This window comes from Palaemon carinicauda, chromosome 30, assembly GCF_036898095.1.
Source record: "Palaemon carinicauda isolate YSFRI2023 chromosome 30, ASM3689809v2, whole genome shotgun sequence".
NCBI lineage: Eukaryota > Metazoa > Arthropoda > Malacostraca > Decapoda > Palaemonidae > Palaemon > Palaemon carinicauda.
This window is the reverse complement of record NC_090754.1, coordinates 46470669-46614847: the sequence shown is the minus strand read 5'-3', so window position 1 is coordinate 46614847 and position 144179 is coordinate 46470669. Positions and strand designations below refer to the sequence as shown.

Sequence of the window (144179 nt, the reverse complement as noted above, 5' to 3'; positions counted from 1 at the left end):
CTACGGGGAAGTAAGGTCCGTACCTGAGAGATAGTCAACATCCGGAACTTGTCGCAGAGAATGTAAGAGTTTAGCTTGACAAGTCCAGGTCCACTCTCAATGCCGACAAGCCTTTCTTTGGAATCGTGAACAGGTGGCTTTGGAACTTCAGTGATCGATCCCGTTTGATTGCTTCTTCTTGAGTAACCCTGTGGTGTACTCTTTCAGGATGGGAGTGGATTTCTGGGAGAAGGTCACTGGTGGAGGAGGAGGACCTTGTGGCCATTTTCACCTCAAACCTTTAGAGATTATGCTATGAGGCCACAGACCGAAGGTCCAATGGTCTCGAAAATGGTAAAGTCTACCCCCTACCGGGACCACCGTGTTGTGAGGGGGTGAATCTAGGTACTTTCCTTCTCCGAGCCCCCTTTTTCCTAGGTCCGCCTCGATGGCGAGACTGTCTTCTACTCCTGTAGCTTCCTCTCTGGTGTCCACGAGAGGAGCCTGAGGGTTCGGATCTAGGGCTGTATGCAGGTAAAACATCCCAACGGGGTTGGGCTGTGTACCTGGAGAATCAGTGAGGTAGACCACCTGATGAGGGGGATTTGGATGCATAGACGTCGAATCAGAGGAAGGCTGTGATGACGAGTGGGTAACCGACTATCGATTTCTGTCTGATAGAGGCCTCAGACAGAACGTATTTCCCACAACTAACCCGATCAGACCATCAAACGTGTAGGTCGAATTGGAAGGGCAGATCTTGGAATTATCGTACCCCCCAGACTGACAACATCCTGGTCCAGACAGATCGGGCCTGCCCTTTAGGAAATAATACTGTTACCTCCGGTACCTTGTCTAACCTAACCATGGCAATCTCTTTCAATCGAACGAATCCGTTGAACGGGAATTCTAGTACCTGGGAGTAAAACCTAGGTCCCCCAGAGGGAGGACGTCTATGCCATCCAGATTTATGGTACCATCTATATATGGAACATGTAAGGCAAATCTCTATGCGTTGTTTTTATCGAAGGAGGTTACTGTACTTCGATATGCCTGGGGCTGTAGGGGGAAACTTCCGAGTTCCTGAACGGATCCGACTCACCACCATACTTTTGAGCTCCGTCATAGCCCCTTGGTTTTCCCTAGAATATGTTGCTTTTAGCAGTCACGGTTTATGCAGGGTAACATGAACATCAGGATCCATTAAGGGTCCTAGGTCAGTGACGTAAGTAATTGCAAAGCTGAAGGCTCAAAACTCATCCCCACCTACCTGCCCGTCCATGGGGTCGTCGTCCAACCTTAGAGAGGACACTCTGAGGAGATAGGGACCTCTAGATGGAGCATTTCTTCCCAACCTTGATACCCAAGGGCGGAGAGCCTCTCTTGCAGGCCAGAGAGATTCATCATCATCCTGCCGGGAACCATGTAGGCGAACCTTCTGTAACAGAAAGGGGACATAAGTCTGGATGTTCCTTGAACTTTGGTTAGTGATCCTATTCACAGGCTGGGATCAGCTGTATAACTCATAAAAATAAATTTTAAAGAATAGTCATTTAATGTACTATCTTTTGGGGTATAGTTCGACACTTGTATTCATGAAATGTGACACTGTTGGCGCATCCGCCACAGGTTGGCCACCTCTGACTCAGACGTTCAGAACCGGGTCTAACATTATTTACTGGCTATTAGTATTCTATTGATTCATCTGTTCACTGACCAGAGTTTCAAGGAACAGTAGATAGCCTCTCATGGCATGGTTAGTCTCGACCCGGTCCTTCATTAGAAGGGGCAAACGTTCGGTTCCCAGTACTGAGTGGAAACTTATTTCTATTTGAACCCTATGTTGTATGGATATTTATTCATATTTAGGCATATTTAGAATTGAATATGCATAAATATAGGCATAATCAATTTATTTCTATTTGAACACGATGTTGTATGAATACTTATTCATATTTAGGTATAGTTAGAATTGAATATGCACAAATATAGGTACAATCAATTTATTTCTATTTGAACACTATGTTGTATGGATATTTATTCATATTTAGGCATAGTTAGAATTGAAAATGCATAAATATAGGCATAATCAATTTATTTCTATTTGAACACGATGTTGTATGGATATTTATCCATATTTATACATAGTTAGAATTAAATATATGCATAAATATAGGCATAGTTATGTTCATATATTTTTATTAGGACTTTCAAGAATAGCTAATGAATATTACCAATGCAAATTCAAAGTGTCATTAAAGTAAGTACAGTTTACTTTGTATTCATGTTAAATCCTTTCCTTTACAACAAAACAAGAGATTGGCCACCCGTGGTTTGAGTGATCTCTGTCTGTACCGGATAGTGACAACGTGAACACCAGAGGAAAACTAATATTAACCTCAATGCTGATCGCCTGTACGATATCCGGTTAAGCCGGAGATTCGATGAAAAGGATCGTAATAACGATATTGTGATTATTCATGAAAAAGGGTTCATACCCTGATTCTGATCGTCTGATTGATCTCTGTTTGTAACGGAGAACTAGTGACAAAGGTCCGTCATCGTGAAAACGTGATCCTCAGCGGTACGATAACATTCTCTAATACTGAATGTTTGTGTTATCTCCAGTGAAGCCGGAGATTCGATGAAAAAGGGACCGTAATAATGAAACTGTGAAGTCTTCATCGGTATCACATTGTTAACTCCGGTTCTGGCCGTCTGCTTGATCTCTGTTTGTACCGGAGATCCGGTAGCAAAGGATCGTGACCGTCCCCGGTACGATAACATTAACCTCAATGAATGATTGTGTTATCTCCCGTGAAGCCGGCTGTAACGGTGTAATTATGATCAAACATGACAAAGGTTCGTGTGTAAAAGGCTTCAGCCGGAGTCCGAGTGCCGGATTTCACCGTTGCACTCCAAAAATCTGCTCCTGTACGTTAACTAGTTCTCACCCAATGAGTATCCATTATAGCGGAGCATAACTCAAGGCGGAGCTAAGCATAACTCAAGGCGGAGCTAAGCATAACTCAAGGTGGAGCTAAGGGTGTCGGTATAAAACGACCCCAATTAATGACTCATACACTAACGTACCTATTAATAGTGTTAGCTATATTAACAGTAACCACATCAATAAAAACGTTTATAATATTAAACGTACTATCATCAACTCTGATACTAAGAGGAGGCCTGAATAACTCGTGATCGTATAAAAACGGAGAACGGGAAATTCACCTCTCTTACTCGAGCTAACAAAGAAAACGAGAGAAGGGATAACTCATATCTGTAGAACAGGGAACGAGCAGTCTGTTTTCGCTCTCAAGGTTACATAATAAAAAACTAACATCACACAATAAAACAAGAAAATTAATAAAATTGATTGCTTTTCTTAGTAATTGTAATAACCAAGAACGAAGAATAACGACAACGTAACAAATAAACAAGGATATAGTCTAAATCGAAGCCTCTGAGGCGAGTACAAACTAACAGACTAAATCGCTAAACTTTAATTCGCTATTCTTTAAATCGCTATTCTTCGTAGGTCCAAATTGGACTTGCAAGCAAATAAATACCATAGTATAAACTAATAAAAATTAATGATAATACAAAAAGGCCATAAAACGTAAGTGATATAACCTAGATGACAGAGTACCAGATGGGCAAAAATAACTAGAATATTTACCGAAGCGAACATAACCCAAAATGGCCGCCGATACCTCGGCAGGACAATCGCTTCCAAAACTAAAAACCACCATATTGGAATCAGAACAAATGCCCGGTACTGTCAAAAGCTGCCAAAACAAACTATGGTACTTAACATTGGTAAGGGTGAAGTAGCAACGTCAGTCATGTTGAATTAACGACAATCACTTCGAAAAACACTGGGCAAAACACTTATCAACTTTGCGGGCAAGTCCAAAACAGAAGGATGACCTGGGAGCGCGAGTGGTAGGTGTCGGTAGGGTAACCCAACTGTATTCTCTAGGGCCTGTCACGGCCCTCCCCCTTTGATGAAGGGATTATCTAAATGGAAGACAGCCTGTGAATAGTGTTTTACAAACGCCCTTGTTAGATATACGACACCAACAAGGTGCTCGCGCGAGGGTTGTAACCTCTGCATTCCATGCTTTTAATTTTCTCTGGTATATTTGGAAGATTTATATCAGAAAAAGTACAAAGAAGGACTTTTTCGCCGGCCGTCACAGGTCGACCCAGAAAGACTCATGTCAGCCTGGTCAACATAAAAACATTTGCTCCAAATTTGAACTTTTGAAGTTCTACTGATTCAACTACCCGATTAACAAGTAAAGCTAAGGGTTGAAGGAACACAGCAAACTCCCTCAAGTAATGCATACAGTACATCACAAGTTGCACCGATGACAATACTGTAGCCCCTTACGGGAATATGGTATTTTCCATTCAATATCAATACAGTGAACCCTCGCTACTTCGCGGTTCGACCATCGCGGATTCACCACTTCGCGGATTTTTTTCATAACCCATGTATATACATATATCGCGGATTTTCCGGAAATATCGAAAATACCGCGATGTGACCGATGGTGCGAGATTGGAGAAAGTAAGGAAAATTGAATCATGATCGATTTTCAATATAAATGAAACTTTGAGGAGCAACAAAGATATCATTTGTTAGAGAGATAGAGAGAGGTAAGGAATGGGAGGTAGTGAAAAGTAGCCCACAGAGAGAGAGAGAGGTAGAGAGAGGTAAGGAATGGGAGGTAGTGAAAAGTAGCCCATAGAGAGAGAGAGAGGTAGAGAGAGAGGTAGAGAGAGAGAGGTAGAGAGAGAGAGAGAGAGAGAGAGGTAGAGAGAGAGAGAGGTAGAGAGAGAGAGAGAGGTATAGAGAGAGAGAGAGAGAGAGGTAGAGAGAGAGAGAGGTAGAGAGAGAGAGAGGTAGAGAGAGAGAGAGAGGTATAGAGAGAGAGAGGTATAGAGAGAGAGAGAGAGAGAGAGGTATAGAGAGAGAGGTATAGAGAGAGAGAGAGAGAGAGAGAGAGAGAGAGAGAGAGAGAGAGAGAGAGAGAGAGAGAGAGAGATAGAGGGGGGTTTAAATGTAATAAAAAAAATTTGATAGGTTATAACACATTGGTGCTTATGTAATATCAACTGTATACTGTAGACGGTTTGAATAAGTTAAGAAATGGTATAAACGATACTCTGTTAGTGTATTCGTACACACTCAAGAGCGGCAGCTAGATGACAGCTGATCTAATCACAGCCAAAAGTAAAACAAAAAGAAGTCAACAATACTCGATTTTTAAAACACACCCGAAATTTAAAAACAAAAGTACACGCTTTCTTAATGTGCAATTAACTATTTAAAGAGTGGCAATTTTCTAGAATAAAATGATATTTCCCAAAAAAAAGTGGTTTGCTGATGAAATCGGATGCCGTATTTTTAGCTATGATTGAAATGGATGTAGACTCGGCCTAATTTTTTCGTTTCGTATTTAATTGACACTAAGAAAACTAATTTTAGTTTCTTCATCTAAATGTAAGTATTGTATAACACGAAGAGAGAGAGAGAGAGAGAGAGAGAGAGAGAGAGAGAGAGAGAGAGAGAGAGAGAGAGAGAGAGAGAGAGAGAGAGAGAGATGAATCAGCTGTTGTAATCAAATGGCGTGTTTTTGTTTCGTGAGAATTTCATCGCCACGACTATAACAACAACATACTGTACTGAACTTTACAGTATTATACAGACTACTGTAATATGATAAAGTAAAATATTTGTAATCTATTTTATATGAAATGGGGCTATTTTTTTTTTGTTTAAAATTTACATTTACGTATGTAAAACAACTCTCTCTCTCTCTCTCTCTCTCTCTCTCTCTCTCTCTCTCTCTCTCTCTCTCTCTCTCTCTCTCTCTCTCTCTCTCTCTCGTAGATTGTTTTCCTGCTTTGCTACGTATGTATGATTTTATATAGATACGGTAAATAATATTTGTAATAACATATTTTATAAAAGCTTTTACTGTAATATCATTATTTATCACTTTCATCATGCGCGTTAAATTCCTTAGTTTGTTTACTGAGCGTACTTTATGACGCCGTCGTTTAAGGCGGCATCATAAAGAAAAAAATTTCATTTGGTAGTCCTAAGAAAAATTAAGTAAAACATTAGTAATAACCAAATCAACATACTGTACTGAATAATCAATATAATGAATGCAAAAGCTAACCTATACACAGATGTGTAAATGCGTTTGTTTCTTCATTATGATCAGAGATAAACAAACAAAACATTGGTTGCCATTTTTTATCGTGCTATTTGGCGTATTTAGGAAACGCATGATATAAAATCGCCTTTAATATTTGTGCCTGTTTTAGTTTAGGGTACTGTAGTACATGCATTAAGTGTTCTGTACATTAAAGGGTAGTTTGTTAACAGTACTACGTACAAGGGAAGGTTTTAAAAGTCTGAATATATATGTTATATAAATAGGTAAATATGGTGTCACTACTTCGCGGATTTTCACCTTTCGCGGCCGGGTCTGGAACCTACCTACCGCGATAAACGAGGGTTCACTGTAGTTCAAAAGTGAATCCAATTCAAAAATAATAAAATTTCTTCAACAGCTATAATTTTGTTTTGGATACAGTACAGTAAAGTATTGTAACTAATTTAAAATGCAGTGATGGGTTTGGCCAGTTATTAAAGGGATTTTGACGAAGGAAAAATCTATTTCTGGGGAGATACCTGTGACGCCCGGTGAAAAGGGTCCTTCTTATCTCTTTTCTGATATAAATACTTCCAAATATACCAGAGAAAGTTAAAGCATGGAATGCAGAGGTTACTACCCTCGCACGAGCACCCTAAGGGCGTCGTGTATAAAGATAGGGCGTGTGAAAACCACTATTCACAGGTCGTCTTCCATTTAGATAAATCCTTCATCAAAAGGGGGAGCCGTAACAGCGGCACTAACCAAACTCAGCTGATCTACTCACTGACACCCGCCTCGAGTGCCATCTACACATCCTTCTGTATGAGATGGCTTGGAAAGGAAAGGGACGGGGAAAAAACCAGGGAAGGGTTTCACCGGGCGTCACAGGTATCTCCCCAGAAATAGATTTTTCCTTCGTCAAAATCCCTTTTCTGGGTCGACCTGTGACGCCCGGTGAAAATGTACCAGAGAATGCCTTCCAAGCCCACAAATCAAAAGGTTAAAGTAAAAACGTTATGTAAAATGGAGGTTATATATTAAGGAACGTAATGTGACATACAAAAACAACAAAACTGTATGTATAAAATTAAACAATGCCATGAAGGTACAAGTAAAGCATACTGTACAACACCTCAAAAAACGTATTATTATTATTATTATTACTATCCAAGCTACAACCCTAGTTGGAAAAGCAAGATGCTATAAGCACAGGGGCTCCAACAGGGAAAAATAGCCCAGTGAGGAAAGGAAATAAGGAAATAAATAAATGAAGAGAACAAATTAACAATAAAGCATTCTAAAAACAGTAACAACGTCAAAACAGACATGTCATATATAAACTATTAACAGCATCAAAAACAAATATGTCATAAATAAACTATAAAAAGACTCATGTCCGCCTGGTCAACAAAAAAGCATTTGCTCCAACTTTGAACTTTTGAAGTTCTACTGATTCAACCACCCGATTAGGAAGATCATTCCACAACTTGGTAACAGCTGGAATAAAACTTCTGGAGTACTGCGTAGTATTGAGCCTCGTGATGGAGAAGGCCTGGCTATTAGAATTAACTGCCTGCCTAGTATTACGAACAGGATAGAATTGTCCAGGGAGATCTGAATGTAAAGGATGGTCAGAGTTATGAAAAATCTTATGCAACATGCATAATGAACTAATTAAACGACGGTGCCAGAGATTAATATCTAGATCAGGAATAAGAAATTTAATAGACCGTAAGTTTCTGTCCAACAAATTAAGATGAGAATCAGCAGCTGAAGACCAAACAGGAGAACAATACTCAAAACAAGGTAGAATGAAAGAATTAAAACACTTCTTCAGAATAGATTGATCACCGAAAATCTTCAAAGACTTTCTCAATAAGCCTATTTTTTGTGCAATTGAAGAAGACAGAGACCTTATATGTTTCTCAAAAGTAAATTTACTGTCGAGAATCACACCTAAAATTTTGAAAGAGTCATACATATTTAAAGAAACATTATCAATACTGAGATCCGGATGTTGAGGAGCCACCGTCCTTGATCTACTTACAATCATACTTTGAGTTTTGTTAGGATTCAACTTCATACCCCATAATTTGCACCATGCACTAATTCTAGCTAAATCTCTATTAAGGGATTCACCAACCCCAGATCTACATTCAGGGGATGGAATTGATGCAAAGAGAGTAGCATCATCTGCATATGCAACAAGTTTGTTTTCTAGGCCAAACCACATGTCATGTGTATATAGTATGAAAAGTAATGGGCCAAGAACACTACCCTGTGGAACACCGGATATTACGTTCCTATAATCACTATGGTGCCCATCAACAACAACTCTTTGAGATCTATTACTTAAAAAATTAATAATAATGCTAAGAAACAACCCACCCACTCCCAACTGTTTCAGTTTGAAAACAAGGGCCTCATGATTAACACGGTCAAAGGCAGCACTAAAATCAAGGCCAATCATACGAACTTCCCGACCACAATCAAGGGATTTCTGTACAGCATTGGAGATTGTAAGAAGGGCATCACATGCTCCAAGGCCTTTACGAAAACCAAATTGCAAACTAGGGAGTAGATGATTACCTTCAGCAAACCTATTAAGACGTTTTGCCGGAAGACGTTCAAAAACTTTAGATAATATGGGAGTTATGGAAATTGGGCGGTAATCAGTGGGACTTGAGCTACCACAAACACATTTACATAGAGGAGTAACATTACCAATTCTCCAACTAGTGCTAAAAGCTCCTCTTCTTGCTAACTTGCGCAAAATAACAGATAACTTTGGAGCTAAGAAATCTGCTGTCTTTATAAAAAACAAAGGAAAAATACCATTTGGGTCTACACCTCCATAAGCATCAAGGTCCATCAACAGAGCTTTAATCTCACGAGATCGAAAAGCTAAACTAGTTAGTTTAGCCTCAGGAAAACAGGAAAGAGGAAGTACAAGTTTTTCATTACTCTGTTTACTGTCAAAAACATCAGCCAAAAGGGTTGCCTTTTCCTTTGGACAGTGAGTGACTGAGCCATCTGGTTTAAGTAAAGGAGGAACTGTTGCATCTACACCAAAGAGTGCAGATTTAAGGGTAGACCACCATTTATGTTCCTGAGTTGTACCAGAAAGTGTTTCTTTTATGGTTAAATTGTACTCCTTTTCAGTTGAGGCATAAACTCTCTGAGCAAAAGCTCGAAGCTGAGTATAGTTGTTCCAGGTCAAATCTGATCTGTTCCCCTTCCAAAGATGATAGGCCTCCTGTTTCTCCAAATAAGCACGTCTACAATCATCATTGAACCACGGTTTGTCCTTCACTCGGTACCTTAGCACACGAGAAGGGATACGCCTATCAATTATGTTAAAGTAAAAACGTTATGTAAAATGGAGGTTATATATTATGGAACGTAATGTGACATACAAAAACAACAAAACTGTATGTATAAAATTAAACAATGCCATGAAGGTACAAGTAAAGCATACTTTACAACAACTCAAAAAACGTAATACCAGCATAGACCATAATCATAGGTAGCTAAAGGTAAAGTAATAATGGCAAGAGTCATAAAACATAGTAACATAATATGGGTACAAAAAACATGGCAAACTGTACAATACCCATGGATAAGATATATACAATCCAAAATGAGAGCTACCAAAATGAACAAGGCAACATTGACATAACATAGTAATGGGGCTAAATCACCGACCGAGGTGAGAGGCATCGCAGTGAGAGTGGCAGGTAGGAGGGAGAAGGACGAGAGATGGATGAAAGGAATAAAGGTAAGAAATTATTCGGGGGAGATGACACTCCCAGCTGCAATAGTAGGGAATTTAAGGGCCTGTAAGTTCTTTAAATAGTGGCGTTTGAAAACCATCGGCGATTTCCAACCCGTGTACTTTTTAAGGTCATCACAATCCATGTTCTGAAAGTAATTGATGGAGGTGGCTACAGACCAGATATCATAGGCATGTGGAAAAGATTCCTGGTTAGCTTGTTTGATGAAATAAAGGATTTGCTGTCTGATGCCTTGGATGGAAATAGTACCTCCTTGTTCCCTGACAAACAAGGGGCCAGATGAGCCTGAGGCAGTCCTAGCTAAAAAGGCCCGAAGCGTAGCAACTGGACACAGAGAAGCATCTTGGGGTAGAGGAATAATTTTCCAAAGGGACCACCTATTTTGTGGGTCCTCATTTTTGGCTAGGAAAGCTATCTGGAGAGAGTAGGACTTCTCCTGATGGGAGGAAATCTAGGTTTTCAGGATTACGGGAGAGAGCTGATAATTCCGAGATTCTAGCACCTGAGGCCATGGCTGTAAGAAATAAGGTCTTCCTAAGAAGCGAGATGTAAGAGCAGGATTCGTTATCGGTGTCTGAAGCGAGCTTTAGGACATCGTTCAGAAACCATGAGACCTTTTGTGGACGAACAGGTCTGAGCCTAGCACAGGCTTTTGGAATGGATGAAAAATAGGAATCTGCTAGGTCAATATTGAAACCTACTTGGAAGATCTTTTTCAAAGCTGACTTAATCGTGGTTATAGTACTAGCTGCTAGGCCCTTGTCAAATAGGGCTCTAAAAAACGAAATGGCTAAATTGGGGGTCATTCGAGTATCTTCTGAATTCTTTAGAAATTCTGCTAGTTTCTTAACAGCCGAATCATATTGTCTAAGTGTGGAGTCCCTCTTGTCTGATTCGATAAAGAGGACATTTTCCGGGTCAATATTTGCGTCCTTGTGGGCTGCAAATTTCATGAAATCCACAAAGTTAGGGTTTGCGCTATCCTTGAGGAATCTGACACAGTCTGTGTTTGGACTACTTGAGTCAGCTTGGAGAATGGGATCCGGAAAGGGAGGAGTTTCAACTCTAGGAGGAGAGGAAACAAACAGCTTTTTGGCCAATGAGGTGCTACCAAAGCCACCGCTCCGTGGAAGGAGCGTAGTTTGGGTAAAACTTTCATCAGAAGATTCACCGGAGGGAATAGGTAAATCTTCTTCCAATGGTTCCAATCCAGGGCTAATGCGTCCATAGCATAAGCCTGAGGGTCCAGGTTCGGGGCCACATAACAGGGAAGTTTGTGGTTGAGTTGCGTCGCAAACAAGTCTACCTGGAGACCGGGAACCAGTCTGGATATCCACCGGATTGAATTCATGTCCAGGGACCATTCTGATTATAGTGGTTTTGTCCTGGATAGTGAGTCTGCTATCACGTTCTGGACTCCTGCTAGGTGAGTGGCTGACAGGAAACAGTTCTTTTCGATTGCCAAGGTAAAAGTCATGACCAGGACTTGATTCAGATTGGGAGATTTTGATCCGCCTCTGTTTATGTAGTGGACTACTGCCGTGCTGTCGGAGACTATCCTGATATGAGTGGATCGTGGAGGGGATGGTCGTTTTAAGGTCAGTAATACTGCCATGGCCTCTAACATGTTGATGTGGAACAGTTTCATAGCAGGGGACCAAGAGCCCTGAAACATCTGGTGTTGGTAGTAGCCCCCCCAACCACTGAGAGACGCATCTGTGTGAATCGTCACCCGTGGAGGAGGGAATTGCAGAGGAACCAATTTGGAGAGGTTCTCTGGTTTTGACCATGGCCGGAGTCTTCGTATTAAGACTGAAGGGATCTTTGATATCTTGTCTCATAATCGTGTTGTAGCTCTCTTTCTCCAAACTCGGTTGATGTCCTTGAGTTTGGCCTTCAATAAGAGGTCTGTCACTGAAGCAAATTGGAGTAAGCCTAGAACTCTTTCTAAGGTTCTTCTTGAAACCTGTTTGTTCCTGATGAAGTGCTTTGTCTTTGATGCTATCTCTGACCTTTTTGGGGGGAAGAGACAGTTTGTGACTTGCGAGGTCACACCGGATGCCTAACCATTCGAATTGGCTTGCTGGTTGGAGGCGAGATTTTTGCAAGTTGACTTGAAATCCTATCTTGTGTAGAAACTGAACCACTTTGGTTGTAGCCTTGTGGCATTCTTGAATCGTCTGTGCCCAGATGAGCCAGTCGTCCAGATAAGCTATCACCATGATTCCTTGGCTCCTGAGCTGTTCTAACACCGTCTCCCCTACCTTTGTAAATATCCTGGGGGCGATGCTGAGGCCGAAGGGCATCACTTTGAACGCATAGGATTTCTTGCCTAGGCGGAAGCCGAGGTAAGGAGAGAAGTTTCTTGCTACTGGGACGTGATAATAGGCATCGGTAAGATCGATAGAGGTGGTGACGGCCACACGGGGAAGTAAGGTCCGTACCTGAGAGATAGTCAGCATACGGAACCTGTCGCAAAGAATGTAAGAATTCAGTTTGGACAGGTCCAGGACCACTCTCAACGCCGACGAATTCTTTTTTGGGACTTTGAACAGGCTGCCTTGAAATTTCAGTGTTCGTAACCTCTTTATGGCCTTCTTCAATAGGTCCTTGGTGTACAGTACTCTTCTAGGATGGGAGTGGGCTTCTGGAAGGACACTGTCGGAGGTGAGGAACCTTGTGCCCATTTCCAGCCCAGGCCTTTGGAGACTATACTGTGGGCCCAAGGACTGAAGGTCCACTGGTCCCGAAACTGGTATAGTCTCCCTCCTACCTGATTCATCTCAATGGTTGGGGTTGAACTTAGCCCCTCGTCCTCCTCGGGAACCTCTGGCTCTGGGTCCGCCTCGCTAACGGAACTGACCTCTACCCCTGTTGCTGCCTCTAGGGTATCCTTGAAAGGAACCCGAGGTTTCGTAAGCCTGATTGAAGGCAGGGGAGGTCATCCAAGATCCCGCAGGAGCCGGTTGGGTACCTTGAGGTGCCGGGACGAATACAATCTGTTGAGGAGGAGCGGCTTTGGATGTAGAGGGAGTTGAAGAGTGAGGGCCTGAAGAATGGTGAAGCTGGCCACGGCTAGTCTTATATGGGGTATAGGACCTTTGTTTCTTCTTAGAAAAAGGTTGTCTCATCACATTTTCAAATTTCCGTTTGTTTGAAAGGCCCCATCAAACTTGTAGGTTCTGGTTAACCCTCGCAGCGTCTTGGAGGACTTTATCGACCTCTTCCTGAGGGAAGAGAGTTTTACCCCAGCAGGATGCGGCAATAAGCCTATTAGGCTCATGCCTAATAGAGGTTTTGGCAAGAACGTGTTTTCTGCAATTCGTTCTCGCACTCCAGAAGTCATGAAGGTCTGATTGGAACGACTGTAGGAGATTCTTTGCTTGTACCCGAAAGAGAGGTTCATCACTGTAGAGGGAAGCTATCAACTCTGAGGATACTACCGAGTTGAGTGACCTAGCCAGCCGGTTTCTTGCTTCCAACTCCAATTTCAAGAAATTGACCGGAAGCTTGGGGAGTCTCTCCGAGAAGAAAGAAGAGGCGCAGTCCGGGTCGAGTTTACCCACCGTAAAAGTAGCTGAGGTATCGTGCCAGAGCGCCGACGTGCCTGGTACGAAGAGAGAGGTGGGATCTGTCTCCTTAAGGGTAGGCATGGGGATGCCGTCCTTAACTGACTGAATAGTCAATGCAACTATCTTATCCGTAAGAGTAGACGGGATGGACGGAGGAGTGATAAAAATAGTGTACGCTCCCTTATGGGGAGTCAACTTAGAGTTGACGCATCCCCATTCCGAGAGAGTACGAGCCCAGACAGCTTGGGCTTGCTCTTTAGGGAATATAACCATCTCCTTTGGGACCTTGTCCATCCGGATCAGGGCATGCTCCTTCAGGCGAACGAAACCATTGAAGGGGAACTGGAGATCAGGGGGGTAGAACTCCAGATCGTCTAGAGGGCGGGTCCCCAAGCCTTCTAGAGTAAGCGTGCCGTCCAAATAAAGAGCATGCCTAGCGAACCGCCAAGGGTTATTCTTATCAAAGGGCAGTAGCTTAGAGGTGTCAGGGCCTAGAGGCGGAGCAGGCTGAGACCCCGCACGGAGGAGGCTAGCCACCATGTCCTTTAGCTCCGATATGACACCCGAGTGTCTCTGCAGCTTCGACTCCATCATATCTTGTATCATATCAATGGTTATGGTGAAATCCGAGGAGCTACCTACAGCTGAAGCCTTGGACTTTGCGACTTACTCCTCTGTCCTTTAGTAGGAGGAGGAGTCTGTGACATCATTGGAATGTTAGGGGCTTAGGAAGGACCGGAGATCTGGATTGTGGCGAAGCCGGATTAATGGGTTTAGGTTTGTTCTTTCATATTGGCTTAACCTTGGGACGGACCGAGACGGAGCCCTCCCAAGGAGAAGCCTGAAGCTTGTCAAAGCCGAAGAATGAAGAAGTAGAGGAAGGAGTAGGGGAAAGAAAGGAGTCTGCCAACTCTGCACCACTAACCTGCTCATCCATAGGTTCGGTGTGGATGGCAAGGGTGGAGATGTCGCCGGAGAGCTGGTGTTCCTCTTCCACAGGAAGAGGCCGCCCTGATACCATCAATAATAGGAGAAGCTTGCTCCAAGGGTACCGCAGTCGAGGACAAACCGGGAAACAGCCGGGAGGCCATGTCTGCGTCGAGGAGGTAAGGGCAACCAGTTGGGGCATTCCTCCAAAAACCAGATACCCAAGTCCAGAGGCTGGTTTTGGCCGTCCGGAGCGAATCCTCGTCAGCCTGGAAAAGGGGAGTAACTTTAGAACGACAGAAGGCAAACTCCTATGAATATCAAGATTACTAAGAGAAAACATCTATATAATAAGCTGAGCCTCAATAGAATATTAGCATGAATGATAAAATTGAGAAATCTTACATCATCATTGAGGAGAATAGATGACAGCTCATAGCAGAGCGAGCACGCCTCCGGGAACCAGACCATGTAAGAGGGCTGGCCAGCTTCCTGGACAAAGGAGATTGCGCAGTGGGCGTCGGACCAGCAGACATCATGGCCTACCGGATCCAAAAAGGTTGCAGAGCAGCCCTTGGCGGCACAGCGAACTTTCTGTAATAAAAAAGTTAAATAAAGTCTCCCAGAGGCTTTAACTTAACTTAATAATAATAATAAGTAAAGCTGTGGATAAGGGAGATTCTAGTTGATGTGAAGGGATGGGTTCGTGTAATATAAGGAGCCGGAGCTCCGCCGTAATTACTAAAATGATAAAAAATATGAGTATACTCCGCAGTAGACCGGAGAGATATCTTGCATATAGGGGAGCCGGAGCTCCTAAGTAATTACTGATAAAATTTTTAAGGCATAGTGGTATGGGAGAGCTCCGTAGCGAGACGGAGGCCGGGGGGCAGGAGAAGATCCTTAATACATATACAGTACGTGACAAAAAATAAAATTAATTAAATTAACCTGATCTCCGAAAAGATCTCCGGTAGGTGACTACCGGAAAAGAGAACAAAGGGGGGGTGGAGATAAATGTGATTGTCGTGTGAAACCAGGGGCGCCGTAGCTGGAGTCAAGGTGCGGAGGGCCAACGAGGGGAGTATTCCCTGCCGAAGGGGTGCACTAGATTAATAGGAAAGTAAGTGTTCCTAGCTCATAGTAGTGAAAACTCATGGCGGAGTTTGATGGAGGTCCTGACCCGACTCCCAGGCCGGAGCGGGGAGAGGGTGGGACTAGGGGGAGGGGGAACGGGAGGCGGTTCAAGGCAGGCCAACTAACCTATAATAAGAGACTAACACAAACAGGATCTAAGAATAAAACCAACACTAGCCTATAATAGAAGAAAAAACGAAGTAACCTGGTAATATTAAAAAACTCGTCTAAGACGAAGAAAATCCCAGAAGGGGGAGATAGAGAGAGGGAGAACCAGTGTGTGTGAAAGAAAACTGGAACTCCAGCCTCTCGCACTCGGCGGTTACAACGATCAATCTAAAATACAGTAACACAAACCCCAAAAATACATAAAACACATCTGTCCGTGAAAAATAATAAAAATAAAAAAATGTAACGAAGAATAGCGAAAAGGGGGAGGTAACAACCAGTCAAAAAACATGGCAAATCGTAACGAAAAACGCCAACATAGTTGGTGGTAACTAAACTGTAATAAAACCCCGAACGCTATTCTTCGTTAACATAAGATACGGACTCGTAAATGACTAATAAGTACCAAAAGATAATATAAATCGGTTCAAAATAAGTGGCATAAGGCCCATAATCTAGTATAAGATTAAAAAGAACCTAGAATGACAAAAGTACCTAAGGGCAACAAATCAAGCAAAACTGAAACGTACTGAGCGTAAACAACAACAATGGCCGCGAGGGCGGCGGGAAGGCATAAAGCTGAACGCACTAAAACACTAACTATAATTAAAAAGAACATGCCCGGTACTAAAAGTAATGTCAAAACAATCTATGGTACTTAACATTGGCGTAGGAGCAAGGAGAGCTTCAGCCATGGCGAAGAAATCCACAAAATAGCCAAAAAACATGAGCACAAAAACAGGGTAAGCGTCATACACGAGTCCAAAAGAAGGATGTATAGATGGCGTTCGAGGCAGGCGTCGGTGAGTGGATCAGGTGAGTTTTGTTAGTGCCGCTGTTACGGCTCCCCCTTTTGATGAAGGATTTATCTAAATGGAAGACGACCTGTGAATAGTGGTTTTCACACGCCCTATCTTTATACACGATGCCCTTAGGGTGCTCGCGCGAGGGTAGTAACCTCTGCATTCCACGCTTTAACTTTCTCTGGTATATTTGGAAGTATTTATATCAGGAAAGAGATAAGAAGGACCCTTTTCACCGGGCGTCACAGGTCGACCCAGAAATAAGATTGTTTTTTTTTTCATAATCTACCACGTTAAAAATTATTTTCACAGTTGAAATTATCATGAACAGGAATGGCAATTTTGATCTGGTCAGCAGTAGTTACTTCAGCAATAGTGTTTTTTTACTTTTTATAAGTTATCCCATTATCCTTCATGCTCCCAGACAAATGCAATTGCATGTGATGCCTTATCCTCAATCATTTTAACAACAAAATTTATCATAATGTTCTGTTGTGAAAATATAAACTTTGTTGCAAGTTTATTTTACAGGGTAATTAATGTTTCAGGCATTACACTCATAACTAGACACTTCAAACTCTAAAAACTATGTCAATATCATACAGTATTGAGAAATAAAACCACTGGAACTAGAGTAAAAAACACAACTTATCTCAGAATCCAGATTAAATATTTTATTAGTTTTTAGTAAATGGCCAATGTCTTTACAACTAATAACTATTTTCTTTATTAATATTATTACAAGCCAAGCTATAACCCTAGTAGGAAAAGCAGGATGCTCTAAGCCCACGGGTTCCAAGAGGGAAATAGAGCCCAGTGACGAAAGGAAATAAGAAAATAAAACTACAAAAGTAGTAATGAACAATTGAAATAAGATATTTTACAAACAGTAACGAAATTAAAATAGATCTTTCATAAATAAACTATAAAAACTTTAACAAAACAAGAGGAAGAGAAATACGATAGAATAACATGCCCAAGTGTACCCTCAAGCAAGAGCACTCTACCTTAACATAAAACAAAATTGGGCAATATGTTTACTACCATTAATTTTCTTGTATACAGTAAAGACATTGCAATTACCTATGGTTTTTATATTTCGTTTTGTACACTATCATGTGCAAGCCATAAATACACACTGCGGACACAATGGTATTGCATAAACCAAGGTAATTTCAGAAAAACATTCTAAAATCTATGCTGTTACTTACTTTCATCAATTTTCCTAAGTTTCATTCCTTTATGTACGGTAGATTTGAGGAATAGAAGCATTCAAAATTAGCCAACTGACACCAAGCAGGACCATTCAGCATTCCTGGAAAAATGAATTAGAAAATTATGGCTGTATTAAACTGCAGCTTTGGCACAGTGCATAAAACTAAAGACCCTTACACAAAAATTCATTACAATGTACTGTATACTCCTTTTTGACAGATAAATTGCCAGAATTATCACCGCTGAACTTCGTATTCAATAACTTACTGCAATGCAATGGCACCAAAAATCTTACAACACCTAAAAATATTTGCATCACAATCATTCAGTACGATATTATTAGACTATGCTTACTTGGTAACTTATCTATTATTTCAATTCACTTATTTCCAGAAATTTGAAGCAATGCTTTGAATTTTAAACCATCATAAAACATTCTCTGAAAAACAAAATTCTTATTTTCATAATCTGTAAGATACTGAAATAACCAGTCAGCATATTATGTCAATGTTGAATCCTATAATGTGCCAATATGTGAATTCATCCCTACAGGTTCAATAATTTGTAAAAAGGCTACATTAACAATGAATTAGGATTGGCTTGGTTTATTTACCCAATAAAAAAAACATATACCTAGATGGTTGGAGACATCTATAAGAGGTCAGCGTGTATTACATAGCATAGTAGGTAAGTAGGAGGTTTGCCAGGGCACCAGCCACCCGTTGCGATACTACCGCTAGTTATGGGGTCTTTTGACTGGCTTGACAGAACAACATTGGATCCTTCTCTTTGGTCACGGTTCATTTTCCCTTTGACCATACACACACACACAGAATAGCCTGGCCTATTCTTTACATATTCTCCTCTGTCCTCAAACACCTGACAACACTGAGATTACCAAACAATTTTTCTTCACCCGAGGGGTTACTGCACTGTAATTGTTCAGCAGCCAATTTCTTCATGGTAAGGGTAGAAGAGACTCTTTAGCTGTGGTAAACTCTTCTAGGAGAAGGACATTCTATAATCAAACTATTGTTCTCTGGTCTTGGATAGTGCCATAGCCTCTGTACCATGGTCTTCCACTGTCTTAGGGTAGAGATCTCTTGCTTGAGGGAACACTCGAGTAAACTATCTCATTTCTCTTCCTTTCGTTCTTTTAAAGTTTTTATAGTTTATATAGGAAATATTTATTTTAATGTTACTGTTCTTGAAATATATATATATATATATATATATATATATATATATATATATATATATATATATACATATATATATATATATAATCTATTATATTATATATATATAATCTATTATATTATATATATATAATCTATTATATTATATATATAAAATCTATTATATTATATTATATTATATATATATATATATATATATATATATATGTGTATATATATATATATATATATATATATATATAGATTATATATATATATATATATATATATAGATTATATATATATATATATATATATATATATATATATATATATATAGATTATATATATATACCAAGTATATATATATATATATATATATATATATATATATATATATATATATATATATATATATAAATAAATATATATATATATACTGTAAATACAATATATATACATACATCGACCACCACCTCAAGGGGGCAACATGGAAAATAATCCCTTCCAATGTCATAGAATTTAAACAAATAGTTATAATCCTAAACATCGACACTTATTTTATTAAGTAATTTCATTTACTATATTCAAAATATATAAAATATCACTTGCAAATAGCACACGGATGAGAGAGAGAGAGAGAGAGAGAGAGAGAGAGAGAGAGAGAGAGAGAGAGAGAGAGAGAGAGAGAGAGAGAGAGAGGGGGGAGGGGGGGGTTTGAAGGTTGACTTAGCAGCATGGCTTGAGGTAAGGGACCATGGTCTGGGCAAACTACATTATGATTTCCGAAGAAAACACGCGGTAATATGAAGAAAAAAAATAAAGCTCATTTAATATCTAATAAAATGGCCCTTTGAAAATACAGTTGTTAGTGCTGTGTTAGTATCTTTCCAAGATACGATTTGCAAGATATGGCTGACTCATGATTGTCCTGATTTATAAACTTCTGATTTACTCTATAACCAATAGTTCTGGATACGCAGGATAAAAGTAAAATATCAAAGCATTTAATTATAAAGTCAGTCATGTCTCCACAAATGAAAAACAGTGTTTATGTCATTGACAGTGCATAGGATTAACAGGCTACAATAAAAAAAAAAATATGATTGACAGCATCCAAAATATTAATTGGGTTTCTCTTCTTGCAAAGTTATAGTTTCCCTTAATTCCGATATTTTGTAAAGATCAACTAATGCATTTGTTAAGCATGAGAGAGAGAGAGAGAGAGAGAGAGAGAGAGAGAGAGAGAGAGAGAGAGAGAGAGAGAGAGAGAGAGAGAGAGAGAGAGAGAGAGAGAGAGAGAGAGAGAGAGAGAGAGAGAGAGAGAGAGAGTATGACTTTAAAGACAGAAATGTTCGGTCGCTAGTTAACGTAGTTGTAACATCAGATTCAACCTGCCCTCTAGAAAGGGAGCAGTAGATGCAAGGACTTTTTTACCCTGAGTGGACAGAAACTATTGGCGGCAAGAGTACAACTATAACCCACAGAAACAAAGGGACCAAGTGCAGATCTCTGAATTAAACACACATTCAACTCCATAGTATTAGTCTCTTGCCTTTGGCTGATTTCCCTACTTGTTTTTAAAATTTTCAACCAACCTATCCAACATATGTCTCAGAATTAAACTTATTTCTGTCCTAAAACATCAACATAAAAAACGTTTTCTTGATATTCAAAAGAATATATCTATCACCAGTCCCTCAAACATCAGGCCACCCAACCCCACCCGATATCTAAATCCAATTCTTAAATTTCCTGTTTGAAAGATGTTTATAATAACCAGTCCATCTTCGTTTCGCTTCCTCAACTTGGCCATGATAAAAACACACTAAATGTTTAAAGGCCACTCGTGAATGGCAGAGGCAAGGCACAGTGACATTGCCCTATCGAGCAGAACAATACCCTAGAGATTGACCACATATACATAAGACCAAGAAGAGCCAGGCAATGGTTGCTGATGACTCAGCAGATATACCTATAGGCTCCTCCAAACTATACCTCTCCTTAGCACACAAGGATGGTGAGATTGCAGTGACCAAAGGAACTAACGAGTTTGAGCGGGATTCGAACCCCAGTCTGGCGTTCACCAGTCAGGAACGTTACCACATTGGCCACCACAACCCTTTCAAGCAATTTGTTCAGAAACAAAAAGAAAATACCCGTTAATGTGTAAATCAATTTCTAGATGGATAAGAATGATTTTCCAAAACATGAGTGGCGCCTAAAATTTACAATACAAAATTGTCACTGGATTCCATAGGATTAATGAATTTAGGCTTATGGGACCATTCAACGCCCAAGGTTAACTGAGGAAAATCTTACAGTATGAAGTTAAATTTAAAACTGGTTGGACAGCAATATGGAAGAATATAAAGAATTTAAAGCTAAGTGCAACTATTGCCGAACAAACGACGGAAAGGCACAGGGTAAATAAATGCCTACAGTACACAGCGTGAGAAGCAATGAGGCCACTACGGGAAAAATAATCCAGTGAATCAACACTTTTGTTGGACACGTTCCTCAGCAAAATACAACAGATCTGGGAAAACAGACTTTTCCTAGAAGAAAAGAGTCGAACAACTAGTTTTTTATGGAAATCCTTTATTCACGTGACAAGATTAGCATCATTAATTATATAAATGATATTGGCCATAAGATTAACAAAGCTTTTAGCGTGAAACGATACCAGCACCAAGTTATGTTAGGTCTCTAATTGTCACACACGAAACTGAACCATAGGTTACAATTAATTACTTCGCGGTAATAGCATAAAATCAATTACTTGTGTGTTTCTGATTGTATAAGAGGGTTTTACACGGCACAAGCACGAGAGAAAACATTAAGAGTCATAATTAACTCGAAACTTCAAACAAACAACTATCTGGGTGCCAAGGCATTTTAACCTTGGCAGAGGCAGACTATAAAATACGAGAACTAAATATTTAGTTGATAAACCTTCTTATATCTAATAGCCCGGTATATTAAATGATGTAGGCTTAGCTAATATGTACTTCTAACCTTAATCATATAATTCGAAGGACATAAAATTAATACACGAAGACGGTCCCACACGATAATAAAAATGTAAAACATTTCCCCAGACTTAAAATTCCGTATTTGAGAACTGTAGAGGCTATTAAAAGAATGGAATTTCTTAAAACATTTGTCCAAAATGCCAGTCTTTAACTACAATTCTTTCAAAGGGATTAGAGTTGACAAAAGAAAATTAACTGCCATATTTGAAATAACGTTGGAACAACTACCATAGTTTACAAAATGCGCAAGAACAATAGGAATGCAATTCGCACACAGATATGAGAGAGAGAGAGAGAGAGAGAGAGAGAGAGAGAGAGAGAGAGAGAGAGAGAGAGAGAGAGAGAGAGAGAGAGGTAAGAATCGCATGAACACAAAATACAGAACTTAGAAAGATTAAGGGCTATGAACACAAATATTAATAGCCCTTTCTTTAAAAGCCTAATTAGACCCATAATGGAATATCACCATTATCTACGTGTTTACTTATTTACTTTACATTAAGGGCTGTTTTTCTGGTCCTATACAGCAAGGGAACCCTACTCTCTACAGGACCTCCACGAGTCCACAGTCATTCTATTATGTTCGTTCGAAGCATTCAACATTTCGCATCGCGTATTACTCGCTTACTGTTGAATCGTCAGTATCGAAGCACCCATAGAATAAGTGTCTTCAATTTCCTCTTAAGCCTTAATATCTTCAAACATTCAGGTGTCTCGTGGGAGCTTATTGTATAGTCTCGGGGCCGCATATTATCTAGGTTCCAATAGTTTGAAACCATCTAACTATTCTCGTAACAACAACTGTTTGGCATCGGCTTTCAACAATTCCAAAATAAGAAACGAATGTCTGCAGTGATATATAATCAAGATTGTGATCTGAATTTCAAACGAACATTCAAAAAATACGGAAGCAGAAAAGAAAAACTACTAAAAAAAAAACAGACCATAAATAGTTGAAAAAGGGCAAAGTCTATCAATTTTCAGGAAGAGTATCTTCATATATATTCATCGCTATAAACCTCAACCATTATACAGTTAATTAAATTAAGACAGGTTTTGTGTAATTGTAAAACAATGTGGAATTTGAAATTCAAATATTTTGCAAAATAAGAAAAACCACCTTCAAAAAAATATACTATTAAGAAATAAATTTATATAAAAAACAATCTGCATAATTCATTGTTACAGAAATATAGTACAAAATCATGATTATACCATGTCAATATTAAGGCAATAACAAGAAAAATCCTACCTTTACTTTTATAAAATTGTGGACAAACCACACATTACATTAATCTTACTGATACTCAACTTTTAAACTATTCCCTACCATGATTATCCAGCTAACTGCCTTTCCTCTTATTTCGCCCATCTTACCGATAAGCTATAGAGTGCTTTCAATACACGTCATCAAACTTCCGGTCCGCCATCTTGGAGGGCATACAAAGACGCGTTCAGTGAATAGCTATGGTTGAGCTGTTGAATATTTAGCCATTTCATCACATTCACATAATGCCCAGTTTTTGCGCTATTGTTGGCTGTGGGAATCGAGGACGAAGAGATGACAAGAGTTTCTACCGCATACCGACAGTTATTCAGAATCAGGACAAAGATACAGAAGAATTATCCAAGTGCAGACGTGACTTGTGGTTGACCAGAATATCACGGGCTGATCTACGTGAATCCTCACTATCCTAAGCACGTATCTGTTCTGATTATTTCATATCAGGTCAGTCTCGGCTAGGCCCTAAAAGTATCATTATTCCTGTGTAAACATGCTATATCCGATCGCATGGGTGACTTCAAAAGTATCACCGTCAGTTCAGTGTGTAGTGTGTGTGGGGGAGGGGGCATCTCAATTTTTAAACATCAAAAGGGGCATCTCAGATTTACAAAACAAAAATTAAAAGCGCCCATATTGGCTATATTAACAAAGGCTACTTACCTAGGTCTCTCTTTCGCCAAGGTGCTCATGCCTATATATAATTAAGTGTATATTTATATTTATTTTAATTTGTGTATTAAATTGTGCAGACATACAGGCCTATGTGATGAATAAACATTGATTATAAATAATAATAATAATAATAATAATAATATCTGAAAGCTGGTTTAATCCGAAGGGGTCTTCAGCTTATATATGAAACATCGAAAAAATAATTAAACTTGCGCATTTAATTGCAAGGAGGCAAAACGATCATCCAAGAGCATTACAATAGAGTTTGTCCATCATATGTTTATATGTATATAAGAAATTATAGCATTTGTAACCAAACACAAACACAATGGTTAGGCATGAACTGATAAAGATTTGACATAATAATGCAAAACTTTTACATACATTTTGACAATCAAAAATTTATAATACACAAGGTTAGGCTAAATGATCAATATTAGCATTATAATTATAAACACTCTCTTCATCGGCCCAGTGTTTATCTAATTTTGGACTAAAAAGCATTAAAGGGAAAAACAACCAATTCTGGAAGCAGATTATTCAATGGAAATGTATGCCCACTCATGTTCTGGGTTGGCCGACAGTACCAAGTAGTTCACCATATCAAAGTATGAAATACTGGGAAAATCCTTAATATTTTGACTGAATGAATTCTGCATCTGGTATGGATCAAGGCCATCAATTAGATCGAGTTTCTGCTTGTAAAAACGCTTATCATCACCCGACAATTGTTTGACAAAGTCGCTCTCGTTGTCCATATTCGCTGTAGCAGCCGCCATGTTTTCACTTTGTATGTCCTCCAACATGGCCGCCGGCGATTCCCGGTGACGTCATTGAAAGCACTCTATAAAATGGCTTTGTCTTTTTCTAGACATCTTGTTACCTCAAACAATATAAAAGGTCAGGGGAGTAAAAAAAAGAACAGGTCCAGAACAGTAAATTCTAATAACGAACAACGAATTCTCTATAAACTTTTTTAATTATTGCCACAACTGACATACTCGGATACGTAACAGTTATAACAGTTCATGCCCAATTGTGTATCTCAAGACATCATAAAAATAGCTATTTTTTTTTTACTTTAATTTTTGGAAAGTAAAGTAAAAGGTTTCCTGGTCCATCACATGGAAACCCTATGCACTAGAGGACCTACAAGATCTATTTGTCGTATACATTCTTAGATATAAGAATGTGACAGGATATTCCGAGGTTTGTCAAATCCTCATTATCAAAGCCACTGGAAAAGAAGTATTCCGTTTATTTCTGAATGCATTTAATATCTTCACTCTTTCAAATGTTTAGTGGGAGATTGCTGTAGTCTAAAGAAAATTTGGTGATTTCCATATCGAAATGCACATAGTTTCTATATAATTAAGTACAATTAGATAAATTAGATAGGAATAATTTTCATCGTCGAAATGTGGAAATAGACTAATATAGGCATTTTTAGGTTGGTTAGATTATCTAAACGAGTGGCTAGCTGTATGAACTTATGCAGCATGCATGAAGTACTTTCTTAATAACCACAAATTTGTTTTCAATTAATAACTTTATCTTACTATCATAGACAATAAGCCCTAAAAATAAAATGCGCTTTAAATATATAAGCCATTACAATCCACATTTCACGAGCATTTCTTGCCGTCTGTAGAGGTACCCCTAAATTTCATAAATTACACTCGACTTCCAAAGAAACTAACACTTAGTAACACCTATATTTTAATTACATCCTATATCGTACATCGGTCAATATAACGTACCTTAACGTATAATAATTGTAGGAGTTTCCTTTCAACTGTAATGGGCAATTGGGCACTGTCAACTCCCTATGAGAGCCTACAGCGCAGTATGGAAAAATAACTAGGTAAGTTGGTTACCAAGTTTACGCTCAGTCAAAACTCCGGCCAATCAGAGGCCTCCTCCACCACGTCCGGCAAAGACAAACAACCATTTACGAGCTTTATTAACATTGGGATGTTTTGCATTTATACCGGACATTTATTGCCGAGTAGAGCTGGTTTTGAAAACTATATACATGAATAATTCGATGTTACGACCTAATTAATAACCAATACGTATTGACATGGAGAGCTGCAATTAAGATGGACTGGAGATTAGAGTTTGCTTGTCCTATTAACTACTTCACTTAAGTTAAGGACTATTTTCCTGGTCCTGTGAAACAAGGAAACTGTACGCACTACAGGTTCAACAAGATGCGTCTGTAGTATATATTCTTGTGTTTAGAGAATCACGTAGCGTATTGCGCGCTAATTGTCAAATCCACATTATCGAGAAACTTTGAAAACAATGTCTTAATTATCTTCAATCTTTAGGATGTCTAGTGGGAACTTGTTATATAGTCTTGGGGGTAAATGAGAATCTTAGATTACTGAACGATTCAAATTGCAATTTTTTTTTCAAGAAAAACAAACGCAGCAATGGAGTCATTTCAGCTATGAAAATAGTATCAAATACGCATCAATGAGATTTCAAATTGGCAGACATGTTGAACTAGACATTCTTCATCGAACCCATTACGGAAATGTAAAAATATAAAAATTGCATCTACTAGAAAAATCGATATTTCGGGAGGTAAATGAACAACTCATATTTAATCAAAATCCCTCATGCAGAATATCACAGCGAAATAGTGGCATATAAAAATACGCCATTTCTTCATCCCAACCGCTTTCCATAAACTATTGGGCCGTCTGTTTTCACGATTCTTCGACATTCGAAAAATATTTCCCTCAACCAAGTGACCCTACCACTTCCCATCCACATTCCACCATTATAAAAGACTTTGTACCTGAGCCGTCAAAATGACTTCTAAATATTTAGAAGGGTGTGTACAAACACGCACGTACACACAGAGATTCACCCCTTTTCACCATCTCCCCACTTTCCTAACTACAAGCCGCTGGTTCGGTAATTTGTGGCACTGTGGTTTCTGAGTATACCAATCAGGGGACCCCTTCTATCCAGGGTATGACTACTACTCTGCCCCGAGCGTGACATACACACACACACATTAAGTACATTATATATATATATATATATATATATATATATATATATATATATATATATATATATATACATATATATATATACATACATATATATATATATATATATATATATATATATATATATATATATATATATATACTGTATTTCCTCATTTCCTTTCCTCATTGGGCTACTTCTGTTGGAGCCCTTAGGCTTGTAGCAACCCGCTTTTCCAACTAGGGTTGTAGCTTAGCTAATAATATTAATAATAATAATAATAGCTTGATAATATTAATCCTCAACTACACACGCTATCTGCAGACTTAATGGAGATCCAATGAATATGTCAATAATAATAATAATAATAATCATAATCTTAACTACACACAATACCTTCAGACTTACAATGCTATGAATTTGTGAATCTCTTGTTCCAAATATAAGCTTTTCCTATCTTGCATCCTACACAACCTCACACCATTGCTAACCCGTCTACCCCACATTTACCTTCATGCCTTGGTCCCATTCCGATATTCCTGATCCCTCTTCGCTTTGATTCCTATTCTAGTCTCTTTCGTTATCACCAGATGATGATTATTATTATTATTACTATTATCATTATTACTTGCTACACTACAACCCTGGTTGGAAAAGCAGGATGCTATAAGCCCAAGGGCTCTAACAGGGAAAATAGTTCAGTGAGGAAAGGAAACAGGGAAAAATACATTTTAAGAACAGTAACATTAAAATAAATATTTCCAACATAAACTATAAAAGCTTTAACAAAACAAGAGAAAGAGAAATTAGATAGAATAGTATGCCCGAGTGTACCCTCAAGCGAGAGAACTCTAACCAAAGAAAGTGGAAGACCATGGTACAGAGAACAATGGTTTGATTTTGGAGTGTCCTTCTCCTAGAAAAGCTGCTTACCATAAACTAAAGAGTCACTTCTACCCTTACCTAGAGGAAAGTGGCCACTGAACAATTACAGTGCAGTAGTAGTTAACCCTTTGAGATCAGAAGAATTGTTTGGTAATCTCAGTGTTGTCAGGTGTATGAGGACAGAGGAGAATAAGTAAAGAATTTATACGGTGTATGTGTAGGGAAAGGGATGAACCGTAACCAGAGAGAAAGATCCAGTGAAGTACTGTCTGCCCAGTTAAAGGACTCCATAACTTTCTAAAGGTAGTATCTCAATGGGAGGCTGGTGCCCTGGCCAACCTACTACCTATTAACGGTATTTAACGATTCCAATATATTTTATTTCTCAACCTCATAATTCGGCAAATCTATAACCAGCAATATCAGAAAGGGACCAACAGTGCTGATCGTTGTTGTAAATAAATTTTCAACATGAAACATTTATATCTGATCTATATATTTTGAGCTATTTAGCCCAGTGTTGGGGTCGATGAGACTATTCTGCGTTGAGGCGAGATATGGGAGGAAAAACCTAGCTTCTGCACTATGAAAAAAAGTTGATAGTAGTTGGGCTGCAAGATGAAGAAGAGAAAGAGTGATTAGAGTTGAGCAGAAGGCTAAAAAGTGAGAGCATAATAGGGCAGACGAAACTTCAGAACCACCCACCAACCTTAGTAATGCCTACAGTACACCGTGTCACATGCACCGTCAGCATTGAAGTCCTACAGACCTACAACCTCAGTCTTACCACAGACTGCTAACTTTAACTTATATGTCCTTGACAACTCCAGTTTCAATAACACCGCTAGTGGCCTATTGCAAACGAACCTGCTTGGCATTTTGCTGGACGGGTGATAAAGTACCGCTCAAAGTTTACAGCTTTTTGTAATGTCTGAGGCCTTTGTTCTGCAGTGGACTGGTAACAGCTGAGGATATTATGATATAAATATATATATATATATATATATATATATATATATATATATATATATATATATATATATGTCTGTGTGTGTGTACATGACAATAAAACTCCTAAATAACGACAAATATGATCTTCATGTATTACTGCACACACTTCTTTACAGTACAGAAACTTTCATGCGATAACCTACCTATTAACCCTAGTGCCCTTAAATTTACATCATATATTTCTATACTTAGTGAAACCTTATTCTGATGATAAAAATTCCTTAACTAGCAAGTACAGTTGGCTTTACTAATTCCAGTACACTTCACAGGAAGCTAACGAAACGTCTAATAGCCGTACATCGTAGCTGGTAGCGTTGTTTAGCTATACAGAAACTGTTGGCAATGCTGCCTTTAAAAGCATTTTTATCAATTTTACAAAGTGCTGTTAAGCAAACAGTTTTCCCTTTTCCTAAACACATCATTGCTTCCTACAACGTACATCTGTACATGCATATTAGAATAAATACCAGAAGATTTTTTACCATAATCTGAATAACGTTTATTCATTCATCTTTTTTTAATTGCACAATACTATGAAAACTTTTAAAGCAAGAAACGGGGAGGGAGAATCTGGCAAAATAATTAACAATTAAAGGTTTAAAGGCCGCACATAAATGGCAGTGCCAAGGGACAGTAAAATTTTCCTAGCAAGCATGACAATGTCCTAGAGATTGACCACATTTACAAATGATCTATGCCTGAACCCCCTCTCCACCCTGGCAAGAACCGAGGAGGGCCAGGCAATGGCTGCTGATGACTCAGAAGATAGACCTATAGGGTCCCCCAAAACCCCTCTCCTTAACTCACAAAGATAGTGAGGTTGCAGCGACCAAAGGAACAAATGAGTTTGAGAGGGACTTGAATCCCTGTATGGCGATCACCAGGCAAAGACGTTACCAACAGGCCACAAGCAGTAACCTAAGGAAAACTCAATAAAAAAAAAAAAGTCTCTACACAATCCTAATGCTTTATAGATAAAAAAAAAAGCTGTCAGCATACTTTATCTATATACGGGGTAATCCAAAAAAGGATAACAATAAAATAATATGGACAACACTCAATAACATGTTAAACTGAAAAATAAAATTCCCATAAAACAAAGTCCATTGTAAAATACAAAGTAGCTTTAATGGATTAGACTTATGGAAGCCCTCGAATCATTACCGCATAGAATTGCCTTGGGGGAAATGTTTAAAGTTTAAAAAGGCTGGACAGCAATATACAAGAAAGGGAACACGAGAGGAAAAAGCAGGTGGTTAAAACATGGCTGTAGATAGAAGGATGATTGGATAAGGCACGGACTCTGAACAGTTCTCTCGCAGGATGCATGAACTATAGTATAAAAAAAAGAAGGAAAAAAGATTGCTGGCACACGAATTAAATATAGATAACCCAGCTACATAAAACAGAGTAACAGATATTATACCTGTATTGAAAATTTTAAAAGTTGCATGCCTCCTACACATACATATTTACTATTATGGTCTGCTTAATCACAAAATTCCTCAGACAACCAAACAGCTTGGCTAATAAAAATAATAAAATATCAATAATAATCCCTTTCAATACTTTTTCTACTCCCTTAAGATTAATTCTGCTTAAAGCTACTGAAAAACCCATGACCAACGGCCATCACTCAAAAATCTATACAGTATATGTAAATGGTTTTCACATCAGAATATCAAGATAGCATTAGGCTACTCTAAAATCGGCTTTATTCCCCTTTACATTCTTAATGTACGATCTTGAATACAAAATTTTATATTTTTGTATCGGGTAAATGGCCTTAGGCTTATTCCAAACTTAAAGTTTCGAGCCTGAAATACCTTATCATCATCATGATTTTAATTACAAACTCTTATCTGAGGTAAGAACAAGTCATCCTGATATTGAATCACCACCCTAATAAATACAATGAATCCTAAGTTTACATGAAACGTTTACCGTCGCCCATAGCCTAAATAGTTCCCAAACTCCACACCAATTCCTCTCACCTACTGTCTAAGTTCCTCATAAATTTTCTGTCATGGATTTACCTGATTTCTATAGTTAGCTGTCCACCTTGAATAACCTTCAAATCATGTAAACCACAAACACTGTTTAGGTTACCATAACTCCATGCATCATGTAAAATCTTCGTACTAACGTAATAGACACTAATAGCAATAACATATCAACTTCCTAAAAGGACCAACAGTGCAGTTGGCAGTGTGAACTGGTTTTATTAAAGAAATAATAACTCCAGCCAATCAAAGGCCTGCAACATGCCCAGCAAATTTAAATACCTGCGCATGAGTTTTTCTTACTGGCATACAAATGCTTGTTTTTTGTGATATTTAATTAGGTGAGGAAGGACGAAGCTTCCTTAAGGTGAGGAAGGACGAAGCTTCCTTAAGGTGAGGAAGGACGAAGCTTCCTTAAGGTGAGGAAGGACGAAGCACCCTCAAGGCGGGTAAGTAGGTGAGGATAAGGCTTTTAGGTTAGGTTGGGAACCATTAGGTTAGGTGGTGTTCCTGTGTCTGTTTCCCATGTCCCAACAAAGTACAAAGGATCCAAAAAGTTATATACTTCATTACGCCAGTATTACTATTACCTAAATCTCATCCCTAGCGTGGGGAAAACAGCTGGGGAACAACATACATCATTTACCGTAGAAATATACACTCACTTTGGCCACGTTGACCCATGGATATATGGATCCACCCCAGGGCAAGTTAATAGCGCTATTCCTCACCAATATATTCCATGGGTTCATTGGAATGCACATTAACAATTTCCATAATATGAATTTCAACTTATGTTTTATGACCATCACCGCTAAAATGGTTTCCAGGGAGTCTTTAGAAATAAAATATCTGCACAACAAAACCTTCGCTGACCTACATAAACTACTATATATAACATGAAAATCTTACCTTTACCGATAAATAGAGATCGATCAACTTTTTCACTCGTAATTCGAAGATAGAAGTTTAAAATAGGTACCATGACAGTAGAGCAAGGAAGAGGGAGTGTGGACTATGGGTGTTCAACTAGAATTCTAGAAGTTAGATGTTAGAGAAGTTTACCTTCCAAAATGACCAAAAGTTAAATAGCCTTTAGGAAAGCCCCTCTTAAAGGTCATCTAAAGACAATAGCCACGGGTATCTGCATTAAGCCTTTTCAATTATAAGAAAGGTTGTGCTTTAATTTTCTCAAATCTTGTATAATTTTGCTTTGATATTTTGATAGTGATTAATCTTAAAACAGCACGATTTAACAAATTCTATCTAATAGAGCGTGGAACGTCATAATATGTATACATTTTCTTTATTTCCCATTTTCTCTTGGCTACAAATAGCGAATTTTTGCCAATACAAACAGAATCTTAGGTAATATACAACCTTTCTGGGTAGAGTTTGTAACGTTGTTTGATTTTCCCTTGTGTTGTAAACGCGTTTCTACGGAAAACTCTGTGATATTAGTGTGAAGTCAGTTTCATGTACGAAAAACAAGAACTTACTCTTGGTTTATGCAGGGAAGTACCCTAAATATTAAGTATTGTTAAATAAAACAATCGTATACGGCATAATAGTAAAGGAAATCAACACGATAATGAAATACGCTAAATAATTTACAGTCAATGCATTAACAATTTCTATACCCATATTTTATTCAAAAGGATAGAGTGAAGGAACCTCAATTAAAAAATAGTCTTTTTAGTTATTATATGACATTTGACAAAAAGTACTCCTACCACCTAGTTACCAGAATCCTCAGATCATACAGTTTTCGAAGAAATGTTGGTAAGGTTTTTAACCTTATCCTAGATGGTATCGAGTGCCATATTAGCTTTATGATTATAATGGTAATTATAATAATCATAAAAATATAATTATCATTATTATAACCAAAGTTGTAACCCTTGTTATAAAAACAACTACTACAAACCCAAGGGCCACAATAGCAGAAGCAGTTCAAAGCACAAAAAGAATCAAATATAGTAATAAATCAAGATATCTAAATTATGTTAAAACAATTAGTAGATGAAACACGAATTTAAACATTTCAGCCTGCTAATAAAATGCCTAGAATTTGAATTAAACTTCCATCAATTCAACTATGTGATATGTGATCAGGGGAAAAAAAATTACAATGTGGTCACAGTAGGACTAAAATAGTACTAAGCCTAGTGTAAAATAAAGGTCAAGGCTATTAGAATTAACTACATGCTTAGTACTGTGTGGTGACTGCTAAAGTCTTGGAAGACCTAAATATAAATAATGATCAGCATTGCTTAATAAGAAATAATAGTGGCAGAGAATAACATCTAGATTAAAGATAACGAAGTTTTCAGACCTCGAGCATCTCCTATCGAATATAAGAAAATCTTACTCACCAAGTATATAGTAAAGTATACATTAGTGCTTTGTAATAAAAAAAACAGTTTACCATTTTAAGTAAACTAACACTCACTCGTTGATATCGTTACTTGTAACTTGCAACACCTGTGCGGTGAGTGATCTTAACTATCCCACCACATACAGCTGAAACGATTTTAAAGCGAGTAGTCTAAAGAAGTTTTAATTTATACAGAATCCTTACCCAATGTGGCTTGAAAAATTAGAGGGACTGAATAGTTTTTTAGATTGGCAGTATCATAGTTCCTATCAGTTTATAACTAATAACACTAGTTTAGTAGCATTTTACTGTCAACAAAGCTGTAGGAAATTTCGGTTCAAACGGGCTAAAAATCATACATTCACACAAAATTAAAATGAGTGGGGGATCAACCAAATACTGTACAGCATTAAAGATTAAAACAAGTGCTATAAGGTAAAAATTTACCTTGAAAGTTCTGTTCACTATAATGCCCATACACAATTCAATATGTTTTATAAGCATCAAGAGCACTGTTACAGGCAGTTTCCTTTTGCTTTTTATACTGCATTGCCATCAATACCACACTAAAGGTATTCATATTGTCTTAATAGTTAAACATTTTGTTCATGTCCTACACAATACTGTGCGCCTAGACATTATAATAAACTGCCAAGTGAAATGAAGGACCTAAAGGGAGCAATTGAATTTAAGAAGAAACTAAAGACATTACTTTTCACAAGATCATATGATTTGGAAGATGCTACAATCAAAGAATTGTATAAGTTATAATGAAAATGTTTCGTTAGATGATTAATATGGACCCGCCCGAGAAGTAGTTCACTCGACTTCAGTGGAGGGTTGGATTTAAACCCAAAACAAGTAAACAAGTAAGTATTACAATATATGTCTAGCTAAATTAGTGAACTTCTCCCATCTATTTGATCCAGTTCAGCATCTTACACTTCTTTTACAGTTTTTGTAAAGTGATATGCTTTAACGAAAATTATCAGATTTTAAGTTTCAAGCTTATTCCAATAATAAAACAAACCATTGTGCATTGTTTTACATAAAAAACCCGTTAAAAGAAAACATTCGTTCCTAAAATGGTATGCAATATAGAGCTACTGTAACGTCATCGTATTGTCAAATACGTTTTTATATTATTTCAACTATTTTGCAATGAAGAATGCATTGAATAGCCTTTTATATTCCTCATGGAAACAAATGTACTAAAATGGATAACTTTGCTTTTTGTCAATATAACTTCCCTGCGGCAAGATATTAGTAATGAAGAATAATAATTTCTCACTTTTAATTGACATTTCATGACATTCGTTATTTCTGTTGTATGTGGAAGCTCAATTACTTGAAATAGAAAAGTCTTACTTTATACAGAGGCTATCTAATAAAGTATCATTACTTTAGTGAAATTAAACCAATAATAGGTTGTCATGCATAAGATTTTATGAAAGTAGGCCACAAAATACAGTATTACAAAAGACCTCCTAAGAACAGAAATTAAAGCATAGCATTTAATTTCTCATTACGATGATATACTGAACTACTTACAGTAAGCTACCCTTGTATAGCATGAGTATAAGAGAAAAAAAAATTGGAGGCATGGCTTCCTATCTTGATCGAAAATCTAAGTTCCATTTTGCCAATGATATCCAATTGCCTTACAGTAAACATTTCGTTCTTGGGTTACCTAAAGATTTGAAAGAATAAAAATAGTTTAATATGCCTGAACTCATTTGTGACATTCGCCTAACTTAAAAAGTCATACGAGATGGCGGAAAGCTTTAGGGTTATGCATCACTAAGCATATCATAAGTATTGTTACGTTGTAAGTAACATTAAGCATCACTTTGGCGTATTATACAAACATCTATGCTAACACAAATCGAAGAAAGGGGTAAATCACTCATCGTTCAAAACATATAATTTGATTCTAAAGCCATTGTAGGAGCTATTGGCAACTCTCTCTCTCTCTCTCTCTCTCTCTCTCTCTCTCTCTCTCTCTCTCTCTCTCTCTCTCTCTCTCTCTCAAAATCCAAGATTTCTCTTGATCTACTCATACGAAATTTCTCAAAATAAGTGAAATTCACCTATCATCGAATTCAGTAAAATCTTACTCACCAAGTACATAGTAGTCAAGTATACAGTACTGTGTAGTGAAAGAAAAAATTACCATTTTAAGTAAGCTAACACTCACTCGTAGAGTTTGTAACTTGCAACACTTATCCCGGCTATATTTCCGGCGTATAGCAGTGACGCCTTCACTTCACAAAGGACTTTATAATACTGAGTGGGACAGTGTTGACAACTCGCCAGGTTACCCAACCAAACTCAATATTACTAGAAGTACTTTTCAAAGTCTTAAATACCTTGGGTATGGTTTCCCCTTCAATATTTTCATAAACAATAACAAACAGTTTATGATGTAGTAAAGTATGAATATTGAAGAAAGTATTATATATTATTTATTATTACAAGTCACGTTAATTACACTCGTGTATATGTGTATTGAAATTAGATTAAAGTAGTGATGTACTATGTAATAGCGGAAGGATAATAAATTTGGTAACTCACTTGCCTAATTAAACTATAGTGGACATCAGAAGGGATGAGGAGTTACTTGGTTTGGCACATCTCTTGTCTTTCATACCCTTTATAATGATCTACTTGAGTTGATTATTGTGATCCGATATCATGTATTGTCGCCATATTTCTGTTATATCAGTATGGGAACTCATGAGTGACATATAAAATGGATTATTAAGAATTGAAGGTGTCTGGTTTAGTTCCAGTTTCATCAGAATAGATCCAAACCAGAACGTTGGCCAGGCAAGCCCAATCATCCCCCACTGTGGTGCCCAACCACAGTAGTGACTTTCCCAGTAAACAGCTTAAACTCTCAGTTCCCAGTGGGGATCAATTTGCTGCCATGCGAATGTTAAGTGAACTCATTACCACTGTACTAGTCATTAGTTATAATTATTTTTTTAGATTTTAATTTTGGGTTAATTTAAGGCAAACTTATGCTTATAAAGCCCTGTCTACACAGTTGAGCCTACTCGACGGTCAAACAGTGATACCAGACCACAATAGTTAATAAGAATGAGGATTGATGACATCAGAAGCGGGAAAACCACAGGCAGGGATCTGGCAACACTTTTTTGCTAGATCCCTTGGAATATCTTTTCTTGTTTTACTGCTGTCTTTTCAAGAAGAGATATACCACATAACGCTTCTCCAGGACAGTAACACTTGTTAACATTCATTTTCCATACTGTAGAGTTGCTAGCAAGGGTTTCCAGGTCATCTGGTGGAATATTGTATTTTTAAGGTTCCCCTGGCTTGGTCATTTTCTCTTTTCATAAGGCCATTTTTTTTAATTGTCCATATAAAATTAGTTTTGGGAGCTGTTCTCCAAGCATACGGATCACATCCCCAACTCCAGCCTGAGTAGTTGGTGTTAGGTTAGCATGGCTTCTATGCTCATGCATCTCATTCGTCCTAGAACCTGTGTGTGTGTGGAGAATCTTATCCTTCCAGGCAAGGCCTATACTTTTCTGCAAACAAAATGTGAGAGTTCCAGTTGCTTGAAATGGTGTCGATATAGAGTCCACGCCTCTGTACCATAGAAGAGTGAAGATATATACTGCTTTATATACTTGGATTTTAGCGGTCAGCCTGAGTTATTTGTTCTAATTACCATTAGTCATCAGCCCACCAAAAGCACTTGAAGCTGTTTATTTTATCCAGGTATTTCATTAGTGAGCGAAATAATGCTACCCAAGGTATTTAAAAATTGGCACCACTGGCAGTTACTGTACATTAACAGTAAAGATCGGCATAACCTGATTTGATTGTACTATGACTTTGTTTCTCTTATATTTATCTGTAAAGCAAGTGCCTTATATATTGAAAATAGGGTGTCTAAAATATGTTGCATTGACTCTATGGTGTGGATTAGTTCCCCAGGACATTTCAAACGCAGGCTTCTTCATGCATTTCTGGACTTGGTGGGATTTCCCTAGTTAAAGTAAAAAGTGGTGCACGATAGAGTTGGATGACTAAGCAGAAAGAGACCAAGGGGAATGTAAAATAAAAATGCAGGAAACAAAGCAACTGGAATTAAAGATGATACTGTACTGCATATGGATTCCAGTGTTGCGAAGACATATCTAGACAAATTGCCACTTTGAAGACATCTCTAGTCAATAAGACAAGCTTCTCAGCAGGATCAGAATAAAGCTCATTTGAACATATTACAGAGTTAGCATATTCAATATTATTGCTTTGATATAGAAGTTTTAAGAATGAGAAGATTTATCCTATCATACAGTATCTACAAAGACAAAAAGTATCAAATATCCAGATCTCTTGAATGAAAATAATGATTTCCTCCTCCCCCACCAAATGTCAAGTGGAAGTTGTCCTGTACAGATACTACATAAAAGACAGAAGTAAGTTTGTCAGATCTCACTAATAGTTAACACAAATGGAAGTACTGTACAGGAAAAATTGGGTTCTTGTTACTTACAAACAAAACATTTGATGACCTTTTCCATCTCATTCTAGTTAGATGGTTTTCCACAGAACCAGAGTCATTTATAAAATAGTTTCATCCACTCCTCATTACTACTGAAAAGCCAGATTATGATCCTTCTCCTTTTGGTTTCAAGATATATTCTAGACAGGATCTGATCCAGGTTTGGCATTTTCTGATAATTAAGAAAGTACTAGACACCAAACAGTAATTTGCGATTACTTTTTAATTCTAGTTCCTGAATCCTCATAATCAGTGCATGAGATTAATGCCTTTGTTGTATTGTATTTAGAGAAACCATAAATCTAATAGATAAATCGGCAATGAGTCTACTCCGGAATTTTCAAATATTGAATTACCTAGTTTTTAATATAGAGTTCTGACAAACTGAGATCCAGGGAGATTATTCTCTGCCCTCCAAGAAAAAATCCACCGTTCACAAAAGTAATGTAGAAGACCCCTAACCTGATGCTGCACTCATCATTGTCGATATTCTCATCCTCTGCTAGATTTAATGGCACCCATATTTCCTTTGGATGACAAAACAAGTTGGACTGACCTTGGTAAGTGGTTTTACCTTGGGAGGGAGAATGGGAACTATGGTGCCCCCTCTCCTACCAAAGAGACCTGTGTAGGTCTTGGTTTGGAATGATATCCGGGAGCAGGTCTCTTAGTGGGAGGATTTGGAAACTGTTGAAGGAATTTATGGGGTGTCCTTAAAAAAGGGAGTTTTCTTCCTTTTATTTAAGGCTGATACCCTTTCTTCCACTTCTCCGGAAGTGATGTAGCCATAGACTGCTCATTAGCCTTGGTTCAGTCTACAAGAGCTTGAGGGAAGACCAACTTACATAGCAGGTCACCTCAAAATTCACCTCAACAAAATTCTGGAGCGCTTCGTAAAGAGGCTTGCATAGTCTGGGACTATCCGGAAAAAAAAAAAACCCGAATTGATAGTTTCAACTTGAGTGTCCCAATAAACTTAGCTACTCGAAGGATGTCTGGGACTAAGCGGAAAAAAAATCCCCCGAATTGATAGTTTCAACTAGAGTGTCCCACTTCTTGGTTAAGAATACCTTGTACCTCATGATACTCTATTTAGTTCTTTGAACCCTTCAGACTTCTTAGGAACACTCCCAGAAAGGGGCTTTTTGGGGGGCATGCTCTAAAGGATGGATTATTGAATCTCCACCTCGTCTGGAAATACAGACAGGTTTTTAAACTCAATGTCATCCAATGGCAAATCCATATACTGTACTGTTTATGTCTAAACACACAAGACTCAAGTAAGTATGTGCACCATCACAGGGCTGCCAAAGGTTACCTACTAAGTCTCCATCTATTTCCATTGCAGAAGAATCTACTGCACTGTAACAATTCCCCCCCCCACACACTTCAAGCCTTCAACACTAGGAATGGAAGGGAAAACTCTTCCAGGACCCTTTCTTGGAAGTAGGGAACCTGAAAGCCCAGCAACAGCCAACATCTTAGAACCGGAAAGAATAGATCTCCTTGGATCTTTCCATGGAGGCTGAGCCCCAGAAGGATCAGCCACAGCTGAATCTGCAGAAATGGAAGATAACAGCCCACTAGAAAATTCCTTGGAAGCTGGTAACCCGAAGGACCAATAATAGACAAAGCGGAATGGCCGAAAGAAAGAACTCCCACTGGAGTCATCCTAGGAAGCTGGAAACTCAAAGGATCAGCCACATATCAATTAATCCCTGAAAGTTTCACTACTCTGAGTAAAATTGTGGCCAGGAAGTTTTTCACAAACAGGGGCAAAAACATAACCTCCTGCCAACTTTGTTGGCGGAGGTAATAACACTAAAATATGCTGCTAATAACAAAAACCCCTATAAAATGAACACGAATCAGGGGATGAGGAACATAGGGAAAGGTACTTAAAAGTGGAAAAAGGGGACACAATTGACATACAAACATACATGAAAAAACTGATGAGAACGATTAAAAGTGGAAAAAAGGGACCTTATCGACAGACAAACATACATGAAAAAAACTGATGTGAAAAATGATCATGTAATAAACCAAAAAAGTAAAAGGGGAGTACTGACAAGCCATCCAATAAAAAGGTAAGAACTGGAAGGGGGGGAGGGAACTATCCCAGCCAAATCAGTGAATCGTCGAAAGTAAACAAAGCATGTACACCTCCCCTTAACTGAATAGCAAAGCCATAAGAAGCTTTACTTATAACTGAATACCCTATCCAAGAGAACAATAAAACTGAACCCGGGTACTTAATAATGCTTGATCAATGCCTAATAACGCAGATGCGCAACATGTGCACTTCAAAAGGCTGACAATCGGATAATCTCAGGAGATCACACAGATCTTCCTTAAAAATAAGTTTTTCCTTCATCAAAATTCCTCTAAATAACCATTTTTTTTTTTACAGAGCCATGTTAGGAGCTTATTCATAATAAAACTTGCACACATTTTGCTTACTATTCTTTAGGAGTTCTTTGCTTCTCCATATCTTTTCATAGATAACAGGTTGCACCAGAACTTAGGTGAATTTAGTTACATGCATAGACACTAGAAGAATAATGCCTAGTGTGCCATGTATGTTGCATTGTAAGCAATACAGTACTTTAGGATTAAAGGGAGAGGCAAGGGACACTGACATTGCCCTATCGAGCAGACAATGCCCTTTACACTGACCATACTACAATATTAAACATGATCAGTGCCTAAGCACCCTCTCCATCCAAGCTAGGACTAAGGAAGGCCAGGCAATGGCTGCTGATGACTCAGCAGATAGACCTATAGGCTCCCACAAACACCTCATCCTTAGCTCAAAGGATGGTGAGGTTGCAGCAACCAAAGGAACTAAAGAGTTTGAGTGAGACTCAAACCGCAGTCTGGCAATCACCAGATGAGGACGCTACCACCAGGTAGTCTGTATAAATTTTGAACTCTTGACTTTTCATGAAATTCTAACCAGTGTAGTAAAATTTCTTAGCCCTGTATTAGTTTCTATCCAATATTTTAGAGAAAATTTTTTAACCTACATAGCTTACATATTTTATACTTTATAATAATAAAGTACTTGATGAGTATTTTGGGATCCCGTGGCATTAGTTATTAGTATACAGTCTTCTTCAGTACTTTGCAATTAAATGTTAAATGTAGATTCCTACTAGATTCCTTATGTATTTTACTTTGCATCGTAATCTCCAACTGTTCATTTACACAATACACATTAATTATACATTTATTTTGTAAGATTAAAAAGGTTTGTTTCTTTCTCTAGGTTTTACCGTTTACCATCATTTCCTTATCCTTATGCCAACAATTGCCTTCCATTCTTGTTCTGATGCAAAGAAATAAATTACAGTCTGTATGTTCAAATTTCTTTTCAAAACATTTTGACTTTAAATTTGAGAATCCTCCGAGTTCTGATGAAAGAGCACAATTTTTTGACTAATTACTATACTGAGGTGGTAATAAGAGTTACCATAGAGATCAAGATGGATATAACTTTAATGCAAAAGACACAACAAAGCCTGGTTTACTAAAATTTAAAAAGTACTTTTTAGATGATCAGTGTCCTGTCCTGGAATATTCAAATAAGTTATCAAAAGGTTAGATCCACAAAAATGAAATTAAAGATCAAACATATGAATACGAGTAAAGTAGAACAACTTCTGCTATACACGGTTTGGGATTCACTACTTTCATACTAAAATCTAGATTTTATTCACATATTTTCTATAAAAATTATGAAAATCTTTAGATAACACAGAATGTCAGCAACATTATCGATGAAAGACTAAGCAAATTAAGTTTAAGGAACACCAGGAAAATTATTAAAAGGAAATCCATACTTACAAATCTGGTTACCAAATACATGTACTGGCTTCAATATAAGAGATAGATGTTATCATTACCATTATAAAATAACTGCATTGAAAATTCTTTTCCCCAAGCAAATTCAATAAAAGACTATAACATTCTTCAGTATATTATTAACAGTCTTTGTACAGTAATGTTGCTTGCCCATCAAAATTTAGCCTGTATATTGTGCTTATGAAATGAAAATCTACCCTCACAAAAAATCATACCACTCAACTTGGTAACATTGTATATAATATCTCCTCTCATTCATTTATACTAAATAATAAACATGATGATATATCTCCCTACAGTATAAAGTATTAGAATAATTTGTTTTTAATTAATGTAATATTGGCACACTAAAACCCCCTTTTGTTGCTATTAATATAGCCACATGTATCTGTACCCCACAACATCCAAATTAAAATCTTAATACTTTTCTTTAGTAACGAGGAGTGGAAGAAATTCACATACTTATACTGTACTTTACTCCTATAGATTTACCAATGAAAAATTCTTTAATTCTCTAATACACGTAAACCAATTAAACTCCTATCAAAGGAATAATCAGCTAAATACCTAACCTTACCAACAATTTAATTTCATTCTTTACAAGGGGCATAAGAAAACTTGCTTACTTGTGCAGGGATTTTTTTTTTCTGGAGAGAAGCTTGACTCCATCATTCAGAAAACGAATGAACATTAGTGATTAGTTTTTTATTTTTTTTTTTCAAAAGTTTTCTTGTGCATATCAGACCCTAAGCAAACTAATATAAATACAGTACTCTACTAATAAAAAAATGAATTACAGTACAAGGATAAAATAGGTTGAGGATCTAAAGACTGGCCACAATCAACAACAACAAAAAAAAAAATTGGTTATACCACATACCTTAGGCATTTCTACTAACGCAACTAATTTTCTAGAATGATTCTGAACTTTTATCATCTTGTACACCTTTAGGTCAAAACTCAAAAAAACTATCAGCAAGTACAGTATCAAAAACACCATACAGCATAAAAGATAAATGCATTTATAAACAACTTTATAAAACCTATACATAATAATGAAAAATTAAACCCTAGGTTATCTGATTTCTTGGAAATCAAAATAAAAAAAAGAAAGCAATGACACAAAAAACATTCTCCTTAAAACCCCATGAGCTAAAGCAACAAAATGTAATAAGCTATATGCAAGCGCAGTGACTTTTCAACTTTAAAAGATAACTATCAATATACCATATGTCTCTCTCTTTATATATATATATATATTCATACTATCAAACAGGGACACTTCACCACCCAAGAAGAGGATGGATTTATTATATAATATTTACACAAGTACAAAAAACCTTTGGAATGGAGGAATAAATAATCAGGTAGTCCTAAGAGGTACAGACTTTTCACGTTTCTGTATGGACGTAAGACGTTTAGCGTAAGGAGAATGGAGTTGTGGTTTTGAAGAAGACATCAGTTAGGAATTGCAATGGAGGGAATTATACAACAGCAGAGGTTTAATTACAAATATACAGTAAATTTCCGTTCCCCTATTAAAATGTCTTTCAACGATACAAAACCAAGACATTGTTTGATGAAAAATCTTTCTTTTTTCTCATATGCTTCCACTGTTGACAAACACTAGTTTCTCTGTAAAATATCTGTTCCTGGTTATACCAATACATAATAAACAACTGTTAGATGCCGCCTACTAGGTCTTGGCAGATTCCATTTGCTTCATTATTTGTTCTTTGATCACTTTGGTGGCTTCACTGGCTTTTGGTATGAGGAATCTGAAAAGGAATAGGTTTTCACAGTTATTTCAAAATAAGACAACTTTAACCCTTTTACCCCCAAAGGACGTACTGGTACGTTTCACAAAAGCCATCCCTTTACCCCCATGGATGTACCGGTACATCCTTGCAAAAAAAAAATGCTATAAAAATTTTTTTTTTCATATTTTTGATAATTTTTTGAGAAAATTCAGGCATTTTCCAAGAGAAGGAGACCAACCTGACCTCTCTATGACAAAAATTAAAGCTGTTAGAGCAATTTAAAAAAATTATACTGCAAAATGTGCTGGGAAAAAAATAACCCCCTGGGGGTTAAGGGTTGGAAATTTCCAAATAGCCTGGGGGTAAAAGGGTTATAATGAGGATGAGACACCTGAAAAAAGGACTGATTCCAAAATGCATTCACTATTTGATAAAATCCTTCTTCCTTCGGTATAAGGATTCTGAAGAGTAAAATTTGTTCGCATGTTGCATAAATATTTAACTGATATACATTGTTGAATCAAAGAAAACATTAAAAAAAAGGTGGAGTCTTAGAAGTCGAACAGGTCATAAGCAGTCTGCTAAAAGAAGCCACTACTTAACGAGTGGAATAAGAAAGAGTAAAATATACAGAACAAGGTACAGTAAATCACACACTTGTAATTAGATATACCTTAACTAAAGAACACTCATCTTACAAATTTTTACAGTATAAGTATAAATGTCACTACACTAAACGTAAACTATATAACGAATTTCAATAATATCCCAGATTTTTTAATTGGCTGCAGCTCATTCAGTTGGTATGATTAATGTTTTCTTTAATCCAACTTACAGTAAATTCTAAATAAAAATGTGTTAGCAATAATATTGCCTCCACATGACATTAGGCATCTGCTTGCTACCGTATTTCAAAAGGAAATTACAAAAGAGGAAACGATAACATAACAATTGGAACTAACCCGACACTCAGCAGCTCAATGCTTATCATATATCTCAATGGCAAACGTTAATAATCCTAAACGATACATACGATATGTAGGGATATACAAATGATAACGGTAGTTTAGAATACTAGAGAAAAATAATAACAGGATGATCATCTACAAACACTACCATACAACCATAGACTAGGTGATTAACACACAGCTATCATACTCTGTCAGCATTCTTCATAGAATTCTATATAACAATGAGGCACTGGCATAAAATAACGTACAACAAATGTAGGATAACGCTTAGCCAGAATATGGCACCAAAACAGGTAATGCACTTAAAACTTATCATAAAAACTGCCAAAGAATTAGGACTTAAAGAATCAAAACTAAATAAACATTTTATGTCAGAACCAAACACTGTGTTTGGATTTGTTTGACTAACTTGAACCCCTCTGTACCATTAAGCCACCTTAACATTTACTCTAATTAGGCAAATTCAGGGTATAGTATATAGTATAAAGTTATGCCTCCAAAACTTTTGGCCATTACAAATAACATAATGGCAATAAAAGGATAGAGGACATTCGGAGCCTCAAGAACACAAAGAGAAGCGGAACAATCATATCAGAGTAAAACTTATTTACTTTACACTTAAAGCCACACAGCAAATGCTCGCCTTACCATGGTTCACCTATCATTCACTCAATACATCACAGATTTATGAACGTATTACAGTATATGCAAAACTATATTGTGGACTCCTTTATATTGAGGATTTCTGAGGGCTGACAAGTTTATTTTTTTCAGATTTTAATTATTTGTTTTGGGCCTAAAGATTAATCAAGTAAATTACAGTACTGTAGTAAATAAAAATACAGAAATTCAGTTCATGAGCTACGTAGTGGGACCTTGAGATCAGCTGACCACAACCAAAGGTAAACTAAAAGAAGTCGGAAGTAATAGTTGATTAATGTATTAAAATACTCCAAAAATTTAAAAATAGAATATACATAACTATATAATTCTGAGAAATACTCCCATACATACCTGTCCATGTCTGAGATTGTGACATCTCCTTCAGGCGAGGTGGTACCATACTTGAAAGTTATGAGATCTGGATGTCTTTTTTTGGAAGTTATCTTGACTATAGACGCTAAAGTTCTTCGTGCGGTTACGTGACCTTCTCCACTCTTAGTTTCCGATTCTCGTATCACAAAGAGAAGTGTATCCATAAGCAGGAGGTGACTGTTGAAATTAAGTGGAAAATTAGGTTATGCTACATGTTGGACACTAGGTCACTTCAAAAATAAACTTTAAAAATTTCAGACATTTATTACCAATAAACCTTTCCTATTACAATGAATTGTCTTTCAACCTGGCATAATTCATTAATGCTAAGAACCTGGAAACAAAATAAAGTAATCTGTACTCTCTTATATCTCAATTTTCTATATGCATTATAAGGGATACTGTTTACATTGTACCTTGAGCTGCATCTTTTAGATAGTACAGTATTAAGGATTCTTTACAGTTACCCTTCAGCCATAAGGATCATCACTTTCTGCCTTACAATTTTCATGCATTCCCTTTTGTCTCTCCAGATTCTTGAACTTTACTCTAATTTCAATTCTCAATTCTATTTTGAAAATAAATCCTTTAGATGAACAGTACGATAATGGCTGAGATTCAAGCCATTCAATTGACTGTAAAACCAGAATTTCTTAAAGGTATCTTTATGATAAAATATACAAATGATTTCTTATGGTATAGTCTGATGATAACCATAAATCAAAACCATAAAAATCTTACGAAAGCATGCTAAGAAAAATTAATATTTCATATCAATGGGCATTAGAAAACCCTTATCTATACTGAACACTAAATATGAATATTTTATTTTGTTTAAAAAAGAAATTCAATTGTGCACCAAGTTAACCAATACTGTAGTTAGTACTTGTATCTTCAAAGAACAAAATTGATGATAACGTACCATTTGTACATATATCCATTTTCCTTAACCTGATGGCATGAAAATGAGGAAATGACATCTGGTTTTTTCAGCCACTGAGAGATTTTCACAACTTCCAGAGGACTGTTATCTCTACCATCATAGCCGCTAGGAACTGCAACAGAAAAAATATCAGCTTATCGTTATGTACAGCAACTCGTAACAGAATTTAAAAAATAAAAGAAGTGGATATTTGAAAGGTTTTAGCAGTTATTTAATCTTTAATTATAAAAATAAAACTTGAAATATTGCCATCATGACACAACATTATAGTACAGTATTGCAAAAACCTGGCAATATTCACTTGTATTGATTTTACTATATATTATCTACATAACAATTCCAGGTCTTTTTTATGATTTTCCTAAAAAAAAAGGTATGATATATTGAAGAGAGTTTTTATCAACACTCATGTCATGTTTCAAAGAACTAAATTATAATGCATGCTCTATAAAAAAAATTCTATTTTGAGTTTTTTATAACTTGATAAAATAATATTCAGATTATGAACAACCCAGATCTACTCACCACCATCATCATCATCATATCCAACGCTGAAAACATCACCATGATTGCGATACAATTTCCCCCGGTCCTGTGAGCTGACATGCCGGTCGACAGTCATGCCTTCTCCGTTAGGATTGGTAATGTATTCAACCAGCTTCTCTTTCATTTCTACAGACTGAAACATAAAATTAATCATGAAAATCAATTACAATAAAGGGATTTGGACGAAGGAAAAATCTATTTCTGGGAAGAGACCCGTGACGCCCGGTGAAAGAAGTCCTTCTTTACACTTTTCTAATATAAATCTTCCAAATATACTAGAGAAATATAAAAGCATGGAATGCAGAGGTTACTACCCTCGCGCGATCACCTTGTGGGTGTCGTGTATACAACAGGGGCGTGTGAAAACCACTATTCACAGGCTGTCTTCCATTTAGATAATCCCTTCATCAAAGAAGATTTATATTAGAAAAGTGTAAAGAAGGACTTCTTTCACCGGCCGTCACAGGTCGCCCCAGAAAAGGAGATTTCAGTATTCACTTTCTTTGTTAGAGAACATATCCCCGTTCACAGCTTGGGGGTAAATAATACGTCAGGACAGCAGATACATCATCCTGTCATTTCCCCACATACAGACAAGAACTTATAAAGGTTTGCTCCAGTTTGTATTTATGTTGGACCAGGGCACCTAACCCACACTTGAAATTACAAAAAGATTTTGTTTCTTTATGGGCTATGTACTTGAAATTTTTTTATTTCAGATTTGTTTTATTTTAGCAATACTGTAGTCTAAGCTTTTCTACCTAAGAACAATAAAGAGTTGGAAAAACTAGAATATAAAGTACATAAAAAATAAAATAAATTTTATTTGCGATTATGGAACATTATGCATGTGAAGATTGAAAATTATTTTATATATTAGGTTCAATAAAAAGTCGGTATAATTTTTAGAGGTCCATGAAACTGATTTTTCTAGGAAAAAATATTTTTTCCATTACAGGATGAACTCACTCACTTGTTTCAACAGATGAGCGATATATTAGTCTCACTTTGAAACTCAAAGAAATTACTGTATAATTCACCTGTCATAACAAAGGATTGTACAGTATGAAAATTATGTAAAAATCACACAAGTCAAATAAGAACACTTTCTCATAAAAAACGAATATACAGAATACTGTTACACCTTTCAACTCTTCATGAAATATTATTAACAAAGTATTAATTATTTTACAAGTTAAATAATACTGACAAATGAAGTAACTCTAGTGAGTCAATCCAAGAATACTTCAATAAATTCAATTAATTTTGTATAAAAAAAAATAATTCACTTCCTCACAAAACACATGCTATGTTATTGTCAACAAAAACACACATAACTATAAATGAAAAAAACTCAAATGTTTTCACCAAAAACGAAACTTTCAGGAATTGCACACATTCTCAAACCCCTAATTTATATTTCTGTAAAAGTTTGTTTTCAAGAATGAATGTTTTCTATTATTGTAAACTAATAATAATGATTAATTAAGACTGAGATAAACCTGCTTCTCCTTCCGTGTGTTTAGAAAAACTCAACAAACTGTTTCTTCAAAAAATTAGTTAGACATGCCCACTCATCTATTTGATTAGATTTGGTATGGTACATAACATTATCAACACTGTACTTAAAATGGTAACACAAGTAAATTGAATCACACACACATAGAATGGCCTTTACTCCACACCTCACTAGTCTCTCCCGAATCCACACACTGTTTGTTTTCTACCGGAACATCACATTGTGTGGCATGTGCTGTGTTCTCATCATGAGCAACACCTGATGGGGCTTCATTATTAGCATTCTTTTCGATTTGACTTGGTAAACATTGTGACCCTGGCATTAAAGACAGCTTCTCTAAAACAGCAGGAAACTGTGAGAGGACAGGGGTCAGTATCATATTGCGAAAAGTAATCTAATAATATCAAATACTCTGATTCTTAACTTAACACTTAATCCTTATAGGGTAAAAATATTGCTAGCTTTTTATGAATTAAGTTGGTTCAGAAAAAAAAAAAAAACAGCTGTTAGAGGATATGATACTATATAATGAAAACATAATATCCATTAGCTTACCCTTTTTGCTATAAAACATAATTAAAATGTACACTCGTGACTTAGAAAATCATCCAGCAATCTGGCTTATTAAAAGTTTAAACATTCTGGAGCCTCTTCTAATAAAAGGAGATCCTTTTTTTTCTTTCTATATGCAAAGGATATAAAAGTTGTGCAGTAATCTGTTTCAAGACAATAGAGATTAAAAGGCCATCCTATCTATGAAAGCTTCAAGTCCAAATGGAGATAAACAAGTGCTAATTAATCAAGTAGGGTCAATTAATTCCAGTACAGTAGACTCTTTCACTTAATGATTCTAGCTAACTAAAGTGGAAAGGTTTTGCTAATTAATTGTCAACCAACTCCTCAAAACAAACACTAAAAGTATATCAAAAGTTGCTAAGTGAATTCACAGCATCCAAAAATTATCTAACATATTCATTCTTAATTTGAAAATAAATCTTTGGCAATCAACTATAAAAAACAAAGGTGATTTCTATATAATATATTGCTGTTATTATTTGACCAGTCTTATTTTCCTAAATTATTTTGATATCAATAGAGTATCTAAAATAATATCAATAAAATATCTAAAATAATAAAGTCCTGAAATTATCATAGGTTTCAGGCTCATGGACCAACATTTATCAATGCCTAACTAAAATCTATTGAATGAAATAACTTTGAAAGTTCATGCTCCTCACTAAAAGATTTTTAAAAATATTGCACTAATCTTTTTTCTAACAAATTTACCTCAGATTGCTAACCACGATTTTTTCAAATGAACATTAAAAAGGACCGAAACTTGGTGTTACAAATAAAATTAAACTTTTTAAATCCTAAATATATATAAAGCTATAACGCAATTAATACTAATTCCCCAAAATACATACTATAATTCTGTAAAATAACAACATTCCTCCTTTGCATAAAATAATTACTTTCATATGGATACCTTTAAAGTATTACACACTAAGGCAATTTCCATAGCAAATTACATTGCATATAAATTATAAAAATTAAATTATTCAAAGCCATAGCTGATTCTATGTAAATGAAAAAAAATTTCTCATCCTATTCTTAATCTCATCTTTCAACCATGGGCTATAACAGACTTCTATTTTACAGAAATCCCCTAGTGAGTAAAGTATTCACTAATCACTCTGAAGACAACTGTTCACCTATCTAAGGAATAATATAACTCATAATCACAGGGCAACAAAAATCGAGTAGTAATGAAAAGTATAGGCAAACATTAGCCCTGTAATCAAGGGCATAATTATAGGACTCATTTCTCACTAAGCAATAAAGACCTATTCAATATATATATGAAGTGGAGTGCTACATTTCTGTCAATCACATTGGAAAGTAGGATACAGAACAATCAATTTGGAAAAAATTAAATGGTTTCATTTTTAGATGAGATTTTTTAGGTGACCACTAATATTCTAAATTCTATTCAAATATTACATTTCCATAAAGTATATTTCAAGCTATCATTGTTTCCACTCAGTATATATATATACTGTATATATTTTATATAGAAAGAAATTGTGAAAACTCAATATTTTTCCTAGTTGTGATACAGTAAAAGTAAAACATAAATCAAATGTCTTTGATTGCTTAAGAGGCTCAAAGCAGAAATTTTACTCTATTTATATTCATTATATTTACACCAGCGTTATTTTTTCTTTTAAACCTAGTATTAAAAAAAAATAATTAATATGTATTGCAAATGTATACGACTTAAAAAAATAGATATAGTAAAAAAGTATGGCAGTAACATTTATAAATAAAATTTTTAAGGTCTTAAAAGTTTTACTTCAGGTTTCAATCCATTCCTTTTCCATGCAAATAAAAATGCAATAGAAAACACAATCACCCTACTAAGCTTATGCAACAATAAAGATAAACAGGTGGAGGAAAAAAAAAACCCTAAGATCTTGCCTTTTCTAGAATCTATACCCATAAGGATCAAGGAAAACAGAATGGGAGTTAAGCAAAAGGTAACCAGCCAACAAGATGAATGAATCTGAATCAAGAGCTGTTTTCCTAAAGAGTAAACATGGAAAGGTGATATATAGTAGTCTACATAAGGAAAATTAAAAGAATATGTTTATGTAGAAATGCTCTATAGTTTCATCCGCTACTGGATCTCCTCTAAGAGCGTTTATTTTTTTCAAAATAAACACTCTAAGAAGAGGTCCAGTGGCAAACAAATCTGTAGAGCATTTCTACATAAATACACAATTTAATTTTCCTTATGTGGACTATTATATAGTAAGTTATCTTTGCGCTAAGGAAGATTACATCTGCAATGGAAAGGTGACTCAAGATGTTTTACAAAATTACTTGAATAGAAGCAACTCTACCTCCCAGCTCCAATGAACAACAACCAAAACAGCAGCAATGGCAAGGAAATATTGCATCATGTAGAAAGGGGAACTACAGAAGAGGTCAAAGCAGCAAGGTCAATGACTGGGAAAAATGCCTTTAACTCTAACTAGAAGGGAAACAAAACATAGAGCACCCAAAATATGAGAGCAGCATTCTAAACAGGGATGGGTAAAGTGAAAAACATGCTTTTGTAACAAGGGTGGCAGAAAGAAAGCTTAAACCATCTTGTCAAAACTTTTCAAATTGGATATAGTTTATCCTTGTGGGAAGGAGACACAATGCTGTAATGTGCGGGTAAACTATTTGATTATCCTTCTGCATACATCCAAAGTAATATTTCTTCAAGAGATATGCAATGTTAAAACTAAAAAAAAAATCAAATGTGTACAAAAAGAAAGAAAGAATATGACAAGCAAATGGACATCTAAAAATCTTGTACTACATTAGAAAATCTCCATTAAGGGAAGCAGCATACATTAATAACTTAAGCTTCTTCCCTCTTCATAGCCTGCTATCTACTTAATTCTCAAAGGATTTCTAGATGACAAACAGCTTTGAAATCTTCTTCAAGAAAGTGTTCATCAACAGACACGATACTAAAAGCCATATACCGGTATGCTGAGCATTCTTAAATGTTATTCCCAAGCTGTAGCTGTAATTCGTCACAGCAATAAATAGACTATATTCTATCAATAAAAAAAAAAAACGTTTTTGTTTCTTATTTGGCCAAATAGTCTCCTTGAACACTAACATTATTTCTGAACTTTCCATTGAAAAAAAGTTTGTATTCATCATATTTAAAATTTCCCATTATTTTTATGATTTTTAAATATATGTTCATCAGAATGTTTTACACTTTCTTCTCCAGTAAAATAGCATTACATTTTTCTTAACCAGTGCATTGACACAGCAGTAAAGGAAACATATAAAACTGTAAAACCTACTGTTCACTTTTTTCTTCCCAGACAAAGTATTTATTTGAATGTTCAATATCTTGCTGAATAACAGTATTGTGTCAAGTATACAACTATCAAAATTTCAAGTATACCTGAACTCAAGACAATTCATAGCCTCATTGTTTTTTTTTTTTAAATCTCGTTCAGATCAAACATTTTACTTTCTCATCCGAACACCTAACAACCAAAAGCTCTCTTACAAGCTGTTTTTCACAACTGAGAATTTCCTATTTTCGGTTATTATTGTCACTGTCACATGCCAGGCTGCAACACTGGTTGGAACAGTGGAGAAGCCCTAAAACAGAAGGCAGCAAATTAAGAAATGAAACTAATTGATTAATTAGGAGTATGCAACGAGAAAAAACACACACAAACAAAGTAAATAGATACGGATCATACATAGCTCAATATATGGATAAACTATGAAATGAGACTCATGTCAACCTGTTCAACAAAACAGCATCTGAACTTTGTTTGAACTTCTGAGGTTTCACCTTGATACAAAATAAGACAAAAAGACACAAGTGTTGGGACTCTCCAAAATAACATACAATTAGTTAAAACTATAACATATGTTCAAGGCAATTAGTGTATACCAAAGGATTAGATTTAACAGGTTATATAAAACTATAAATAACTCTTAAAAAGGGAGAAACAAACAAATTGAAATTAGGTAATAACACACACATTCTTCAACTCCAGACCTCGCTAGTTTCTCCAGTGTACAAATTCTGACTTTCAACAATAGGGCAACCACACTGTGTGGGACTTGTTGCGTTCTCATCACGGGCAACTCCCGTTGGAACTCCACTCTTAGAAAGTTTCCTAATTTGGCTTGGTATACATCGAGACCCTGATGCTAAGAGAGAGAGCTTCTCGAAAACAGCAGGAGACTGTGAGGGGACAAATGGCAGTATCATTTACAGAACTCCCTAATTACTCTAATTCTTAAATAAGCCCTTTACTCTTTATGAAGATATCTTGGGTATCTTAAACTCTATAGGATTGTAAATTCCCCGTTTAGTACAGTAGAATACTATGAAATCTTTGCTTTCTTCTGGTGTCTCCTTTGCTATAGCAAGCTACTTCTGGTTCCCTTTTCTCTATAAAAATATAATTCTTTAATCTGTATTTCAACATACCACTTCAAAACTTCCAAAGCTTTGCAAATAGAACATAGTTCCATTTCTTTAAATTTCCAAAGCCTGAAAGTAAATACTGTACAAAGAAACAATAGAAAGATTCATGCATCTCTAGATACTTACGATTAAGAGGGGGAGATAAATGACAATGGTTCATCTAATAAATCAAATACATCCTTCGTTAAAGCCTGTTTAACGCACTTTGCCCTCAACAATTCAAGCCATTTTATCATGGAAACTTATGCTAATTAAATATTTATTTAAAAAATTTCTAAAACTTTTATACTTCATGTCTCATTACTTCCACAAGGGCCACAGAATCAAACTAAAATCAGAGATTACAATGCGATCTAATAGATTAAGATGCTGAGGGTACCCTACCTAAATCAATGTAACAAATCTAAGATACAAATATTGTAGGTAATGAAAGTACTATATTGAGAATAATGTAAAAATACTGTAATGATCTAATTCTTACAATTATGATATTTTGATTATAAAATAAATTTTTGAATATACTTACCCGGTGAATATATAATAGCTGACGTCTCGGACGGCTCGACAGAAACACAAAAACTCGCAAGCGATAGCCATGAAGGTTGCGGGTGTGCCCACCAGCGCCGGCTATCGGCCAGATACCGCATATACATGTAAACAGCCTCAGTTCTTCTCATTTCGCTGGGTCTCTATCGGGGAGGAAGGGAGGGCCTATAATTTATATATTCACCAGGTAAGTATATTCAAAAATTTATTTTATAATCAAAATATCATTTTTAAATATTTAACTTAGCCGGTGAATATATAATAGCTGATTCACACCCATGGTGGTGGGTAGAGACCAGTATTAATACAGTTTACGGCGTATATGCTTAGAGTTTTTGACAGTTATATCATAACAAAACCCAAATAAATATAGGTACCTGGTAAGGAAGCTGACTCTGACGATTACTCTGCCTTGTTAGTCCGCTTTCCTCACGAAGCCCAGCCATCCTCTCAGGATGCTGAAAGACTTCCAGGAGCTGAAGTATCCAGGGCGACAACCCATACAACAGGACCTCATCAAAACCCCTAATCTGGGCGCTCTCAAGAAATGACATTTGACCACCCGCCAAATCAACCAGGATGCGAAAGGCTTCTTAGCCTTCCGTACAACCCAAAACAAGATTAAAAACATTTCAAGAGACAGATTAAAAGGATATTGGAATTAAGGGAATGTAGTGGTAGAACCCTCACCCACTACTGCACTCGCTGCAACGAATGGACCCAGTGTGTAGCAGTCCTCATAAAGAGTCTGGACATCTTTTAAGTAAAATGACGCGAATACCGACTTGCTTCTCCAAAAGGTCGCGTCCATAATACTTCGCAGAGATCTGTTTTGCTTAAAGGCCACGGAAGTTGCTATAGCTCTTACTTCGTGCGTCTTAACCTTAAGCAAGCAACGGTCTTTTTCACTCAAGTGAGAATGAGCCTCTCGGATTAAAAATCTAATAAAATATGACAAAGCATTCTTTGACATAGGCAATGATGGGTTCTTAACTGAGCACCACAAGGCCTCAGATCCACCTCGTAAGGATTTGGTACGAGCTAAATAAAACTTCAGAGCTCTAACTGGACACAGTACTCTTTCAAGCTCGTTGCCTACGATCTCTGACAGGCAAGGTATATCAAATGACTTAGGCCAAGGACGAGAAGGCAGTTCATTTTTGGCCAAGAAACCAAGCTGAAGTGAACATGTGGCTTTATCTGTGGAAAAGCCGATGTTCCTACTGAAGGCATGGATCTCACTGACCCTTTTAGCCGAAGCCAAGCACACTAAGAAAAGCGTCTTGAGGGTGAGATCCTTCAGGGAGGCTGAATGTAATGGCTCAAACCTGTCAGACATTAGGAACCTTAGGACCACGTCTAAGTTCCATCCAGGAGTTGCCATACGACGCTCCTTAGAGGTCTCGAAAGACTTATGGAGATCTTGGAGATCTTTATTATTGGAAAGATCTAAGCCTCTATGTCTGAATACAGACGCCAACATGCTCCTGTAGCCCTTAATAGTGGGCGCTGAGAGGGAGCGAACATTTCTCAGATGTAGGAGAAAATCTGCGATTTGGGCTACAGAGGTACTGGAAGAGGAAATAGATGCTGACTTGCACCAGTCTCTAAAGACTTCCCACTTCGACTGGTATACTTTGATGGGTGCCGTTATAGTATGTGGCCTACCTTTTTGGATCTGTTATAGTATGTGGCCTACCCGGTTTGAATGTGTCCTACCTAAGCCGGTTTGAATGTGTCCTACCTTAGAGAAGCTAACTTAAAAAACCCACCTAACCTATGCTAAAAGCCGTGTCCTTACCTACGAGTACGACGGGAGAAGCTAACTTAAAAAACCCACCTAACCCATGCTAAAAGCCGTGTCCTTACCCGGGGGGGCTGTGCCCCCCCCCGGACCCCCCCCTTACACAACATTAACATTAACTACATAGTTAAATACTGAAATCCATGTGTACTTACATGATCAATATTCGTAATAACAGTATGTAGGCCACATACTATATCAGAGACAAAATTCCGTAGGCCACACTCGAAAGGTAGGCCACATACTATAACGGCACCCTTTGATGGTAGAAGCTCTCCTAGCTCTCGCAATCGCTCTGGCTGCCTCCTTCGAAAAGCCTCGAGCTCTTGAGAGTCTTTCGATAGTCTGAAGGCAGTCAGACGAAGCGCGGGGAGGCTTTGATGAAGATCCCTTACGTGGGGCTGCCGTAAGAGATCTATCCTTAGAGGAAGACTCCTTGGAACGTCTACCAGCCATTGAAGTACCTCTGTGAACCACTCTCTCGCGGGCCAGAGGGGAGCAACCAACGTCAACCTTGTCCCTTCGTGAGAGGCGAACTTCTGCAGTACCTTGTTGACGATCTTGAACGGTGGGAATGCGTACACGTCCAGGTGAGACCAGTCCAGTAGAAACGCGTCTATGTGGGTCGCCTCTGGATCTGGGACTGGCGAGCAATAGGTCGGGAGCCTTTTGGTCAACGAGGTGGCAAAGAGGTCTATGGAGGGCTGACCCCAAGTCGCCCAAAGACTCTTGCACACGTCCTTGTGGAGGGTCCATTCCGTGGGGATCACCTGACCTCTCTGACTGAGACAGTCTGCCAAGACGTTCAAGTCCCCCTGGATGAATCTTGTCAACAGGGAGATGCCTCGATTTTTTGACCAGATGAGGAGGTCCCTTGCGATCACGAACAGTGTGGGGGAGTGAGTGCCTCCTTGCTTGGAGATGTACGCCAAAGCTGTGGTGTTTTCTGAATTGACCTCTACCACTTTGTTTCGAAGGATGCTCTCGAAACTCATCAAGGCCAAGTGGACCGCTAATAGCTCCTTGCCGTTGATGTGCATGCTCTTCTGAACCGACGTCCAAAGACCCGAACATTCTCGACCGTCCAGAGTCGCACCCCAACCCAAATCCGACGCATCTGAGAACAACACGTGGTTTGGGTTCTTGACTGCCAGGGACAGACCCTCTCTCAGACTTATGTTGCTGTCCCACCAGTTCAGGCATGCTTTTACTGGCTCGGAGACCGGGATTGATACAGCTTCTAAAGTCTTGCTCTTGTTCCAGTGAGAGTCTAGATGGAACTGGAGAGGGCAAAGGTGAAGTCTCCCTAGTGAGACAAACTGCTCCAGGGATGACAGAGTCCCTACGAGGCTCATCCAACTTCTTACTGAACAACTGTCTTTTTTCAGCATGAGTCGGACTTTGAGCAGGGCTTGCTCTATTCGGGTGGCAGACGGAAAAGCCCGAAAAACTAGACTGCGAATCTCCATCCCCAAATAGAGAATCGTCTGGGATGAATCAGTTGAGACTTTTCTAAGTTTACCAACAGTCCCAACTCCTTTGCCAGACCCAACGTCCAGTGTAGGTCCTGCAGACAGCGATGACTGGACGATGCTCTGAGAAGCCAGTCGTCCAAGTACAGGGAGGCTCGAATTCCCGATAAATGAAGGAATTTTGCCACATTCCTCATGAGCCTCGTAAACACGAGAGGAGCAGGGCTGAGGCCGAAGCACAGTGCTCGAAACTGGTACACCACATTCCTGTAAACAAACCTCAGATACGGTTGGGAATCCGGGTGTATAGGAATGTGGAAGTACACATCCTGCAGGTCGAGAGAGACCATCCAGTCTCCCTCTCTGACCGCTGCTAGGACGGACTTCGTGGTGTCCATCGTAAATTTTGTTTTCGTAACAAAAACGTTGAGCGCACTGACGTCCAGCACTGGCCTCCAACCTCCCGTATGCTTTGGGACTAGGAAGAGACGGTTGTAAAATCCCGGTGATTGAAGGTCCGAGACTTTCACCACCGCTCCCTTCTCTAGCAACAGAGACACCTGGTGATGTAGAGCTTGTCTCCTTGACTCCTCTCGATACCTGGGAGAGAGGTCTAGAGGAACTGTTACTAGAGGAGGTGTGCGTACAAAAGGTATTTTGTACCCCTCCTTGAGCAACAACACAGACTCTTGGTCTGCACCCCTCTTCTCCCAGGCCTGCCAGAAGTTGGTCAGTCTGGCCCCTACCGCTGTCTGAGGACGTGGGCAGTCAGACTCTGCCACGGGAGGACTTGGATCCTCTCCTTTTGCCTCTCTTTCCGTCGGCACGAGAGCCTCCCCTGCTGGGAGCTCTGCCACGAAAGGGCGGGATAAACCTAGACGCAGGAGTATCGATTCTGGGTTTCACAACAAAGGATGAAGAAGGAGCTCCCTTGCGAGCAGAAGAAGCCATCAGGTCATGCGTATCCTTCTGTACAAGCGAAGCCGCAATGTCCTTGATCAGCTGTTGAGGAAACAAGGCAGCCGATAAGGGAGCAAAGAGAAGCTCCGATCTCTGACAGGGAGTAACTCCTGCAGAAAGGAAAGAGCAAAGGGTTTCCCTCTTCTTCAGGACTCCAGATGTAAAGGTGGAGGCGAGCTCATTGGAGCCATCGCGGATGGCTTTGTCCATACAAGACATAATTAGCAAGGAAACATCCTGGTCGGCAGACGAGATCTTCCTGCTTAATGCTCCTAGAGACCAATCTAAAAAGTTAAAAACTTCGAAGGCCCTGTAAACCCCTTTAAGGAGATGGTCAAGGTCCGAGGAGGACCAACAAATTTTAGAGCGTCTCATGGCCAGGCGACGGGGAGAGTCTACGAGGCTTGAGAAGTCACCATGGGCAGAGGCAGGGACTCCCAAGCCGAGAACTTCTCCCGTGTCATACCAGATGCTCGCTCTAGAAGCTAGCTTAAAAGGTGGGAAGGCAAAGGCCGTCTTCCCCAAACTCCTCCTGGTAACCAACCAGTCGCCTAGTAGACGTAAAGCCCTCTTAGAAGAGCAAGAGAGCACTAGCTTAGTAAAGGAAGGCTTGGCAGCAGCTAAGCCTAGCGCAAACTCAGATGGAGGAGAACGAGGAGCAGCAGTAACAAAATGATCTGGGAAAAGATCCTTGAAAATCATCATGATTTTCTTAAAATCCATAGAAGGTTGCGCAGCCTTAGGCTCTTCTACGTCTGATAAAACATCCAAAGGATTATCAGTAGGCGGAGGATCAGCAACATCCTCATCTGAAGGAACCTCGTCCGACAATTGATGAGTCTCAAGCAAGGGAGAGACCTGCCGTGGTGGCAATGCTTGACAAGCAAAGTCCACACGCAAAGGAGCATCAGTAGCAGTCAAGGCCGCTACGTCATGTAACTGCTTAAAGGACTGACCAGCAACAACAACAGGAGGGGGAGGACGCTCGACGTCAAGTCGAGACTGCCTTGACTGCCTAGATTGAGCAGTTAAAACAACTCTTGACTGCGGTGCTTGACGCTCAACGTCAAAACAAGTCAACTGAGCTGGTTGGCGAACGTCCTGAACGTCAACACGAGCATGCGGTAGCGGCTGAACGTCAACAAGCGGCTGAAAGTCAACACGGGACTGCATCGAGTGAGGCTCCAAGTCACGTGACTGACGTGACTTTGTAAGGACAACAGGACGAGCAAAGGCTCGTTTGGGCGGCTGACGGCCAGGATCTCGATCAGCGTAACGGCGAGGATCATCGTGAACCTGCTCAACGGTATACTCCTCCATAAGGGAGGCAAGCTTATTCTGCATATCCTGCAGGACAACCCATTTAGGATCAACGGGAGTCGGTACGGGCCGAGACGATGGTAACGTCTGTGACGGCAAAACATTGCCTTTACTAAGACTCTCGGAGCCCGTGTTACGCTTTCGTTTAGGCGGCGAGCAGTCTTCCGATGACTGCACAGGGTCAGAGCTGTCCCAATGGCTACAGCCAGGACGCTGGACCTGTCCTGAAGGGACTGACTTCCGCTTTAAGGGTCTAGAAACTTTGCTCCAAGGTTTCTTTCGCGAGAAGCCTTCGGATGGCGAGGAGAAAACCACCTTGCTCGTCTTATGGTAGGGGCGGTCTTGACGAGACACGCCCGAAACCATAGAGGGAACGTCTGTTCGTTGGTTAGAGCCTCTCGTCCCCATAAGTCCTACGACATTACTTCTCCCTGGTGCATGGGAGCTTGCAAGAGGTCTCGGACTAGGAGAACGACAAGCACGAACAGACGAACCCTCGGTCGCAACACTAAAAACACTTTGCGCACTAATCACTTTATCCCCACGATTTTCTAATGTGGCACTCTGACACTTTAACACTTTCACATCCGCCATGAGTTGATTACGGTCCGTTGCCAAAGACTCAACTCTCTCGCCCAACGCTTGAATGGCAAGCAACATATCCCGCATGGATGGTTCATGAGTGCTAGTAGAAGGTTCAGGCACAACTACTACAGGGGAAGGATTAGGTTCAGGGGCATGGGAGGAGGAAAAATCTAATGATCTAGAGGAACTTCTCCTCACCCTATCTCTCTCAAGCTTACGAGAATACTTATCAAACTCTAGCCAGTCGAATTCCGAAAGTACCACGCACTCATCACACCGATCTCCTAATTGGCAGGTTTTACCCCGGCAATTAGAACACACGGTATGTGGGTCGAGAGAGGCCTTTGGAAGACGTTTGTTACAATCCCTAGCATTACATTTACGAAATTTAGGAATCGGAGAAGGGTCAGCCATTTTGAAAAGTCAAAGAAAATCCAAAAACAATCCAAAGTCATCAACAATAAAATCTATCCAAAAAAGGGTTCAAGAGTTTTAATTGAAGATAAAAACACCTGCACTGCGAAAGCTCAAAACCAAAAAGAAGTACTTCACCAAGAATGACAAAAAACTCCAGGTCAACAGCGAGTAACGGAATCAACTTGTCGACAAGACCGACAGAGAAGAACTGAGGCTGTTTACATGTATATGCGGTATCTGGCCGATAGTCGGCGCTGGTGGGCACACCCGCAACCTTCATGGCGATCGCTCGCGAGTTTTTGTGTTTCTGTCGAGCCGTCCGAGACGTCAGCTATTATATATTCACCAGCTAAGTTAAATATTTAAAAAAACACTTCAAAGAGAAAATGGTCTGACTCAAACTTAAAACATTAAAAACTATAATTATCAAATGATGCAAAAATTACTTCTAAGAACACATTCCTGTAAGAAATCTTTGATAAGAAAGGCATTTTCTTTTACTCTAAGATTCAACCTATACTCTATTCTTCCAAGTAATTTTCTTCAGTTCATATTACCCTTTGGTAATGCCATAGCCTCTGTACTATGGTCTTCCACTGTCTTGGGATAGAGTTCTCTTGCTTGCAGGTACACTCAGACACACTATCTTATTTATTTTCCTTTAGCTTATACATAAAAGATTTATTTAAAAGTTACTGTCCTTAAAATGTTTTACAGTATTGTAATTGTTCATTACTTCTTTTGTAGTTTATTTCCTTATTTCCTTCCCTCACTTTTACCTTTGAAACCGCATGCTACGCATTATTAGTGACAAACAGGAAGTATCTGATGAAATCTTACAAGATGAATAGTTTTCATCGGTCCACCTTGGGTTTTTGGTGCTCTTTGTCTGCCGTTAGTATTTCCATATTGCCAAGACAAATTATTTCACGTCCCTTCTACTCGCATGTCTAAGCCATGTAAACTCTTAGGTTCTGAAATCATTATCAATTTTCCCACTGCTCAACACCACATCTCTCCTTACCCTACTATACTGCATATACCCAAGTAGAAAGGAGGACTAGAAACCCATACAGCTGATTTAAACTTAAAGGCGGGTTTACACGGTCCAACGGTTCATCGAATGCGATTCGACAGACAAATGTTCAAGGCAATCAGTGAACGGTTCGAAGAAAGTCTGTTCTCGCCTGACTTTTGTGGGTGGAACTTTATTGTCCACAAACCTCATGCATTTGTGGGTGACTCCACCTCTTCGAACCGTTTGACAAGCAGGTTCGTCAACAAGATTCGACGAACCGTTTGATCATGTAAACCCCGCTTAAGTGTTACCATGGAAAATAGCAGAGAGATAAAACTAGCAATAGACCAGAATAAGCCATTCACATAAACTCATAAGATCAAACATGACAGCCAACATTAGAACAATATGAGTCAAGTACAGTGCAGCTAAAAAACGCAAGAAAAAAGTTTCACATAGGTTTAAAATTTTTGCAGTGAAGTAAACCTTTATCAATTGACTTGGTTTTTTAATCAAAGATTAAAAATTCTATTTTCACTGACAATCAGGAACATGTCTTGGTGATGGTGAATATTATTTTATATTTCATGTATAATATAAAAAAACTATGATGGGTGTGAAGTGAATCATTGTATCTAATTAATAACATCAAAAGAAAGAGCATCATTACTTCCCACATTTGTGTTGATAAAAGATAACCACTAGCTTTGGTCTTTCATATAGACAACTTCAGAAAATAGGTCAGAAGCTGGCAAGGAATTTAAGACGAGAAGAAAGACAATTGAGGTAGCAAAATCTAAGTCCCGCAACCTCGGTAAACAACAACAAAAGCAGTAGATTCAGAAAAATTTTGTTCCCGGTTATCAGTAACCAAGTCAGATATATACCTGCTACAGGATTTTTCAATGAGTAAACTATTTCCCTGTAACATATCTTTGAATGAGAAATTATGGTAATAAGATATTCATTTCTCAACATACTATCTAGACTATTTCCATTTTCAATCCCCAATATCAAGGCAATTCACACTTAGAGCAGATTCATATGATCTTTAAATACCTTAACCCAGTTTAAAAGTTTAAAGGTTTAAAGCCCACTCATGAATTGCAGAGGCAATGGACAGTGACACTGCCCTATCAAGCAGGGCAATGCTCTAGAGACTGACTACATACTGTATACATATGATCAGTGCCCAAGCCCCTTTCCACCCAAGCTAGGACCAAGAAGGGCCAGGCAATAGCTGGTGATGACTCAGCAGATAAACCTACAGGCATCTCCAAATCCCCAATCCTTGGCTCGCAAGGATGGTGAGTTTGCAGCCTTTAAAGGATCTAACGAGTTTGAGCGGGACACAAACCCCAATCTGGTGTTCACCAGTCAGGGACGTTACCACATCGTCCACCAGAACCCTAAGTCCAAATGTATTGATAGCTTTGACAGAGGTACTTTGAAATTTTTCTTTGGCTTCTGATCCTAAACTAAATTTTCAATCAACATTTCACTTTTCAATCAAATGCATAATATTTCCGAGTTTCATTTTCCTGCAGGATGTTATCTTTACATCACTGGTTCTGTCTGTTTCTGATATATTAAAAACATATTCTTCCATACTTAACTTCCAAACTACAATAAAAAGTTTTTGTATCTTTTATGTCCTAAAGTAACTTATTTCTCTCACTTATCCCTAAAGAAAATCATATAAAAGACATTGATTTAGCTATATATTGACAGAATCTCTTGCTTAGAAAATATAACTTCTGAAATATATATAAAAATTATTTACAAGCTACAGCAAAATAAAAACCATAGTGAAACATACCCTCATTTTAAACACTGACGAAAGTGATGAAAATTTGTTCATAAAAGATGGCTGTTGTTTGGATGTGACAGAGAAATCTTCTTGGTCTGCTGGCTCGGATGAATGGGATTGGTTGTCTGGGGCGCACACGAGACAGTGTTTCGAGTCGTGGTCACTCAGACTTTCATTTATATTGTGTACCAATATATCATGCAGAGCTGTAAAATATATTACCTATTATTAGTCTTATTTAAGTAACAGTGACCAGAATGATACAGTACAAAAAGAAAGAGAGAATCTCCCAGTTTCATAAGGCCAGATCTACCATAATTCCTCCAAAGGTGTATTAACTTGGTTCTCAGAAGGTTCAAAACCCCTTATAAGTCATAAGGATTACCATTTCTTTAAATTTTCCACCATCTATATATGTCTTAATTTGTAAGAATTAATCAAAATTCAAACAACAAAGGCTCAGATAACAGGAGTTCACTTCACTTAGAAAGGATAAGGATATTTCTGAAAAATTTGAATAATTTACAACTGTCATATGTATTTATCCAAAACAAAATAAATCTAACAGAAAACATAAAGTTTCAATTAATATAAATGAGTTATTAAATATTAACTGAATCTTAATAACTATATAATATACTGCATAAAGATTTAAACGAAACAAACCAAGATGAAAAGCAAATGAAGCTCATTCTGAAGCTAAATAAAAGCAGTTTACTATCATCATCAACAATTTTAGGGTTAGATGCACGAGTTCTCTCTGCTCACCTGTGATTATCATACTTTCTATTTAGATATCTACAGTATTTAGTTGAAGCCTTCAAGTAGAATGTTGTACGAAAGAAGATATTCACTGTGTGTTTTAATATAACTTAAAAATCTAATGGGAAAAAAATTCATCAGCCAGTATCTGCGGCTCTTGCTCTAGCTAGGGTCTGTACTCCGAGCCTTCTCTAAACTATCCACAGAGCTGACTTTTATCATCAGCCTCTGCATTTGGTTCAGACTCATATCCCCAGCCTTTGGCAGATGTTACCAAAGACCGTTGTAGAGGACTGCCTTCTACCTATAATTATCGAGTTCATTTCCCTACCTCATCTAGACATCAACTGAGCAAAGGTCGTGCAAGAAAGCATCAAACACATGGTCTTTCCCCTTCCTCAAACTGATGAAGAAAAGTATTTTTATTTTAGTTTCAAGCTAGAAGCAGGACCTCAGGCCTTCACAAGTCTTTTACCTCATGTATTGACCAGTCTTGGAACACGTGATGGCTTGATCCTACATTTGCAACATTTGTCTACACAAGTACCAAGCATCAGATGGTAACCCACATGTAAATGTGATTTTCCAGTTCTGCCACTTCATTAGTCTTCTATAAATTAGAACAAGCAATCAAGATTACATATTCATGTATATCAATTAAGAATGCCATACCTCTTGTCTGCACAATCTTAGAAAGAATCAACATGCTTGAGGCAGTATTGAGACACCTTCATACAGCAACTCCAAAGGCAAAGTTGTAACAACAGTTGATCAGTAACCTCACCTTAGGGACAATTGGTTCCCAAAACAATTCCCAACAACTGCTGAGTCTTTGTATCAGGAATAATCACAGAAAAACTTTAACTGTAGCAAAAAGTCAAAAACTTCCTCTTTGGATTTCCTCAGGTTCAACCTTCATAAGAAGTTCTCCTCTTTACAGATATTTCAAACATCAGTTGGACTCCTATCATGTCTCATCTTCAGGCCTCAAGATCTTGATCAGATCAGAATAAAAAGCAGCACATAAAATACTTGAAGATCAAAGGTATTTTTTTCAAGGACTCAGGGCCTTAAAAATCACCCCTCTATGAGTATAATCAACATCATGAGCAACAAATTAACCGTTGCCTATTTGAAGAACCGTGGAGAAACCAGCGCTAAAGCTCTATGTCAGCTTGGTGTACCCATCATTACCTAGGCACAGAATGAGAATATCCTGCTAGTGCCAGGATTCATCTCTGAGCAGATAAGATCAAGACGTCCAAGATAGTGGAAGTCTTTGGGAGAATCAGAAAGTTGATATTTTATCACAGTCCAATCTACTACTCTACTATATTCTGCTTATGAAATATGCAATGCTAAACAGTTCGAACAACTTAAATGACAAAGACTTTCTTCCATTCAGCCTTCAAAGAAGCTTTATACATTTTGCAAGACTGCAAACCTCAACATTACCCTGATAGCACCCACCTTCCAGACCTTAACAAGAATTGTTCCTGAACCTTCATGCCCTCTAGACAAGTCTATCTCAATGGGAAAACTGCAACACCACCACTTAGGGAGGGCTTACTAGAATCTTCCCACATCAGACCTTCATGCAATGAAGCTACCAAGCGAAGCCTACCTCAGAGAGGATATTCATAAGAAGTTGCAGAAATTATTTCCACACCATGCATAACATATGACTCCTACCTTTTTCATTAGTTTGCTTGTGAGGCTATGATCCTAGGTTAAAACAATCTTCCCTTTTAGCTAAGTATAACTCAATAACTAAATCAAAATTATTTCAATACTTACTTGAAATTCATTAATTTATTCTATCAATGAAAAGGTCACCGAGGGTAGAAATAAAAATCAATTTTGTGGTGTGAAAACCACATATTCCTGCCCATAGGGATGTGATGGAGAATAGCAGTTATGGTAAGTTATGTAAACCATGCCATTCCCCAAGTCCTACTATTTTGATTTCTAATTTTTCTCTCAACCAGATTATCTTTATTATTATCATTACTTGATAAGCTACAACCCTAGTTGAAAAAGCAGAATGCTATAAGCCCAGGGTCTCCAACCAGAAATATAGCCCAGTGAGGAGAGGAAAAAAAGAAAGAAAATATTTTAAGAGTAACAACATCAAAATAAATATCTCCTGTATAAAAATATAAAAACTTTAACAAAACAAGAGGAAGTGAAATAAGATAGAATAGTGTCCTCGAGTGTACCCTCAAGCAAGTGAAATAGTGAATTTCTAATGTTAGTCTTTTTAAAGTCATTTATAAAACTAGGAATTTTTTTAGCTCACTCTAATGTTAAGTTAGGAAATACAAGACTATATTTAGTGAGTAAACTGCAATGTGAATAGGATACATTCTCACTCTTTATGTGCTTATTTTTAAGTATCTGTCTATTCGTTTGCTCAAAGTGTAAAAAATTATTAGAAGGTTCATAATTTTCTTATTTGAAGATGATCGAGTCTGGAAATTTAGCCATAGAAAATAAGATATGAAATAGCTCCTTTAAACACAACTGTCAAACTACGGAAACGGTTTATTCACTACAAAAACGTTAAATCTACAGGATACTGTGAAAATCTTACCATGATAACCGCCTTTGGCTAAACTGACGTACTGTGTATTTCTCTGTAAAAAGGAAGCAACAACCATATGCACATACTGGTCTTCTTGTTCTCTACCAGATCCAATAAAACACAAGTGTTGACCACAACCTGGGGTTTCTGATGCAACAGCTTGACGCTGGGCCATAAATAACCCTTGGACGGCGGTTTGGAAAGATGTGGGATGCTGTAACATCTGGGAATAGAAAGGCCAATTTAGATCCATTCTAGTGTTGACTAATCTTAACAAAGAAGAATAAATGACCTACCTTATATATCAATTAATCATAAAGAGCTTCTTAAATAGTTTGTTCATAGGTAAAATATAGCATGCTCAATAGCTATGCTTTAGAAATAATTTTTAACAAGTTTTAGTTTTATTGCTATACCTTCAATAAATTTGCTTAGTACACTAATGAAAATACTAAATAATAATTATCAAACTAACAACAGACTAAAGTCTACAGCATATTTCACACATAACAAAAATGACAATTTGTCCTAAATTTTATTTTTCCTAGCTATACAAACCCATAATCATTTAATATAGGAATTCGTTTCAGCTGCCCTGAAGCGAATTCCTATATTAAATGATTACGAGGTTTGTATATCGCATCAGAGCAACTCAGATTTTTACAAATTATGCAAGACTACAGAGTTAAGTTTGAATTACAGTAACTAATCCATCAACTAAAGTATCTGTAGTATTTTATACATTCTTACAGTTAAAACAACTGAAGACTTACCAAGCTTGAGTCCAGATGAAATGCATTGGGTAGATGGCCAGCATTATACTGGTCAGAAGGCCTACAATCCACGAGGAAAAACCGTACCTGTAATAAATCAGTTTCAAAATTGTTGAATAGAACTGAACATGTTTTAGAATGATTTAAAAAACCTTAATCCTTTGTATTAATGTTTGAAATTGATATGTTAATGAATAATGTGAAAATATTGCTTTGATTGAAGCACCCACAGAAATCTTAACTTTGTAAAATATGACAAAGTTACATCAATCTTAATATAGAATTTTGTAACTCACAACACTGTTACACATTAAAACTATAGAGAAATGTTATAGATTAAAAATATACCACATTAGTTTCCTGCTGTCATGTAACACTACTAATAAGTTGACAACTTGATTATCTTTACATATAATAATTGAAATTCAGAAAAACCATCACCCGAATATCTTGACTTGGATAACTGAAAAGTTATCAAACTAAGAATAACCTCTCACTTAGATTAAACACTCCTGTTAATTTTATTAATTTCGGTTCTAAATTATCAGTATAAAATGTTTAATGATATTCCAAAAACTTCATAGCCTATCTGGGTTATAGTAGGCTATTTCACACACTCACTAACATGATCCCCTCATTTTCAGACTTACTACAAATATCGTATCAAGCTTTGGTTTAACTTATTTTTGTGTTGGATAAATAGATTACATTTACTAGGTTACTTTCTACCAAATTGGAAAATTTGATTCTTTCAAGAGAACTGATGTTCACAAGAGACGGCAATTAATTTTGATTTACTAATGAGTCAGCTGTTTGACACTTCTGGATTATTTAAGTACAGTACATACTATATATTTCCGCCTATAAGATGACCCTTAGATAAGACAAGGTTGAAAATTAGGGCAAATTTTAATGAGTTTATCTCATACCAGTGTATAAGCTAGCTTTTGCAACAATAGATATCAAATCAGCTGACAGTGTTTACATTTCCTCAGCTGGATTTGCATAAAAAAAGTTGATTTCATCGATACAGAATTATTCCTTGAATACACTATTTATTATGAAAACATGTTTAATGTAAAATAGCATTCATTACCTTTATTATGTTATTTCATAATGTGAATCTCTTCAAGTATGAGGGTTTTTATCTTACCAAGGCCAAGGCTAGAGCAGCGATAAACATGACTTGGAATTCAAGGTTTGATCTTGAGAATGGTAGTACAGTATAAGACAACCCTCAATGTTCATAGGTGAAGTTTAGGATTTAAAGGTCTTCTATACGGAAATATAAGGCACATAAATACAACTCTACCCAAGTTCACGGTAAAACTTGGCAATACTAACCTGTTCAATATCATCTGGAGCACCTTGCAACATGTCACAAGTATCTATTATTTCATCAGCTGCAACAGGAAGACAGAGGGCTTGAGACAACGGAAGATCACCCACTCGATTGCATGTGTCACCGTGCCCCATATAAACAGACCCAAAGACTGCAGTTGAAAAGTCCTGAAACAAAATGACATGATTAATACTTTTCTTAAAATTTCCTCGAAAACTTACTCAATTTTTCTCGCGTAGCAACAGTACTGTAATTTATTTTCAATAAAAGTATAAAATGTATAAGACCTGAAATACATACTCATACTTAACGAACCAGATACAGCAAGTTACTTTTAGAAAATACGTAAATTTTCATAGTGACAAATATAATTTTAGCAGGATGAAAAATTTAGGAAGCTTGATGCTCCATAATTTGCCCCATGCACTAATTTTAACTAGCTTTCTATTAAGGGATTCAGCAACCCCGGATCTACATTCAAGAAATAGAATTGAGGTAAAGAGAGTAACATCATCTGCATATACAAAGAGCCCATTTTCTAGGCCAAACCACATATCATGTGCATAAATAAAAATTAATGGGCCAAGAACACTACCCTCAGGAACATCACATATAAAATTCTTACATTCACTATGGTGCCCATTAAACAACAACTCTTTGTAATATATTACTTTAAAAATTCAATAACAATGTTTTTGTTATAATTTTTTAATTATCTAAGTTCATAAACTCAGTTGTAGGCAGCAGTTCAGCCTCTGACATCACCAATATGCAACCACAATGAGTTAACTTGATGTCACTAGGACTACATGGCTACTGTTTTGCCGAATTTTAGACTTTTAATTCTATTTTCTTCAAGAAGCTTGCACTTCAAAAGCATATAGCAAAATAAATTTCAGGGAAAGGTCATTAAAATAATTGCTTTTCTGGTATTTCAAATAGACTCCTTTCTTTCATTTATATTCTAAATCAATTTCATTTTTCTATGTTCTAGCTTATCAATTACCACAATCCTTTTCCTTAATGAACAGGACATTCAAATAGAACACCATAATTACAAGCTGCCACCTGATTCACAAAAATAAAAGCTATGAAAGAGACATTTGAGTGCCATACCTTTCTGAAAGTGGATGGAGTTTTGATAATATAATATCTTGCAAGGGAACAGAAATCAGACACGTCATCAATACTAAGACCAGCTGGAATTCCTGACAGTGTTGCAATTATCTGCTCCCTACTTTCATTTTTCATTTCAAGTACTTGATCTCTGTAAATGAAAATAAATACAGTATATAAATCTGTAAAAGAATATAACCACTACAGGTAAACCATTAAAGTTTACTTTATATTCAGCAGTTGATTTAAACTAAGGGCGGCCAACCTATGGCGCATGCTCGATTACAAGTGGAACACTATACCCCAGAGATAATAAAAGATAAAAACAAACAAAACATGCCTGCTCATTAAAACAACTGCTAATTATGTTTATATATCTTTATTAGCACTTTCAGGAATAACTAATGAATATTATCAATGCAAATTCAAAGTGTCAATAAAGTAAGTACAGTTTACTTTGTATTCATGTTAAATCCTTTCCTTTACAACTACTACATCTTTCCACAACACTACCACACATACACACACATATCTATATCAAATGATTATATGTTTAACCGCCAGATATGTCCAAATCACCATACTTAAATGATTGAAAGGCGGTTAAAGATTGTGTGGCGCATCTGAATTAGAAGTGAAAAAAATAGTGCATGGGAAACCAAAGGTTGGCCACCACTGATTTAAACTAACAAAAATACATATCAGTCACTATTTATAAAAATCAAAGGGGTCTCAACAAAATCTTAAAATACCCAGGAAATTTCATTCTTTAGGTCAATACTATTAGTCTACAGTAATAACAAGAAATCTCTTCTGTATTACTTGAGTATTATAAATAAAATTAAAATATGTTATTTTCATTAGTAAAATAAATTTTTGAATATACTTACCCGATGATCATGTAGCTGTCAACTCCGTTGCCCGACAGAAATCTACGGTCGGGATACGCCAGCGATCGCTATCCAGGTGGGGGTGTACACAACAGCGCCATCTGTGAGTAGGTACTCAAGTACTTCTTGTCAACAAGAACTCAATTTTCTCCTCGGTCCACTGGTTCTCTATGGGGAGGAAGGGCGGGTTCTTAAATTCATGATCATCGGGTAAGTATATTCAAAAATTTATTTTACTAATGAAAATAACATTTTTCAATATTAATCTTACCCGATGATCATGTAGCTGATTCACACCCAGGGTGGTGGGTGGAGACCAGCATACATGTTAACAAAGAAGCTAAGTATCCCGTATTTCATTTTATCAGTTATACAAAATAACAAACATAAAATAAATAAGTACCTGGTAAGGAAGTCGACTTGAACTATTACTCTGCCTTTTTTAAGTACGTCTTCCTTACTGAGCCTAGCGGTCCTCTCAGGATGCTGAACGACTCCTAGGTGCTGAAGTATAAAGGGCTGCAACCCATACTAAAGGACCTCATCACAACCTCTAACCTAGGCGCTTCTCAAGAAAGAATTTGACCACCCGCCAAATCAACCAGGATGCGGAAGGCTTCTTAGCCTTCCGTACAACCCAAAAAACAATAAAAAGTATTCAAGAGAAAGATTAAAAAGGTTATGGGATTATGGGAATGTAGTGGCTGAGCCCTCACCTACTACTGCACTCGCTGCTACGAATGGTCCCAGGGTGTAGCAGTTCTCGTAAAGAGACTGGACATCTTTGAGATAGAATGATGCGAACACTGACTTGCTTCTCCAATAGGTTGCATCCATAACACTCTGCAGAGAACGGTTCTGTTTGAAGGCCACAGAAGTAGCAACAGCTCTCACTTCATGTGTCCTTACCTTCAGCAAAGCAAGGTCTTCTTCCTTCAGATGAGAATGTGCTTCTCTAATCAGAAGCCTGATGTAGTAAGAAACTGCGTTCTTAGACATCGGTAGAGAAGGCTTCTTGATAGCACACCATAAAGCTTCTGATTGTCCTCGTAATGGCTTTGACCTTCTTAAATAGTACCTAAGAGCTCTTACTGGGCAAAGTACTCTCTCTAGTTCGTTCCCCACCAAGTTGGACAGGCTTGGGATCTCGAACGACTTAGGCCAAGGACGGGAAGGAAGCTCGTTTTTAGCCAAAAAACCGAGCTGCAAGGAACATGTAGCCGTTTCAGATGTAAAACCTATGTTCCTGCTGAAGGCGTGGATCTCACTGACTCTTTTAGCTGTTGCTAAGCACACGAGGAAAAGAGTTTTTAATGTGAGGTCCTTAAAAGAGGCTGATTGGAGCGGTTCAAATCTTGATGACATTAGGAACCTTAAAACCACGTCTAGATTCCAGCCTGGTGAGGACAACCGACGTTCCTTTGAGGTCTCAAAAGACCTAAGGAGGTCCTGTAGATCTTTGTTGGTGGAAAGATCCAAGCCTCTGTGGCGGAATACCGCTGCCAACATACTTCTGTAACCCTTGATCGTAGGAGCTGATAGGGATCTTACGTTCCTTAGATGTAACAGGAAGTCAGCAATCTGGGTTACAGTGGTACTGGTTGAGGAAACTGCATTCGCCTTGCACCAGCTTCGGAAGACTTCCCATTTAGACTGATAGACTCTGAGAGTGGATGTCCTCCTTGCTCTGGCAATCGCTCTGGCTGCCTCCTTCGAAAAGCCTCTAGCTCTTGAGAGTCTTTCGATAGTCTGAAGGCAGTCAGACGAAGAGCGTGGAGGTTTGGGTGTACCTTCTTTACGTGAGGTTGACGCAGAAGGTCCACTCTTAGAGGAAGAGTCCTGGGAACGTCGACTAGCCATTGCAGTACCTCGGTGAACCATTCTCTCGCGGGCCAGAGGGGAGCAACCAACGTCAGCCGTGTCCCTTTGTGAGAGGCGAACTTCTGAAGTACCCTGTTGACAATCTTGAACGGCGGGAACGCATACAGGTCGAGATGGGACCAATCCAGCAGAAAGGCATCCACGTGAACTGCTGCTGGGTCTGGAATCGGAGAACAATACATCGGGAGCCTCTTGGTCATCGAGGTAGCGAATAGATCTATGGTTGGCTGACCCCACAGGGCCCATAGTCTGCTGCAAACATTCTTGTGAAGAGTCCACTCTGTGGGGATGACCTGACCCTTCCGGCTGAGGCGATCTGCCATGACATTCATATCGCCCTGAATGAACCTCGTAACCAGCAAAAGCTTTCGATCTTTTGACCAAATGAGGAGGTCCCTTGCGATCTCGAACAACTTCCTCGAATGAGTCCCTCCCTGCTTGGAGATGTAAGCCAAGGCTGTGGTGTTGTCGGAGTTCACCTCCACCACCTTGTTAAGCTGGAGGGACTTGAAGTTTATCAAGGCCAGATGAACCGCCAACAACTCCTTGCAATTGATGTGAAGTGTCCTTTGCTCCTGATTCCATGTGCCCGAGCATTCCTGTCCGTCCAGTGTCGCACCCCAGCCCGTGTCCGATGCGTCCGAGAAGAGACGGTGGTCGGGGGTCTGAACAGCCAATGGTAGACCTTCCTTGAGAAGAATGCTGTTCTTCCACCACGTTAGAGTAGACCTCATCTCTTCGGAAACAGGCACTGAGACCGCCTCTAGCGTCATGTCCTTTATCCAGTGAGCAGCTAGATGATACTGAAGGGGGCGGAGGTGGAGTCTCCCTAACTCGATGAACTGGGCCAGCGATGAAAGTGTCCCTGTTAGACTCATCCACTGCCTGACTGAACATCGGTTCCTTCTCAGCATGCTCTGGATGCATTCTAGGGCTTGATTGATCCTTGGGGCCGACGGAAAAGCCCGAAAAGCTCGACTCTGAATCTCCATACCGAGATAGACAATGGTCTGGGATGGGACGAGCTGGGACTTCTCTATATTGACCAGGAGGCCCAGTTCCTTGGTCAGATCCATAGTCCATCTGAGATTCTCCAGACAGCGACGACTTGTTGGAGCTCTTAAAAGCCAGTCGTCCAAATAGAGGGAGGCTCTGATGTCTGCCAAGTGAAGGAATTTCGCAATATTCCTCATCAGTCTGGTAAACACAAGAGGTGCCGTGCTTAGGCCAAAGCACAGGGCTTGGAACTGGTACACAACCTTTCCAAAGACGAACCTTAGGAAAGGTTGGGAGTCTGGATGGATGGGGACGTGAAAGTACGCGTCTTTCAGGTCTAACGAGACCATCCAGTCCTCCTGCCTGACCGCTGCTAGGACCGACTTCGTCGTCTCCATCGTGAACGTCTGCTTGGTGACAAAAGCATTGAGAGCACTGACGCCCAGCACCGGTCTCCAACCTCCTGTCTTCTTCGCTACCAGGAAGAGACGGTTGTAGAAGCCCGGGGATTGATGGTCCCGGACTATGACTACCGCTTCCTTTTGTAGCAAGAGCGACACCTCTTGTTGCAACGCTAGCCTCTTGTCCTTCTCCTTGTAGTTGGGAGAGAGGTTGATGGGAGATGTAGCTAGAGGGGGACTGCGGCAGAACGGAATTCTGTATCCCTCCCTTAGCCACTTCACAGACTGAGCGTCTGCACCTCTGCTCTCCCAAGCTTGCCAGAAGATCTTGAGTCTGGCTCCCACTGCTGTCTGGAGAGGAAGGAAGTCAGAACTTGCCTTTTGCGGACTTGGAACCCTTCTTGGATTTGCCACGGTGACTGTCGGCACGGGTACCTCCTCTGCTGGAGGTTCTGCCACGAAAGGGCGGGATGAACCTCGTTGCAGGAGTGTCTACTGCTGCAGGGCGGAAGGGTCTAGGCACGGAAGGTAAGGTTTTAGCCTTACGTGCAGAAGATGCCATCAGATCATGGGTATCCTTCTGGATAAGAGAGGCAGCCATCCCCTTAATCAGCTCCTCCGGAAACAAACACTTGGAGAGAGGAGCAAACAACAACTCTGACTTCTGGCAAGGAGTGATACCAGCCGATAAGAAGGAGCAAAGATGTTCTCTCTTCTTGAGCACTCCCGACACGTACGAAGCCGCAAGTTCACCAGACCCATCCCGAATGGCTTTGTCCATGCTAGACATGATCAGCATGGCAGAGTCCCTATCTGAAGGGGAAGTCTTCCTGCTTAAGGCTCCCAAACACCAATCGAGGAAGTTGAAGATCTCGAAGGCACGAAAGACTCCCTTCAACAGATGATCCATATCAGAAAAGGACCAGCAGATCTTCGATCGTCTCATAGCCAACCTGCGGGGAGAGTCAACCAGACTTGAGAAGTCGCCCTGGGCAGAGGCAGGAACTCCCAAGCCGGGTTCCTCTCCCGTGGCATACCAGACGCTCGACTTGGAAGCCAACTTGGTAGGCGGAAAGATGAAAGCAGTCTTTCCCAGTTGCTTCTTGGAATGCAACCACTCTCCCATAACCCTCAAAGCTCTCTTAGAAGATCGTGCGAGAACAAGCTTGGTGAAGGCAGGCGCAGCAGACTGCATGCCCAGAGCAAACTCGGAGGGAGGAGAGCGAGGGGTTGCAGACACAAACTGCTCAGGATACAAGTCCCTGAACAAGGCAAGGACTTTACGAAAGTCTAAGGAGGGAGGCGTAGACTTGGGTCCTTCAAAGTCAGAGTGCGGTTCATCCAAGTGTGCAGCTTCGTCATCCGATACTCCATCATCCGAAAGCTGAGTAGGAAGTGGCAAAGGCAGAGCAGAAAGCTGAACGGCTGAATCCGGCAGTACGGGTGCATGCGTAGCTGCGGATCCAACATCATGCCGCTGCTGGTCAGTCTGCGAGCTGGCAACAACAAAAGCAGAGTGCTGGAGCGTGGGAGGGGCTGCGGTGGGTTGCGGAGCATGCTGTATGGTATGCGGAGCATGCTGTATGGTATGCGGAGCATGCTGTATGGTATGCGGAGCATGCCGCATGGGTTGCGGAGAATGCCGCATAGTGCTGGAACCCGGCAGCTCTACAGCACCTTCCCACTGCTGATGCGGTAGCTCACGCATGTCAACGGATGGTGCAGCAAGAACATGCGTCTGGCAGGGTGGACTGCGCATCGGAGGTGGAGCTCTCACAGGTGGAGTGTGGGAGCAGACAGCCGCAGTATCTGCTGAGCGCACAACCTCGGCGGGTTGTAGGTTAACAGGTGCAGTGTTAACCTTCTCAGCATGATACTCCTGCATGAATGCCGCAAGCTGAGACTGCATAGTCTGCAGCATGGACCACTTAGGGTCTACCGTGGTTGGAGCAACAACAGACGGAGCAGTAGCCTGTTGTGGAACCACTCTACCTCTCTTGGGAGGTGTGCAGTCATCAGATGACTGCAGCGAGTCCGAACTGACCCAGTGGCTACACCTGGGCCGTTGGACTCGCTCGGAAGGGACCTTACGTTTGAGCGGTCGTGAGACCTTGGTCCATCGTTTCCTCCTGGAAACTTCTTCCACAGACGAGGAAGGTAAGGGCTCATTCGTCTGTTTGTGGATGGGACGATCTTTGACAGATACGTCCGCAACCACTGAGGATACATCCGTGCGCCGATCAAGGCCTGCCGAACCCTTTGGTCCTTCGACATTGCTTCTCCCCTGGGCTTGGGAGCTTGCAAGAGGTCCCGGACTGGGAGGACGACTGGCACGCACAGATGTACCCTCATGCGCAACACTGACACTGACACTTTTCACATCACTAGCACTGATAACACTTCCCACTGCACTTTTCGCTTTCAGCTCTCTGACATCTGCCAAGAGCTGATTACGGTCATTAGCCAATGACTCCACTCTGTCACCGAGAGCCTGAATGGCACGCAACATATCCGCCATGGATGGCTGAGCACTAGTAGCAGGTTCGGGAGTCACCACTACAGGGGAAGGAAAAGGTTGAGGGGCATGGGGAGAGGAAAAATCCACAGAGCGAGAAGAACTCCTCCTGATTCTCTCCTTCTCTAACCTACGTGCATTTTTAAGGAATTCGTTAAAATCGAATTCCGAAAGCCCAGCGCATTCCCCACATCGATCTTCCAATTGACAGGATTTACCCCTACAATTGGAACAAACGGTGTGAGGATCTATAGAGGCCTTCGGAAGACGCCTAGCACAAGTCCTAACGCTACACTGCCTGTACTTAGGGACTTGAGACTGGTCAGACATCTTGAATTTTAGAGGTAGTCAAGGGGGAATTCCAAAATCTAGCAAAGTTCGTTAACAATTAATCCAAATTAATTCCAAAAGCTTGCTAAGCTAATGATAAAGCTTCCTGAATAGCGAAGGCTAAACTCTAGAGTGAATACATCACCAAATCGTGAACAACAACTCCAGAATCAACAGCGTATCCAAGTAGGTCTTGCCGGCGGCACGACAGAGGAAAAATTGAGTTCTTGTTGACAAGAAGTACTTGAGTACCTACTCACAGATGGCGCTGTTGTGTACACCCCCACCTGGATAGCGATCGCTGGCGTATCCCGACCGTAGATTTCTGTCGGGCAACGGAGTTGACAGCTACATGATCATCGGGTAAGATTAATATTGAAAAACTATAAATAGTGACACACCACAGGATTTTGAATGCTCATGAATTAATGACCACTTAAAGAAAAAGATTCATGAAAAGGTAGTAGGTTGGCTAGAGCACCATCCACCCGCTAAGATACTACCACTAGAGAGTTATGGGGTCTTTTGAATGTCCAAACAGTACTACATTGAATCCTCCTCTCTGGGTACAATTTACTTTCCCTTTACCTACACATACACCGAATAGTCTGGCCTATTCTTTACAGATTCTCCTCTGTCCTTATACACCTGACAACACTGAGATTACCTGACAATTTTTCTTCACCAAAGGGGTTAACTGCTGCACTGTATTTGTTCAGTGGCTACTTTCCTCTTGGTAAGGTTAGAAAGGTTTGAAAGTTTTTATAGTTTATGTAGAAAATATTTATTTTAATGTTGTTACTGTTCTTAAAATATTTTATTTTTCCTTGTTTCCTTTCTTCACTGGGCTATTTTCCCTGTTGGGGCACCTGGGCTTATAGCATCCTGCTTTTCCAAATAGGGTTGTAGCTTAGCACATAATAATAATAATAATAATAATAATAATAATAATAATAATGGCTAAATTTCAGATGTATAAATCTGAATTGACAAAAACATGAAGCAAATCCTAAAATTTACAATGCACCCTTTCAACTCCACAATCACATAGCTTATCAATAATACTTTATGTAACAATAAAGTTGTTCTTAAACAACACAGGAGGATAAAGTACGATTGTGTAACTACACTGACAAATTTTCTAGTAATGAGCTTCAACTTCTTAAGCTTCTTTTGTTAAACCTCAGTAGACCAATGAGTCTTCAGTTAAAGGTGGTAATTCTGATCTTACCTGCCCAGTTGCTAACATTATTCTTACTCCTCAAGTTAGGTTTAAAGGTAATAGTTGTCCATTAAGTTAGGTCTAATGGTAATAGTTGTCCATTAAGTTAGGTCTAATGGTAATAGTTGTCCATTAAGTTAGGTCTAATGGTAATAGTTGTCCATTAAGTTAGGTCTAATGGTAATAGTTGTCCATTAAATTAGGTCTAATGGTAATAGTTGTCCATTAAGTTAGGTCTAATGGTAATAGTTGTCCATTAAGTTAGGTCTAATGGTAATAGTTGTCCATTAAGTAAGAGTGCTAATAGCTCACCGTGCCTTACAGATTCGTGATCCTCTATCAGAGCCTCCATTTTTTAATGTATTTCAAAAACTTTGCATAGAATAAATGCTATCAGTAGAGCATCCCAATCACGAGTCAACGTTTTACTGTGTCATGTTGACGTTAAGCCTCATAAGCAATAATATAAATAAGATAAATTTACACAAAAATAAACCTTAATTATTTTCTACCAGTTCTCAGGAGATATCTGTACCCAGTTCACATATGGCTGAGAACAAAGACTATAAAAATAAATATTCATAAAAAATAAAATTCAGCTTAGTAACAAGTGGTAGTACAGTAATTTCAAAATACCATCATCCTCGTTAAATCATATATTACTTAATAAGATTCAAAGTAACTGAAAACAACTGAAAAAAATTAAACCAAAATGAAAACTTGAAAGATTCAAAGTAACTGAAAACTTAACTGAAAAATTAAGACCAAAATAAAAACCTGAAAGATTCAAATACAATAGATTCAAAGTAACTGAAAACAACTAAAAAAATTAAGACCAAAATTAAAATTTGAAAGATTCAAATACAACAGATTTGAAGTAGCTGAAACAACTTAAAATATAGAACAAAATAAAAACTTGAAGGATTCAAATACAGTGAACCCTCGTTTATCGCGGTAGATAGGTTCCAGACGCAGCCGCGATAGGTGAAAATCCGCGAAGTAGTGACACCATATTTACCTATTTATTCAACATGTATATTCAGACTTTTAAAACCTTCCCTTGTACGTAGTACTGTTAACAAACTACCCTTTAATGTACAGAACACTTAATGCATGTAATACAGTACCCTAAACTAAAACAGGCACAAATATTAAAGGCGATTTTATATCATGCGTTTCCTAAACACGCTAAAAAGCACGATAAAAAATGGCAACCAATGTTTTCTTTACGTTTATCTCTGATCATAATGAAGAAACAAACTGGAGGTAGAGCTTTGCTTATTACCCAGACATATTTCCCATACTTTTCCCTTAGAACTACATCACATCTTCCTACTTTAGATATATATATATATATATATATATATATATATATATATATATATATATATATATATATATATATATATATATATATATATATATATATATATATATATATATTTATATATATATATATATATATATATATATATATATATATTTTTTTGGGCTCAAGCCATGTCGTCCTGATGGAAGTTCCTTAAAGGCAGCTTCCTAGGGTATATTACAACTACGGCGATATTCCCAGAGAATTTACCTTAAGGTACCCAGAATTCTAACTCCTGGAGCGAGTATCCCTAAAAAAGACCTTAGGGATATCGTAAATATCAGTGGACGTATTCTTGACACGCCTCATAGCAATCTATACCCCGAATAGAGTTAACACTTCATAGGGGTCAAATGGCAAGAAACGAAAACGATAAGAAAGGGGAGAGCCGTTCGTAAGGCCCTCTCTTCTCCCGTTTCGTAAGCGTGCCCTGCGCCGATTCTGGCGCCATCTGCATTCCTTTTTGCGTAGCTTTACAACTCGGTGTTTTTTCCTGTGTTTCTACCAAAATCTTGGATTTACTCTCATATTATGCTTTCTCCAACTTCTTCTGCTTCGGATAAGTTGAGTACTATTTCTTTTATGTATAAATGTAGGCTCTTGTTTAAAATTAAAGTAATTAAAAGAGTTATCTTTGATACAAGAGCTGTTGCCTGCTGGAGGCGTCATGGACGCTGTCGCTCGCTAGAATAGGATTTATTTGTTAGCAAGAGTGACGTTCCCAGCCCCCTGCGCTTTAATAATTAGCTGCTTAGCTTATTTAGGAATTCTGTTATGATGCATTAGTAGTGCGCCTGGCGAAAGATTTGCCTAGGCTGACCAACACTAGTCTTCGTAGCCTAGTTGTTGGTCCTTGTACTTCCTGCATGATAATTAGTCTTCCAAGTGTGATTTTATATTGCTTAAAGCGTTAGGCAACGTTATACATATAACCCCTTTTCGAGTAATTTCCAAGATAGTATTGGAGTGAGTTTCGGTGATTTAGGTAATCGATTCTCTTAGTGCCTAGGCTAGGTTGTCTTAGGTCTTTATAATATTATCTGTTTCCCCGTTTGCTCCCTTCTCTTCGGGGAAGGGGCAAACCCTTTCCCTCTGTTTAAGCCTTAGGCTTAACTCTAGTGGTTTGTTTGAATTAATTTTCAAATATAACTATGCTGGAGTAGTACTGTACCTTCCTGCTCCAACTGAATTGGTTCAGAAGGGGACAGTACAGCAGTGTATTAGTCTGAGTCCGTGTTGGTCTAGCGTGGGGCAGAGTCTCCCTTGCTGCCTGACATGGGCATAGGAGGTTTATCCTCCTTGAATCACCTTGGAAGGTTTCGGTAATTATGATCCCTTCGCTCGGTGACCCCTCAGACTTGTCCTCTTTGCTGTTCCGGGTTCGGGATATGTTCCCTTTCCGGAATAGCAATTCCTTCCTTGCCTTGGTTTTAAGGAGGCAGCCAGTAGTGCCGGCCTCCCTCCCTGGATCTCTCTGGCTGAGATGAGCTTTCTTAGTTTGGAATGATCCTTAACCAAGGCAAGGTTGGACAGGACCCTCTGTCCTTCCCTTCTAATTTTCCGTTTCCTTTGTGTCAGTCGTCTCACATCCATACCTAGCATAGGTTGGGATGGGGAGCTGACGTGGTCCCCTGTCGGCCGGCAGAGTGTGCCGACCGGCAGAGGCCCTATCCTTGGAGTGCTGCCCGGTCCTTCCTTGGTCCCTCAACCGCTGCCGTCTGTAGTTTCAGTAAGCAGTGGTTAGGAAGCTTGACTTAGTGTCTCCCCTTCCTCTCGGCACTCTTTCGGGTGTCGGGCGCGGAGGTACATAGCCTCTTAGCCCGGCACCCATTCTGTTGTCTTCTCTTGTGTTGTCCTTGCCGTCTGCCGGCCTAGTGGCCGACCGTCGGAAGGGGGGTGTTCGCTAGTTCTCTTGCTGTCGGTCGGCGGTGGTTTTATGCCTTTGCTGGCCGGTCTCCTTGCTCACCTGCCGGCCGCTATGAGTGGCGGCCGGCGGCCGGCAGCCGGGCGCTACCTGGTGTGGATGCCAGCCGGCAGGGTTTACTCACCGCTGCCGGGCCGGCCTGCTACATCACTCGGTTGGCCGGCCACTAAGAGTGATGGCCGGCAGCTGGGTGCCGACCGGGTAGCTATGGACCGGCAACCACTACCGGCCGGTTCAGGCATAGGAACTGGAGTTCTCCCCCGTCTGGGTGATCCTAAGTTGCATACTTGAGACCTACCTTTGGAAAAGGGGGTGGGGGTGCTGACCGGCAAGAGCCGGCCGGCACACCACCCTCATGTACTGTATCAGTTCTTCCCTGTTTAGTGTCTTCTACCAGGGGAGAACATGATATAGTAGGTTACAACACTGTCTTTTCTAACTTACTTGTGTTGCCTGGTGCAATCACTTGGTGTTGCCTTACAGGGATGAAAAGAGAATTCTCTTCATCTTTAGCCAGAATGGTAAAATCTTACCTTAGGTGTGAGCTACACCTAATTTCCCTCAGGAAATATGATCTTTGGTTATTCTAGCAAAGACTAACCATTTGATTTTAATGGCTGGTGGGCTTCCACAGGTGATTGTAGGGGATTCACAAGTATGTGTCTTTTCCTTATTCTTTGTGGTCTTGCACGACCCGTTGCTGTTGGCCTTACAGATAAGAAAGTGAGTTCTTTCTTGTCTACTATCCGGTATTTTAAAATCATTCCTTAGGGGGGGCTACACCTTCTTCCTTTGGAAATTTTCCATTGGTTAATCTGGCAAAGATTAACTATACGATTTTATTATTTGGAAGGCTACAACAATTGGGTGTGCGGGAAATACAAGGATGTGTCTTTCCTTTCCTTTCCGTTTTGTTATGCTACTGTGCATATCCAGTGATACGTAGTTCACTTGATACTCATGGAAATTTCTTCTCTTTACAGGAGGACCATCCGTAGTGCGGAAGTATTTCTGCAACGTCCGCAGTAGGGCTTCTGCGGACATGGTTCTGAAGGAGGCGTGTGGCATGCGCTGTCTCCACGGATGTTCTCCGGTATTGGGTCCCCCAGGTATGTTTCATATGCACTAACCTATCTATTGAGGCTTTTTCTTTTCGCTTCGCTCAAAATCCGTTTTTGTCTCCCCTACAACGGTGGATTCAAGGGATATAGCTAGGGAGAAGCTTTGTACCTGGGTGAGGGGCTTTCAGAAGATCACCTCTGGACCTTATCCTCCAAATGAGAAGATGAGGGCTTTCTTTTCCTAGGGAATCAACTGTTACAGTGATACCCCAACCTCAAGAGGAGGTCCCCTTAATTCAGATCCCGTGGATGCTGAAGTCGCGGTCGCCTTGCTTAGCATCCAGTTGGACGACAGGATGCCAGACGTGTCCGAACGTCTGGAGGAAGACCTCCTGGCAGAAGGCCAGGATGAAGTTTGAGCTCCGGACAAGGTAGCGGAAGAGGCCGAGAGAGGTCGGCTGCTCCGGTTCAGGTCCTTGAACCTGCTCCCTCAACATCATCTGCTCTCGCAGTAGAGCAGGCCCTCCCTCCATTGTTGGCTTGATCCAACAAAGGCAGAGGGAGAAGAATGGGAAGGCAGCTGCATTGTAACTGCAGGGGCATATCCAGACTGCTATGTCCGGTTGAAGGAGGTACCAGCTTCAAAGGAAGAGACAGAGCCGAAGGAGGTCGTAGTGATAGACCATGCTAGGCTCATGCCTTGCTTTCTTCTTCGATGAAAGAGAGGGGCTTCATGAACTCAAAGGTAGCTGTATATGAGTAAGAGGCTCCCTTCCTTTGTGTCCTCTCCTGCCACAGCCTTTCCCCTTTTTCGCTGAAAGGGTTTGCGGCGGTTTTGAAAACAGTCGAGGCTGGCAAGCCTTTCCCCTCCCTGGTGGAGTGTAAACCCTTGTTGCTGGCCTTTAGAAAGGAAGATTTAGTAAGCAAAACAAGGACTGGAAGGACGTCCATCTTACCTTCTCAGTCCAGATGTGGGAGGCGGATTTTGCCGGATGCCGGTTCGGCGAGATCCTCTCTAAGCTGTCTGGCTTTCTTTTGCGGAGAGGACTCGAGACAAAAGAAAGACTGGCTGCCTCTTTGTCTCTTCAGTCCACTTTTGAGATGACAACAAGTGATCCCAAGGTCCATGAAACGTTCATGGTTGTGATCAAGACTCATCTGGCCACTGTGACGAAGGATCTCTACAGCTCCGTCAGGGCGAAGAGAACCTGTAGGGAATTCGTGTTCGCCCGGGCTACAATGAGGCACGAGCCAAGGAAACTAATCTCCTCCAACAGTTGGGACAAAGACTTTTTCCCTAGTGAATCGGTCAAAAAGGTTGATAGGGCCGCCACGGACGATAGAAATCTTCTCCAGGAGTGGGGCCTGTCTACCAAGAGAAATTCTTCCCCGGATGGGGTCCCCAACCTTGGAGGAAGACCAAAAGGATTAGGATACTTTCTCGGCCAGCTAAGTCAAGTAGACAACCGCAGCAACGGCATTTGCTGATGCCCTCAGTGCCCCAGATGGTGGCAAAAACCCCGACCACACTTCAGTGGGTTCCCCAATTCGTGTCGACACAGTCTCCGGCATTCAACCCATCGTTCGAAGGTCAGTCAACTGCCTGTTGAACAAGCCTAGAGGAGCAGCCAGAAGTTCGTCTAGGCGCCCCTCAAGGAGAAGGGGTTTCACGGGTGGTCGCGGTCAGAGAGGCAAGACCTCAGGACAACAGTCCGAGCGAGATGATATTGGTAGAAGGGAGTCTCCAACGCTTTTGGGATCGGTGGACCTTCGATCCCTGGGTCCACAGCCTACTCAAGAAGGGACTGGGCTGGAGCTGGTACAGCACTCCATCCCCATACCCTCGGCGTTTTTCCGATACTCCACCCCCGTTCTGGAGGAGTTCATTCATGAACTGTTAGAGGAAAAGTGATCCGAAGGGTAAAGTCCATCTAATTCCAAGGGAGGCTGTTTTGTGTTCCCAAGAAAGACTCGGAAAACTCGGAGTCATTCTGGACTTGTCGCCACTTAACAAGTTCATAGCGAACTACAGGTTCAAGATGCTAACAATACAACACATAAGGACCTTACTGCCCAAGAGGGCATTTACCGCCTCCATAGTTTTGTCAGACGCCTATCGGCACGTTCCAATCTAGTGTCGATTCCCCTCCTACCTAAGGTTAAGGCTACAACGAAGACTATACGTCTTCAAAGCCATGCCTCTCGGGCTTAAAATAGCCCCAAGGATTTTCACGATGCTTGCGAACGTAGTTCTCAGTCAATTACGCCTAAAGGGAATTCAGGTAGTGGCCTACCTGGATTTTTGGCTGGTGTGGGCAGCACCCAGGACAGAATGCTTGCAAGCTTCCCTGTATGTGATCCATTTCCTAGATTATCTAGGCTTCAAGATCAACAGGAAAAGTCTCAACTTCCTCCATCTCTAAGTTCCGGTGGGTGTGAATCCACTGGGACCTAATGTCACACCGTTTTCTCCGTCATGGCGGAGAAAAGAAAGGAGATAGCTGGTTCTGTCAAGAGACTTCTAGATTCCGTATGGATATCAGATGCGAACTGGAGAGGGTACTGGGGTCTCTCCAGTTTACTTCGGTGACAGACCCGGTGCTAAGAGCACAGCTAAAGGATGCAACTGGAGATTGGAGTAGTTATGCATCAGATGCGCGAAGAGATCTGAGAAGACCAGTTCCGCTTCGTCGAAATACTCTTCTCAGGCCTTGGTCCCAAGCCAGACTCCTTAGGAAGTCTGTTCTTCTTCATCCACCTCCCCCGTCGGTGACGAGTCACTCAGACGCCTCGAAGGAGGGATGGGGAGTTCACTCTCATCAGAAAAAGGCCCAAGGGTCTTGGTCCAGTCTATTCAAGACCTCTCACAGTCATTTTCGAGAGACTATGACAGTCCTTCTTTCCTTAAAGAAAGTCTCCCCGCATCGCTCGATCCACATTAGGTTGGTGCTGGACAGCGGGGGAGTTGTGAGATGCTTGAATCGACAAGGATCAAGGTCACCACCTCTCAACCAGGTGATGTTGGCCATCTTCCGATTTGGGGGAAGAAGAAATGGTACCTGTCAGCAGTTCACCTTTAAGGAGTCCGCAATGTGACAGCGGACGCTCTATCCAGGTTCACACCGATAGAGTCGGAATGGTCCCTAGACGCAGGACCATTCTCCTTCATTCTGAGTCAAGTCCCAGAACTGCGGCTAGACCTCTTTGCGACGAAAGACAACAAGAAGTTGCCCCTGTATGTGTCCCCGTACGAGGACCCCTTGGCGGAAGCAGTGGACGCGATGTCCCTCGACTGGAACAGATGGTTCAGGATTTATCTGTTCCCTCCTTACAACCTTCTGTTGAGGGTCCTCAACAAACTGAGATCATTTAAGGGAGTAGCGGCAGTAGTGGCCCACAAGTGGCCGAACAGTGTGTGGTTCCCTCTGGCATTGGAACTACGATTGGAGTTTCGACCGCTACCAGATCCAGTTCTGACCCAGTGAGTCCAGAAGTCAATTGTCTGCGCTTCATTACAGAAAACCCGGACCCAGCAGCTCATGTTTTTCTTTCCTTAACAGGTGAGAAAGTGTTTCGGGATTTCGAAAGCCAGCATGGACTTCCTAGAGGATTATAAGTGCAAACCTTTTATAAGGCAATATGAGTCATCTTGGAGAGAATGGGTAGCCCTTGTCAGACGAAGATTCCGCAGGAGATCACGACGGACTTCTGCTTATCTTTCTTCATCCATCTCCATGGTTATGGATCGGTAACTAACACGATTTTATCATGTAGGCCTGCTTTGACAAGACCCATTCTATATGCCTTCCAGGTCGACCTCGCTAACGAGATCTTTTATAAAGTTCCGAAAGCCTGCGCTAGGCTCAGACCTTTAGCACCTCCAAAGCCCAATTCATGGTCTTTAGAAAAGTTCTTCATTTTGCTTCGCTGTTGAACAATAAGGAGTGTGCGTTAAAGGATTTGACCCATAAGTTATCCTCCTTTTTGCACTCGCGTCCGGGGCCAGGGTTAGTGAGATCATACCCCTCTCGAGAGAGGAAGGTCGTGTTCAGTTCCTGGATGGGTGAACTGAACCTATTTCCGGATCCTACGTTTCTCACCAAGAACGAGTTACCCACCATCAGGTGGGGTCCCTGAAGAATCTGCCCTCTGAAGGAAGATGCATCTCTATGTCCAGTAGAATGCCTAAAGGTCTATCTTCGTGGAACTTCAGACTTCAAGGGTGGCCATCTGGCCAGGGGAGAAACGTCAGGCTCAAAATTTATTACTGAAACAACTCAGGGCGAAAATCACATATCTTATTCGCAGAGCGGATCCTGACTGTTCACCCACAGGTCACGATCCGAGGAAAGTTGCTTCATCCTTAAACTTCTTTAGTTGTAGGGATTTTGGACATCTTCGTTCGTACACTGGCTGGAAGTCTTCCAGAGTGTTCTTTCGTCACTATGCGAAGCAAGTGCAGCAACTAAGAGGTTCTGTGGTAGCAGTGGGTTGCGTCGTTAACCCTGCTGTTTAACTCTGCGAGGAACAGTAGCTTAATTGGGACAATTAATTCCAGGGTGAGTATGTAGTCACATGTTGTACTACAAACTATGTGAGGGTACTGGGTGACCCACGTTGACTGTTCCATTTTCAAAGGTGAACCCAGCATAAGTGCAAACATGCGTGCCGAGCGTTTCTAACGCTAATGTGACTGATTAGTAAAACAGACTTTTGACTTTGATACTTTGGTATCTTAAAAGTGGCTCCAATGTTTTTTCTTTCAGACAAACAAGTTTCTGTTTACTATCATACTTATGCTTAAAGTTTTAGTTATCCTCCTCTTATATATAGATATATATATATATATGAGGGTGGTTAACCTGTTTGTTTATTGTCTGTCAATAAACTGGTTCTTGAGAACCTTGCGTCTCCTTCACCTGTGAGCATTCATTCTATGTATATTTACCCGGGGATAATTCTAATAGAATGTTCCCTTATGCAAGCTAATATTGCATTTGTTTATGCTTTCCCTTAGCTGGAGGACTCCATCCCATAAAGGGATGGTGGCGGATTTACGAGTTTCCTCCTAAGCGGATATAAACCTTTGTCCAATACGTGTTTTGAGCGGAGGACTGGTCGATATTTCATATTGACACAGTGATTCTTTTCGAACTTCGCTTTACCCAGTATGAGGTGAGACCACTATACTCGCTTGCCTGGGGTTCATACTTAGATATATGTACTCTTCGAGACTTTCCCAGAGTCTAGTAAGACTCTTCCCTGTTGGGGGCAGGAAGCTCTATCATGGTTTATGATTAGTTGAAAAGATGTATGACGGTAACATCTTAGGTCTCTAGGTCGCGTCGACTGGGGGAAATACTTCTGAGGAGTACGGCACATTTTGAGAATCCACAGATACAGTAATGCTCTGGTATACTTCCATCAGGACGACATGGCTTGAGCCCAAAAAACGGATTTTGAGCGAAGCGAAAAATCTATTTTTGGGTAAGATGGCCATGTCGTCCTGATGGACCCGCCCTTCCCTTTCAATGAAAGGGCAGTAGGACCCCTCCCTACATACAGTATCTGTAGCACCTCGTGTTTCGCTACAAGGAATGCAGATGGCGCCAGAATCGGCGCAAGGCACGCTTACGAAACGGGAGAAGAGAGGGCCTTACGAACGGCTCTCCCCTTTCTTATCGTTTTCGTTTCTTGCCATTTGACCCCTACGAAGTGTTAACTCTATTCGGGGTATAGATTGCTATGAGGCGTGTCAAGAATACGTCCACTGATATTTACGATATCCCTAAGGTCTTTTTTAGGGATACTCGCTCCAGGAGTTAGAATTCTGGGTACCTTAAGGTAAATTCTCTGGGAATATCGCCGTAGTTGTAATATACCCTAGGAAGCTGCCTTTAAGGAACTTCCATCAGGACGACATGGCCATCTTACCCAAAAATAGATTTTTCGCTTCGCTCAAAATCCGTTATATATATATATATATATATATATATATATATATATATATATATATATATATATATATATGTATACACATATACATACCTACATATATGCATACCTACATATACATAAATACATGCATACATATATATATATATATATATATATATATATATATATATATATATATATATATATATATATATATATATATATATATATATATATATATATACATATATATATATATATATATATATATATATATATATATATATATATATATATATATATATATATTACTGTATATATATGGGTTATGGAAAAAAATCCGCGAAGTGGTGAATCCGCGATGGTCGAACCGCGAAGTAGCGAGGGTTCACATTACAACAGATTTGAAGTAACTGAAACAACTTAAAATATAGAACAAAATAAAAACTTGAAAGATTCAAACACAACTAGGAAAACACAAAAATACTAACCTTGCATTCACCAATATGACTAGTGACAAAAAGATGATGAAAAATGGATCTCGTTCTTGGAAGTATATATCCCACAGAGCCATTGACGCATCCAAGCTACAAACGGCAGAGAATAAGCTCCTTAACTGAAAAAAAAAATAAATAACTTACAATAACCCTTTTAACACCCACCGCTATTTAGAACTTTCCGACCTTTAACCCCCAGGCGTTTTTTTTTTCAAGCACATTTTGCAATATATTTTTTTTAAATTGCACTAACAGCCTTAATTTTTGTCATAGAGAGGTCAGGTTGGTCTCATTATTTTGGAAAATGCCTGAAGTTTCTCATAAAGTTATCAAAAATATGCAAAATAAATTTAAATATCAGTTTTTTGCAAGTACGTACCGGTACGTCCATGGGGATAAAGGGATGAGTTTTGTGAAACGTACCAGTACGTCCATTGGGGGTAAAAGGATTAATAAAGAACCAATAAGCAAAAAAATGACAAATTCAAAGATAATTTGTATTTTTCCTAACCATACAAACCTTAGCTATTTACACAGGGGTTTACCTTTTAGCGCAGCTGAAATGGCGAGCCATTAGAATTTAACGAGGGTGTATTACCCCCGCGCTAGTTAGCGGGGGGGTAGGGGAGTGGTAGCTAGCTACCCCTCCCCCCTCACACACCGGTGAACTGCTTCACTTTCACTTAGAGGTAGGACTTGTCTTGGGGGACAGGGCTGGCGGGCAAATGTGTGTAAATAGCTAAGGTTTGTATGGTTAGGAAAAATACAAATTATCTTCGAATTTGTCATTTGTTCCGTAACCGAAATACAAACCACGCTATTTACACAGGGTGACTTACCCCTTAGGTAGGGTGGAAAGTCCCCAGCCATACTGGCTTTGGCTTTACCCGGGGACTCAGAATCCGAGTGAGTAGCACTCGATAAAAGGAGTCCCTGCACCTCACAAGTTCCTTGCTTCGCAAGGAACCATGTGGCCTACGTAAGCTTGTGTGTGAAGGAAGAAGTGTGACTCGTCCTAGGCAGTTGACCTGGAGTTCCAGAAGGAACTCTGGGTTAGGACGTTCCCAATACCACCTCGTCAGGGTATGGGGGACGCGACAGTATTGACTCAATACTCGGAACACAAGGAAGCATGGTTTACCAGCAGAGGTTCGAGGTTAGCTATGCAGAGACCAGGATGCTGCTTCCCCGTAGAGGGGATGATGAAGAAAGAAGTAAGGGCCAGACATACTTCTTTCGTTCATGCAGACTAAAACCTGATAACAATGCCCTCAACCTTTTTCTACCTGTCCAAAAAGGAGCCTGAGGTTAGACCAGCTGTTGTGTAGCCACCACAGAGCGATAGAAAACGTATCGAGACTCCTGTGGGTCACGCCCTGCAGGAAGCGGGCTGCGAAGGTCATTAGACGCTTCCAGACTCCAGCTTGTAGCACCTGCGTCACAGAGTAGTATTACTCGAAGGCGAGGGACGTTGCGATGTATCCAACATCGTGCTGTAGGGCGACGTGACGGGGGAGGGTCTGGAGACAGGTCGAGATGAATGTCCATGAGTCCGGGCTGAAGAGGTATACTGGTGACTCTCCAACATGTCCTCCTTGTGCTCCCAAATCGGCTGCAACTGAGGACAAACTGCAGCTGTTCCCAGCGCTAACCTCTCGATTCCTTTACTGGCAAGAAAGAGAAGGTCTTGGGACATCAGATACAGAATGGAGACTCGAAATCTTGAATGAATCGGACCGAAGGGCCGGGACCCCCAGATTCTGAGTCTAGCCAGCAACTCAGGAGCGAGCCTGAATGTTGCCTTCCCCTCTTCCTTAGAAAGGGGGGAGTCGTAAGAGACCAAGAAGATTGCTTACACACTGGCCGTGGCCAGAGTGAGCAGGAGACCCAAGGCGGAATACAATCCGAGGCCTGTCGTAAAGGGTCTTGAGAAGATCTCTTAAAGGACTAAAAGTCCGAGCCATGCTCCAAGTTGGAGGTCTTCCACCGACTAGGGCAGGGACGATCGTAGCTTCGCATGAGCGAGGATAGATCCAGCGGTCAGGAAAAAGTTATTCCTTTAAGCCTGAATGTCAGTGAAAGGCTGAGCGACAGGCTTCATTGCCGAGAGCGGAAAGGAGTTTCCTCCCGCCGAAAGGCAATAAGACCGTTATTGCTGGAGAAGAGGCCTCAAGGGAAGAGGTATATCTCCCACGGTACCAACCACCTTAGACTCTTCACTATGCCTGGGAGACCCCTGTGGATGACTATCGCAGATGATGCGACCTCCGTACCGCGACTGTAGCGGGTTGTCTCTTCTTGAGGAGGAGGCGTAGTGTCTCCAGGCATGAAGCCGAAGCGACGCCCCGGTTCGGGAGAGATGTTGCAGTGTGGTTGCTTGAGTAGTCTGCGCCGTGGGAGAAGCTCTCCCGGGAGTTCCGTCAGGGGAAGCAGAGGGTCCAGAAACCGTTCTGCGCATAGTCCCAGTGGAGCTCTCCCATTGAAAGGTTGACAGACAACCTGGTCTTGTTGAGACCCATTGTCCACAGACAAAAGGGAGGGAAGACGCAGGCGTCGAAGTTGTCCCACCATCACCGGAATGCATCTTGCCAGAGTCTCAGGGTCTGAGACTGGGGGGAAGAATAGCGGAAGCTTGAGGTTCCAAGCTGTCGCGATCAGGTCCCCCAGACCAGTACTTGCTGGTTACCCAAGGTCAAAGACCCCCAGGTACACTCTCTCTACGAGGCTCTGCTCGGATAGTCTGAGAGAACATTCCCCTGCCTGGAATGAGAGAGCCAATGGTGGTATTGAGAGAATCTCAATCATCCCGGTATCTCTACTGCAAGATGTGAAGGTGTGAAAATGCGTCCCCTGCTGGTAGAATACGCCAGAATCATGAAGTCGACGCGCACGGGGCGACTCGGCAGGAGCTGTAGGATCTGGAGAGGGGCCAGACTAAGGCCCCTAAGCCTGCCTGAATGAAGGAGAGGTATCCTTCAGGTCTTGACCATAGGCCTGGACCGGAACATGCCCCCCCCCTTTCCTTTGACGAATCCGAGAACAGCATCAAGAATGTGGGGAAAGGACGAGAATATCCACTACCATCAAGAGGCTCCATAGGTCAACACCCATTGCAGGTCTAATAGTTCCGCTGGTCCCATAGGGGCCAGGAAGTCCGGTTCAACATTGCCTGAAGCCACCGGAACTTGGATCGCCCCACATGGAACTTATCCTGAGGCGACCGTTCGGACTATAGACGGGTCAATGAGGAAAGGAGAACTAGGAAACGTTCCAAGGTAGGGCTGAAAGCTCTGCTTGACTGAGAACAGGTACTGAGACTCTCCTCAGTCTTGCCACAGTCAACCGAAAGGAAGGCTCGGAGGATGTGGTAACAGAATCTGGCGTCCCCAGGTGGTCACCCATCCAAGTACCGACGTTGCTTAACCTCGCTGGACGGACGAGAAGCGGGGTTTCCAACGTGGTAAGGCCGTTGACTCAATATCATGGCCAGATACTCCAGATGTTGAGGCAGAGGAAGAGAAGGCTCCAAGCAAAATACCATGAGCCCACACTCATGGTAAGCATCCGGAAGCTTGTCCCGGCGCTGAAGAAGGTCGAACCCGAGCCTACCGGAGTTGACCAGCCCTCCAAACAGCAGAGGAGGCGGGAGCCTGCACCTGGGCGGCCAAGAGGAAGGCAAGGAGAGTTCTCTGGGGAAACAAACCTGCTATGCCACGGCGGGATAGCCACACTGCATCATAAGCAGGAATACTTGCAGTCTAGGCTGAATTCGACGAGCACCCTGGAAGATGGATGGAATGGAAACTGAAAGTACCCGTCCTTCCGATCCAGGGTTTAAGGAGTCCTGTCGCCTCGTTACCAGTCTGGTCGATTCTGCTGGTCTACGCTGGCCGAAGTTTGTTCGACAAACTTGATCAGGGCTGAGAGGTCGACCAAGGACATCCCCTCTCAGATCCTTTCTTACAAGAAAGGATCGACTGAGGAGGCCGGGGGGTGAAGCCGTCGATGATCCTAAGGAAGACCTTCGCCTAAGGTATGGATCATTCTGCCCAACCGGGCAACTCTGCTGACGCTATGGCATAGAGGTTCAGAGACACTGAATTCGCTGACAGAGACGGCAGGCGCGATATCCTTGGCTGATCACAGAGATTGTGCGGGAATGGGCATCGGGAAGCTGTCATTCGGATGAGTAACCTTAAGCATCCTCCCAGAGAAAAACCTGCAATCCTAGAGTTCGTGAACTCCTTTTAGGACTATGCCCCCCCGGGGGAGTCTCCCGTGCCATCTGTTCCTGACAGGAGGAAACTGCAATTGGACACCTTGTCCCAGTTGTCGTAGCCGATAACTTAGGCCGACGTGATTAAAAGAAAAGGGCACTGGAGCCCTGCAGAGTCTGGAAGAAAGTGCCTTGGAGGAGTGAAAAACGGAAGTCGATTTCCTCCGCACAGCCGCTGTCTAAGTCTCTGTCCTTGGGAACAAACAAACTCTTCTCAAGGATGGAAGGGTGTCTGAGGTCGTCGACCTCCACAGATGAGACACCCGAAGGAAGCCCTCAGTCAGCGCATCCAGATGGTACAACATCGAGCTTGTCCGCAAGTTAGATACTTAACGACGAAAGGCCAAGGTGCCTCAGCTCGAGAGGAGGAAAGTACCCATGCTCTTCCTGTAGCTTCCTTGAACCCAACCTCGGGCCGTAACCGAGGAGGGAAAGAACCTGGTAAGCTCCCAGAGGAAGGGGTAAGCAGTCACCCCTTGTTCGATGGAGAAATCTCGAACGGAAAGCCCCCCCCGCCAAAAATCCTTCCAGGGAATGACGGGGAAGGGCTAACCAGGTTCAGGAAAGAGGAGTGTTGCTCAGATCTCCCTTAAGTTTCTCCTATTCTTGCAAGTGCCATGCTCTGCGTTTACGGGGTGAGGCCGTGTTCTGGAAATACGCTCCAGAACAACTCGCCAGGCTGGCCATGCTGCGAAAACCCCATTGGGAATCGTGGTCGCAATCGCCCTGGAGCTTGCGCGACGGTAATTCAAAGATTTTCGCGTGGGCGAACGTGGAAGCGCCCATGCGCGGTAACGCAAACGAAGGTGAGCGAAGGAGCGCAGAAGGAGGGCGAGCGTGGTAGGAAGGGCGAGCGATAACCCATAGACGAGCAATGGATACTGCAAGAAAAAAGCCGACGTTTGTGCGAAGAAACACTGTAGGTTCGCGCGACGGAACACCATCCGTCCGCGTGATGGAAAACCGTTGGTTCGCGCGTGGGCGAACATTGGAGAGCATGGGCGCGGACGCGCATGAGCGTAGACGTGCAGGCACGTGGGCGAATGGTCGCGCGGGCGCACAGGCAAGCGGTCGCGCGGACGCACAGGCGAGCGGTCGCGCGGGCGAGCGGTCGCGCGGGCGAGCGGTCGCGCGGGCGAGCGGTCGCGCGGGCGAGCGGTCGCGCGGGCGAGCGGTCGCGCGGGCGAGCGGTCGCGCGGGCGCGCGGGCGAGCGGTCGCGCGGGCGAGCGGTCGCGCGGGCGAGCGGTCGCGCGGGCGAGCGGTCGCGCGGGCGAGCGGTCGCGCGGGCGAGCGGTCGCGCGGGCGAGCGGTCGCGCGGTCGCGCGGTCGCGCGGGCGAGCGGTCGCGCGGGCGAGCGGTCGCGCGGGCGAGCGGTCGCGCGGGCGAGCGGTCGCGCGGGCGCGCAGGCGAGCGGTCGTGAGGGTGGGCAGGTGGATGAGCGCGAGTCCGAGGCGGCGAACGCAAGCGTTAGCGCGATGGCGAGGAAACGCGCTGCCGCGTGGGCGAGGAAGACCGCTGGCGATATGGGTCAACAAGCGATCGGTGGTGAGCTGGTGAGCGCTAACGCGCAGGTTGGCGATGGCGCATTGTGTTATGCCGACGCAATGGTCGAGCAGCATGCGCAGGTGAGCGATCGTGCGTTGGCGAGCAATATGCGAAGGTGAGCGATCGCGAGCAGCATGTGCAGGAGGGCGATCGCGCGATGGTGATCAGCATGCGCACAAGGGCGGTCGCGCGATGGCGAGCAGCCTCTGCAGGTGGGCGATCGCAAGATGGCTATCAGCATGCGCAGGGTCGCGCGATGGTGATCAGCATCCGCAGGTGTGCGGTCGCGCGATGGCGATCAGCATCCGCAGTTGAGGGTCGCGCGATGGTGATCAGCATGCGCAGGGTCGAGCGATGGTGATCAGCATCCGCAGGTGTGCGGTCGCGCGATGGCGATCAGCATCCGCAGTTGAGGGTCGCGCGATGGCGATCAGCATCCGCAGTTGAGGGTCGCGCGATGGCGATCAGCATCCGCAGTTGAGGGTCGCGCGATGGCGATCAGCATCCGCAGTTGAGGGTCGCGCGATGGCGATCAGCATCCGCAGTTGAGGGTCGCGCGATGGCGATCAGCATCCGCAGTTGGGGGTCGCGCGATGGCGATCAGCATGCGCAGGTGAGCTAGTAGCTGGCGAACCATGTTCCTTCAGAAGAGTTGGAGAACGTTGGCGTGCCGGCTGTAACACACGCGGGCGATCCGGAGATCGCCGAGAGACAGGTGATCGCTGGCGAGCAGGTGATCGCTGGCGAGCTGATGATCGCTGATGAGCAGAAGGCTACGCATGGAAGCCTGCGTAGAAGAAGAGTCCTTGACCCCGACCTGAACCGAAGTTCTAGATCGCGAGGGCGAACGTGGGCGCACAGGGCGCGTAACAGGAACCAACAGGAACAGCAGGGATGATCATCATGAAAGCGCTGACGAACAGGAGAGCGCTGATGAGCAGAAGAGCGCCTGTGCGTTAACACTGAGCAGGAGCAGGAGAGAACACAGCAGAAGGGCGCGCAGGGAAAACCTGACACGCAAGGGAAGAACCCCCGTGGGAGGCAACCCTTTGCCCCGAAGGGATCGTTGTCCGCCGGGAGACTGATGTCCGTCGGGAGACCGCTGTCCGTCGGGAAGACCGTTGTCCGTCGGGAACACCGTTGCCCATCGGAAGACGAGATCAGACTGCTGTCCATTTGCACCAAGGCGGAAGATCGAGAAAAAGGAGTTGTAGGCCGCAAACGAAGATTCAAAAAGGCGCCTCAAGCACCCTTATAGGGAGATGAGAGGCCCTTACGACGAGGCGGATGGTGGGCCTTACGGCGAGGGAGGCCAACAGCAACAGCAACCTCCGAAGAGGAGTCTCTATTAATGTACTCTCTCGCGAACGAAAGAGAAACACTTCGTAGAAGAGACAGGTCAGCAGTGACCTAAAAGGAGCAATCCTCCGAAGAGGAGCTCCTGCAGTTGCCCAGCCCCTTGAGCGAAACTGCAGGTGAGACCGCTCAACACCAAGAGAATAGTCGCACGAAGAAAAGGCAAGAGAACCCTCCATAAGGGGAAAAACTCAAGCCTGGACAGGAAAAACTTCCCTCGGAAGGAAAGTTACCCGCCCAAGGAGGCAAGCCTCCTGAGAGTTCTAAAATGAACTGGAGAGCTGTCCGTCGTCACGGGAGTACTTCCAGTAGAAGGAGACACGCCCCTGACGAAAACACAAGGGGGGAGGCAGCAACAGCCGAATCCCCAGGACTCAACAAGACAGCTCACACCGTTGCCATATTACAGAAACTAACTAGATCGGTAACTGTAAAAAAATAAAACAAAAAAACATTAGTACACATTCATTCCCCCGGGAAGGCTCCGAAGAGGAATCCCGAGGGAAAGGAAACAAGAATTACACAACAGGCACGTGCCCTAACAACCACTTACACTCACGGAAGGAGAGCTGTAACCAAAACAGAATTATAACAATTATAATTATGTAACTATGTAATTATGTAATTTAAAAATGAATGAACACTAAAGAAAGAACGAAAACCCCGAAAGGAATCGTTCTACAAAGCTGAAAAATCAACAAATACAATTAGATTCATAAACTAATTGAGACAAACGTACGGCGCAGCAACCCCCCCACACGGAAAGGAAGCTACAAAGGGCGTAGTAACACGTAGTAAAAGGGTGAACGACCTCAAGAGAGAGAGAGAGAGAGAGAGAGAGAGAGAGAAAGACATAAGTCAAACTCGATCGCCACCCAACGCCGTGGCGGCCAACTGCCGAGGAAACCACGTAGATAAGTACACTACACACAAATCTGAAAAGGAAACTTACTGATTTCTATACTCAAATATGTATACAAACATGAAAACATGTTTACATATATATTGAGTAAATGAAAAGTAAGCGATTAAGTAAAGACAAAACAAACAATGGCTGCCAAGAGAGGACCAAGACAGAGACGTCTGTCACAGTCCGAGCCAAAAGTGAAAGTGAAGCAGTTCACCGGTGTGTGAGGGGGGAGGGGTAGCTAGCTACCACTCCCCTACCCCCCCGCTAACTAGCGCGGGGGTAATACACCCTCGTTAAATTCTAATGGCTCGCCATTTCAGCTGCGCTAAAAGGTAAACCCCTGTGTAAATAGCGTGGTTTGTATTTCGGTTACGGAACAACTGTACATTATATCAAGGAGTTTAGGGATATGCACAGCTATATAACACCAAGGACACTGATACTATTCAGATGAAATATAAGCATGAGCATTCTTAAAGATATCTTTTAATCAAGTGCTCTGGAAAGTACAGTATAACAAGCAAACAAAACTAAAATCCACAAATTACCCATGACGTAGCATAAAGATCTGGTGTGATTTTACGTGAATCTAGGAATGTCGATAACTTTGGATCGTGATATAGCAATATCAGGCGTAGTAAGTGGTACACTGACCCTCCAAGGCCGGATTCCCTGTTTAAAAGAAGAGATACCCGAGTAAAATAATGTGGTTCTTTCAGAATCATTACTGGAATTTATATTGACTAGTCACTGAGCTAAACATGGTACAACATTTCACAAACTTTACGTGGAAAATCAATAAAAATTGGACAATAATTAAATATGTTATTTTTATTAGTAAAATAAATTTTTGAATATACTTACCCGATAATCATGTAGCTGTCAACTCCGTTGCCCGACAGAATTCTATGGAGGGATACGCCAGCTATCACAATTCTAGAAGGGGGTGTACTTACCAGCGCCACCTGTGGCCAGGTACTATAGTACTTCTTGTTGACACCTCCTCAATTTTTCCTCGGTCCACTGGTTCTCTATGGGGAGGAAGGGAGGGTCGATTAAATCATGATTATCGGGTAAGTATATTCAAAAATTTATTTTACTAATAAAAATAACATTTTTCAATATTAAACTTACCCGATAATCATGTAGCTGATTCACACCCAGGGGGGTGGGTGAAAACCAGTGTACAAGATTAAAGGATAGCTAAGTATCCCATATTTCATATAACAGTTATCTCAAATAACAATGAAATAATAAGTACCTGGTAAGGAAGTCGAATTGAACCGTTACTCTGCCTCTTTTTTAAGTTCGTCTTCCTTACTGAGCGCAGCGTTCCTCTTGGAGGCTGAATCAACCCAAAGGTGCTAAAGTATATAGGGTTGCAACCCCTACTAAAGGACCTCTACAAAACCTCTAACCCAGGCGCTTCTCAAGAATGAATAGACCACCCGCCAAATCAAAAGGATGCGGAAGGCTTCTTAGCCTACCGTAACAACCATAAAAACAACAATAAAAGCATTCAAGAGAAAGGTTAAAAAAAAGGTTATGGGATTAAGGGAATGTAGTGGCTGAGCCCTCACCTACTACTGCACTCGCTGCTACGAATGGTCCCAGGGTGTAGCAGTTCTCGTAAAGAGACTGGACATCTTTAAGATAAAATGATGCAAACACTGACTTGCTCCTCCAATAGGTTGCATCCATTATGCTATGCAGAGAACGGTTTTTATTAAAGGCCATCGAAGTAGCTACGGCTCTTACTTCGTGGGTCCTTACCTTCAGCAATGCAAGGTCTTCCTCCTTTAAGTGAGAATGGGCTTCTCTAATCAGAAGCCTTATATAATACGAAACCCCGTTCTTGGACATGGGCCTCGAAGGTTTCTTGATGGCACACCATAAGGCTTCTGACTGTCCTCGAATAGGTTTAGACCTCTTAAGATAATACTTGAGAGCTCTGACAGGGCAAAGAACTCTCTCTAGTTCGTTACCTACCATGTTGGAGAGGCTAGGTATTTCAAACGATCTAGGCCAAGGACGTGAAGGAAGTTCGTTCTTTGCTAGGAATCCGAGCTGAAAAGAACATGTTGCAGATTCGGTCGTGAAACCAATGTTCTTGCTGAAGGCATGAACCTCACTGACTCTCTTAGCTGTTGCAAGGCAGACGAGAAAAAGAGTCTTGAGGGTAAGGTCCTTGAAGGAAGCTGACTGGAGAGGTTCGAACCTAGGTGACATAAGGAACCTTGAGACTACGTCTAGGTTCCAGCCTGGAGTGGATAGACGACGCTCTTTAGACGTCTCAAAAGACTTAAGGATGTCTTGAAGGTCCTTGTTGGAAGAAAGGTCCAAACCTCTGTGGCGGAGAACTGAAGCCAACATACTCCTATACCCTTTAATCGTAGGGGCTGAAAGGGATCTCTCATTCCTAAGATGTAGAAGGAAGTCAGCTATTTGGGTCACAGAGGTATTGGTAGAGGATATTGAATTGGCTCTACACCAGCTCCGGAAGACTTCCCACTTAGATTGGTAGACTCTACGAGTGGAAACCCTTCTTGCTCTGGCAATCGCACTGGCTGCCTCCTTCGAAAAGCCTCTAGCTCTAGCGAATCTTTCGACAGTCTGAAGGCAGTCAGCCGAAGAGCGTGGAGGTTTGGGTGCAACCTGTCTACGTGAGGTTGACGTAGAAGGTCCACTCTTAGAGGTAGAGTCCTGGGGATGTCGACTAGCCATTGAAGTACCTCTGTGAACCATTCTCTTGCAGGCCAAAGGGGAGCAACCAGCGTCAGCCGTGTCCCTTCGTGCGAGATGAATTTCTGCAGAACTTTGTTTATTATCTTGAACGGTGGGAATGCGTAAAGGTCGAGATGGGACCAGTTCAGTAGAAAAGCATCCACATGAACTGCTGCAGGGTCTGGAACAGGGGAACAGTACAGCGGAAGTCTCTTGGTTATGGAGGTGGCAAACAGATCTATGGTAGGTTGACCCCACAAGGTCCAAAGTCTGTTGCACACACTCTTGTGGAGGGTCCATTCCGTGGGAATGACCTGATTCCTTCTGCTTAGGCGATCTGCTGAGACGTTCATATTGCCCTGAATGAACCTCGTGACCAGAGTGAGGTTTAGACCTCTTGACCAAATGAGGAGGTCCCTTGCGATCTCGTATAGGCTCCTCGAATGGGTCCCTCCTTGCTTGGAGATGTAAGCCAAGGCTGTGGTGTTGTCTGAGTTCACCTCCACCACTTTGCCTAGCAGGAGGGACTTGAAGTTCAGCAGGGCTAAATGAACTGCTAGTAGCTCCTTGCAGTTGATGTGGAGCATTCCCTGTTCCTCGTTCCACGTTCCCGAGCATTCCCGTCCGTTCAAGGTCGCACCCCAGCCCGAGTCCGATGCATCTGAGAAGAGATGAAGATTGGGGGTCTGAATAGCCAACGATAGGCCCTCCCTGAGAAGGAGATTGTTCTTCCACCACAGGAGAGTGGTCTTCATCTCTTGGGTGATTGGGATAGAGACTGCTTCGAGAGTCAAACCCTTGTCCCAATGAGCTGCAAGATGGAATTGAAGAGGGCGGAGGTGGAGTCTCCCTAGTTCGACGAACAGGGCCAGTGATGAAAGGGTCCCTGTGAGACTCATCCACTGTCTCACCGAGCAACTGCTCCTCTTCAGCATGCTCATGATGCACTCTAGGGCTTGGCTTATCCTGGGGGCCGATGGAAAAGCCCGAAAATCCTGACTCCGAATCTCCATTCCCAGGTACACAATGGATTGGGAGGGAATGAGCTGAGACTTTTCTATGTTGACTAACAGACCCAATTCTCTGATTAAGTCCAAAGTCCAGTTGAGATTCTCCAGACAGCGACGACTCGTGGAGGCTCTCAACAGCCAGTCGTCTAAGTAGAGGGAGGCTCTGATGTCCGATAAGTGGAGGAATTTTGCTATATTCCTCATCAGATGAGTGAACACCATAGGAGCTGTGCTTAGGCCAAAACACAGGGCTTGGAATTGGTAGACAACCTTTCCAAAAACGAATCTCAGGAAAGGTTGGGAGTCTGGATGAATAGGAACGTGAAAGTAGGCATCTTTCAAGTCCAACGAGACCATCCAGTCCTCCTGCCTGACCACTGCTAGGACCGACTTCGTCGTCTCCATCGTGAACGTCTGCTTGGTGACATACGCGTTGAGCGCGCTGACGTCCAGCACCGGTCTCCAACCTCCTGTCTTCTTGGCCACTAGAAAGAGACGGTTGTAGAAGCCCGGGGATTGATGGTCCCGGACTATAACCACTGCCTTCTTCTGCACAAGTAGCGACACCTCCTGGTGCAATGCTAGCCTCTTGTCCTCTTCTTTGTAGTTGGGAGAGAGGTTGATGGGAGATGTGGTCAGAGGTGGTTTGAGGCAGAATGGAATCCTGTAACCGTCCCTCAGCCAACTGACAGACTGGGCGTCTGCACCTCTCTTTTCCCAGGCTTGCCAGAAGATCTTGAGTCTGGCTCCTACTGCTGTCTGGAGATGCGGAGAGTCAGTTTTTTCCTTTAGAGGTCTTGGAGCCTTTCCTAGACTTGCTCCTGGAAGAGTCTGGACGGGAGCTTCCTCGGCTGGGGGCTCTACCACGAAAGGGCAGTATGAACCTCGTAGCAGGGGTATCAGCCACTGGGGAGCGATAAGTCTTGGGGACTGAGGTAGCAACCTTAGACTTACGAGCCGATGAGGCTACAAGATCGTGTGTGTCCTTTTGTATCAGGGCAGCAGACAAGTCCTTAACCAGCTCTTCGGGGAAGAGGAACTTCGAGAGCGGAGCAAAAAGGAGTTGTGACCTTTGACAAGGTGTAATGCTGGAGGAAAGGAAGGTACACAGCTGTTCCCTTTTCTTCAGAACCCCTGATACAAACATCGACGCAAGCTCACCAGATCCATCCCTAATGGCCTTATCCATGCAGGACATTAATAGCATGGCAGAATCCTTGTCCGCAGGGGAGGTCTTCTTGCTGAGGGCCCCCAGGCACCAGTCTAGAAAGTTGAACATCTCAAATGCTCTAAATACTCCCTTCAGGAAGTGATCAAGGTCTGAGAAGGTCCAGCAAACCTTAGAGCGCCTCATTGCAGTTCTCCGAGGCGAGTCTACCAGACTTGAGAAGTCAGCCTGGGCAGAGGCAGGTACTCCCAAGCCTGGTGCTTCTCCTGTGGCATACCAAACGCTCGCTTTCGAAGTGAGCTTAGTCGGAGGAAACATGAAAGAAGTTTTGCCAAGGTGTTGCTTAGTCTGCAGCCACTCCCCTAAGATCCTTAACGCTCTCTTAGAGGACCTTGCTAGGACTAGCTTAGTATAGGTGGACTTAGCTTGCTGTATGCCCAGCGAAAACTCAGATGGCGGAGAGCGGGGAATAGCAGAGACAAAGTGGTCTGGGTAAACCTCCCTAAGCAGAGCCAAGACCTTACGAAAGTCAATAGACTGTGGAGAAGGCTTGGATTCATCCACGTCTGACGAGGGATCCAGGTGTGCCGCCTCATCATCAGAAGCCTCATCACCAGAGTGTAGCGAAGAGATCGGACAAGAATGCTGAACAGCAGAGTCAGAACGAGTAGGAACAATATTAGTGGTTTCCTCTTCAAGTATCTGTTGAGGGAAAACCTGAGGCTCAGACTGCAAAGGCTGAACAAAAGACGAAGCAGAAGGAAGGCGCATGGGTGGAGGAGGCTGACTCCTAGCATGAGTGGTTGAACCCAAGGGTTGCGCTTGCTGAGCGATTGGCGGAAGCGGAGTAGCAAGTTCCTGTTCCTGTGGTGTGAGCGGAGCGCGATGAGGTAGAGGCTGCGCAGAACAAGGTAAATGTCTCGCAAGCTGAGGCTCCTGAGGCGCAAGGCTAAGGTGTTGTGGTGCTTGCCTTGTGGAGGGTTGAGCTCGCTGCAGCGAGAGCTGAGGAGACTGACTCATGGACGGGAGAGGTTGTTGTACCTCAACCGAGTGTTGCATCACTGGTGGAGCAGCAAGTGGAGGCGGAGGAAGAGAGGTATAATCCTCCTGATCCCATTGTAAAGGTTGCCTTAAGGAAGGCGGAGGCTGAACACCACTGGGAACAGCAAACTCAGAACGTGGCTCAACATCGTACGCCTGGCAGGTGGTACTGCGATCAGGCGGAGCGAGCGCAGGCGGAGCGAGCGCAGGCGGAGGGAGTGCAGGCGGAGGTGGAGGCGCAACACTCTCAGCCCGACACTCACGCATCAAGTCCGAAAGCTGTGCTTGCATGGACTGTAGTAGAGTCCACTTGGGGTCGGCAGAAACTACAGTAGGCTGAGGTAAAGCCTTAACAGTCGAGCTCTGTTGTGGCAGAACCTTACTCCTCTTGGGCGGAGTGCAGTCGACTGATGACTGCGGCGAGTCAGAGCTGAGCCAATGACTGCAGCCTGGCTGAGCACTCGCGGACTGGACTCTGCGTTTAAGTGGTCTCGAGACCTGAGTCCAACGTTTCTTCCCTGACAGTTGATCAGCGGACGAGAAAAAGACGGGCTCAATCGTCTGCAGGTGGGAGTGACGGTCTTTGGAAGACACGCCCGCAACCACCGAGGATACTTCTGTGCGCCGAACAAGGCCTGCCGAACCCTTATGCCCTTCGACATTGCTTCTCCCCTGGGCTTGGGAGCTTGCAAGAGGTCCCGGACTGGGAGGACGACTGGCTCGCACAGAAGTATCCTCACGCACCACACTGACACTGACACTAGCACTTGGCACTGCACTGACACTAGCACTCGTCACAGCACTGGCACTAATTCCACCCACTGCACTCTTGACCTTAAGTTCCTTGACTTCGGCCATAAGAGACTTATGATCACTTACCACTGACTCTACTTTATCGCCTAAGGCCTGAATAGCACGCAAAACAACAGACATATCAGGCGGAGGGCAAATAGTAGGTTCGGGGGTAGCCACTACAGGGGTAGGAAAAGGTAGGGGATCATGAGGTGAGGAAAAAAGCGAAGAGTGAGAAGAACTCCTCCTAACTCTACCTCTCTCTAACTTAGTTGAATATTTCAAAAGACGGACAAATTCAAGTTCCGAAAGTCCGGCGCATTCCTCACATCGATTTTCTAACTGACAGGGCCTGTCCCTACAGTCAGAACAAGCGGTGTGAGGATCTACCGAGGCCTTCGGAATACGCCTATTACAAGACCTACATCGTCTATGGGAGGGGGCTTGCGAAATGTCAGACATCTTGAATCCAAAGAGTTAGCCAAGGGGGGTTCCAAAATCAAGCAAAAGATCGTTAACCGTTAATCAGGACTATATAAAAGCTATCTAGCTAATATAAGAAGGTTTCCAGTAAAGCGACAGCCGAAATCTGAGAGAATACTTCACCAATTAGCCGTGAAAATACTCGAAGATCATAAGCGTATCCCAGAACGTCTTGCCGGAAGCACGACAGAGGAAAAATTGAGGAGGTGTCAACAAGAAGTACTATAGTACCTGGCCACAGGTGGCGCTGGTAAGTACACCCCCTTCTAGAATTGTGATAGCTGGCGTATCCCTCCATAGAATTCTGTCGGGCAACGGAGTTGACAGCTACATGATTATCGGGTAAGTTTAATATTGAAAAATTTGTATTTCAAGTCTAAACTAAAACAAATTAATAAAATACAAACAACTGTTTTACTGACACCTTCATCTTTGAAAGTTCAGAAAATAATGTTTAGAATTAAAGTGCACAAGGCAGAGGAGATTTACATTGGATTTATGTGGACTGGACTATACAACCCTGTGAGGGGACCTGGATGGCCATTCAGCACCCATGTCAAACTGTGGGAAAACCCTACAGATATGCTATGAATTAAAAATTAAAGAAGTAAGACAGCAAGAAGAAAGAAAGGAAGCAGCAACAGACAAAAAGTAGAATATAAACTAAGTGCATCCCTTGCTAAACATCATCCTACCTACTATATACCAAAACAACACAACTGGTTATGTGATGCAGTACTTTCAAAAGATCATATCACCTTGAGCTGTCATAATCTAATGAGTTCAAAAACCCTTCCTCCATGCTTCTTTCAAAAACAAATAACATATCCAAGAGAATACCAATAAGGGATTCCAATTAAAAATTTATGCAGTCCCAAAACCAGCTAAGATCTCTCCAAAAATCTCCTATAAGCCCGATCTATTCGTAGAGTCCCTCTGATGACTACTAACTCAACCCGAAGTCATAATGACATAGTTAAAGGGTGTCCCAGAAGTTACCAAATTTTTTACGTAATTTTTTTACATCATATAATTTATGCCAATATTGTTAAAGATGCCTTCAATTCTTCTTCTATTAACATCCCTTTTTCCCATTTGTTTGGGGGTAAGCACAGTTGCATTGTCTTGAAGGACTTTGCTTTAGCTTTGGGGTAGACCATAGTCCCGATCAACTGCCCTGATTGACATCACTTAGACCCTGGTAGCATATGTTCATATGAATCCTAAACAATCTAAGTTTTTATGCAATACTAAATATTTCACATACCATATCAACGTTGCATTTAATCAGTCTAAGGAAACTCAATTTACATAAATACAGTATAATATTCTTAGTAAATGTAAAGATGTGAAATAATGTTACCTAATAAAGTAAGAACTCTTCAAATAGAAAAGCACACAACCTGAGGTTCAACAAATGTGCCAAACACAAACAATATATAAGCCTGATGCTTTCTAAATGTGTAATACATATCACAGCACCAATACGATGACAAAATGACATCCAACGGACTGAAATATGGCTGCTCCAAGAGAGTAATGGTATCCACTTACCAGGTTTGTTCTTAGGAAAAGATTGAGGTGGCTACAAATACCAATACAATGCAGTACAATATTGTATTCTACAATAACTGAAGCCATTAAGTCTATCATTTGTTGAAAAAAGACAATGACACGGCTAACAACCAGAAATAAGTTTAATATCTAAATATACAAATAAAATTATAGGGATCAACACTACAACATAGTAGTTTATTGCAATAAAGATGCATTTACAACTAAGAGACATCTACTTAATAAACAGGCCTGTATCTGTTAAACCTAGCTCTCTAATGTGATATATTTCATTACCATTCATCATAAACTAAGGAGAATTATGCTAATACAGTAAATTTTGGTACATAGATTGTTGGTACAGTATAAGAATGAAGTCCAGTATATGACTACTTGCACCATAGTACTGCATCTTAGAATGACCAAGTGTTTCCTTACCTAGGTATATATTTTTCGAGTATTTCTTCAAAGCAAATATAAATGTGATCCCTGGCCATTTTTGCCGCCAACAATGGTAACACAATGTCCGCCCACAACAGGGTAGAGTCATATTTAAGGTGCCTTGTTTTGCAGTAATGAGTGAATATGGATTCAATGTCACTGACAACGGACACTTTATCTTCTTCTTCATTACCAATTTTATCTGAAATCAAAAGTTTACATTTAGTGTAACATACGAAGTCAACGCCTATTTTATATCATTTACTTAAAATCAAAAGTTCACATATGGAGCAGCATACAAAGTCAAAAAATATTACAGTAATATTGTTACACTACTGTATTACATAGTTTTCATTCAACCAACCATAAATTCCTAAAATTGCCTAAAAAAACCTAAGGAAAAAAAGTCTTACCGACAAGAGCTTTGCTGTCAGCTCTTATGAGCCCTTGTTCTTGTAAATCAAAGATTTCATCAAACTGAGTAAAATTACTGAGTTTACTCTTTCCTCCTAGGCAAGTATACCAAATCTGGAGAGAGGAAAACAATTTTTTTTTGTTAATGATGCGCAGGATACATAATGATATACAATACAGTACCTTAAATATGACCAATGGACAATTCAAAGTACCTGTAGAAAACATGAATCAATGAAGAAATGGCTATGACACTAGTTAAAGAGAGAGAGAGAGAGAGAAAGAGAGAGAGAGAGAGAGAGAGAGAGAGAGAGAGAGAGAGAGAGAGAGAGAGAGATATGACAATTAGTTTCACATAAGCAGAGCAAAGAAGACAATTAGTTTCACATAATCAGAACAAAGATTACCTCAACGACCATTCTTAGTTGGCTACAAAAAATTTAATTTTAATAAAAATTATATTTTGATTATAAAATAAATTTTTGAATATACTTACCCGGTGAATATATAATAGTTGACGTCTCCGACGGCTCGACAGATTCCAAAAACTCGCGAGCGATCGCCATGAAGGTTGCGGGTGTGCCCACCAGCGCCGACTATCGGCCAGATACCGCATATACATGTAAACAGCCTCAGTTCTTCTCATTCCGCTGGGTCTCTATCGGGGAGGAAGGGAGGGCCTATAATTTATATATTCACCGGGTAAGTATATTCAAAAATTTATTCTATAATCAAAATATCATTTTTAAATATTAAACTTAGCCGGTGAATATATAATAGCTGATTCACACCCATGGTGGTGGGTAGAGACCAGTATTAATACAATATAGGCGTATATGCTTAGAGTTTTTGACAGTTATATCATAACAAAACCCAAATAAATATAGGTACCTGGTAAGGAAGCTGACTCTGACGATTACTCTGCCTTGTTAGTCCGCTTTCCTCACGAAGCCCAGCCATCCTCTTAGGATGCTGAAAGACTCCCAGGAGCTGAAGTATCCAGGGCGACAACCCATACAACAGGACCTCATCAAAACCCTTAATCTGGGCGCTCTCAAGAAATGACATTTGACCACCCGCCAAATCAAAAAGGATACGAAAGGCTTCTTAGCCTTCCGTACAACCCAATTAAAAACATTTCAAGAGAAGATTAAAAGGATATTGGAATTAAGGTAATGTAGTGGTAGAACCCTTACCCACTACTGCACTCGCTGCAACGAATGGACCCAGTGTGTAGCAGTCCTCATAAAGAGTCTGGACGTCTTTTAAGTAAAATGAAGCGAACACCGACTTGCTCCTCCAAAAGGTCGCGTCCATAATACTTCGTAGAGATCTGTTTTGCTTAAAGGCCACGGAAGTTGCTATAGCTCTTACTTCGTGCGTCTTGACCTTAAGCAAGCAACGATCTTTTTCACTCAAATGAGAATGAGCCTCTCGGATTAAAAATCTAATAAAATACGATAAAGCATTTTTAGACATAGGCAATGATGGCTTCTTAACTGAGCACCACAAGGCCTCAGATCCACCTCGTAAGGATTTTGTACGAGCTAAATAAAACTTAAGAGCTCTGACTGGACACAGTGCTCTTTCAAGCTCGTTGCCTACGATCTCTGACAGGCAAGGTATATCAAAAGACTTAGGCCAAGGACGAGAAGGCAGTTCATTTTTGGCCAAGAAACCAAGCTGAAGTGAACATGTGGCTTTACCTGTAGAAAAGCCGATGTTCCTACTGAAGGCATGGATCTCACTGACCCTTTTAGCCGAAGCCAAGCACACTAAGAAAAGCGTCTTGAGGGTGAGATCCTTCAGGGAGGCTGAATGTAATGGCTCAAACCTGTCGGACATTAGGAACCTTAGGACCACGTCTAAGTTCCATCCAGGAGTTGCCATACGACGCTCCTTAGAGGTCTCGAAGGACTTAAGGAGATCTTGGAGATCTTTATTATTGGACAGATCTAAGCCTCTATGTCTGAACGCAGACGCCAACATGCTCCTGTAGCCCTTAATAGAGGGCACTGAGAGGGAGCAAACATTTCTCAGATGTAGGAGAAAGTCTGCAATTTGGGCTACAGAGGTACTGGAAGAGGAAATGGATGATGACTCGCACCAGTCTCTAAAGACTTCCCACTTCGACTGGTAGACCTTGATGGTAGATGCTCTCCTAGCTCTCGCAATCGCTCTGGCTGCCTCCTTCGAAAATCCTCGAGCTCTTGAGAGTCTTTCGATAGTCTGAAGGCAGTCAGACGAAGCGCGGGGAGGCTTTGATGAAGACTCCTTACGTGGGGCTGCCGTAAGAGATCCATCCTTAAAGGTAGACTCCCTGGAACGTCTACCAGCCATTGAAGTACCTCTGTGAACCACTCTCTCGCGGGCCAGAGTGGAGCAACCAATGTCAACCTGGTCCCTTCGTGAGAGGTGAACTTCTGCAGCACCTTGTCTAGGATCTTGAAAGGTGGAAAGGCATAAACGTCCAGGTGAGACCAGTCCAGCAGGAAAGCGTCTATGTGGGCTGCCTCTGGATCTGGAACTGGAAAGCAGTAAGTCGAGAGCCTCTTTGTCAGAGAGAGTCGCAAAAGGATCTATGGTGGGTTGACCCCATGTCATCCATAGCTTCTCGCACACAGTCTTATGCAACGTCCACTCCATGGAGATGACTTGTCCTCTTCTGCTGAGGCCGTCCGCCAAGACATTCATTTTCCTTGCACAAATCTCGCCAAAGGAGAGATGTTACATGCCTTAAATGGAGTTCCTTCTGATCCGTGGATCAAAGACCCGAGCCTTCCAGACTGTCCAGTGGAGCTCCCTAACCCAAATCCGATGCATCTGAAAACAACACATGGTTACTTTCTCGAAGTCTGATGTTGCTGTCCCACCAAGTCAGACATGTCTAGACTGAGTTGGAGATTGGGAAAGAGATACTCACTAAGCCCTTCTCCTTGTTCCAATGGTTTAGGTGAAATTGGAAAGGGCATAGGTTGAGTCTCCCCAGAGAGATAAACTACTCCAGCGATGAAAGAGTTCCCACGAGGCTAGTTCAAACTCTTACAGAGCAACTGTTTTTCTCTTGCAAGTGAAGGACTTTTAACAGAGCTTGTTCCATTCTTGCGGGAGACGAAAAGGCCCGAAAAATCAGACACTGTATCTCCATTCCCAAATAAAGAATAGTCTGGGATGGGGTACTGTAAGTTACGACTTCTCTACGTTCACTATGAGACCTAGCTCCTTGGTTAGGTCTAATGTCCATTAGAGGCTCTCCAGACAGCGATATAATGACGACGCCCTGATTAGCCAGTCGTCAAAATAAAGGGAGGCTCTGAATCCTCAAAAAATGTAGAAAGCTTACTACATTTTGCAAGGGCCTTGTAAAAACAAGAGGAGCAGGAATGAGGTCGGAGTACAGTGCTTGACATTGGTACATTACTTTCCCGTCCACAAACCTCAGATGTAGTTGAAAGTTTGGATGAATTGGGATGTGGAAGTATGCATCCTGAAGGTCGAGAGAGACCATCCAGTCGCCTTCCCTTAATGCTGCCAAGACAGATTTGGTAGTCTTCATCGTGAAGTTTGTCTTGACAATGAACACATTGAGCGCACTTACATCTTAAGTACTCCTGCAGTGAACGTGGCTGCCAGATCATTGGAGCCATCCCTGATAGCCTTGTTCCTGCAGAGAACGTGGCTGTCAGATCATTGGAGCCATCCCTGATAGCCTTGTTCATGCATGACATAATTGTACAGCAAAACTTCAAACGCTCGAAAAACTCCTAACAGGAGATGGTCTAGCTCTGAAGCCGACCATAAAATCTTGGAGCGTCTCATGGCCAGGCGACGGGGAGAGTCTATGAGGCTTGAGAAGTCTCCCTGGGCAGAGGCAGGAACTCCCAAGCCGAGAACTTCTCCCGTGTCATACCAGACGCTCGCTCTATAAGCCAGTTTAAAAGGAGGGAAAGCAAAGGCTGTCTCCCCCAAACTCCTCCTGGTGATCAACCAGTCGCCTAGCAAACGCAAAGCTCTCTTAGAAGAGCGAGAGAGCACTAGCTTAGAAAACAACGGCTTCGAAGTAGCTAGGCCTAGTGTAAACTCTGACGAAGGCGAACGAGGAGCAGCAGTTACAAAATGGTCCGGACAAAGATCCTTAAAAATCAGCATGATTTTTTTAAAGTCCATAGAGGGCTGAGCCGCTTTAGGCTCCTCTCCGTCTGACAAAGTCCCCAAAGGAATATCAGTAGGAGGGGGATCAGCAACTTCCTCATCTGAAGGAACCTCGTCCGACAATTGCCGAGTCTCATGAAAAGGAGAGACCTGCCGCGGTGGCAATGCTTGACAAGCAAAGTCCACACGCAAAGGAGCAGCAGTAGCAGTCAAGGAAGCGACGTCATGTCGCTGCTGAAAGGACTGACCAGCAACAACAACAGGAGTTGATGGACGCTCGACGTCAAGTCGAGACTGCCTTGACTGCCTAGACTGAGCAGTCAAAACAACCCTTGACTGCGGTGCTTGACGCTCAACGTCAAAACAAGGCAACTGAGCTGGTTGGCGAACGTCCTGAACGTCAACACGAGACTACGGCAGCGGCTGAACGTCAACACGAGGCTGCGGCAGCGGCTGAAAGTCAACACGGGACTGCAGCGAGTGAGGATCCAAGTCACGTGACTGACGTGACAAACTACCGACATCACGTTTCATAACGTCAAAAGGACGAGTAAATGCTCATTTGGGCGGCTGACGGCCAGAGTCTCGTTTAGCGTAACGGCGACTCGAAAGCGAAGGTTCATCGTGAACCTGCTCAACGTCATACTTCTCCATAAGGGAGGCAAGCTTAGTCTGCATGTCCTGCAGGACAACCCATTTAGGATCAACGGGAGTCGGAACGGGCCGAGACGACGGTAACGTCTGCGTTGGCAAAACAATGCCTTTACCGCAACCCTCGGACCCCGTGTTACGCTTGCGTTTAATAGGCGAACCGTCTTACGACGACTGCAAAGGGTCAGAGCTGTCCCCATGGCTACAGCCAGGACGCTGGACCTGTCCTGAAGGGACTGACTTCCGCTTTAAGGGTCTAGAAACTTTGCTCCAAGGTTTCTTTTGCGAGAAGCCTTCGGATGACGAGGAGAAAACAGCCTCGCTCGTCTTATGGTAGGGGCGATCTTGACGAGACACGCCCAATACCACAGAGGGAACGTCTGTTCGTTGGTTAAAGCCTCTCGTCCCCTTAAGTCCTACGACATTACTTCTCCCTGGTGCAGGGGAGCCTGAAAGAGGTCTCGGACTAGGTGAACGACAAGCACGAACAGACGAACCCTCGGTCGCAACACTAAAAACACTTTGCGCACTTATCACTTTATCACTACGATTTTCTGTTTTTTGCACTTACTTCACTGATATCGTATTTTTCAATAATTTCACATTAGGCATGAATAAAACTGATTTTCTACCTGAAGCACGCAATTCTCCCTTACATCAAAAGGTTATAATTGCAAAATGAGTCATATAATGTAAGCACATTAGTACATGCAAAAATCAGTAAACATATATATCGAATAAAACGGAAATATATAAAGTTAAAAAGGATCAGTGACTGGGGAGGAGACTAAACACTAGTTCATTAAAGACTACGTTTTCAATCTCTCACCGTACAGTGCCTTGGGACGAGAATAAAAACTAAAAACATTTTTATCCTTTCTCCCCGTACAGAGACTTGGGACGAGAGTAAAAAAACTGAATCGAGAACAACGTTACTCGCTCCCAAACTCCTTACTTGGGACGAGAATAAAGATCGGATCGTTCTCTCTTCCCCTCTCTCTCTCCGTCTCTCTCTCTCTCTCTCTCTTGTCACACAGAAGAGAATTGCCCACCCACCCTTCGTCAATAAACAGGTTATTTGACCAAAAGAAAAAAACTGAAAGGACTAAGAAATTGAAAATTAACAAGTTCCTTTAAATTAGTATCTAAAACACTTCAGTTTGAAAGAAGAATGAACAAAACGTCAAAATCGATTTACAGTGAACCCTCGCTACTTCGCGGTTCGACCATCGCGGATTCACCACTTCGCGGATTTTTTCCATAACCCATATATATACAGTAATATATATATATATATATATATATATATATATATATATATATATATATATGTATGCATGTATTTATGTATATATGTAGGTATGTATATGTGTATACATATATATATATATATATATATATATATATATATATATATATATATATATATATACACACACACACACACACATATATATATATATATATATATATATATATATATATATATATATATATATATATATATATATATATATATATATCTATATATCTAAAGTAGGAAGATGTGATGTAGTTCTAAGGGAAAAGTATGGGAAATATGTCTGGGTAATAAGCAAAGCTCTACCTCCAGTTTGTTTCTACATTATGATCGGAGATAGATGTAAACAAAACATTGGTTGCCATTTTTTATCGTGCTTTTTAGCATGTTTAGGAAATGCATGATATAAAATCACCTTTAATATTTGTGCCTGTTTTAGTTTAGGGTACTGTAGTACATGCATTAAGTGTTCTGTACATTAAAGGGTAGTTTGTTAACAGGACTACGTAAAAGGGAAGCTTTTAAAAGTCTGAATATACATGTTGAATAAATAGGTAAATATGGTGTCACTACTTCGCGGATTTTCACCTATCGCGGCCGCGACTGGAACCTATCTACCGCGATAAACGAGGGTTCACTGTACTCTTTCTGCAAAGTGAAACCGTGATTCTCTCTTTCTCTATCGTAACGATAGAGCGCAAACTGCGTAGCATAAATAAACCAAACGTTAGTTCATCTTTGAAAAAAACAGCACGAAGACTATTCAAAGAAAATCTTTCATAAAATATTTTCTAAAAAAAAAAAAAAAAAAAAAAAAATTCATTTCATAACTCTTACAGAGCAAATGATTTAAACTTAACGAAAATAAAAGTTGAATGGGCTCAACGTAGTTTAACTTCGGTTTCCAAGTTAGGACCGCCTATAGGTAAGGGCCGCATATAAACAAAACATAAAATTTATCTTGATGTTTAGTATAAATGGAAAGCTAATCGAAGAGGCCTAATAAAGGCGGGTGAGATATAAAATATATAGAGGAAAATCTATAATTATCAACAATAATTTATAACGTGATAAAATAATTGCTAAAAGCCTAAAACACACTTCCGTACACTAAGGGAAGGGTCGGCCATCTTTACTCTATGGAAAAAACCAGAGATAAAAAAGCAAGGGCAAAACACTTTTACTCTCCTTTCAAAAGCATTTCTTTTGAGGATAGTATTGAATAATCCAACACGGCGAAAGCAATAAAACCAAAACCAAGTACTTCACCAATTCGGTAGAAAACTTCGAGGTCATAATAGCGAGTGGAATCGACTTGTCGATGAAACCGACAGAGAAGAACTGAGGCTGTTTACATGTATATGCGGTATCTGGCCGATAGTCGGCGCTGGTGGGCACACCCGCAACCTTCATGGCGATCGCTTGCGAGTTTTTGGAATCTGTCGAGCCGTCGGAGACGTCAGCTATTATATATTCACCGGCTAAGTTTAATATTCAAAATTCATTTCTTTGATACTTCCAGGTTACAGTGCTTATATCTTTGAAGAACATCAAGTTAAACACTTGAAATTATTTATATACCCTCTTCTCTAGGCCAACACCTGGCAGGAGCCATAACCAAGAGCAACAGTCCCTAAATGAAGCTCTCACAGCCCTCCCCCACCTATTGGTTCTTTACAGTTCCTTAGTGCATGGAATACCGAGGTATGTTTTGTGCCACTTAAGCATTAACCTATAATACTATATAGCCTATACAAAGTGTTTCTTATCAAAAAACAGTAAACACTAAAACAAAACACCATTGCCCAAACTTGATCTACACACCACAAAATTCCTGGATTTGCAATTATCCAAATACACACGCCCCAGATACAAATTATTTGTAGACTACCTCTTGGAAGCCACATTAGATCATCTGGAGGGCTTAACAAACCTTCTTTCACCCAGGATATAGTGAAGTTTTGATGTTAACTGAAGCACATGCAGGCTTGGGAAAGCCTCTGGCAAAAGAGGTTGTCTAAGAAGATTGGTCTTGCAAGGCAACCTAGATCTGTAAAATACTCCTGGTGTTTAATGACATCTTGAACTCGTTTATTACCGCTGAAATCATAAAGAAGGGACACAAAGGGTAAAAATCCAGGTTCAATTCAACCTGCAACATGTCATCCACTTTCCAAACCCGGGGATCCGGAACTGGCAAGCACAAGACCTGCATCATCTTGTTGAGGGATGTCGCAAACAAGTCTACATTTGGCTTTCCCCACCAACTCTAAATCTCTCAATGCGCTAACAAATAAAGATAACATTCATTTGGAAGAATTTGCAGTTCCTGCTTTACTTATCGGCAAGGCAGTTCAGTTTCCACTGAAAGAACAGCAGCAATGGGTAGATATCCTACAGTTACGTGTATGACAACAGCCCTTACATCACGTGGAAAAACGACTCAAACCTGTTGGGCTGCTACTTCTGAATGTAAGGCAGCATTTGTTATTTAGTTTGTAAAAACTGCCCTGTACTTCCCAACTACCAGTGTTTCCTGAGCCCAAAGACTCCCAAATATTTCTAAATGTTCCAGGCAGTGAATGTGAAAGAATCCCTGGCAGGGGAAGATAATCTATGGTAGCTCTTCATCTTGCCAAGGAAGCATCAGAGAGGAGGGAAAGGTCTAGGACCCTTACCTCCAACCAAACTCTTTGAGATAAACAAAGATGGTCATCCCACCATCCAATCAGTTCCAACTGGTTTTAAACCTTTTGAATTTGTTCTTAAAAGTTATGAAATGGAACTTAACAGAGTTTCTGGAAGTAAAGACTTAATGCGATATATTACACTAACAATCATTGCACATAAATGTTGATCATGCATTCTTGGTTTCAGAAACAGGAGGTAAGTGATCTGAGTTCCATACTGTTTTACAGTACTAGCTTAGCATCCTATATACATGACAATGTTTTGTAATTTTGTTTGAACGAAAAGCTTTCAAAGAATAAACTTTAGTACCATAACTATTCTTATATTTGTATCTTTTAATTGACTAGTAATAGCACTGCATGCTGAAAATGAACACAAAAGCAAAACCATGGCGTATGCATAAGAAGTTTTCATTGACAATGCATAGGCCAATGTAAACAAATCCAATCACAAGATAAAATAAAATAATCCTAAGTTGGTAATGCATCAATAGAAACAAAATTCAATGTTGGGTGTGTATCAAATGAAATATGTTATTTTTATTAGTAAAATAAATTTTTGAATATACTTACCCGATAATCATGTAGCTGTCAACTCCGTTGCCCGACAGAATTCTATGGAGGGATACGCCAGCTATCACAATACTAGAAGGGGGTGTATTTACCAGCGCCACCTGTGGCCAGGTACTCAAGTACTTCTTGTTGACACCTCCTCAATTATTCCTCGGTCCACTGGTTCTCTATGGGGAGGAAGGGAGGGTCGATTAAATCATGATTATCGGGTAAGTATATTCAAAAATTTATTTTACTAATAAAAATAACATTTTTCAATATTAAACTTACCCGATAATCATGTAGCTGATTCACACCCAGGGGGGTGGGTGAAAAACCAGTGTACAAGACTAAAGGATAGCTAAGTATCCCGTATTTCATATAATCAGTTATCCACAATAACAATGAAATAATAAGTACCTGGTAAGGAAGTCGACTTGAACCGTTACTCTGCCTTTAATAAGATCGTCTTCCTTACTGAGCGCAGCGTTCCTCTTGGGAGGCTGAATCAACTCAAAGGTGCTAAAGTATACAGGGCTGCAACCCATACTAAAGGACCTCATCACAACCTTTAACCTCGGCGCTTCTCAAGAAAGAATTGACCACCCGCCAAATCAACAAGGATGTGGAAGGCTTCTTAGCCGACCGTACAACCCATAAAAAGTATTCAAGAGAAAGGTTAAAAAGTTATGGGATTATGGGAATGTAGTGGCTGAGCCCTCGCCTACTACTGCATTCGTTGCTACGAATGGTCCCAGGGTGTAGCAGTACTCGTAAAGAGACTGGACATCTTTGAGATAGAATGATGCGAACACTGACTTGCTTCTCCAATAGGTTGCATCCATAACACTCTGCAGAGAACGGTTCTGTTTGAAGGCCACTGAAGTAGCCACAGCTCTCACTTCATGTGTCCTTACCTTCAGCAAAGCAAGGTCTTCTTCCTTCAGATGAGAATTTGCTTCTCTAATCAGAAGCCTGATGTAGTAAGAAACTGCGTTCTTAGACATTGGTAGAGAAGGCTTCTTGATAGCACACCATAAGGCTTCTGATTGTCCTCGTAATGGTTTTGACCTTCTTAGATAGTACTTAAGAGCTCTAACTGGGCAAAGTACTCTCTCCAGTTCGTTCCCCACCATGTTGGACAGGCTTGGGATCTCGAACGACTTAGGCCAAGGACGGGAAGGAAGCTCGTTTTTAGCCAAAAAACCGAGCTGCAAGGAACATGTAGCCGTTTCAGATGTGAAACCTATGTTCCTGCTGAAGGCGTGGATCTCACTTACTCTTTTAGCTGTTGCTAAGCACACGAGGAAAAGAGTTTTTAATGTGAGGTCCTTAAAAGAGGCTGATTGGAGCGGTTCAAATCTTGATGACATTAGGAACCTTAGGACCACGTCTAGATTCCAGCCTGGAGTGGACAACCGACGTTCCTTTGAGGTCTCAAAAGACCTAAGGAGGTCCTGTAGATCTTTGTTGGAGGAAAGATCCAAGCCTCTGTGGCGGAAAACCGCTGCCAACATACTTCTGTAACCCTTGATCGTAGGAGCTGATAGGGATCTTACGTTCCTTAGATGTAACAGGAAGTCAGCAATCTGGGTTACAGTGGTACTGGTTGAGGAAACTGCATTGGCCTTGCACCAGCTTCGGAAGACTTCCCATTTAGACTGATAGACTCTGAGAGTGGATGTCGTCCTTGCTCTGGCAATCGCTCTGGCTGCCTCCTTCGAAAAGCCTCTAGCTCTTGAGAGTCTTTCGATAGTCTGAAGGCAGTCAGACGAAGAGCGTGGAGGTTTGGGTGTACCTTCTTTACGTGAGGTTGACGCAGAAGGTCCACTCTTAGAGGAAGAGTCCTGGGAACGTCGACCAGCCATTGCAGTACCTCGGTGAACCATTCTCTCGCGGGCCAGAGGGGAGCAACCAACGTCAGCCGTGTCCCTTTGTGAGAGGCGAACTTCTGAAGTACCCTGTTGACAATCTTGAACGGCGGGAATGCATACAGGTCGAGATGGGACCAATCCAGCAGAAAGGCATCCACGTGAACTGCTGCTGGGTCTGGAATCGGAGAACAATACAAGAGGAGCCTCTTGGTCATCGAGGTAGCGAATAGATCTATGGTTGGCTGACCCCACAGGGCCCAAAGTCTGCTGCAAACATTCTTGTGAAGGGTCCACTCTGTGGGGATGACCTGACCCTTCCGGCTGAGGCGATCTGCCATGACATTCATATCGCCCTGAATGAGCCTCGTTACCAGCGTGAGCTTTCGATCTTTTGACCAAATGAGGAGGTCCCTTGCGATCTCGAACAACTTCCTCGAATGAGTCCCTCCCTGCTTGGAGATGTAAGCCAAGGCTGTGGTGTTGTCGGAGTTCACCTCCACCACCTTGTTTAGCTGGAGGGACTTGAAGTTTAACAAGGCCAGATGAACTGCCAACAACTCCTTGCAATTGATGTGAAGTGTCCTTTGCTCCTGATTCCATGTTCCCGAGCATTCCTGTCCGTCCAGTGTCGCACCCCAGCCCGTGTCCGATGCGTCCGAGAAGAGACGGTGGTCGGGGGTCTGAACAGCCAATGGTAGACCTTCCTTGAGAAGAATGCTGTTCTTCCACCACGTTAGAGTAGACCTCATCTCTTCGGAAACAGGAACTGAGACCGTCTCTAGCGTCATGTCCTTTATCCAGTGAGCAGCTAGATGATACTGAAGGGGGCGGAGGTGGAGTCTCCCTAACTCGATGAACAGGGCCAGCGATGAAAGTGTCCCTGTTAGACTCATCCACTGCCTGACTGAGCATCGGTTCCTTCTCAGCATGCTCTGGATGCATTCTAGGGCTTGGAAGATCCTTGGGGCCGACGGAAAAGTCCGAAAAGCTCGACTCTGAAGATCCATACCCAAGGAGACAATGGTCTGGGATGGAACGAGCTGAGACTCCTCAAAATTGACCAGGAGGCCCAGTTCCTTGGTCAGATCCATAGTCCCTTTGAAAATCTCCAGACAGCGACGACTTGTGGGAGCTCTTAAAAGCCAGTCGTCTGACGGAGCCGGACACAAGATCATGATACTGCTGCACAGTCTGTGAACTGTCAATCATGGGCAAGCGAGGAAGTACAGTGACAACCCGAATCTGTCTAGACTGTCTGGGTCGTACAGACAACTCCTTAACGGGTTGCTGAGGTTGCCGCACTGCGTCACAACAAGTCACTTCTGTTGGTTGTTGAACGTCTTCCCCGTGACACATTGACTCCGTAAACAAAAAATCCTCTAACAAGGACTAAGCTTGGACTGCATGTCATGCAACACAGCTCAAGGTCTATGGGAGCAGGTGTGGTAACAGACGGGATTAGCGACTGAAGTGGAACCATAACCTTCCCTGTAAGCATGTTATGCTTAAATAAAAGTCCATAAGAGGTTATGCAGCTAAAGGTTCCCTCCAAATGACAGAGTCCTCAAGGGAATATCAGAAGGAGGGAGAAAAGAACTTTCTCATCTACAGGGACCTTATCCTAGAAAAGCTAAGTTCTCTGAGTGAGGGTTCACTGGTGCAAAAGCAGCAGACTAGAAGGCAACGTTATGAAACTGCTTGACAGTCTAGTGAGTTGGCAACAACCCAAGATGTGTGACTAAGAAGCATGCGGTAAGGTATGCAGAGCATGATGTATGCAGAGTATGCTGTATGCAGAGCATGCTGTATGTAGAGCATGTTGTATGCAGAGCATGCTGAATGCAGAGCATGCTGTATGCAGAGCATGTTGTATGCAGAGCATGCTGAATGCAGAGCATGCTGTATGCTGAGCATGTAGTAAGCAGAGCCTGCTGTAACGAAAGCAGAGCGTGTGCATGGCGTTTAACATTTCTCAGAAATTCCATGACCCGTGCTAGAGTGCTTTATGCATGTTTGCATGGGGATTAAAAATCAACATAATGTTTACCTTACATTCATAACTCATGATTCATATTTTTGCCATGGTTTGAAAATGGAGGTAAGGTATGCTGAACAGCAGAGTCATAACGAGCTGGAACAACAATAGTTGTGGTTTCCTCTTCAAGACTCTGTTGAGGGAACACCTGAGGCTCAGTCTGCAAAGGCTGAATAAAAGACAAGCAGAAGGAAGGCGCATGGGTGGAGGAGGCTGACTCCTAGCATGAGTGGTTGAACCCAAGGGTTGCGCTTGCTGAGCGGTTGGCGGAAGCGGAGTAGCAAGTTCCAGTTCCTGTGGTGTGAGCGGAGCGCGATGAGGAAGAGGCTGCGCAGAACAAGGTAAATGTCTCGCAAGCTGAGGCTCCTGAGGCGCAAGGCTAAGGTGTTGTGGTGCTTGCCTTGTGGAGGGTTGAGCTCGCTGCAGCGAGAGCTGAGGAGACTGACTCATGGACGGGAGAGGTTGTTGTACCTCAACCGAGTGTTGCATCACTGGTGGAACAGCAAGTGGAGGCGGAGGAAGAGAGGTATAATCCTCCTGATCCCATTGTAAAGGTTGCCTTAAGGAAGGCGGAGGCTGAACACCACTGGGAACAGCAAACTCAGCACGTGGCTCAACATCGTACGCCTGGCAGGTGATACTGCGATCAGGCGGAGCGAGCGTAGTCGGAGGGAGTGTAGGCGGAGGCGGAGGAGCAACACTCTCAGCCCGACACTCACGCATCAAGTCCGAAAGCTGTGCTTGCATGGACTGTAGTAGAGTCCACAACATCGTACGCCTGGCAGGTGGTACTGCGATCAGGCGGAGCGAGTGTAGGCGGAGGGAGTGTAGGCGGAGGCGGAGGAGCAACACTCTCAGCCCGACACTCACGCATCAAGTCCGAAAGCTGTGCTTGCATGGACTGTAGTAGAGTCCACAACATCGTACGCCTGGCAGGTGGTACTGCGATCAGGCGGAGCGAGTGTAGGCGGAGGGAGTGTAGGCGGAGGCGGAGGAGCAACACTCTCAGCCCGACACTCACGCATCAAGTCCGAAAGCTGTGCTTGCATGGACTGTAGTAGAGTTCACAACATCGTACGCCTGGCAGGTGGTACTGCGATCAGGCGGAGCGAGCATAGGCGGAGGGAGTGTAGGCGGAGGCGGATGCGCAACACTCTCAGCCCGACACTCACGCATCAAGTCCGAAAGCAGTGCTTGCATGGACTGTAGTAGAGTCTACTTGGGGTCGGCAGAAACTACAGTAGGCTGAGGTAAAGCCTTAACAGTCGAGCTCTGTTGTGGCAGAACCTTACTCCTCTTAGGCGGAGTGCATTCAACTGATGACTGAGGAGAGTCAAGAGCTAACCCAATGACTGTGAACTCTAACTTCGTACGTCTGGCATAGGTCTGGACTTTACGTTTAAAAGGTCTTGAGACCTGAGACCAGCGTTTTCTCCCCTAAATTTCTTCTGCAGACGAGCAAAATAAGGGCTCAATCGTCTGCGGGTGGGAGTGACGGTCTTGGTAAGACACGCCCACAACCACCGAGGATACTTCTGTGCGCCGATCAAGGCCTGCAGAACCCTTCTGCCCTTCGACATTGCTTCTCCCCTGGGCTTGGGAGCTTGCAAGAGGTCCCGGACTGGGAGGACGACTGGCGCGCACAAAAGTACCCTCACGCACAACACTGACATACTTTGCGCTAATCACTTATCACTTTGATTTCTGTTTGCACTTATTTCCTGAACTCGAAACTTTAAGTGGTTTGTACCTGAAACACGCAATTCTATCCTTTTTCAAAAGTTAGTAATTGCGAAAACAGAATTACAATGTAACAGAAAAATCTAATGAAAGATAATTCAGTGGCTGGAAAGAGACTAAACACTAGATCACTCTAGAAACGTTTAGTTTCTTCCCCTAAAGAGACTAGGGAGAAGAGCAAAAACGATAACGACGTTACTCGTACGCCTGGCAGGCTTGAATGAAACGTTTATCCTCTTTCTCCCTCCGTCTCTATCTCTCTCTCTCTCTCTCTCTCTTGACTTAGAACCTGAGAGAAGAGCCCAATCATATATATCGTTAAAACATATTATTGTTAAAGGAAAAAACTGAAAAGTTCCTTTATTAGGATCAAAACCATTAAGTTAAGAAAGAATGAACAAAACGCTAGACACGGTTACTCTTACTGCAACGTGAAACCGTGAACATTCTTCTCTATCGTAACGATAGAGTGCAAGTTGAACGTTCTGAACGTCAACAACTGCAGAGACAAAACAAAACGTTAGTTCAACTTTGAAAACAGTACGAGACTATCAAAGAAATTCTTTCAAACTCTGTGGCGGAAATAGCATAATATGTTAACAGGTAAAACCGAAATGACGAGCTCAATGTTAATTAACTTCGGTACCAAGAAAAGACCGCCTACTATTAGGAAGGTCGAATATAAACAAATATAAAAATTAATTTTAATAAGTTTATAATAAAAGGAAGTTAATCGAAGAGGCCTATAAGAGGCGGAGAGATATAAAATAAATCTATAACTTTTGTTAAGCAAAATTAAGAAAGAGAGTCTATACTCTCTTAGACACCAACACTTCCGTCTAAGGGAAGGGTCGGCCATTGAAAGGTGAACGAGAGTTCATACTCTCTACGCCACCATAATTAATCAAATTAATTCCAAAAGCTAACTAAGCTAATATAGAAGTTTCCAGTAAAGCGACAGCCGAAATCAAAGAGAAATACTTCACCAAAGTCGTGAAAATACTCCAAGAACATAAGCGTATCCCAGAACGTCTTGCCGGAAGCACGACAGAGGAATAATTGAGGAGGTGTCAACAAGAAGTACTTGAGTACCTGGCCACAGGTGGCGCTGGTAAATACACCCCCTTCTAGTATTGTGATAGCTGGCGTATCCCTCCATAGAATTCTGTCGGGCAACGGAGTTGACAGCTACATGATTATCGGGTAAGTTTAATATTGAAAAAAAACAAAATACTCCATACCTCAGCCCGATGCTCCTCCGGTAAGAGTCTGCCTCTAGTGATGCCAATAAGTTCTTGGTCATCCACACCCTCATGTAGAGCAGATTCTAGGGCCAAAAGCCTGTAAGGAAAAAGATTCTCAGTAAAATACAGTACAGTATACGATAAAATGAGATCCTTCACAATTCTGGACAGGAGGAATCATTGTATGGAACATACATACATACATATACCAAGGCACTTCCCCCAATTTTGGGGGGTAGCCGACATCAACAAAGAAACAAAAACAAAAAGGGGACCTCTACTCTCTACGTTCCTCCCAGCCTAACAAGGGACTCAACCGAGTTCAGCTGGTACTGCTCGGGTGTCACAGCCCACCCTCCCACATTATCCACCACAGATGAAGCTTCATAATGCTGAATCCCCTACTGCTGCTACCTCCGCGGTCATCTAAGGCATTGGAGGCAGCAGCAGGGCCTATGTATAGAACATATTACACGGAAAACAAGCTATTACACAAAAAAAAAATCACCAGATCTGGGAAAGGTTATCGCAATAAGTACCTGTACAAGTTCTGGCTATTACTACTATTAACTGGAAAGAAATTATTTTCACACACCAAGGCCCACCTGAACAGACTTTTAGTGTCTGATGGAGAGCGAGAAATAAACCCGTAAAAGTATTGCATGAAACCTGTTTATCATAGTAACCTATTAATCATAATATATCTTATTTCTGTAAAACAGTTCTCAAATCACAACTTAACCTGATTATGAAGGAAAAGGAAGACATTCAGCATGACCAGAGTAACTGCAAGACACCTTAGAACTCATTCATTCATTTGGGCAACTTAGTTAAGTCCATCTGAGTTGTTACTTCTTGTACTGTAAATTGTGCTAATCAATCAATCCATATAGTTCATTATTATAACATTATTAAACTTGCTAGATGGAGGTTTCTGCTTATTTCTGTGTTTCATAACATAATTCTGTGCCATTTGCTATCAGACCTTTTGGTACTCCTTACCAGTAAGAATACTATGAGTCTGATACAAATTTTCATCTTGCAATATTTGAGTTCAATTACTTCAATTTCATGCACAGTAACTGGACATGGTTTGGTCTGATACTTATTCTGTACTTCATGGTTCGATCAAGTTTGTTTAGATGACTTATTACACCCTACAGAATAGTTACCGTCCATGGTAGTGAATTATCTTCGGTTATCCAGTTTCTATTCCTATTGCAATTTTTCAAATAACTAATCATCAATTCAAGATGCCTTCTAATACCTTTTGTGAGTTAATTCTATTGTAATAATTTACACACCTACTAGAGGCTAGAACAAATGCAAATGACTTGAGGAATTCTTGGATTTATGTTGAAAAGCTATCTAAGATGAGGTACTTCTTGTCCCATGAGGGAGCTAGGTTCTCTGCACAACCGGCTGAGCAGTTGCCACAGGTCCTGGGGAAAATGTGTTCAAGGAACAGTACTGGGTAGTGAAGGTTGTCTGGTGACTCTAGACTCAAGTCTTAAGCACTTGCACCACAGACAGATTCCTCCTAAAGGCGAGGGTGGAGCCGATTCCTCTAACTTCGCGGGCTCGCACTTACAAAGGGTAGGTCACGGTTCCCCTCAGGGTAGGGTAAGCACGTTTGATGGTTTCACGAAGTCAGAAGGAGAACGTGTTCTTGCATATAGGCTTCTTCCTTTGAACCTACCAGTGCTAAGAAACAACCTTCCCTGCTCTGGTCTGAAGATCTGGGTTTTCTAAAGGTGATGTCATAGTGTTCACAGGACACGGAAGTCACGTCAAAGAGGGAGAACAACTCGAACCTTGGGTCATGAATTGCTGGGTTCTGTGGCTTGGTCTTGAACTCTGGAACGAAGGTCACCAAGACCACCTTCTATCGCTCAGTATGACTAATGGCATATGAGATCCCATACAGTTTACCTACTCTTTTTGCCTAGGCTAGAGCCAGCAAGAACATGGACTTGAGTGACAGACACCTGACAGATGCTCTTCTTAGGGGCTTCCACGGAGCACATTTAAGAGAGCTGAGAACTCTCATGATGTCCCAGACTTCCAGTCTGAGTTCTTTTGAAGGACAGGAATGCTCAAAGCCCTTCATCAGCATAGAATTTCCACCAAGCTAAGGAATATCTGAACTTGTGGTTGGCACAACAGGATGGGGAGAGTAGACAATTCTCTCAGAGTCTCTATCAGAAGAAGTAGAAGGTTCAGGTATCATTCTACTTAAGGCTATTTTGGGATTACTATAGTCATATTGAGATTGGAAGTGGACAGGATTTAGTTCAAGACACTCGCTTATCAGGCAGAACAGCAGAAAAGTATAGACGTCGAGGCCGTCCCAAGGGTGTTGGAAGGCGTCCTCAAACACTGCTTCCGGGGCTGGCATTGGTGAGCAGCATATTGAAAACTTCCAATTTAGATGATGCAAACAGGTCAAATGTTGGAGAACACCACAAAGTCAGGCTCCAGTTCGTTATCTGAGCATACAAAGATCATTCTGACCCAACAATCTCTGCTCTCCTGCTCAGCTTACTCGCCACGTTCTTCTTGCCTGAAATAAAGCAAGCTGTTAGAGAGTGATCGAGTTGAGCACTACCCACTCATGAATTTCTACTGCTAGCTGGCAAAGCCGCAGAGAAATAATACCACCTTGTTAGTTTATAGATGTTCAGTATATGCCACTACGGTGGTATTGTCGCTCATAAACACCACCAAATGACTAGTCAAAAGAGGGCAAAAATGTTGGGAGTGTCAGGAGAACCACTCAAACTCCTTACACATTGATATGGCATCGATGTTCCTGCTCAGTCCATTGTACCGACACTGGATGTGACAGAAGGAAAGAGCCTCTTAATGTCAAGCCACCATTCCAGATCAAGTTTGGAAACCTCCCTTATCGAAACTAATGATACAGGAGGGTCGCTGCCATGTGATCAGTGTGTCTTCAGCTCCCAATGAGGAGACCACTGGAGTGAGAGGGTTGATGAACGGGAGAAGATACCGAAACTGAAGGAAGTCCACAGTCCACTGTTCCACCCTGTGGGTGGTAACGTAGGAGGACTTCCACCCCTAGCGGAAGTACTCACCTAGCTTTCCTCTTCCGTGTCAGTTGCGCTCTTGACCCTATCTGCTCTGAAATGCCTATTGTAGGTCAAGTCCAAGCCTAATGCTTGAAGGGGTGAGATGAGGGTCATTACTAGGTGTAGGCTTGTGTGCCTGCGTAGAAGAAGGGAACAATCTTGAGCGGCTGGAAGTGGAGGCAGACTGTGGTTGACGAAAGGAAACCACTCGGTGCAAAAGCAAGTCCTGACTCACCAACCTCCACTTCTCAACAGTCGCCTCTACAGTACTTCCTCTGTCAGAAACAGAAGGACCTTTCACTAACGTATTGGGGAAACTGGTGGCCATGGCGTCACGCCTCTTCAAAACCCAGTTCGCCCACTGGTTAGTGGATTGGTTGGTCAAAAATTTGACAGCTTTGGCACATCAAGACAATGTAAAATAACTTACACTTGTCAGAGTCCATCACGTCTTCATTATTGGCCTACCATACTAAACTAGTGACAAGCTGTGCTGTCAGTCAGTCCACAATGATACCTGAAGCCAAAGAGGAAACTGCGAGGAAAAATACTCCTGGATGAGGTAATAACTGATCTGGTGAAAAAAAGCTGGAGGAAACAACAGGCAGAATCTACCTGCCCTCAGAGAATCCTGGCTCACAAAGACCTGAAAGTCAACCTTATCTACGGCTTCTGTGGCCAGAACTGACTACGGAAGTTCTAGGTCTGCTATCCCTAGTTGCATATCACAACCTGTCAATAGCCACTTTCCTCCCCTTAGGAAGAGAGCAAGGGGCCTTCTGGAGATCACTGACTAGACACACACAGGCCAACACCTAAAGAACGTGGATTTTGACTTGCCCTAATATCTTCAACATTTTTGTAATACAGTACTCGATTTGAGATTTTGATAACCTATAAAGACAGTTCTCCAGTACCTTACAATCTTTTCCTTGATGCATTTGTACTTGTTTAGTCTTCTACAGGGAAAGCACTTAAATAATAAGCAATTATTTTTTTAAATTCTAGGTGTTATTTAACTTTGTTTGTGTTTGAACAATCTAGACATTGTTAGAGCACAATTTGGGGTAACCTAACCTAGGCTAGCCTATGTTGTCCCCTCGTATCCACATTTTGGCCAATCTTCAATCTATTATTGTGGATGTCAAAAGGGGATTACAGTGGTATAAATTTTTGCACATGGTTTTTTTTCAAAAACTGCTTTCAAAGGAACTCAAATCATGATATCAAAGAGCCACAGCTTGTAACCTACCCCAGCAAGTCATCAGCTTACATTCATGAAGCCTCTCCTCACTTCATGCACACAGCATGTAATTATACCAATGGATTAGGTGACCCTCAACCTGGAAGTTTTTTATTCAAGTGCCAGCAGATTATTTTAGGACTCACATTCTTACGTTAGATTAAGTGAGGGAAGATTAGGTTCAGATATAAACCTGTAGGTTTAGAACATTGCCACTACAACACTTTTTAGCATGGATCAACTGAGGTTTTTTGGGGGGGATCAATCGAGAAAGAATCTGAGCATCTTACATTTGGTTAAGTTAGGAAAGACTAGGTATGATACAGCCTTCTCAATACCACTGACACTTTTTGGCTAAGAGGACATGTTCCGTTATCATAAATTGAATCAGAATGTATTGTTTAGGTATAATTATCTTGAACTCCTTTCCAGTCATATGTTTTAAGCTTTATTCCTGCTGATTACACAAATCAACAATATTTTGCAATCTGCTGCTTCCTTTTTTTTTTCTATACTTTAAGATTCCTGTAAGTGTAATTAAAACATTTATGGTAAGCCTGCCCCCACCAATTGGTGAAATTATAAAACAACACGGAACTACATTTCCAATAGTAAAAACCACTGTTCCTACAGTAAATATTGTGCTTTAAACAAATTTGAACTTTAATTCTATCGCAAATAAACCTTTCTCCCGTTATCCCCCATTCCCAACGGCCACAGGTGAGAACCTCGAACTTTTCGTGGGCAAAAGCACTTTTGAGATTTGCCTTTTATTTGTAAAAGGCCACAGAATCTAACAAACGTATATAACCTAACCTATTAGTTCCCAGGTCACAGACCTAACCAGGGGGCATGCTCAAAACTCCCTTACCAGGTCACAGATAGCCGGGGGGGGGGGGGGTTGTCCACTTCCCAGGTCACAGACCTAGCTGGGGGGAGCCCCCTAAACTCCCCTACCCAGGTCACAAACTCTAAGAGTAAATCACAAAGAATTCCTTACCTTATGATTGACAGCTATGTCTTTTTTTGTCTTGGCAATCTTCTCAGTCAAGTAATAAAAAAAAAAAAATGTGCTGGTCTCCCCTAAAAGACAACTCAGAATTGCACAGGTCACTTTATGGACACTAGCAGATACATGTGGTTTGCAAAATATAAACAAAGCATGAAATAAATATTTCGGGGCAATAGGATGCCAATATTTTGTCAAATTTATCGTGATTCATTGCGCGCCCCAGCGAATGACGTATTGAGAAGAAAAAGTCAGTTTCACCATTATTCATCGATTTGCCAATACATTTTCCTCACCAAAAACCCCAGGTTTCCACCAAGTAGCCCCATTACCATAAGATATATTAGGGTATATCTTAGTAAGTATTTATTTGTGACAGAAATAAAGGTCATTATCGAGTAAAACAAGTTTTCTATATGAAACCAGATTCCTTTATTAGTAAAGCTTTTTCTGTGTTTTCTATATTAATGCCCACCAATTTGACCTACTTCGCCAATGTGGTCTCTCATACTTTTTGGATAAAAGGTCAAAAATGCAATAAAGAAAATAAATCTTTCCAAAAGATATTTCTGATTTTGTACGACTAGATGTACAGTACTTACATTATATATCATGGTAAGAATTTCCCAAAACATCCACACTCCATATAACTTAAATGTCTACTGAAGAGTGAACTGTGTTCCTGATACATCTAATAGAATTTGATATGATTCCCTAAGTGTCAAATTAAAAATGCACTCTACCCTTACGGTTTTATTACAGTTACGGACGGAAAAAGCTTTTCTACATAAAGACAGGTGTTTCCTATGGAAAAACGTCCTTATTCTTCAAAAATGACTTTTTCCACTGCAAATAAAAGCTTAATTATCTAAGAAATAATAATCTATGGGGTTAGAGTGAGCAACTCGGCATGTACCACTTGCCAGTACATAGGAGCTTGATGTTTCTGTTTTTCCGCGAACGAAGCGGGCGCACGGCGGAGCAAAAAACATTAGATTTCTACAAAATATCCCAGTTCTTAGAGGTCTAACGGGTTTTTGGTTTATTTGCTGTTAAAGTAAAGGTCAAATTCAGTGAAAGCACATTATCTACTGCAGGAAATCCATTTTTTACAGTTCAGAATGTTGTTCCGTCAGTAAATATAAATCTACCTAACTTACACAGAAAGGTTTAGGAGAATAGCTACTGTCTTGGATAGAATTATCATTTCAGCATTTTATCCTTAATTGACCAAATACGATAGACAATATGGTGACCCTAACTAGCCTACTGTGCAAAAGATTTATGGCCACATATTTGCATCTAGCCAGCAACATTAAGTTTATGGAGTAAACCTTTTCGTCACGATCCATCAGTTTTGTCTATCATTGTGGAGGCTACTATGGAGTCAAAAATCCATCTCTAATAGTAAAAGATAAATCAAATCAATTTTAAACAATATTGTTTGTATTATATTGTTATCTAAACGCAAAATTAATCAGGTTTAGGTAGCGTATTAAGGTAAATTTACCTCAGCCTTATATTCAACGGCAAACCCACTGTCTTGGTAAAAGTAAAATGGGCCAATTTTTCTAACCACGTATGAATTATGCATTAAAAATAAAACCAGTCTTAATTACTAATCAAGTAACTCCTACCCTGAGAACGCATTAACATAAGCTCGCTTTCTCTTGCCAAATTCCAAAAAAATACTTTCGTCACAAAACAGCTGATTTTGTGTTGACATGTCAAAACGGCAGAGACCTGACAACGCATATGCTATTTCTGTTATATCTTTAGTTATATGTATGAAAGTTTACTTATATTATAATCTCATTGTAGTTTTAGCATGTATGGCACAAACTTAAAATGTTATATGACGTCATATAATTCCAAAAAATTATTTATTTCTTACCAAGTCCCATCTTCGTCGTCGAGCGACATGGCTTTGACTGCAGTATAGCCACATTAAAGAGAAACCTTCACATTATTCGTTTTATTATTATTATTACTATTATTACTAGCCAAGCTACAACCCTAGCTGGAAAAGCAAGATGCTATAAGCCAAAGGGCTCCAATAGGGAAAAATAGCCCAGTGAGGAAAAGAAATAATGAAATAAATAAATGATGAGAACAAATTAACGATACTTCATTCTAAAAACAGTTAGGACAATCTTATCATTAACTTATGTAGCCACATACATTGCGTTTATTAAAGGTATCTCCATAGAAAAAACTTACAATTTATTAATAAACTGGTGTATTGCTGGTAGCGCTATTAAATGATCCGTGAGAAAATGTAAAATGTTAAATGCGTCATAAAATGCAAACGTTTATTGAAACGTTACTATGAAAATGTATCTTAACTTTTGAGTTATAAACTCTCTAATGAGTTTTCTAATTCTTAATTTAATGTATTTCATTTCACAATTTAATAATTTGTATGAAAACAACATTGCAACATACAAAAAACAATTATCATTTTGATGGCGTTAAATGCCAATAACTTTCATTGTAATAAATTATTCGTAATAACCTATAAATCATTTTGGGAAAATTACCTGTGTCATGAAGAAATTTATAAAATATCATGACGTATTATTCATTAACATAACAGCTATCTTTAGATTCCCAAACTCGAACCAGTACACTTTATATCTTAAAACTCTATACATATATCTAATTTACACATATAAAAGCACGTATTTATACAAATAAAAGAAGGTGAATAATGCTACTAATATACAACGTCTTGGTATTCCTTTTACTTTAACACAGAAGTAAAAGAATGTGGCAACAATTTCTTTCATTTCGTTGTTTATATAAAGATGGCAGCACTTTATTATTGCCCTGACAAACCTGTTCGGTACTAATGATTGTGACTTCGACTTAAAGTTGTTATTTAAAAACTTGAATTGCCCATAAAATTCCGTTTAGATAACTTATTAATATTCGTTCTAAGAGTTTCTATCGTATGCAAATAATAAAAGACTAGTATAATCTGAGCTGTAAATCTAACACGCGAATCTGATAAAGATTTAAAATCAGCGAATCTGATTTCACATTTTTATCATCAATTCCGTTTCGATAACTTCTTAACATTTATTTTAAGAGCTTATATCATACACAAATAATAAATGACTAGCATAATCCGAGCTGTAAATCTAATACACGAATCTGATAAAGATTTAAAATCAGCGTATCTGATTTCACATTTTTTATCATGTTTGAAACCGCCGACCAGCCAAACATCATGTGATTAATTCTCCACGGGCAGCTTTCAAAGATATTCTTCAATGCGTCGTTAATTCTACACAGATTCTTTTTTATCCCCTTCGGATTTGACGTGGCACATTCCATCGCAGTTCAAATGTGATCATGGTGGTGCACACGTCATTCTTACTGTCATGGTCTATGGTAGTCTGCACATACATTGTGAATGTGATGTGCTTTAAATGTGAATGATGTTACCATATAGTTGGAAAACTTTGGTAAAATTTTATTATTATTATTATTATTATTATTATTATTATTATTATTATTATTATTATTATTATTATTATTATTATTATTAATTGCTAAGCTACATCCCTAGTTGGAAAAGCAGGATGCTAAAAGCCAAGGGGCTCCAACAGGGAAAATATTCCACTGAGGAGAGGAAATAAAGAAAAGCTACAAGAGAAGTTTAAGGACAATAATAACATTAAAATAAATCTTTCATTTATAAAACAAAAATAAACTTTAAAATAACAAGAGGATTAAAATTTCGACATAACAAGATGAAGATAACCATGGTAGAATAATGTGCCAGTGTACCCTCAAGCAAGAGATCTCTAACCCAAGACATTGGAAGACCATGGTACAGAGGATATGGAACTACCCATGATTAGAGAACAGTGGTTTGATTTGGAGTGTTCTTCTAGAAGAGTTTCTTACCATAGCTAAAGAGTCTCTTCTACCATAGCCAAGGGGAAAGTAGCCACTGAAAAATTTCAGTGCAGCAATTAACCTCTTGAGAGAAGAAGAATTGTTTGGCAATTTCAGTGTTGTCCAGTGTATGAGAAAAGAGGAGAATATATAAAGAATAGGTCAGAGTCTGGTCTGTGTATGTGTAGGCAAAGATGAAATAAGCCACAATCAGAGAAAGGGATCTAATGCAGTACTGTTTGGCCAGTCAAAGGACCCAATAACTCTCTGACGGTAGGATCTTAACGGGTGGCTGGTGCCTTGGCCAACGTTTTCGTTAATAAATTAACAAGAGGTAATAACTATAAGTTCTTTCGAATTACCTTTATGTTGAATCATGTTCATTAACAATTTTCATAAGATTTTGAAACAAATGAGAACTAAACTGCTGATACACACGACTAACCTTTGAGTAGGCTAATCGGGCTAATCACAAAACCGTTTTGTTTGTTATCTCAAGACATTCAGGATAAATACAACGGAATATTTGATGATTACATAAATACTCTAGAATGGTCGTTTTATGATACAGTGTTTGAGTTTACTATCAAATAACAGCGTCATATAACGAGATTAGAGCTTCGTTATCAGTTACATATTGTTCGTTTTTTATAATCGAAGAGTAGCGTCTAGCCGCGATAAAAGAAAGACGAACCAGGATATGTGTTTATTTTGAGAGACAGTTTTTAGAATACCGGCTGTTTCTCCTATTTACTCTTATATATGTACTTACTTTTACTTTACTATTAGGGGTTTATTTCTCGCCCTCCACCAAACACTAAAGGTCTGTTCAGGCGGGCCTTGGTGTATGAAAAAATAATTTTTTTCCAGTTAATATTTTGCTCTGTATCGTTATCAGTTATTTCGCTAGCATTTGTATTCAGGCTTAATAGTTTTCAGGTCACTATTATAACACTTTCTAAAATGATAAGTCTTCAGGTTTTTCTTGAAAGCTGCTACGAAAATTAGCTATCTATAGACAGATTTGGCTGAGTTGGGAGCTATTATGACTAACTAACCAATGACAAACATAGACATCTAGTCACACGGTCTACACCATAAGCTCATGAATAAATCAACGCATGTACGTTGGACTACCAGACCAGCTTTATATACGTGCAACGTATATACATGCACACCAATGAGGTAGGTTGGTCAAGGCACCAGCCGGTGTAACGGTCTGAACGATCCCCCGGTCTCAGAATTCTCCTTGACATTGTATAATGGTTCTTTTCCGCCATTAGCTCGCTTCGCTCGCATGAAAATAAAACGTCAAGCTCGTATGTACTGGCAAGCGGTAATGTTGAGCTGCGCACACTAAATTACAGAAAAATAAAACATCAACCTCGTATGCACTGGCAAACGGTAATGTTCGCGCATGCGCAGATTATAAAGGAGTATTGTGAGACCGGGGGTTGGTTCAGACCGTCACACCGGCCGCTGAGATACTACTGCTAGAGTTATTGGGTTCTTTGACTAGTCCGATAGTACTACATTGGATCCCTCTCTGGTTAAGATCCATTTTTCTTTGCCTATACATACACCAAATAGCTTGGCCTATTCTTTAAACATTCTCATCTTTCCTCATACACATGATAACACAAAGATAACCAATAAAATCGACTTAACTCAAGGTGTTAACTACTGCACTGTAGTTGTCCAATGGCTACTTTCCACTTGGTAAGGGTAGAAGAGACACTTCAGCTATGGTAAACAGCTCTTCTATAGTCAATTTCTTTTAGCGATGCAGATTTGCACCGACTCGCAGCGGTGCCCTTTTAGCTCGGAAAAGTTTCCTGATCGCTGATTGGTTGGACGAGATAATTCTAACCAATCAGCGATCAGGAAACTTTTCCGAGCTAAAAGGGCACCGCTGCGAGTCGGTGCAAATCTGCCTCGATAAAAGAAATGGACTATAGGAGGACACAATCAAATCATTGTTCTCTAGTCTTGGGTAGTGCCATAGCCTCTGTAAACATGATCTTATACTGTCTTGGGTTAGATTTCTCAGGAGAACTATTTAGGTCTTATTTCCTTAATTTCCTTTCTCCATTGGGCTATTTTCTCTGTTAATTATAGAGCTATAGCACCATGCTTCTCCAACTAGTGGTTTGGCTTAGCTAATAATAATTAGGAAGATCCTTCCACAATCTAGTTACAGCTGGAATAAAACGTCTAGAATTATTATGGGCACAGTAGCTTCTTCTGGGTCCATTCTTATTGAAATATCTTATAGAGAAAATAGACACTAAAACAAGTAATGAATGAAAAAAAAAATTCTGATAAGACATGGAAGTTTATATTTTACAATGCTAAATCTTAAAGGAATGATAAAAGAATAAAGATTGATTATAAGATTTAGAGATAATAAGAAATAAAGATCAGTGTAAGCTTAATCATCAAATCTCCTATTGCGTCTACTGACGCAAAGGTCCTCGGTTAAATTTCGCCAATCGTCTCTAACTTGAGCTTTTAAATCAATACTTCTCCATTCATCATCTCCTATTTCACGCTTCATAGTCCTCATCCATGTAGGCCTGGGTCTTCCATCTCTTCTGGTGCCTTGTGGAGGCCAGTTAAAAGTTTGGTGAACTAATCTTTCCTGGGGAGTCCGAAGAGCTTGCCCAAAGCATCTCTATCTACCCCTCATCATGATCTCATTCACATATGGCACTAGAGTAATTTCTCTTATAGTTTCATTTCTAATCTTGTCCTGCCATTTAACTCTCTCTACAGTATTCTTCTGAGGGCTCTATTCTCAAATCTACAAAATCTATTGGATATTGTTTCATTGTCATACCACAACTCATGTCCATACAGCAACACCGATCTCAATAAACCGATATATAGCCTAACTTTTATATGTAATTTCACGCGATTTGATTTCCAAATTTTACTTAACCTAGCCATTGTCAGATTTTCTGGTTTTTTTTTTAATCTTTCATTAAACTAAAATTCTTGAGATCCTGTATTAGAGATCATAGTTCCTAAATGTTTAAACGATTCCATCTCAATAATCTTTTTTTCCTTCCAATGATATTTCATCTTCCATTGCATATTCCGTTCTCATCTCTGTCTTTCTTCTGTTTATCTTGAGCCCAACCACATATGATATTTCATGCATTCCGGTAAGCCAGCTTTGCAAGTCTTGTGGTGTTCTGCTAATCAGGACAGCGTCATCAGCATACTCTAGGTTAACTAATTTCCTGTCACCAATCCAGTCCAATCCATCTCCACCATCCCTAACTGTTCTGTGCATTACAAAATTGATGAGGAGGATAAACAACATGGGTGACAACACATTCTCTTGGAGCACTCCACTGTTAACTGGGAATTCATTTGATTGGACTCCACTAACATTAACTTAGTACTTGCTATGCTCATGAACAGACTTAATCAAATTTACATATTCAAGAGGAACTCCATAAAAACGCAGGACTCTCCACAGGCTGGTGCACTATCAAATGCTTTTTCATAGTCCACAGTTGCCATCAAAACTGGATTTCTGTATTCTACATATTGCTATACCACATGTCTTAGAATGAAAATTTGATCTGTGCAACTTCTACCTTTTCTAAATCCAGCTTGTTCATCAATCTTTCTCTCTAGTCTCTTCAGAATGAGCATACTATATATTTTCATGACAGCTGACGTAAGTGTGATGCCTCTGTAATTATTGCAAACAGTCAGATCTCCCTTTTAATGCAATTTTCACCAACACTGCTAGCTCCCATTCATCAGGTTTTGCCTCTTCCCACCACATTATAAAATAATCTTATAAATATTCTGGGAGTCAATTCATTTTCGGCCAATATCATCTCACCAGTTATTCCATCGTATCCAGGGGCTTCCCATCTCTTGAGTTTTTTAATGATAGCTCCGACTTCAAACACACTGAATTCATTCATAGGGACAAGGTCCTCATCAGCTTCATGTATATTAATCAAATTATTCCCTTCGTATCTCCTATTAATAACCTCATGAAATGTTCCATCCAACATTCCCTTTCTTCATATTCTGTTGTTAAGATAGATCCATTCCTCTTTTTTATGAGTATATGCTTCTTCTTCTTTGCCTCAGTAGAAATTTCATTAATAATTCTATGAGCAGTTCTTACACCATAGCCACTCCCTGAATTCTTAGCTTTGTCAGCCTCATCTGCTTTACTGTCTAAATATTCTCTCCAGTCATTCCTGTCTTTTTTTTTGACTCCGCCGTCAATACTGGAAGATTGATCAATGTATCTTTAGTGTGAAATAAAAAAAAAGCTAGTTATGGATTAAAAACATCTATTGTGAAATACTAATTTTGATGGAATACACCAAGAGCAAAAACCTGTTTTAGGTATATTATCAATGATTTAGATTTCCTTCCTCCATTCAAACCAGATATAACTGGATTTTGTTATGATTCTTGAGCCTGAGGCTCAGAGGCTCAGTGGCTACTCCTGTAGGCTACTGTTCTATGCAGACATTTAGCCAATGCTTTCACAAGTGAAATAATTTAATGTGAGATGTGTGTCTTTATTTATTTTGTGCATTCACGTGATATAAAAATGAAGGGAAATAACCCATTATGCAGAAAAGACATTGGAGTGAATTTAGTGTGGAAAATGACACAAAGCAAAAGTCGTTGGTTTATAAAATTGTTTTAAAATAAACTATTCTGATAAGGTATGCAAAAATTGGGATATCTCTAATGTAAACAGGGATGGATAGCTCTAACATAAAGGTTAATTGCTCAGACAGCTTTTTCAGGTAAGAATCTATATTAAAAGCAAAGAAGTTTGGTGATTTGATGGTAAAAATATTATTATTATTATTATTATTATTATTTGGCTATCCCCCAAAATTAGGGGAAGTGCCTTGGTATATAGATAAAATTATTATTATTATTATAATTATTATAATAATTATTATTATTATTATTATTATTATTATTATTATTATTATTATTATTTGGCTATCCCCCAAAATTAGGGGAAGTGCCTTGGTATATAGATAAAATTATTATTATTATTATTATTATTATTACTTGCTAAGCTATAACCCTAGTTGGAAAAGAAAAATGCTATAAGCCCAGGGTCTCCAACAGGGAAAATAGCCCAGTGAGGAAAGGAAATAAGGAAATAAATAATCTACAAGAGACACAATAAACAATCAAACTAAAATGTCTTAAGAAATGTAACAACATCAAAATACACCTTTCATATATAAACTATGCAAACTAAAAAAGCAAGAGGAAGAGAAATAAGATAGAAGAGTGTGATAGCTAGTACTACTGCAAAGATCGATGTGAAAATACGAATTACATAAACTGTCCAATGTTTATTTGTGAGGCCGTTTTCTTTAAGGAAATTTATCTAAACATTAGTGTAATAGATTTTTTTTTGTAGTGGAGCAATATATTTATTGTAAAAACTGCATTTTTAATTTTGAAAGTATAAGTATTGTGTCAATTCTGTGTTTTCTAAGAAATATTACAGTACAGTTTAAGATTATCCACTATTCTAGTTTCGCATGATTGTAGAATCAATGTGATGATATCAGTGTCAGCTTTAATCTTGCATTGTAAAAGTGATTATAAACTCAGTGAATATCTTTACGTATTCAATTATAGATGTCTGTATGGATATGAGTCGCGGTATGACAATGAAACAATATCCAACAGATTTCGTAGATTTGAGAACAAAGCCCTCTGAAGAATATTGAGAGTTAAATGGCAGGACAGGATTAGAAATTAAACTATAAGAGAGATTACTCGAGTGCCATATGTGGGTGAGATCATGGTGAGGGGTAGATGAGGATGGTTTGGTCATGCTCTTCGCACTCCCCGAGAGATATTAGTTCACCAAACTTTCAACTGGGTTCCACAAGGCACTAGAAGAGTTGGAAGACCCCGGCTTACATGGCTGGGAATATGAACCGTGAAGTAGGAGATGATGAATGGAGAAGTATTGATTAAAAGCTCAAGATACAGGCCCCTGGCTGAATCTAAAAGAGGCATTTTGCGTCAATAGGCGTAGGAGATGATGATGATAACGATGATGATGATGATGATGATGATGATAGATGTCTAGGGCGTTTATTTGCCCTCTGCTATAATTTGTTGAGTATGCCTACTGAAATAACAATTATACTTTTTTTATATTTAGATACTATCTTTAATGACACTCAGTATAAACTTTTCATCTCCACGCTTTTTAGTCACAGTCTCTTCAGCCTTACGGAATTGAAATTTTACAAAAGACATTAAAGAAAATGAATAACTAAAATCAATTCTTTTTAGTCAGGTAGATTTGCATCGACTAGCAGGGGTGCATTTTTAGCTCGGAAAAGTTGTTTCCTGTTCGCTGATTAGTTGGACAAGATAATTCTAACCAATCAGATAGCAGGAAACTTTTTCCGAGCTAAAAAGACACCGCTGCGAGTCAGCGCAAATGCGCCTCATTAAAAAAATTGAGTATAGATTGCAACTGCATGTGTCTGGAATCATAATGGAGTCTCTGCAACCATGTACATGGTTTTAAAAGCCAGCATTCAAAAGACATAGGCCTACATAATTCTTCCCCGGAAGAGTGGGAACAAAACCACAAACGAACAACGTTAGCACAACTCCAAGTCAGTGTAAAGTCAGTCTATTGACAAATAGATACATCATATATTTAGTGTTGTTGTGGCCGATGTGGTAACGTCTCTGACTGGTAATCGCCAGACTGGAGTTCGTGTCCCGCTCAATCTCGTTAGTTCCTTTGGTCGCTGTAACCTCAACTTCCTTGTGAACTAAGGATTGGGGGGTTTTGAGGAGCCTATAGGTCTACCTGCTGAGTCATCAGCAGCCTTTGCCTGGTCCTCCTTGGTCCTTGCTTGGGTTGAGAGGGGTCTTAGCTGCTGATCATATTTACTGTATATATGGTCAGTCTCTAAGGCATTGTCCTGCTTGCTGGGGCAATGTCACTGTCCCTTCCCTCTGCCATTCATGAGCGGAAATGAAAGGAAAGACTGATCAAAGGATAAAGTCAACCTAATGGTAAGATAGTCATCTTTTTCCTTTTTTTCTTTCGGCTTCTCTTATCATCAGGGTCGTCACAGCTGATCATCTTTCCTAATTTACTTTTATCCACCGAATCTATAAATCTCATCCTAGGCCTACCTCTCATCCTCCAGCCTGGTGGCTCCATGCTTAGCATCGTCCTCTTAGCATACTCTTCCTCCATTCTCTCTACATGGCCGAACCACCTTAGTCTTGATCCCTTGATACCTTTTCAATCTGATTGATATGTGTGAAATTATTTCTGATCTTAAACCTCCTCATCACCCCCAGGTACCTTGACAATCTAATGGCAAAAATATAAGGATGTCGTAAATGGCGGTTATGTAAATATTCAATCTGTTGGCAATGGAACAATTTAAATTCGACAGGTGATAAATGGAATATATTTTGTTCTTGAAGAAACTGAAGACTCTCCTGTTAGGGTTTCCATGATGTGGATTTGGCAATAAACAATAGTTATGCAGTGTGGTATACAAAATACCTAAGGAGTAGACCTATACGATTAACTGAATGTGTAGGTCCTGTTGTGAGTATGGTTCCCCTGCGTGATAGGACAAGGAAAGCAGCACTTATTGTAAGTAGAAAGAGACAATTCGCCCTTTACTGAAAAAAAGTCATCATCATCCTACGCCTATTGACGCAAAGTGCCCCGGTTAGAATTCGCCCGTCGTCTCTATCTTGAGCTTTTAAATCAATACTTCTACATTCATAATCTCATACTTCACGCTTCATAGTCCTCAACCGCGTAGGCCTGGGTCTTCCAACTCTTCTAGTGCCTGGTGGAGCCCAGTTGAAAGTTTGGTGAACTAATCTCTCTTGGGGAGTTCGAAGAGCATGGTCAAACATCTGTAGGTCTAGGTCAAACCATTTCGTCAGTCGGCTCTATCTTGAGCTTTTAATTCAATACTTCTCCATTCGCCATTTCCTACTTCACGCTGCATAGGCCTACTTCATAACCGTTGGAAGAAGTGTGTCATACGAAGAGAAAAAAATATTCTATTACGGATTAAGATATGCGAAATGACACACCAAGTTATCATAATATGACATCCATGATATTAAAGAGAATGGCTAAGCATCATGCACCCAGCACAGGAATAAATATGGATGGCCTTAAGTGTAACTTATCTATGGGTTTTAGAGCTTTCAAATATGCAGCCCCAAGATTATATAACAAGCTAGATACTCAAAAAGACTAAATATACTAAGGCTTTCAAGAAGAAACTGAAGACTTTCTTGTTTTCCAAGCGCTTTGATAATGCAGATTTGACAATTAACGCGGAATAGGTTGTATGATAGTCTAAATACTTAAGAATGTATACGACAAACGAACAAACCCGTGTGTGACAGGACCAAGAAAACAATAGTTTTAAGTAGATAATTTACAAACCATTACCATGTTTCATAAATTTTATACAAAGGAGAGAGAAAAAAATATTCTATTTCCATTGTTTCTGCAAAATCTCATCACATCATACTGTTCTTGAAACATTTTATTTTTTTCTAGTTTCTTTTCCTCACTGGTATATTTTCCCTGTTGTAGCCATTGAGCTTATAGCATCTTGTTTTTCCAATTATGGCTGTAGTTTAGTAAGTAATAATAATAATAATAATAATAATAATAATAATAATAATAATAATAATAACATTTCCAGTTAATGTTAAACAGCCATCCAGAAACCCAGATTAAAGAGAGAGAGAGAGAGAGAGAGAGAGAGAGAGAGAGAGAGAGAGAGAGAGAGAGAGAGAGAGAGAGAGAGAGATTATCATACCCATGGTCGTTGACGTATAAGAATAACATCCTTGAATATCAATTATATCCCGTACATACGGCGTTCTTAATGATAACAAGAACTGCTCTCTCTCTCTCTCTCTCTCTCTCTCTCTCTCTCTCTCTCTCTCTCTCTCTCTCTCTCTCTCTCTCTCTCTCTCTCTCTGCGTTTTGTATTCATATATAACAAGGATAAGAAAGAATTAAGATGTTTACATAGGTACGCATCAGCGGAAGTAAATAAACTTGCAAGTTTACCTCGAGACAACGGTAAACCTGACTATATCTCAGCATGTGGCAACTCGCCATATGTTCAGTATACAGTTTATTTACATGATTATCAGTCTAATTTAACAACGAAGACAGTAACAAATTGTTAATATGGCAACACAGTGGAGTGACTACGCTACGCTTTTCGTAAAGGTTTATCGCAATATGGAATAACGTATCGAGGGGAATTAATATAAATATAAATTACTTTAAGACTCGTCTTGTGGACAGACACAATTTCCAACGATTCTCCTGTCTCCTAAACGAGGATAGAGATATTTAAGATATGAGATAAGTGACTTATAGCAGTATTAAAACGACCCGCGATAACAGGTTTATCAAAAAACAGCTGTCTTGTTTTGTTGATTCGTCTCCCCTCTCTCTCTCTCTTTCTCTCTTCCCGGGCAACGCGGAATTTGGTCGACATTATATTTCACGTTTTGTAGTTTCATCATGTTACGTTCTGTAGTCTCCTCATATTTATAAATAAAAAGTTACAGAGATCTACAAACTACATATACGTTTATGATTAGATTATATAATTACCATAAATATGGAGAATTATCTAAAGAAGTTTTAGTAGCCAAAAAGGCAACATTTTCGACCCCTAGCCAGTGTTGCCAGATGGGGTAGTGTAGAAATCCACAAATCTCAATGAAAATATCTCCAAAACAACACAAAAATCACCATTTCCACTAATACATTACCACAAATTACAATTTCTCTTGATCATGTAGGCATTACTAATATAGAAATTAATCACTATACTTCATAAAATTGCAAATAACTAATTGCGACAGTATAAGGGTTTGATCATCTTTGTTTTTCCTTCATAAAAATAGTACAGAATATCCCCATCGGACAGCAAATATCCCCAAATCTAGGAATAAATTCCCTTATCTGACAACACTGCCCCTAGCAGATCAATGGAGAAGAGGTGACGTCACACGCCAGTATTGTATCAGGCGTGGTGAGAGTAAGACGAACCTTTGACGCCGTTAAACGATTTTCGCAACCACTAACATTATCCTCGCGGAAATATTTGCGTTACCGTCGTGTTACGAATACCGTGATTTCGAGCAGTGATATACACGAGAATAGTAACAGTATTGTAACGTTTAGAAGCAGTTCTCGTCCATGTTTTGTTTAGGCCACCCAGAGGCTTGAGAGAAACCCGCTTGTCGCATACGTGCCTAACGTAAATAATATAAATATTAAACGTTAACACATTTCTATATACGGCATTTAGTGCGACGGTCCATATATTCTTTGAAGGTAAGATTGTTTATTTATAATTCAACCTTTGGGACTTCGTAAGGGAGGCCTAATCTAAATGTTAAAAGCCCAATCTTTGATGGGCCTTGCTTGGTAGATAAGGTTTTAATCGTAAGTATATGTTTAGCACTGGTATTTTATTTTGATGGTTAATTTGTTAACGAAAAGTATCTTTTCCACAAGAGTTACCATAGTATTCAAAGTAACTGTTACCTATTGTAGGCATAGAATGTTTATTGTCCTGGCCAGACAGGTAACTTAGCATAGAATATGTTTATTGTCCTGTCCAGACATGTAACTTAGCATAGAATATGTTTATTGTCCTATCCAGACTGGTAAATTAGCATAGAATATGTTTATTGTCCTGTCCAGACGGGTAACTTGGCATAGAATATGTTTAATATCCTGTCCAGACTGGTAAATTAGCATAGAATATGTTTATTGGGTATTATTGTCCTGTCCAGACATGTAACTTAGCATAGAATATGTTCATTGTCCTGTCCAGGCTGGTAAATTAGCATAGAATATGTTTATTGGGTATTATTGTCCTGTCCAGACATGTAACTCAGCATAGAATATGTTCATTGTCCTGTCCAGGCTGGTAAATTAGCATAGAATATGTTTATTGGGTATTATTGTCCTGTCCAGACATGTAACTCAGCATAGAATATGTTCATTGTCCTGTCCAGGCTGGTAAATTAGCATAGAATATGTTTATTGGGTATTATTGTCCTGTCCAGGCTGGTAAATTAGCATAGAATATGTTTATTGGGTATTATTGTCCTGTCCAGACATGTAACTTAGCATAGAATATGTTCATTGTCCTGTCCAGGCTGGTAAATTAGCATAGAATATGTTTATTGGGTATTATTGTCCTGTCCAGGCTGGTAAATTAGCATAGAATATGTTTATTGGGTATTATTGTCCTGTCCAGGCTGGTAAATTAGCATAGAATATGTTTATTGGGTATTATTGTCCTGTCCAGGCTGGTAAATTAGCATAGAATATGTTTATTGGGTAATATTGTCCTGTCCAGACATGTAACTTAGCATAGAATATGTTTATTGTCCTGTCCAGACTGGTAAATTAGCATAGAATATGTTTATTGGACATTATTGTCCTGTCCAGACTGGTAAATTAGTATAGAGTATGTTTATTTGGTATTATTGTCCTGACCAGACGGGTAAATTAGCATAGAATATGTTTATTGTCCTGTCCAAACGGGTAACTTAGCATAAAATATGTTTACTCGCCTATCCAGACGGTAAATACATTTTTATTTGTAGCCCTAAGGTTAAAGGATGTAGGCATACATTTCGATTGTGCAAAAATAATACACCAATATAATTACGAATTTACGATAATCAAATGTTTATATACGCCCTAAAATGTGTATATATTTCCGTTCGTGGTTGACCTTGTTTACGCTAAACTGGACGGTTATCTTAAACCCACGTGTTGTTTTTCCGGGTCCTATAGTCAATGAACCTGTGACCATTCTCTCTCTCTCTCTCTCTCTCTCTCTCTCTCTCTCTCTCTCTCTCTCTCTCTCTCTCTCTCTCGTGTGTGTTCCATTGGAAAGGCTTGGTGCTTAGCGATG

General features: G+C 40.7%; 2 protein-coding genes across 3 annotated transcripts in view; one reads left to right on the top strand and one right to left on the bottom strand.

Annotated features, from left to right (window-relative positions):
• Nucleotides 1-41252: 41252 nt before the first annotated feature.
• Nucleotides 41253-130287, bottom strand: TBC1D23 (TBC1 domain family member 23). The gene is made up of 15 exons (XM_068353738.1): nt 130160-130287; nt 122919-123018; nt 106683-106797; nt 106267-106471; nt 97605-97728; nt 88963-89087; nt 69946-70096; nt 68832-68996; nt 67488-67574; nt 66724-66937; nt 63378-63574; nt 46871-47024; nt 46325-46457; nt 45382-45579; nt 41253-43414 (listed from the first exon to the last, which is right to left on the bottom strand). The coding sequence occupies exons 1-15, from the start codon at nt 130186-130188 to the stop codon at nt 43333-43335; spliced, it is 2079 nt and encodes a 692-aa protein (XP_068209839.1). The 5' UTR covers nt 130189-130287; the 3' UTR covers nt 41253-43332.
• Nucleotides 130288-142252: 11965 nt separating this feature from the next.
• The window catches only part of LOC137623082 (WD repeat and SOCS box-containing protein 1-like), a 99727-nt gene continuing 97800 nt past the window's right edge, over nt 142253-144179 (top strand). For both annotated transcript variants that reach the window (XM_068353737.1, XM_068353735.1), the window contains exon 1: nt 142253-142579. The gene's annotated coding sequence lies outside the window, so the exon portion shown is untranslated. The remainder of the gene's footprint in view (nt 142580-144179) is intronic.

What these genes read in the sequence shown, in the direction of transcription:
- TBC1D23 (XM_068353738.1), bottom strand. Translation starts at nt 130,188, where the DNA reads ATGTCGCTCGACGACGAAGATGGGACTTG. An exon ending in TTCATCTGGACTCAAGCTTG is followed by an intron (nt 66,938 to 67,487) that starts GTAAGTCTTCAG and finishes TTCTATTCCCAG; the next exon opens with ATGTTACAGCATCCCACATC. An exon ending in ACAATCTCAGACATGGACAG is followed by an intron (nt 43,415 to 45,381) that starts GTATGTATGGGA and finishes ATTCCTTTTCAG; the next exon opens with ATTCCTCATACCAAAAGCCA.